We start from the raw sequence: 135,376 nt of genomic DNA, 5'->3' as shown, positions 1-135,376 counted from the left end.
GCATGGAAAGAGCTGAGGCACACACAGCTCCTGCTTCTGCTGTGGCTCTTTTGCCAGCTCTTCCATTGGGAAGGTTTCATCTCCTCCCAGGCACCGATGGGCTTTGAGGGGTCCTTGGGGGCTTCTTCAGCCATCCTGCAAGAAGCCAGGACAAGGCATTGCTTGTGAGTGACGAGAGGTGACTGCCCCGCCCCGTTCAGGCATCCAGGGCCAGCCCAATTATTTCTGTTCCACCAGCGCCTGCAGATGCCAGCTGAGATCAGGGCCCTGTTGCACCAGGTGCTGCAGACAATCGCTGGGCTGTAGGGCTCAGACTCTAACTAGCCAAGGCAGCCAGCAGAGAAACAAGGGAAGGGATGTGCTCAAAGTCACCCAGCCAGTCAGCAGGACAAGCAGGATTAGAACCCAGGTCTCTGGATGCCCAGGCCAGCACCCCATCCCGCAGGCCAAACTGCCTCCCCGAGTCACTCCCACCTCTCCTTCTGCTGGTTCACAAGCTGCACAGTAGACAGGCTGGATCCAGCCACTCAGGATTCTTCCTGCCCAGGGAAATTACCCTAATCCCTTCCCCCAGGAATATTGGGGCCATGGCAGTTCCCAGGTGGGCGAGGCCAGGGGGGTGGGGTACCTGGGGCGGGCTCGTGAGCAGCAGGAGTTGCTCACACACCCCCGTGAAAGGGCAGGAGCAGAAGGTGGGAGAGCAGCAGAGAGGCTGGTACCTTCTCTTCCAACGTGCCCAACCTCAATTGCATTTATCCTGACCGCCCCCTGCGGGGCAGGGCCTGGCTGCTACCCTCACTGAACAGACAGGGAACTGTGGCACAGAGGGAATAAGGGACTTGCCCAAGGCTACGCAGACTATCTCTGGCAGAGCTGGGAAATGGCCATGGGTCTCCTGGGTCCCAGGCTGGCACCTTCTCTTCCAACCTCCTGCCCCCTTTGTCCCTGGTTCAGTGTGAGCTGTGGGAGCTCTCTGGGGCACAGGAGCTGGCTGGTGCCCAGATGGAACAACGTTGCCTATTGCACAGATCTCACTTTTCCCGAACATTGAAAATGTGGCGCGGGCGGAAACTAGCTCCCCACATCTGAACGCTCCGCAACACTGGCGGATTCAGATCCAAACCTAGATCAGGCTCCAAATTCACAGCTGGCCCCTCCCCCTGATCTGGAGTGGCTGAGACTCCAGCGCTCTGTGGAAGAGACCAACAAACGCCAAATCCTGGGGTGGGCTTCCCCCAGAGACAATCTCGTGCTGGGAAGGGAGATGCCTAGAGCCGGCAGCTCCACCACTCACGCTCCCAGCTGCCTGGGAATGAGCCAGGATCAGAGCTTCGGATAGCGCGCAAAGCCCAGATCAGCACCCTCAGGCCTGTGAAGGACCCGCACCGCCTGGGGGTGGTTGATTTCACAAGAGAGGGAGCTTCCCACAGACTCTCCAGCTCCCTCACCTCTCATGCTTCTTCCCATTTGCCTTTCATCACCGCCACATGGACCAAGTTGGCCACCAGCTGCCTCCCTGTCTGGACACTTACCTGGCCCCATCATGGCAGTGGCTGAGCAGAGGTGGCCAATAGAAGATTCTCCTACCTGGAGTCAGGAGTGGGCAGAAGACTGCGTGTAAATGGTCCACCCACTTTCTGCTGCCGGTGGCAGAGCTGAAACGGCTGGCTCAGCGTTCCTCAGCAGCACGTGCCGGCTCTCACTCTGTCAGAGCCAAGCCTGGCAGTGAGGGGATGAGGCTGTGCCAGCCAGCAGGGGGCATGTCACAATGGGCAGGTGAGTCACAAGCCAGCCAGTGTGTGACTCCCCAGCCATGGGATGCCCCAGCCCAGACTAGTTCTGGCCTCACAGGGTTTAAGAGCCTGTCCTTCCTCACTGGGGTCATGGGAGGGACCTTCCGTGCCCCACAGTCACAGACATTCGGCTGGAAGAGACCGCTGGACTCGTCTAGTCCCAGCTCCTGCAGAGCCCAGGCCAGAGCCCCTCCCTGCGTCCATGCAGCTGAAGCCAGGAGGTTGCCGGATGGATCCCTGAGAGGGAGAATCAGTTCCATCCCGGCTCCTCCTCCTCGTGACAGTACAGAACGGGGGTTCCCGAACTCTCTACTCCTCTAGCTCCCAGCCCATGCTTTAAGAGCAGCCTCCCCGCCCAACTGAGTCTCAGGCCTTGCTAGCCACTCAGTGCCACAGCAGCCCCAGGAGATGATTGTTGCGGGGGTCTCAGCCCGGGGAAGGCAGTGACTCCTAGAAGCAGGGAGTGCAGCAGCACCATAGCTCAGGGAGGTCTGGCAATGCCAGTGGCTGGCTGGGGTCTGACAGCCCAGGCACCCAGAGCAGATTGTCAAAGGCCAAAACCCTCTCACCACCGGCTCTGTAGCTCCCCCTTGCTTTTGGTCTGTCTTAGGCACCATCCTAGCCCTCATCCCCGTGGCATCAGAGCACTGCCCAACCTCGATTGCATTTAATCTAACCACCCCCTGCAGGGCAGGGCCTGGCTGCTACCCCCACTGAACAGACAGGGAACTGTGGCACAGAGGGAATAAGGGACTTGTCCGAGGCCACGCAGAGTATCTGTGGCAGAGCTGGGAAATGACCATGGGTCTCCTGGGTCCCAGGCTGGCACATTCTCTTCCAACCTCCTGCCCCCTTTGTCCCTGGTTCAGTGTGAGCTGTGGGAGCTCTCTGGGGCACAGGAGCTGGCTGGTGCCCAGATGGAACAACGTTGCCTATTGCACAGATCTTGCTTTTCCCGAACATTGAATCTGCTGCTACAGCCATACCAGGGCCCACCAGGATCCTTGCAGCTGGTCAGTGCTAAGTTATGAACTGTGCTAGGTAGGGAAGACGAAATAGATCTTCCATCACTAGCACAGCTCTGTGTTACTGTGGACTCACTGCGGGCTCAACCCAACCAGCCCTCCTCACAAGGAGCCTGTAAATCCTCCAGCCCTGCTGTTCTCCTTTGTATTTCTGTAGTGCCCAGAGGGCTCAGTCCGGGATCAGGGCCCCGCGGTGCTAGACATTGTACAGACACAGCCCGATTCCCCCCACGCTGCGTCTCCTGAATGGGGACTGGAGGGAGACCAGGACTGGAGTAGGACTAGGAACAAGGCTGGAGCAGGCTCGGACTGTTGCCTTTGTCAGGCAGGAGCAAGTTCCTGGCCCTGGAGTGATGTTGAGCAGACTGAGCTGCTGCTGTGAGACTGATATAGCTGCTCTGGGAGTCACAAGGCCAGTTCCTGGCTTGTGGATTGGCTGGAGCCCAGCACAGGAGGACTCAGCCCCTTACAGATGGCTCCCAGGGCGCTTGGCTCCCGGCCCTGCTGGGTACTGACATGCCAGGTGCCGGGGGCGAGGTTCAGCGCCAGGGAGGAGATTGGGGAGGCAGGCGCACTGAGGTGGGGCTGAGTGGGCAGGTGCTGAGGAGCTGTGGCTGGCTGGCCAGCAGAGAGGAGGAGCAGCAGCTCGGCTCTGGAGGGCCCAGCTGCAGTTCCACACAGGGCGCTGCCAGAGCCTGGCAGGTGGCTGGCTGAAGTGGCACGTTGTGCTATGGCGTGGGCAGGAGCTAGCTCCCCACATCTGAACGCTCCGCAGCACCGGCAGATTCAGATCCAAACCCGGATCTGGCTCCAAAATCACAGCTGGCCCCTCCCCCCGATCTGGAGTGGCTGAGACTCCAGTGCTCTGTGGAAGAGGCCAACAAATGCCAGCTCCCCCGCCACAAGGCAATCTCGTGCTGGGAAGGGAGATGCCCAGAGCTGGCAGCTCCATCACTCACATTCCCAGCTTCCTGGGAATGAGCCAGGATTAGAGCTCTGGGTAGCGCGCAAAGCCCAGATCAGCACCCTCAGGCCTGCGAAGGACCCGCACCGTCTGAGGGCGGTTGATTTCACAAGAGAGGGGGCTTCCCACAGACTCTCCAACTCCCTCACTGTGACAAAGTGGGACTGTTCTTAATGTTGCCTCTGAATACTGTAGGGGTGCCTCAGTTTCCCCTATGCATTTCTTAAGTCTCTAGGTGGTGGGATAAAGGCCAGTGTGCATAAATGGCTGACACTGTTTCCGGGCAGCTAATGGCCGGGGCCCTTCCCTCCTGCAAGGGGATAGCTAAAGGTGTTGGAGAACAAAGAGATCAGGTGACTTCCTGGCCCGGGAAAGAGACAAAGGCCAGAGAGCAGGGGCTGGAGAGTTTCACTTTGGAGCTGGCTGGGGATGAGGAGTGAAGTGCAGATGTGGGTGTCTGGCTCACTGCCCCCCAAAATGGACCCGGCTGAGGGGTCCTGTTCTCTGGACCTACAAGCTCTGTTTTAGACCGTGTTCCTGTCATCTAATAAACCTCTATTTTCCTGGCTGGCTAAGAGTCACGTCTGACTGCGAAGTAGGGGTGCAGGACCCTCTGGCTTCTCTAGGACTCTGCCTGGGCAGACTCACTGTGGGAAGCACAAGGAGGGGCAGAGGATGCTGAATGCTCCAAGGTCAGACCCAGGAAGCTGGAAGCCCTGTGAACTTCTGGCCCAGAAGAGCCTGCTCACAGAGAGGAGACTTCCCCAGAGTCCTGACTGGCTTCATAGGGAGCAGCTCCAGAGTATTGCCCAGGGACTCCATGACACACACCTCTTATGCTTCTTCCCATTTGCCTTTCATCACCCCCACATGGCCCATGTTGGCCACCAGCTACCTCCCTGTCTGGACACTTACCTGGCCCCATCACAGCAGCGGCTGAGCACGTGGGTGTTGTTGTATTTAGCATCTCAACCCCACCATGGAGCAGGGACTTGCTCTCCCTACTTTGCTCAGGCCCAGAGCGTCAGGGACTCACCTGATCTCACTCAGAAGACTTACAGCAGAGTCCCAGCCCAATGCCTCATCTACCAGCCTGTGCCGCCTTCCCGTGCCTTGCCACCAGCCCCGCTAAACCCTCCTCCTTGTCTCCGTCCCCTCTGGGCTTGACTGGTGCGACCCCTTCTGTTTAGCCGCCCCAGACTCCCTCCTGTGCACATGTCGCTGCCCACTTCCTCACTGGCACCGGGCTAGACAGCCAGCACCAGGGCACTTGGCAGCCAGGCGCTCGCAGAAGGCTCGGTGTGGCTGGCGATGCAATGGAAAAGCAGAGGTGGGCAATAGAAGATTCTCCTACCTGGAGTCAGGAGTGGGCAGAAGCCGGTGTGTATATGGTCCACCCACTTTCTGCTGCCGGTGGCAGAGCTGAAACGGCTGGCTCAGCGTTCCTCAGCAGCACGTGAAAGCACTCGCTCTGCCAGAGCCAAGCCTGGCAGTGAGGGGATGAGGCTGTGCCAGCCAGCAGGGGGCATGTCACAATGGGCAGGTGAGTCACAAGCCAGCCAGTGTGTGACTCCCCAGCCATGGGATGCCCCAGCCCAGACTAGTTCTGGCCTCACAGGGTTTAAGAGCCTGTCCTTCCCCACCGGGGTCATGGGAGGGACCTGTGACGGGTTGGATCACAGAAACCCCCCGGGAGCTGCCACCTGATGTGCCAAGACTACCTCTGCTCCTGTTTTCCCTGCCAGCTCAGGACTCCAGCACCCTGTCTTGCTAAGCCAGACACTCCCGTCTGCTCCAACAAAGACCCAGGGTCTGAATTACTTGCCCCAAAGCTGCAGGTTTACCTGAAAACAGCTCACAGAAGTGTGTTTGTCTTTAGCACTCAGATGCCCAACTCCCAATGGCGTCTAAACCCAAATAAATCCGTTTTACCTTGTATAAAGCTTATGCAGGGTAAACTCATAAATTGTTCACCCTCTATAACACTGATAGAGAGAGATGCGCAGTTCTTTGCTCCCCCAGGTATTAATACAAACTCTGAGTTAATTAATAAGTAAAAAGTGATTTTATTAAACACAGAAAGTAGGTTTAAGTGGTTCCAAGTAGTAACAGACAGAACAAAGTAAGTCACCAAGCAAAATAAAATAAAATGTGCAAATCTATGTCTAATCAAACACTGAATACTGATAAGATCCTCACCAGTTCCGGAAGGCACCCTTTTACAGACTAATCTCCTTTTAGCCTGGGTCCAGCAATCACTCACACCCCTTTGTTGCAGTTTCCTCCAAATATCCTGGGGGTGGGGAGGCTCTCTCTTTAGCCAGCTGAAGACAAAATGGAGGGGTCTCCCAGGGGTTTAAATAGACTTTCTCTTGTGGGTGGAGATCCCCCTCCTCACTCCTATGGAAAGTCCAGCTCCAAGATGGAGTCCTGGAGTCACCTGGGCAAGTCACATGTCCATGCATGACTCACAGTCTTTACAGGTAGAAGCCATTGTCCACGTGATATCGTGTATGTCTCCAGGAAGACTTCTTATGTGGACTGGAGCATTCCAAGAGGCATTGTTCCCCAAGTGCTTCCTGATCGGGTACTTAGCCTTGCGAATTCCTTCCTAAAGAAGCTGACCAAATGCCTCACAAAGCTTACTTAGAAATCAAGCAAGTATACAGCCAATATTCTTAACCTCAAGTAGAAAATGATAGATGTGTACAAATAGGATGACTAGATATAGTAGACCATAACCTTTACAGAGATATGTTACATGGCACAGGCAGCACAAAACATATTCCAGCTATGTCCTATTTTCATAAAGACTTATGGGAGGTACCGTCACAGGACCTTCCGCTCCCCACAGTCACAGACGTTAGGCCAGAAGGGACCACTGGGCTCATCTAGTCCCAGCTCGTGCAGACCCCAGGCCAGAGCCCCTCCTCGTATCTATGCAGCTGGAGCCAGGGGGTTCCCCAGATCCCCGAGTGGGAGCATCAGTTCCATCCTGGCTCCTCCTCCTTGTGACAGCGCAGAATGGGGGTTCTTGAACTCTCCTTACCCCCAGCTCCCATTCCCAGCTCACGCGGGCGGCTCTTTGCACCTGCCCAAGCTGCTGGGTGCCTTGGCCATGGGATGTAAAACGGCCCCATCTCTGCTTCCCCTTCCACCACGGCAACAACGCACAAGCTGCTTTAAGAGCAGCCTCCTACCCCTCCCCACCAGCTGAGTCTCAGGCCTTGCTAGCTGCTCAGTGCCTCGGCAGCCCCAGGAGATGATTGCTGCGGGGGTCTTGTGTGACATTATGAGTCTGATCTAATATCTCACTGAAGAAAAACAGGGCCAGAAAGAGTTAATTAACTCGCAGACTAACCTGATCCAGGGCTGAACTTTAGAAACTGGTTAGGAAGATGTGTAAATGAATAGAGCTTTGAAATGCAGGTCTGCATTGTTAGAGGTAGAAGGGTAGGCGTTTGCTCAGGTCTTGTGATGTAAGCAAACAAGACTTGTTTATTGCTATGGCTTTAATTTAAAGATCAAAAAAGGAATATTAACATTTAGGAAGATGCTTGAGTGAAATAGTATTATTTTCTATGTGTCTCTTTGAAGGTTGTGGTAACCCGTATCTGAACTATTTAATGGCTAAATTACCCTGTGTTAATTGCCAGGATGTTTGGGAGAAGGAGCATTAGGCCTATTGTTTTCTCAAGCCAAAAGGCTGCTGGAAATGTATAAGAACCCTAGGACATGATCCTACTTCATCTCAGATCTGCTTTGGGTTTCAAGAGGGGGGAACCTTAAGCCATAAGGATTGAGATCCCCAGTCACTGACTGCAGTCACCCTGAATATGGACATTGGACCATAACCTATGGACTATTTCTAAAAGGACTTTTGGCAACTACAAGCTCACCTCTACTATGTATCTGAACCTCAAGAACTGAATTCAAGTCTGTATGTATATTGGTCTTTTAACCAACACTCTCTCGCTTTTCTTTTGTAATAAACTTTAGCTTAGTTAATAAGAATTGGCTATAGCGTGTATTTTAGGTAAGATCTAGTTATAATTGGACCTGGGTATGTGGCTGATCCTTTGAGATTGGAAGAACCTTTTCTTTTATATGATGAGAGAAGATTTTCAGTAATCATCATCATATCTGACGTGTGTCTGGATGGAGGCTTGAGGTTGGTCACTTTAAGGGAACTGCAGTGTTTGAACTTCTGAGTAACCAGTGGGGTATGGTAGAAGCTGTTCTGTGCTGGCTTGGTAAATCTAAGTATTGGAATAACCACCAGCTTCTGGGGTTTGTCTGCCCCGTTCTGTTTGCAGTTCACCCTAATTGAGTGACCTCAGCTGGCTCCCCCGGGCAGCACTGTCACATCTTGGCCCAGGGGGAGGCAGTGACTCCTAGAAGCAGGGAGAGCAGCAGCACCATAGATCAGGGAGGTCTGGCAATGCCAGTGGCTGGCTGGGATCTGACAGCCCAGGCACCCAGAGCAGACTGTCAAAGGCCAAACCCCTCTCACCACTGGCTCTGTAGCTCCCCCTTAGGCACCATCCCGTGCCTGTAGATCTTCCACCGTAGGGGCGTGTGCACCCAGGGCACTTGAGTCACAGACATTTGCCAGCAGTACCATGGAGCGATGCCTACGCCCCCGCTCTCCCCATGTGCTCAGGCACGGGCATCAAAAGGGCACGTCCGCCACCTCCCTCTCCAGTCCTTCACACCTGCATACTGTGGTGAACATCCCCATTTCTACTAAGGCCTCAGGGACAAGGTCTATGATGAAATGGTTGGGGTTGACCACCCCGCCCCCCCCAATCCCATGTTGCACCCTATGGCTCGCTGAGGATCCAAACTGACACTCATCGGTTTGAGCCCCTACCTAGCCAGGCCCTGTTCTCTCCCCCGAGGCAGTTGCTGGCCCTGAACCCCTGCAGGTAGCCATGACACACAGGCACTCAGGGCTCGAGAGAAGGGCTATCGCTGGCTGAAAGACCCCTGCCTGCATGGTGGGGATCGAGGCCACTTTGCCAGCAGGTGCCCCCCAAGTCCTGGGCTATGGTGAGTCTGGGGAGATGGGAGGATTCAGCCTCATGAGAGGAGATGTGGCTGGACAGAATGGCAGAATTGGGTCTCTGAGCAGACACTAGAAACTGCCTAACACCGGGCAGGGGTCTGGGGCTGGGAGATGTGTAGGGTACAGAGCACAGCACCCCTAATGCCGGGCAGGGGGGTTGGGGCTGGGGATGTGTCAGGTATGGAGTGCAGCACCCCCTAATGCTGGGCAGCAGGGCTGGGAGATGCGGGGTGTAGGGTACAGAGCACAGCACCTCTAATGCTGGGCAGCAGGGCTGGGAGATGCGGGGTGTAGGGTACAGAGCACAGCACCTCTAATGCTGGGCAGCAGGGCTGGGAGATGCGGGGTGTAGGGTACAGAGCACAGCGCCTCTAATGCTGGACAGCAGGGCTGGGAGATGCAGGGTGTAGGGTACAGAGCACAGTGCCCACTAAAGCTGGGCAGCAGGGCTTGGAGATGAGGGGTGTAGGGTACAGAGCACAGCACCTCTAATGCTGGACAGCAGGGCTGGGAGATGCGGGGTGTAGGGTAGAGAGCACAGCGCCTCTAATGCTGGGCAGCAGGGCTGGGAGATGCAGGGTGTAGGGTACAGAGCACAGTGCCCACTAACGCTGGGCAGCAGGGCTGGGAGATGCGGGGTGTAGGGTACAGAGCACAGTGCCCACTAACGCTGGGCCGGGGGGCTCAGGCTGAGGATGGGTAGGGTACCGAGTGCCACGGAGTGTGGGGGAGACAAGGCCCTGCACCTCAGGCTTCCTGTGATTCACCATGACTCTCGGCCAGCCAGTAAAACACAAGGTTTATTTAGACGACAGGAACACAGTCCAAGACAGGTCTTGCAGGTTCAGACAACAGGACCCCCTCGGTTAGGTCCCTCTTGGGGCGGGGGGCAGGAAAGCCAGAGCCCCGTTGGGAGATCAGAGCCCCATCTGGACTCCTCTCCATTTTCCCAGCCAGCTCCAAACTGAAACTCCCTCTAGCCTCTCACTTAGCCTCCCCCCGGCTCCTCTCCCACCCTTTGTCCAGTTCCCGGGCAGAGGTGTCACCTGGCCTCCAACCCCCTTCCAGGGTTCTCATGTTACCTGCTCAGGTATCCTCCCTCAAGGAAAGTCTCCCATCCCCCAATGCAGACAGTCCCAGCAAAACTCCCCTGCAACCTTCCCAGGCCAACACTCCCCACTCAGCATTCAAAGAACACATTAAGAACATTCCCAGTTCGACACACAGGGCACAGCACCCACTAATGCAGGTGAGCTGGGGAGAGGCTGGAGAGCACGTGGGCCTAGCCCCATGGGGGGATCGGCCTGTGCAATCAGCTGTGCCCAGGTGTAGTGCTCGGGGCTGGATCCAGCTGTGCCATGGGCTAGCACTGCAGGTCTCCCGGTGCTGAGTGGAGGTGCGGGGCAGGTAGTAGATCCCTGGACCAGGCTTGTAATCCTGGGTCTCTTTCTGAACACCCCGGCTCAGGACTTCGGACGTTGGCTTCACATCTCCCTCATCCCCTCCCACCAGGCCGTGCAACAACCATGACGTCTTCTCTCGCCTCACCAGCAACCAGAGCCAGGGCTCCGCGCTGGACAAGTAAGAGCCTCACGCGGGAAGGAGCGGGTGGGAAGGTGAATCCAGGGCCGGCTCTAGGTTTTCTGCCGCCTCAAGGAAAAAGGAATTTGGCTGCCCCCGTCCCAGCCCTGGGCTCTCCCCCCCCTACATGCACCCCCTTCTGCCCCAGCGTTGGGCTCTCCCTGTCCCCCTACCCCACCCCATCCACACCCTCTGCTGCACCAGCGCTGGGCTCTCCCCCCCCCCGCACCTCTTGCTGCCCCAGCCCTGGGGTCTCCCCATCCCCCCTACCCCACCCCACCCGCACTCCCTGCCGCCCCAGCCCTGGGCTCTCCACCACCAGTGCTGACTCCACTCTCTCCTCCCTCGGCTCCAGCTGGCCCGGCGCTGGCAGGGTCGAGGGACGCAGTGGGGCTCCCGGGCTGTGCCTCAGCCCAGGGTCCCTCCAGCCAGGGCTCCCGCCTCCAGGACCGGCCGGGACCCAGGAGGGCAGAGCGTGGGGACCACCCTGGCAGGGGGCTGAGGAACCAGGACAGGGTAGCCCCAGAGAGCAGAGCCCCAGAGAGCGGGACGTGGGCCCCGCATGGCAGCCCTCTACGGTCCTGCTGCTTCTGGCTGCCCTGCCGCAGTCCCTGGGTGGCTCGGGCCGCTTCACTCAGCCCCGGCTGTGGCGCTGGGGGGTGGCCGCCCTGTGGCACCTGCAGGCGGCTCCGTGCGCCCCGCAGGGCAGCCCCCAGCCTGAGTGTCCCCTGCTCGGAGCCCGCCCGGCCCAGCCACAAGGTGCGGGTGCTGCTCCCCCAAGGCGCGAACCGCAGCGGCCCCAGGGCGCCCCCTGCGCACGACGCACTGCTGCTGCCAGGGCCGGCTCTAGGCTTTTGCCGCCTGAAGCAGGAAAAAAATGCTGTCCAGAATGCCGCCCCTGAAAATGTGCCGCCCCAAGCACTTGCTTGGTTTGCTGGTGCCTAGAGCCGGCCCTGGGTGAATCTCCAGGGAGCCCAGCCCCAAGAGCAGTGAATGGCAGACAGTGACTCCCATGGCTGGCGCCAGGAATGGTCCCAGAGCTGGCAGTCCCAGCTGGGCCTTCGATGCCCCCTCTACCATCCCCACCCTGCCCTAGGTCCCGGCAGTCCCAGCTGGGCTCTCACCCCCACCCCCACCCCCAGCCAAGGCAGGGTCTGCACGAGTCCCTGAGCCATTAGCACCAACAGGGTGTGACCTGCCCCCGGGGGCCTGTCTGGGGAGCCGGCTTCCCCACAGCCTCTGTCTGTGGTTTGCTTTGCTCTGGAGCGCAGGAGCTGGTCCAAGAGGTAACTATAGCAGGACCGCTTGGAAATAGTGACCATAATACAATTGCATTCAACATCCCTGTGGTGGGAAGAACACCTCAACTGCCCAACACTGTGGCATTTAATTTCAAAAGGGGGAACTATACAAAAATGAGGGGGTTAGTTAGACAAAAGTTAAAAGGTACAGTGACTAAAGTGAAATCCCTGCAAGTTGCATGGGCCCTTTTTAAAGACACCATAATAGAGGCCCAACTTCAATGTATACCCCAAATTAAGAAAAACAGTAAAAGAACTAAAAAAAGAGCCACCATGGCTTAACAACCATGTAAAAGAAGCAGTGAGAGATAAAAAGACTTCCTTTAAAAAGTGGAAGTCAAATCCTAGTGAGGCAAATAGAAAGGAGCACAAACACTGCCAACTTAAGTGCAAGAGTGTAATAAGAAAAGCCAAAGAAGAGTTTGAAGAACGGCTAGCCAAAAACTCCAAAGGTAATAACAAAATGTTTTTTAAGTACATCAGAAGCAGGAAGCCTGCTAAACAACCAGTGGGGCCCCTTGACGATCGAAATACAAAAGGAGCGCTTAAAGACGATAAAGTCATTGCGAAGAAACTAAATGGATTCTTTGCTTCAGTCTTCACGGCTGAGGATGTTAGGGAGATTCCCAAACCTGAGCTGGCTTTTGTAGGTGACAAATCTGAGGAACTGTCACAGATTGAAGTGTCACTAGAGGAGGTTTTGGAATTAATTGATAAACTCAACATTAACAAGTCACCGGGACCAGCTGGCATTCACCCAAGAGTTCTGAAAGAACTCAAATGTGAAGTTGCGGAACTATTATCTAAGGTTTGTAACCTGTCCTTTAAATCGGCATCGGTACCCAATGACTGGAAGTTAGCTAATGTAACGCCAATATTTAAAAAGGGCTCTAGAGGTGATCCCGGCAATTACAGACCGGTAAGTCTAACATCGGTACCGGGCAAATTAGTCGAAACAATAGTTAAGAATAAAATTGTCAGACACATAGGAAAACATAAACCGTTGAGCAGTAGTCAACATGGTTTCTGTAAAGGGAAATCATGTCTTACTAATCTATTAGAGTTCTTTGAAGGGGTCAACAAACATGTGGACAAGGGGGATCCGGTGGACATAGTGTACTTAGATTTCCAGAAAGCCTTTGACAAGGTCCCTCACCAAAGGCTCTTACGTAAATTAAGCTGTCATGGGATAAAAGGGAAGGTCCTTTCATGGATTGAGAACTGGTTAAAGGACAGGGAACAAAGGGTAGGAATTAATGGTAAATTCTCAGAATGAAGAGGGGTAACTAGTGGTGTTCCCCAAGGGTCAGTCCTGGGACCAATCCTATTCAATTTATTCATAAATGATCTGGAGAAAGGGGTAAACAATGAGGTGGCAAAGTTTGCAGATGATACTAAACTGCTCAAGATAGTTAAGTCCAAAGCAGATTGTGAAGAACTTCAAAAAGATCTCACAAAACTAAGTGATTGGGCAACAAAATGGCAAATGAAATTTAATGTGGATAAATGTAAAGTAATGCACATTGGAAAAAATAACCCCAACTATACATACAACATGATGGGGGCTAATTTAGCTACAACGAGTCAGGAAAAAGATCTTGGAGTCATCGTGGATAGTTCTCTGAAGATGTCCACGCAGTGTGCAGAGGCGGTCAAAAAAGCAAACAGGATGTTAGGAATCATTAAAAAGGGGATAGAAAACAAGACTGAGAATATATTATTGCCCTTATATAAATCCATGGTACGCCCACATCTCGAATACTGTGTACAGATGTGGTCTCCTCACCTCAAAAAAGATATACTAGCACTAGAAAAGGTTCAGAAAAGGGCAACTAAAATGATTAGGGATTTAGAGAGGGTCCCATATGAGGAAAGATTAAAGAGGTTAGGACTCTTCAGCTTGGAAAAGAGAAGACTAAGGGGGGAATATGATAGAGGTATATAAAATCATGAGTGATGTTGAGAAAGTGGATAAGGAAAAGTTATTTACTTATTCCCATAATACAAGAACTAGGGGTCACCAAATGAAATTATTAGGCAGCAGGTTTAAAACAAATAAAAGGAAGTTCTTCTTCACGCAGCGCACAGTCAACTTGTGGAACTCCTTACCTGAGGAGGTTGTGAAGGCGAGGACTATAACAATGTTTAAAAGGGGACTGGATAAATTCATGGTGGCTAAGTCCGTAAATGGCTATTAGCTAGGATGGGTAAGAATGGTGTCCCTAGCCTCTGTTCGTCAGAGGATGGAGCTGGATGGCAGGAGAGAGATCACTTGATCATAGCCTGTTAGGTTCACTCCCTCTGGGGCACCTGGCATTGGCCACTGTCGGTAGACAGATACTGGGCTAGATGGACCTTTGGTCTGACCCGGTACGGCCGTTCTTATGTTCTTATGGAGCCCCACTAGCAGGTCCTGGCAGCCTCGCGGGGTGGGATCTGGCTTTGTCCTGGGTCACCCAGCCAGCGACCCCCTGCTGACACCCTTTCTCTCTCCCACGGAAGGGGCCTCATTAACCCCGTGGGTGGTTCCAGGAGTGCCTGGACGGCCCCGCTGAAGTGCAGTTCCCTGGCGGAGGGACACTCCAAGCCCATTCTCTGTGTGGATGCCACCGACGAGCTGCTCTTCTCCGGATCCAAAGGTGCGCGCCTCGGGGGCGGGCGGCTGCTGAGCTCTGGGTGTGATCGCTGGGGAGTGAGCCTGTTACCCCAGGGCGTGGCTGAGCCGCCCTGAACTGCAGGGACAGGACACGAGCCTCCTGCTCAGACAGCGCCGGCCTGCCTGAGAGCCCCAAGCCCCACAACGGGCCGGTGCAGTTCTGGCTCCCCCCAGCAGAGGGCAGCCATGCTGCATGAGTCATTAGGCTGAACAGCTGTGTGGTGACATCCCTGAAGCCAGTTGTTGGGGCCTCTGCCCAGCCTCTAGTGGGCCGGTGTTTACCTGGCACTGATAGACCCTCCCTCCCTTGGCAGGTCCGGCGCAGGTGCCAGGGGCTGGGTGGCCCATGGGGACTGAGCTCCCCTCTCGCCCCTGGGAGCAGGGGGAGGCAGTGACGGGGGGAGCTGTGGGGTTCCTGTGCTGAGGACGGAAAGGTCCTGCAGTGTCATGTGCTCCTGCTTCCTCTCCCAGACTGGAGCTGCAAAATGTGGAACCTGGTGACGGGCCAGGAAATCGCCTCGCTGAAGGGCCACCCCAACAATGTGGTGTCCATCAAGTACTGCAACCACTCGGGGCTGGTCTTCACCGTCTCAACCTCCTACATCAAAGTGTGGGACCTCCGGGACTCGGCCAAGTGCGTCTGCACCCTCACGTAGGTACCTGGTGCACGGAGGCTGCTCTGGGGGCCTGACCAAGCTAACCGTGCTGCCCTGCCAGCGTCCTGCACCCAGGGCAGCATTGCAAAGGCCAGGGGGATGGGCCTGTCTGCAGGGCTGAGTCTAGGAATGCTGCAATGCTGGCTGCTCTAGGCTGGCCTGGCATGCGGAGGCTCTGTGGCTTGGTGCTCTGCTGGGATAGCCTGTCTCTAGGAGCAGTGTCTGTGAGTTTAGTTGTGACGGTTAGCGCCACTACTCAGGGTACCCACTAGGAGGCATAGAGCAAGGAGGTAAGTGTTATATCCTTGGGGGCAGCCGGTTTAGGAAGAAATCACTTGAGGCCAGACAGCAGACAGCTAACAAAACCACCATTTTATTTACAGACTCAGAGAACTCACCCAGCCGGCTGAAGCTGGCTGAGCTATCCCCTAATAATCTAACTCAGTTACCATAGGAACCAAAAACCATGACAACCAAATACACAACAGTAAGGGTCTATGTGAGCAGAAAGCCAGGCTGGCATTCGCCTTCACCCCACCCTCTGTGTGCTGGGTCTCTGAATCGCTGCACGGTGTGAGCGATGGGTTCAAGGAAAGACCCCGACTAGTGACTCTAAGAATCCTCAACTACCACCACTGTTCCTGTCTGATAGAAGGCGGCTCATGCCCTGAATCAAGCAGAAGGATCCTTTCCTGAATCTCACTGCACTCCCAGCCTCGCTGGTATTTAACGGCAAGGCATTGCACTGCGATAAAGTAAAATAGAGCCTCTGCCTCACCCAAAATGGTCTCTGGTTGTTCAGCAGACAGAGGGCATTTGGATCACCATGTCCAATCAATTCCCACATTCTGAGGAATGTTCCAGGCAGCCACAGCCAGAACCTGATTGACCTAGGGGGAAATCGGAAAACTGAAAGGGAGGAAATGGAGGTCATGGAGCCTCTACTAGCTCTTTGGCGCAGCCCCAGCCTCCAATATTGCTGCAATTGTCTAGAGATCAAAGAACTGGTTGACGGGACCATTTATGCCTTCCAGCAGAACAATACAGAAGAGCTCTGTTAAGGACTCTGGCTCCCTCCTCTCTGGGCTGGGAATGGAGAAAGGAAGGCTGTCACTGTGCTATCTTTAGCTGCCTGGGAAGTGCTCAGAGGCTGCAGTAGTGGGAGTCAGAGAGAAGGATGCACTGGAGGGTGTTATACATAGCCAGGCATTTGCAATCCATGGGTGGGTCAGAGAGGTGACTCCATTACTCCTGTCAGCCTGCGGCAGTCATAGATTTAAATTAACAGACATATCCTATCTCCTAGAACTGGAAGAGACCTTGAAAGGTTGTTGAGTCCAGCCCCATGCCTTCACTAGCAGGACCAAGTACTGATTTTTGCCCCAGATCCCGAGATGGTCCCCTCAAGAATTGAACACGCAACCCTGGATATAGCAGGCCAATGCTCAAACCACTGAGCTATCTCTCCTCCCACAGCACCTGCTAAGTCCTGCTGAACCCAGCTAGTGGTTGGGAAAGGATCCTGGGGCAGAAAGGCTGATCTACACCATGCATCTGACCCTGCATGATGTCCCAGGCAGGGGCAGCTGCGGTTCCTTGAACCACCCTGGGAGGCAGCTGGGCTTCATGATGTAAAGGCAGAATTGATGTTCCCCATTTGGGCCCATGCATCCTCCCTCCCCTGCCTCCACATCCCAGAGCAGTGGCTCCACCAATGAGACCGTCCTCTGGAGCGAAGGAGGTGCCGGAGCTGACTCCTCTCCGGACAGCATGGCTCCGCTGTGGCTATGAGCTCAAAGGACCGCTGATGACCCCTCTGTTGGCAGGCTGGTACCTGGATTCCTCCTTCTCTTACCCAGAATGAGCGACTGACTATTTCCTGGCCCGGTCTCGCAAACTCTTTTTTCCGTCACCACATGCCAGAGCCTCGGCGCCCTCCTCTCCCTCCCTGACCGCATCAGTACTGCAGCCTCTGGATCCTCCCTCCCACACCCCGCACTGTCTCCAGGCCACAGACTCCTCCGCACTTGGGATCTGAGGGCTGGGGGGCGGGGGGGAGGCAGCTTTTAATGAAGTGGCTCTAGGACTGGTAAAAGGAACTGGGTGAGAGTCCTGGAGACCAAAGCTCCCTGGTCTTCCACAGCTTGGCCTGGCAGGGACACTGGGCTGGCCTCACCTCTTCTCCCCAGGTACCTCAGCCCTAGCCTGGAGAGCCCACAGCTGGGCTTGAAAGGGGAGTTCACGTTTCCAAGGCCCATTTTCCATGGCCTATCTGGAAGGTGGTTCCATGATGGGGTCTTGGCTTGTCCTACCAGGGATCCACAGGCATTTCCATTGCCTATCCAGCACTGTGACGACATCCTGGTCACTTCAGAGCATTACTGACTCCTAAGGCAAGGTGGACTGTGGTGAAACAAGGATCAATGGACCCAGGGAGGGACAGTTTAGGGGAGACAGGGATGGGAATGGGCTGGGGAATGGTTGCATAGAGCTGGCCCTGGGACAATGGAGTCAGGATGTGGGTGCATTGCCAGAGCTGAGGGGTGGCAGTGGGAGAATCTGGGGCTGTGGTGTGGGTAGGGATTGAGGGGCATGGGCAGAGCTCAGGGGGTGGGGTGGACAGTTGGGGTGGAACCCAGGTTGGGATAGCAGTGGGTGATGGGTCGTGCTTTTGGGGAATCAGCAGAGCTGGGCTGAGAGAGCTAGTTGAGGTGATGCTTGCTCAGCCTGGTAACTGTCTCCCCCTTTCATTCTCTCTGGGCCTTGGGGATCAGGTGGTGTGAGAGGGGGGAGCACGGTGCATGTAGGGGAGGCCAGTACTGGGAAGAGAACGCTGGCTATTGCCAGTCTGGGGATCCTCTGCAATATCTGAGCATGCTGGCCAATTCACCAGGCCGACAGGGAAGCAAATGGTGCTGGAATTCACATGGGGATGGATCCAGGATATGCTGAGGCATCCTTCTGGGCCCCTTTAGGTAGACCAGGTGTCTTTTTTCCAGTCCCCTTAGAAGGCCATTAACAAAGCAAAGATGGATATGAAATCCCTGCCTTCACAGAGAACACATAGAGTAATTACAGCATGATCCCTACGGATCCCAAGTTGTCTACCCTTAAGGAGCTGTCACACTTGAAGATTTTGGCTTTAATCTCTCTCTGCCTCAGTCCCCCCATCTGTAAAATGGGCGTAACATGGCTGACCCTACCTCTAGAAGGGTATGATGAGAATTCACTCACTGATGTTTATAAAGCTCCTCAGGAAGGTCCTCAGAAAAGCTGCTATACAAATGGAAATTTGCTATAAGATCCTAACTCTTTATTCCATCTTTTCGTAAGGGAAAACTTACTGTTTTCAAGCAAGGTGATGTATTTAACAATGTAACAGTTCTCCTTTTAATTCCATGCAGGGGCTAGCATCACACCACTTCTCTACACATTACTGCTATTCATGCTTCTCATTGCTTACTGTTACTATCCCCTGTGAAGCAGGTAGTCATTGCAGTTTGTGTCCCCTCATAACTGTGCATTGTCGCGTACCCCAGCCCACAATTCAGTCCTAGGTGTTTTATATTTTTGCGGTTACTGAACCAAGTTCTACGCTCAGTGCAGTGGTGAGCAGAATGTAGGCCAATGATTTCCACAGCTGGGTCTCGCATGCCACATTCTTAGAAGGACGCTTCACTCTCCCTAGGTTTCAGGTTAAATGACTTTTACAGGTCCCTGTCTTGTTTTGGATTGTTAGGGAGATGTTCCTACCCGCCAGCGCTTGCGTACGCTGACAGAAGTGATCACAGAGAGTTTCTAGTTGGTACCGTAGTGACCTACTCCTGCAGCCCAGGTTACACATGCATCCCTGGAGTATCTCCTCATGTGGCTTGTTTTACAAATTTTACATGGTCTAGAATCTCAGAACTATGTCAGAGTAAGTAATTTTCAGCTGAATTTTCTTTGCTTTAGTTGATATACAAATGTAAGAGCAATTTAATAGCTTATGGGGGCGGGCACTTTGGGGCCTGGTAGGCCCCCAGGTGCTGAGCACCTGCAGATCTGACTGCAGCTGGAGTTGTGGGTGCTCAGCACCTCTGAAAATCTGGTCCAGAACACACTGAGAAATTGGCTGTGTGAATGTGTCTGTACCATAGACATGGCGATACTAGTGTGATGTGATGAACTGCATTTACTGTACAACTTTTCACCTGCTCAGCTGTCCTCTGCCCACTAGCCCTAATCAGATAGGAGAAGTTTGAACACCCCCATTTTATAAGCAGCCCCAAACATCTCTCACTCTCTCTCTCACACACACGCGCGCACACACACGCACACATATTACATACATAACTTAAAATACTGTGGCAAATGTTCCTCCTCCCCAAAATATGGTATTTCCAAGCCCCTCCAGCCCCTCAGGATTACACTGGCTTGAGGCTCAGGACAGGCAATAATAAAAATTCAGTTCTGCATCACTGAAAGGATTGAAGTAGAATGTCTGGTAAGCTGTCAGGGCTAGAAATTGTGGGGGTGTTAGATATGGTTAAAAATCCAAGAATCCCCCTTTCTGTTGGGACAAACACTTGGTATTAGGATCTACCAGATCCTGAGATATCAGCCTTATCTATGTAGTTACATTAGCTATTTTAGGTAATTTTGAGGTTACTTACCCTTAATATCATGGATCAGATGTTCTGCAATAGTGTATGTCTACACTGCCATTGAAAAATACCAACATAACCAAGTCTCAGCCTGGATCAGCTGACTCAGGCTCAGGCTATGGGACTAAAAATTGCAGGCTAGACTTTGAGGCTCAGGATGGAGCCCAAGCTCGGATACTCTCCCTCCGCGCAGGGTCTCAGAGCCCAGGCTTTAGCCCAAACCCAAACGCCTGCACTGCAATTTTATACCCCACAGCCCAAGCACCAGGATTAGCCTGAGTCAGCTGACCCAAGCCAGACATAGCCACACCAAGGTTCTTTTCTCACAGTGTAGACATAGTCTAAAATCCTGGTTTTACAGGTGGAAAATAAATAAAATAAAAACAGCGCCAGTTAAATGATTAGCTGTAACCCATGGCATATCCTGAATTCAAGCCAGTGTGCTGTGGTATAAAGGCTCTATTAGCATTGAATATGGCCTGTGTAAGTAACGTGTGGCTGTGCCACTCATGAGTCTCTCTCAACCATCCCAAACTCAGAACAGTAAAACCTTGTCACACTGCACCATCCTGCAGTGTCCTTCTGGTATATTATACAGAGCTTTTGGAGAAGACCCTCTTAGAAGCCACCTTCCTTTTATTGTGACACCCATGAAACAAAACTTCCTTTAGAAACTAGGGTCTTTACATTAAAAAAAAGTTAAGGAAATTGATGTTAGTGTCAGTGCTCAGATTCTTGCAAAGGGTTCAGACCCTGCTGATAAAGTCTCTATTGTAGAAAATGTCTCTACTGTGACCTTTTTCTTCTGTCTGATTCTGAACAAAAACTGTTGGTGTTGCTCAGAGACTCGTTGTCCAAAGCCAGTGGTTGAAAATGGAAAACAAATCTCTCCAGTGGAAACTGAATATACATATTCCAACCGTGTGGTGTTTCAATGTGATCCTGACTACATCCTCAGAGGCAGTGAGGGGATTGTGTGCCGGAGCGATGGGATGTGGCACCCTCCAGTACCATTTTGTGATAAATGTGAGTATAAATGAGAAGAGAACCTACCGTTCAAAAGAAATATGCTGCCACTGATCTTAGTAACAACAGCGGGAAGGCTGCCTCCCTACCTCTCAACTTCTAGGGGGATTATTAGAAGGATCCTCAGAGGTTATTAATAAATAGCCAATAAATGACCTCATCCAATTCCGAGGGGGGGGGGTGTTCAACAGCTAAGTATTCCCTACAGTCTAAACTCCAGGCCTGCTTCTGGCTGAAGGTTAAATGTGCCAGCCGAAGGGACCCCCACCCCTTTGCTTAGATTATGGAAGAGTCTTAGATCTCACTTTCCGTAAGATTTTTCATAATGTCATTGCTTAATTTGTGCCAGGGCTGAGCTCCAGCACCTCTGGGCTTGGCAGTTCATAGCTCCAGCACCTCTGGGCCTGGCAGTTCAGAGCCCCGGCACCTCTGGGCTCGCTGCATCAGTTATGAAAGTTAAAAAAAAAAATTGTTTGAGCCCCGGCACCTCTTTAATTACAAATTAAGCACTGCCTAATGTTCAGCCTAAATTTTCCTTTTCTTAATTTCCTCCTATTAGTCCTGGCTCAGCCCCCTTGTAACATCCTCTACAATCACTCCCCTTCTTCATTCAGTGTGGCTGGGCGGCAGGAGTGGGATAGTCCTTACACTGAGGGAGATGTTGTGGGCAGTGGGACTGAGACACTTCTTGGGGGACGCGGGGAGGGTTGGTAGGTTGCAGGAGGGTTGGGATGGTTGCCTAGGAGATTCTGGAAGGATTAAGCACTATGGGGGGGGGGTCTGACCAATATACTGATCTTTCAAGCAGCTGAGCATCAACAGCCCCCATTAAAGAGAATTACCTGTCATCTAAATACCAAGTGCTAGATTCCCCTGTAACTTCGTGGGCTGCCCTACTTGTTGCCTGACTCAGTGAGAGGAGCATCAGGCCTTACACTGTTTCTATCCATGTGTAGCCTGTGGCCGACCTCCAACTCTCATGAACGGGCTGCACAATGGTGGGATGAAGGAATATTTCCCCTATGAATCACAAGTGACCTATAGCTGCGGAGACGGTTTATCACTGATTGGAGAGTCCTCCATTTATTGCACATCTGATGGGGTAAATCTGATGTGGAGCGGGCCTGCCCCACAGTGCAAAGGTAAGTCATTCTCCATGACTCTAAATTACAAAGGGTAGAGGGTACTTTCAGGAGACCCAGGTATAACATCCCAACCCTTTTTGTAAGTGGGGCTGAAAATGAGCAGAGCTGTCTGCCGCTCCTAATCCCTCCCACAATCATCTTTGAAGTCCAGGATTACAGCTGACGTGAGTGGTGAAAAGCCGGGAGAGGGTGTGGCTATGGCACTCAGGCTGCACTGACCCAAGGTATCCTCACCCGTATGGCTCCCTGGGTGGAGCTAAAGCTTTGGGTGGAGCATTATCTCTCCTGGTCTGGTGGCAAACCTCACCCTGGAGTGCAGATGGCTCCACTGCTGTGCTAGCTGCAAACTGCCAGAGCTGAATAGATCCCACAGCTGTTAAAATAACCAGGTAAATCTTCCAATTTCCACGTGAAGGAGCCCAGCAGGGACAGCTGTTCTTGCAACCCACATGGAATAGTGAGTGCAGTAGGAGCAGCAGGATTCTAGGAGGCTGGGGAAAAAGAGAACAGCATTGAAAGCATTCACCCACATACCGAACCTGCCATATAAAGTTATCCCTGCCCAACAGTCTCAATGTCATTGTGAATCGTCCGCTAAAAGATCAAGAATCTGATATTCTTCTGTAGACGTGTTTCCCCTCCCCCGCATATTTAGTAAGCAGCTGATCTATTTCCAGGCAATTTAGTATATTGGCCTTGATTTGTTCCCTGTCTCAGATATAGAACTAACCGTTTAGTTATTTTCTTCAGTGTTTCACTGTCCGAGGCCACAGGTTGAAAATGGAAGAATGACGACTACAAGACAAGCGTTCACATACGGTGTCGCTGTTCAGTTCTCTTGCAAGGAAAGCTACCTGCTCCATGGCAGTAGAGTGAGTCAGTGTCAGGATGACAACACCTGGAATCCTCCTGTGCCAAGTTGTCAGCCCGGTAAGTGTAAATGATGAACTGAGGTATGGCGATTGGTCTGGCACGTGTACACTGAGCTCTAGTAACAGCACCATAAGGGGAGAGGTGGTCTGAGCGTGGCAGTGGAAACCAAGTCCCTTGAGTTTTTACCCTCTTCCTGCCCCAAGCCAGTCTCCCTGGGTGACTTGAGCAAAGGATTTCTCCTCTCTGCCTCCATTTCCCATCTGTAAAAATGGAGATCATGGATCCAAGCTACCTTGAAGAGGTGCTTTGAGGACTAGTTAGGAAAGTACTTGAAACATTGCTGAAACTCTCCTGGGTGTACCGTGGAAGGAAACCCAAAGCAGCAAATATTTATCAATGGAATATATATTTAATAGGATAAGGACCAAGAAACCTCGGTGTTTAGGTCCGAGAAGCTTTCTTCAGGAGTGGGCCAGCTTTAATGATGGATTTTTCCAGTTTAGAAAAGGTGCTCATCAAGGACCCCAGGCTGCTTGTACCAAAATCTGAAAAAGTGATGCCTTGTACTCCTCAACTGAGTCAATGCCAATGAACAGCAATGACTTCTGAGCCTGCAAAAAAAAAAAAAACAACAAAAACCAACAGCCTCTGACTGCCCCTTAATCAATTTGATATTGACTAGCCCTTCCTTGGCCGGAATGGCTGAGTGTGCGAACCCTCAGGTTTGACAAGTCTGGCTCCACAGAGTCTCAGATCTGAAGCTCACCAAAGCAGACTCAGCCTTTCTTCCTTCAGAGGTAGACACATTCAGTTCTGTAGAGACTGCTCTGCGGGGGTTGGAGGTGAGATGAAGGGGTGGTCGGGGCTGATTTCCAGATGAAACTTTAAGGACTCAGGGACTGAGTCTCATTTACACTAAGCCCCTCTCTGTTGCCAGAGGCCTCAGTAGTGTGCATGAGAATCAGGTTCTTCATTCAGGTCTGCATTCTGTAGACAGTCCTCAAATAGACCTTCATGCTTACTGCCCCCAGAGGTGGTTGTTTCACTGGGGAAGAGGTTCCTTACAGTTATCTAAGGGGTCTGTACAGAGCCCATCACTGGGGTCTCTAATCAAAGCCTTTGGCATCCTGCAGGATGAGTGTCACTACAGAAGCCTAAGACACTGTTAAGGACTAAATTCTGCCCTTGGCTCCACCTGTGTAAATCCAAGGCAACTCCACCGAGTTGCAATTGTCCCTCACTGCAACGGGGGTGGGGAGCTAATTCTGCAGTACACCAAAGAGGCTATTTAGAAGAAGGTCACAAGTGTGCAATGGAGTGAACTTCACATTCACAGTTGTCCCAAGGTTGTCAGTAAAACTTCCTTAAATAAACCAACAAAGCACCTGTGTTCTGCTGCCCCAAGTGTGGAGTTTCAGCTGCCGATGACTCCATGAAATGCCCATGATACACAGTACTGGGTGGGATTTCACTCACGCCCTTTTCTTGTTGAACTCATGATGGTTGTTTGTTTTTCCAGCGAGTCACTGTGGGTGTGATGTTAAAAGTAGTTTATTCCTCTGATTAAACCAAAACAGCTGCAGTGAAGTAAACCAAGGGCACGGGGCCTTAAGTAGAGCTGCCTCTTTCCATTACAGGCAATAAGCAGCACTCACAGTGCATCTCCTCTCACTGAACGGCCTTCTCATCTGCTTTTTCCTTTCAGTTCAGTGTTCAAAGCCAGATGTGCAGAATGGAAGAATGGTCAATGCATTAGATGAGAAAATGTGGTACAATGTAAATGAAAGCATTACTTTCAAATGCTCTCCTGGGTACCATTTTTCAGACCATTGGTACCTGCCTACAACAGACAGCTTGAGCATTACTTGCTCAGCCAACGGCAACTGGACAGCATTACCCAAATGTGTAAGTATGACACTCCAGAGGGATTTGTTGAAGTAATAACAAAACAGTGTTTTGCATTTCTAAAGTCTTAGTCCTCATTGTTTTAATGAATCAATGGGATCAAGTAGGGAGATGTGCCATTGATACAATAGAAGGGGAAAATGAATTGATCTAAAAGCAAAAGAATGTCCTTCCTCCATCCCCATCCTTTCTTGTGCTTTGAAGTAGGGCTAGGGCAATGTTATGACTGTTTTAATGAGTAGTTGCCAGTGAAAATGTAAATGGAGGCCTAGTTCTGGCTCAAGGAGTTAACACTCCAAGTGCCTGATTTTGCAAGTTGTTCAGAACCTTCTCAAAGTTGCATAGAACTGTCATCCCCTACAGACATCAATAAGAATTGTGGGTATGAAAGCCTTTTCAGTATCAGGCTTGTGTCAGACAGACTGTCTGATATAGATTTTTGTAACACACTGACTGAGGGTTCAAACCCAAAAAGGAGCAAGCATACTTCAAGGGTAAATCCTTCTCTTCTGCAGCATAATCCCATTCCCTCTTCCTCTGTTTCATAGCAAAAGCAAAGCAATACTGAAGAATGCACAGGAGCACGTGAGAGTAAAGAGTTTCTCCATTGTGATGTGCCTCTGACAGAACTGAGAACCCTGCTGGAACTGAAGAAACTGTATCTGGAGATTCAGAAACTGAAGCGGGAGATTAAAAAATTGTAATGACTAGCTGAAATCTGTGATCCTAATTGTGTTAGGAAAGTGAAAGCAAGTAGAGGAACTAGATTGAACTGAAGGTTTATTTTCATACAAGCTTCAGACCCTATGCAGCTGGAAATTTACAGCAACAACCTTCAGCTTTGCCATAATTGCTGCTTACATTTAGCTTTTATGCATTATAACACATACATTCACAGTGGGTGTATGGCTCTTCTACTGTTTGATTTACATTAACTTTAAGGGCAGTGATGTTCATAACTCCCCGTGCACCACTGAAAATCTAAGGGATAGCAAAGCAATCTTCCCTGTCCTCTTGATTTAAACTCAGCTCAGCAGACTTTCTTCTCAATCTGACCAGATCTAGTTTTGATTGATACCAGGGTTATCACCAGAAACATTTTTATATCTAATCACACTCAAGAGTAGATGGTAGAAATGTAACTGTGGAGAAAGAGCCTGCTAAGCCATTTTCCCACTGCACCTATACCGTTGGAGATCAAGTCATTATTCCTGCATTCCAAGGATGCAATAAAATGCAATTGTTATAACTGCTGGCTGATTGTGTGTTTTTTATATCTTTATCCCACTGGCTACAAGACCTAAAAATCCCCAGTCTGTTTAAAGGCTCCTTTTCATAGTGAAAAACCGTCTCAATCTAGTGAACAGTCTCAGCAGGGACTGCAAGGACAGAGCAAGCAGTGAAGACTGGCTTTTCCTCTCACATCTGGAGAAGCTCATGGTTGAAGCATACTGGGGAAGTAGCATAGGAGACAGCAGCTTGCTGTACCTGTTCTGTGGAATATCAGGAAACATTGGTCTACAGCACTATTAGGCTGGTATCTTTACTCCTGTTTATGGAGCCAGCGAGATAGAGTCAGATCCCCAAAATAACAGAGATGAATTTGACCCAGAGGATGAGTAGAAAGGATCCTTTGGTAACTGCTAACGCTGTGTTGGCCAGAAAAATAAGTACTACACCCCCTTCCACTAAGAATCGGTGCTTGTATAAAGCCAGGAGGCGCCGATTGAAACAAAGCTGCAGAGAAGTAACATATAGGCCCAGAAGTTCCCTCCACCTCAAAATTGTAGCTTTGTGGGCTACTGAGCTCTAAGGGGTCATGATTCTCTCGCAGGTAAGAGCAAATTGTATTTCCAGGAAGGTGTCAGGTGGGGACAAGGGACAGAAAGCAGCTGAACTCTGCATTAGGAGCTCCCTAGAAGTTCACCTTAGAAGCTGCAGCTTGGCTGTGCTGAATCACTGCAACTCTGGCTGCCTAGCCTACTTTTGGGGTGACACTAGCTGCCTGTTCCCCCCATACTCTGGAGAAGCCCTCTCTGCCTCAAACCAGTCTCTGCCACCATGAAGGGACTCGGGATTTAATTTGACTTAGTCTATTGCATCCCTCTCTGTTACTCCTCTAACCTGAGCTTTTCTCTGTAGACAAGGACCAGTAGAGGCAATTCACTAGCGATCCATTTAAGTGGCATGAACCAAGTCAGCCTGGGCCTCTAATCACCATTTCTCAAGCTGAGTAATACATTATGTAATCCACGCACCTTCTGGATGTGTTGTTCTCTCCTATCTAGTGGTACTGAGCCCACTTAAAGAGAGAGATAAAATGCATGTGCTCTACAGCCTTAAGTAACAGCCAGTTGGCATTTAGTTTGAATATTTAGTAGTAGTAGTAACATCACTGACCAAATGCATGACCCTGAATGGCAGCCACCTGGATGTTTTAGAGAGCATCTTCCATTGAGCAATATGTAAAAAGAGAGCTTTTCTATTCATCTGTCCTGGATATTTATATAACTCTCGTCACTGTGGTATCTAGCCATTGGGTCACGTTTAGGAAGCAGGCTGGAGCAGAGGAGATGGAGAGGAACGCGAAGTGGGCGACCTGTTCCTTGCTGTTGAAATGTGCACAGACAACTCTGGAGAGTGAAGTTCTTCATTTATGCTCAGCACCAATACAGCACAGGTAGCAGCACTGCACACTCCCCTATGCTGCTCTCTGCCAATGTGTCACAAACCTGACCTGTACTAGGGACTACGTTTAGGGGTGAGCTGGAGTTCCATCCCCATAGCCCATTCAGTGCTTGGCCACTGCTGGGATTGTTTGTGTAAGCATGTTGCTGTATAGTGAACTATAACCCTTGTGGAAGCATACTGGAGATACTGGAATCAATAGCCCCAATTCATCCCTGCATTTCTGAGCCATATATTCCCGGGATCTGACAGCTCTACTTCCCCTGCTACTGTTCCTGCAGGAACTTCCAACACAGCGTGCGCACTGGGAGTATTTCCAAGGCTATGGATGTGTGGCCAAAGCACTACTGCACTAAACACTTATTCCCGGTTCTGAAAACATTTCTTGCACCCACAGGCGGGCAGATAAGCCAGGGGGCTGCCTGACCCATGTTGGAGCTAACCCATGTGCAGTCAAACACAGAATAGTTGTGGTCCAAAAGTTGTATAAAGCACAGGAATGAATTAGGTTTATGGAGGCCAGCAGTGGGCATGCTGCCTCTAGGTCAGCGGTTTTCAACCTGTGGTTCATGTACTCCTGGAGCTCCGGACTATGTCTAAAGGGTCCGCAAAAGACAGACTGAAAACTAAGTCACAGAATTCAACTAGATATACAGACATAGCTTTCCAAAGGGGTCTGCACCTCCATTCAAAATTTCCAAAGGGGTTCGCACCATAATTTGAATTTTTTTAGGGATCTGCAAATGAAAAAAAAGATTGAAAACTACTACTCTAGATACTCGGGTCGAGCGTGCGCCGCTGCTAAGTCTGTGTTTCCCTCACCTTAAAAACACAGCCCAGGAGCTTGCCAGTCTATCACCATATGTGAGGTGGTCTATAACTATGCCTCCTTCCCATGTTGTAGAAAGGGTTTGTATTGAACTGTCTAGCCCCTCCCAAGCTTGTAGGTCTGTGGCTGCAGCTGCAGAGCTCTCAGTTTCTTTTGACAATTTGCACTTTTGCCAAAGGAAACACAGCATCAAAACATGAATGCTTATTGCCCATCCCTGTCCCTTGCTAAATTAGATAATCCACAAAAAAAAAACCAGGAGTACTTGTGGCACCTTAAAGACTAACAAATTTATTTTAGCATGAGCTTTCGTGAGCTAAAGCTCACTTCTTCGGATGCATAGAATGGAACACACAGACAGGAGATATTTATACATACAGAGAACATGAAAAGGTGGAAGTATGCATACCAACAGGCAGAGTCTAATCAATTGAGATGAGCTATCGTTAGCAGGAGGAAAAAAAACTTTTTGAAGTGATAATTAAGATGGCCCATAGAAGGTGTGAGGAGAACTTAACATAGGGAAATAGATTCAATTGGTGTAATGACCCAACCATTCCCAGTCTTTGTTTAGACCACAGTTAATAGTATCTAGTTTGCATATTAATTCAAGTTCAGCAGTCTCTCTTTGGAGTCTGTTTTTGAAGTTTTTTTGTTGCAAAATTGCCACCTTCAAGTCTGTCACTGAGTGGTTAGCAAGGTTGAAGTGTTCTCCCACTGGTTTTTGCATGTTATGATTCCTGATGTCAGATTTGTGTCCATTTATTCTTTTGCGTAGAGACTGTCCGGTTTGGCCAATGTACATGGCAGAGGGGCATTGCTGGCACATGATGGCATATATCACGTTGGTAGATGTGCAGGTGTACGAGCCCCTGATGGTGTGTCTGATGTGATTAGGTCCTGTGATGGTGTCACTTGAATGGATATGTGGACAGAGCTGGCATCGGGCTTTATTGCAAGGATAGGTTCCTGGGTTAGTGTTTATGTTGTATGGTGTGCGGTTGCTGGTGAGTATTTGCTTCAGGTTGGGAGGCTGTCTATAAGCGAGGACTGGCCTGTCTCCCAAGATCCAGTTTCTCAGCCTCTAACAGACACATTATATAAAGCTTCCTTTTCTCATATCTGTGCCAAATGTTAGCATGCTCCAACGGGAAAAAAAAATCTGCAGTGAGGACAGATGTTCAAGTCTTCACAATGCTATTCACCATGCTGAGCTCTTTTGAAAATAAAGCCCAAGGGTGTGTGTTTGGGTATTTCAGTTCCTTTGCTGCTTGTGTTAACGGTGACTTTAAGTCCAACCTCCCGTCTGTGTTTGCTGTAACCAACTGGCTTCAGCCTGAGTCAGCCCCGCCCCTTCTCTCCTGACCCCGCCTCCAACCATTCCTGGCATTGTTCAGACCCCGCCCCTTCTCTCCTGACCCCGCCTCCAACCAGTCTCAGCGCTATTCAGGCCCCGCCCCTTCTCTGCTGACCCCGCCTCCAACCAGTCTCAGCGCTATTCAGGCCCCGCCCCTTCTCTGATGACCCCGCCTCCAACCAGTCTCAGCGCTATTCAGGCCCCGCCCCGCCCCCTTCTTTCTCACTTGTGCTGAGCACGGCGCCGGCTGCGGCTCGGAGCTCCCTGTCCGCCCCCGCCATGTCCCCGGGGCTCCCCGGCCCCGCGCTGGCCCTGGGGCTTCTGGCGCTGCTGCTGCTGCCGCTGCCCGGGACTCGCAGTGAGTTGCGGGGGGCGGGTCGGCAAAGCTCCTCCGTGCGCCGTGCGGGGCGGGGCTTCCCGGGGCCGGGGGCTGCGGACGGTGCCTGGGCGGGGCGGCAGGGCAAGAGCTAGGGGCTGCCCGGGGCCGGGGCTGCGCTTTGGCCCGTGGGTTGGCCCCTCCCGTCACTGGGGGGTCCCTTCCAGGCAAAGGGGAGCCTCTCTGCCTGCTCTGGGCGCTGGGTCCCCCCGAGCCCCTTCCCCGGAGCACTCAGCCCGGGGACTGCCGCCTGCCCCCGGGTTCCCTCCTTCTCGGGTTCCTGCCATGGGGAAAATGCCTGGGAGGGTTGGACCTGATTTATGTCTCTTGTGTTTCCCAGCTGTGTGGCTATTGCTGCCGGCAACGTCTTCAGTTCCCAATTTAAACCCCCCAGGTGGGTGCGTCTGTCTGGGTCTGGGAAATCGGAGTAACCTCCCTGGTGGCTCACCTGGTTTGGCTTCAGGATCCTTGTGGTGTGCAAAGCTACTAGAATAAATATGTCCTGTTAAAACGGGCTTCTGTTCTGTCTGCAGGTGACTGTGGGCCCCTGCCAAAGCTGAATTATGCTATCCCCTCTGATATGGATTGGATAGAGGGCTTCCCTGTTGACACACAAGTTACATACAAGTGCCGTGATGGGTTTTTTAAAATCCCTGGAAAGTCAGACACTGTAGTGTGCCTTTCAAACTCCCAGTGGTCAAACATCAACGAGTTTTGTGGTCGTAAGTATTTTATTTCTCTGGACTAAAGTTCCATGGGCTGCCTTTCACTTATGAAAAGATAAGACCTTTCCTATGTAGTAAGTATTGTCAAAATTAGCTCTGTCCTGTAATGATACCTGAAGGGAAGGGAAAACATTTATATTAAGTTTAACCTCTTTCATCTAGTCTGAGATTACAAACATTGAAATGCACGAATCCTAGTTATAGGCTTATTTCTTGGCATCACTACTGGGGTTGTTTGGGTGGCCTAGCATGCTTTTGGGGAGATGGTAAGAGTAGAGTGACCAGACAGCAAGTGTGAAAAATCGGGACAGGGGGTGGGGGGTAATAGCAGCCTATACAAGAAAAGGACCCCAAAATCGGGACTGTCCCTATAAAATCGGGACATCTGGTCACCTTAGGTAAGAGTAACCTTAACTCTGAATTTCCTGGATTTATAATACAGTAAAAGCTTTGCTGTCCAGCATGTTGCGGGAATGGGGGGGGTACCAGTTAATCAAATATTCCAGTTAATTAAGTATTATAATTACCAATGGAATACCAATTTTCAAAAATTAGAATACAATAAAAAGTTTTCCATTGGGGGCCCATTCAGCATAAGGTCTATTTAACAAAGGGCATCCAAATGTGATGGTTAGTAACCTCCCTAAAGTACTGCTAAGGGAGTAATTTGTTTTCTAAACATTGAGTTTTGGTCTATTGTTACAACAGACTGTTTCTATACCTGTCTTCATAGCCAAACCTTTCAGATCTAATGCCTGTCTCTACTGCTAGGTGGCTGTGATGTCCCAACAAGGTTAAAGTTTGCTGCCTTAAGTAAGGACGATGAGAGTAGGAATTACTATCCTCCTGGGATCACTGTGAGATATACTTGTCGCCCAAGGTATGAGAACATCACAGAAATGCTTCTTGTTAGTACTTGTCTTGACAACTTAACATGGTCAGAAGCCCCTGAGTTTTGTAGAAGTGAGTATCTTTTTTTGTTACTTTTCTGTCTCACTTGATCTGAAGCCATCTTTCACAATTAGGACTAGTAGGCAGCTGGCTCCCAGTTTGCTAGCTTAATTGATATTTAGTTTGAAGGGCTGCTTAGCCAGGTATTTCCATGGAATATTTAGCTGTTCTTAAAACTGACTGGTGAAGATCGAGTACCAGTGTAGCACTGGCTATATGAATACAGTGTGTCTGCTTTGAATTTCATATGAAAAGTAAATTTCTAATACAGTACATTTCAACTAGACTAACGCTGGTAAATTACTTCTTGTAGGGGGAAGGAGGAATTTCTGCCATTGAACTTCCCTGAGGATTATGGGAGGTTTCTTGTCTGTCTTCATTAAAATGGATGGAATATTTTTTTCCACAGTGCTTGGTAACCTGTGGAACTTATTGCCACTAAAGAGAAAATCAAAGAATTCTGTGGGATTAAACAAAAAGGGGGTTGTACAGTTAACATGCATAAATAAGGATAAAAAGACATCAGGAATATTATATTTTCGGAACATAAGTCAACCATTAACTGTGGGGCTTTGATAAAACTGTCCTTCCCATTCTCCACCCGGGCTGCAGTGGGCATTTTATTGCATAATTACCCCTTTGGTCTGGACACCTGTGCAGGGTACAGCCTGCCAGGGGTTGAGCACCTTCAGTTGCCACTGGGGTACGATTGAGCCCTGTGTGGGGTTTACACGTGTGTCCAAAGCCACTGTCAGAGACGGTACTGGACTAAAAGACCCTGTGACCTGGTTTGGTGTGACACTTACTATGTAAAGTGGTCTGAGTGGGCATGCAGCTATAGCCTTCCTAAGTATGTTGTTGTTAGCTCTTCCGTTTCCATCATGATAACACAAATTAATGCTAATCCTAGCCTTGGTCTCTATTAGGGAAATCATGTGGTCATCCAGGAGAAGTACTCCATGGCAGAGCTGTTCATAAAACAGAATTTCTGTATGGTGCAAAAATAGACTTCCTCTGTGAAGATGGGTGAGTGTCAAGGTGCCTCTGGTAGGTAATTCACAGAACTTTGGTGTACAATTGCTGGCTAACTGCAAAATAAGGCATGGTCTAACTTCAAAACCATACTTGGGGGTAGTGCTATCAACTGCAGCTTTGGGGTGGGCTCTCATTTGGAAGTAGAGCTTTCAGACAGTTTGGTAGTATGGATTCTGACTCCACCCTCCCCATTTTAAAGATGAAGTTGAAATGGGAAGAAGTCCCAGCTGTGTGTAGAGGAGGGAGAATAGGGGTTCGCTGTGGTGTCTTTACTTTTTTGCACCCAGTATAGTTCAGTGAACACCAGATCCTGTCCAGATGGGTTATGTAGTGCCACAGTCTATAACAAGTATAAAATCAGGCCCAGTATGTCCCAGTTCACATGCAGCTGGGCTTGAACGTAAATCTTTCCACATGGAATGCAAATATTCTCAGGTGGAGTTGTCCAGTAAGTGGTGAGGTAGATTCTCAGTGGCCTGGCTTCTGGTGGGAAGAACACTTCCTGGTTGAAATTTGTGGGATGCCCTAAATTTTGTCGCATGGGCTCTGGGTGTGATTCAGGCCTAAGTATACCTTCTATCACAAACTAAAATTGGCACAAATATGTTTAAGCTTTTATACACAATAGAAAGTAGATCCAAATTACAGTACGTGTCTAGACAAATAGGTGAGCATAAAATGACTGGGTTTTTTTCATTTTTTTTTTGTTTGATTGATTGTTTTGGGTTGTTTTTTTTTCTTTTTGAAGGAAGTACTGCATATAAGGTGTGGGTGTTCAAGTTTCTGTTTGAAAAATCTACCCCAGTAAAATTGGTCTGTCAGTTGCCTTTGCAGTTACAAAGCACTTGTATGAACCATGCTTTCCATCAGTCTGTAACTTGGTTCAGATTTTGCATGCATGGTTTTAATCAGGGTTTAGAGAACTGGAAAAGATCTTTAGTTGCGAAATGAAAAACAACTCTGTGCCAAAAACTGTTCTTTGTCTCTTTCCTTATTAAAACCTTAACACCCCCTAACTCCAAACACACATGGTTAGGCCTGGTCTCTGCTTAATATAGGTTGACATAGGTATGGCACTCAGGATGTGAAAAATCCACCCCCCTGAGCACCATAGCTATGCTGACATAACCCCTGGTGTAAATGCAGCTAGATCCACAGAATAATGTGTCAGTCAACCTAGGACTGTCCCTCTGGGATGTGGTGTTTCTACAGCGACAGAAAAAAATATTGTAGGCTGCATGTACACTGTAGTGCTCTGCAGGCATAGCTACGTTTGTATAGTCTCTGTAGCATAGATGTTGCCTTTTCCCGTAGTGCTAGAGCAGGGGTCGGCAACCTTTACTATCAAAAGAGCCATTTTGCCCCCTCTTCCACTAAAGAAAAATAGTCTGGAGCCGCAAAACATAACACTGCTTATAAACTTTTAAAAGTTTTAATCTTTTTTTAATTTTACCTGTTACAACAACAGAATACAACAAACAGAAGTGCAGTGTGCATGTGTAGGCCTACTTTGAAATAAATTAAACACTGAACTATGCAGGCCTTTTTGAGTCCTTCCCGTATTTGTGTAAAATTAAAATAAAATGTAGCCCACTTTAATATAAAAAAACATATAGTTGCAGCTTAGCAGTTTTAAAAAAGTAAACATAAAATTAGGAACGTTTTTTGACAAGTCCATTTCACTGTGCTCTCATCCTCTTCGGGTTTCATTCCATTTGTGCTCTTTAGCGAGAGTGGCCTTCTGACGGGTGACTTCTTCGAGATCCGCTGTCAGGCTTTTGAACTTGGACACCAATAAGTCTTTATCCGCTATGTCGGCCAGTTCAATTTCAAGATCGGGCTGACTTATCCCTGTGAATGCGGATATGTTCAGCAGGGATGGGTCGATGTCCAGCGGTGTGACAGGGAAGGACAGAGTGTTTTTTTCCTTTCTGAACTTGCTGAATCTTTCTCCAAATGCAGCTTGCATTGCCATAATTGCACGGTGTAAATAATCACAATTTATGTGCTTGTTCTCTTCTTTGAACTCTCTCAGGGAGGGGAAGTGAGAGAGCGTACCTCTCTGTACATCTCCGGCAAACACTGTCATCTTGCGCTCAGACGCCAGAACATCCTCCAGCAACTGCAGGGCCGTGCTTCCCTTTCCCTGGAGATTTTTATTCAGCGTGTTTAAGTGACTTGTCATATCCACCATGAAATAAAACTTTTCCAGCCAATTGAGGTCGCCCAGTTCGGGATAGCTGAGGCCTTTGCTTTCCAAGAAGGTTTTCACATGTTCCAGACAAGCAGCGAAGCATTTCAGCACGTCTCCCCTTGACAGCCACCGAACTCTGTTGTGCAGCAGGAGATCCAAATATGCGCTCTCGACTTCATCTAACCATGAACAAAACTGTCGGTGGTTTAACCCATTTGCAATTATTTTGTTCACTATCTTAATAACGAGGTTCATCACTTCCACACATTCAGGGGGGAATGTTTGAGCGCACAGTGCTTCTTGGTGCAAGATGCAGTGAAACATCAGCTCTCGATCCAGCGACTTTTGAAGTAAATTCACAAAGCCCTTCTGTACTCCTCTCATACTGGGTGCACCATCAGTAGACACTGACACCAGGTGAGTGGTGTTTATTCCTTTGGCTTTTAGACAACTCAAAACAGCCTCACAAATGTCCTGTCCCCGCGTTTGGCCCTTTAGCGGTATGAGTTCAATCAGTTCTTCCCATCAGAGTTCACATATCTGCATAACAGTGCTGTCTGCTCAATATCGTTTACATCACTTGACTCATCATAGGCAATTGAATATGCTTGAGCTGAATTGATGTAATCAATTTGCTTACTGGTGATGTTTGTTGCCATTTTAATGGTCCTGTCCTTGACGGTCTTTGCAGAGAGAGGCATTTCTTTAATTTTCTGAATAATTTCCTGTTTGTTTTTGAATTCGGAGAATAGATGCTCTGATATTTTTATGAACGATTCTTTCATGTATTCTCCGTCTGTGAACGGCTTCCCCCTCCTTACGATCTCATGAGCTGCCACAAAACTAGCAGCTGTAGTTGAGTTTGGAGAGTTGATCCACTTCTTGAAAGTATGTTTGCTCTGCTCAACTCTCCGTAGTAGTTCCGAAATCGCTCTCTTTTGCCCATCTTCAGTTGGGTACTTTTCAGAAAATGCTGAGTACTTGTTTTGAAAATGTCTTTCAACGTTACATTTTTTGTTGTTTGCTAATTTCTCGCCACATATCAAGCACACAGGTAAGCCAGCGTCGTTGGCAGTGAAGGCAAAGGAATCTGTCCATGCAGAATTAAACTCTATTTTCTTCTGAGATTTTTCTTTTTTGGGGTGTATTCATGGTTAGCTTACCGCGGGGGTTGCACACTCAAGAAGCTGCCTGCAGGTAAAGGCGAGGGCTATAGATGTGGATGTGAGGCATATTTTAATTGACAAATTTAAAAAGTTTTATAAAATTCGATGTTAAAGTATCACCTCGAGCTCCAAGATAACTGTGCAACAAAATAAACAAAAATAAAATAATATATAAATAAAAATTAAATTAATAAATAACCGTTATTCTTTTTTTTTTTTTTTCTTTTGTCAAGGCCGAAGGGAGCCACAACAAGGAGGCTGAAGAGCCGCATGCGGCTCCGGAGCCGCGGGTTGCAGACCCCTGTGCTAGAAGAAAGACGGTAGGGAAGGCTGTGTGGCTGCATACCCCATTCACTAATTTCTATGCAAGCAGCTTTTAAAGGTCACACACTCTTGGAAATGGAATGCTGCTGGCAGAGGAGGGGTAGCCAGGGCTGCGCAGACGTTGGAAGGCCTGGGGCAAAATCTGGAACTGAGGCTTCCCACCCTTCCGAAAATAAATTACTGCCGGGGTGGGGGATGAGGCAGGAGTGAGCCCACTGAAGTGGCTTCTGTCCTGTCAGGCTGGGACCAGCTCTGGACATTGAGACCTGGCACATGAGGTTGCAGCACTGCTCAGGTTTGCCCCTGTTGCCCCTCTGTCATTGCATTACAACCTGGTGTGCTGAGCTTGCAACATCCCTTGGTTTGGGGGCCCTCTTAAATGGGGGGCCTGGGGCAAACTGCCTCTCTTGACTCCCCCTGTGGCGGCCTAGAGATGCTTAGGCTGAACCACTGACTTTCGGAGTGAAGTGTATGGTCAGAGTAGACAGTATTTTTCATTCTTGACTACCCCGGATAAGAAGGCAGTTACCAAAGGCGTAGAACGCCAGGTTGTTCCATTTCAGAACGGTTCCACCGGATTGGAGCACAACGGTAGTTGTCGGCTTGTAGCAAGTAAGTCGAAGCCCTTTCACGTGTGAAAGCACTCTGAGCAGTCTGACAGTATCTAAAATTACTAGCCCTTTAGGGATTCATCACACTGAGTAACTGGGACTGGTTTAAGGACTCTTTCCGCCTTTTCTAACAATGGAAGAAGTAAGGATCACTACAATGTGCGAGTTAGAGGGGAGAGAATCCACCATTTTGCTGTGCAGAGGATTAATGACTGTTCCCAAGTGTCTGATTCAGTATAGACCTGTTAAGCTTGCAGAGAGCGTGTTGTATCCACCTATTTGCTTGCTTAAATTGCCTTTTACTACTCTGTGTGCCTTGGTCATGCTGGTATTTTCACAGCAGGAATGATCTTATTCAAAGTCTGTTGCCCCTTTTTGACCAAGTGGCTAGTCCAAGTTCAGGGCCCTGGTGATATTCCAGTTGGGAGTAGAAACTGATGGTGGAATCAGGTATTTTCTTTGAAGTAGCCTTGCTTATTTGCAAGGAATGTAGAAAGTCCCGCCTGTCCAAAGGCGGAAGAAACCAAAGGCAAAGGAGTAGGTTTTTTTTAGCTTACATGCCCAAGCTTCTTTTCATCCAGCACCCTTGGCCCACAACCTCTAAGTTTCTTTCGAGGTCACACCATGCTTACAAGCTTCTGCTTGGCTTTGTTCAGGTTGTCTCAGTCTCCCTGGTTCTATTCTGCCTTGTGACCCCTGTCAGGGGTCACAAAAAAATCTTTCAGCAAAAACCCTTCCACCCACACAGTGCACAACTCCTGAGTGGGTTCACGTTATCTCTGTTTTCAGATGGGGCATTGTGATGGACTTATCATAATTATATTAATGCAGGGGTCAGCAACCTTTCTGAAGCGGTGTGCCGAGTCTTCATTTATTCACTCTAATTTAAGGTTTCGCGTGCCAGTAATATATTTTAATGTTTTTTAGAAAGTCTCTCTCTATAAGTCTATTATATTATATAACTAAACTAGTGTTGTATTGTAAAATAAACAAGGTTTTCAAAATGTTTAAGAAGCTTCATTTAAAATGAAATTAAAATGTTGATCTTATGCTGCCGGCCCGCTCAGCCCGCTGCTGGTCTGGGGTTCTGTTCACCTAGGCCGACAGCGGGCTGAGCGAGGCCTGCGGCCGGGACCCTGGCTGGTAAGGGTCTGTCAGCCAGAACCCCAGACCAGCTGCGGGCTGTGTGGGGCCGGCAGCCAGGACTCAGAGGGCTGGGGGCAGACTGGAGTCAGGGCAGAGGAGGAGCTAGGTATGGGTGGGAGTGCCAGAGTCAGGGCTAGAGTTGTGGGGGGGGATGAAGGAGTCAAGCAGAGGGCTGGGTGTGTATGAGGGAGGTACAGGGCTCAGGGCAGGGGCCTGGGGGCGTGCAGGGCTCAGGGCAGAGGGCATGGTGTGTGTGTGGGGGGGTCGGGGGTCAGGGCTCAGGGGAGAGGGCTGGGTGACTGCCCCCCTAAGAACTCCCAACCCCGCTGCTCCTTATCCCCTGACTACCCCCTTCTGGGACCCCTGCCCCCCAGGACCTCACCCCGTATCTAAGCCTCCCTGTTCCTTGTCCCCAGACTGGACCCTACCCCCTACCTGTTCCTTGACTGCCCTGACCCTTGTCCACACCCCCATCCCCAAACAGACCCCTAGGACTCCCATGCCCCATCCAACCGCTCCCCACCCCCTGACAGGACCCCCAGAACTCCTGACCCATCCAACCCCCCCCCACTCCCTGCCTGCCCCAACCCCTCTCCACTCTCCTGCCTCCTGACAGGACCCCCAGAACTCCCAACTCATACAACCCTCCCGGCTCCTTGTCCCCTGACCACCCCCTCCAGAGACCCGCCCCACCCTAACTGCTCCCCCCCCCCAGGACCCTCCTTGCTCCCGGTTCCCTGACTGCCCTGACCCAATTCACCCCCTGCCCCCTCACAAACCCCGGGACTCCCATGCCCCATCCAACCCACCCCCTGCTCCCTGACTGCGCCCCTTCCAGAGACCCCCGCCCCTAGCCACCCCCCTCCCCGGGATCCCACCTCCCCATCCAACCCACCCTGCTCCCTGTCCCCAGACTGCCCCCACTCCTTATTCAACACCCCCCCGCCCTGGGCCCTTTACCTTGAGGCTGCACGCAGAGCCAGACACGCTGCCCCGCGGGAGAGCACAGCCCCGGCCCTCAGAGCGCTGCGCGTGGTGGCAGCAGAGCTCCAGTTGAGCAGGGAGCGTGTCTGCCTCCCCGCGGAGCCAAACGCTGCCCCGCGGGAGCGCGCAGCCCCAACCCCAAGAGCACTGTGCGTGGCAGCAGGGCTCCAGAGGTGGGGAGAAGGCAGGGGAGGGGCCGGAAGCTTGCGGCGCTTGGCCCAGCGCTCCGGCCCGGGAGCGCGGACCCCGCAGCTTGCCGTGCCTGGAGAGTGAAGCCATTTGCCCACCCCATGCGCACGGCTATGCTTCTGCTCCCTGCCCTCGCGGGGGGAGCAGAGGGCAGAAGAGAGCAGGCCGGGCTAGGCAGGATTTTTAATGGCATGCTGGAGTCCTGGCAGGCTCCAGCGTGCCATTAAAAATTGGCTCTCGTGCCGTCTTTGGTATGCGTGCCATAGGCTGCCGACCCCTGTATTAATGGAAGGTTTCAGAGTGGTAGCCATGTTAGTCTGTATCAGCAAAAAGAACAAGGAGTACTTGTGGCACCTTAGAAGCTTATGCCAAAATAAATTTGTTGGTCTCTAAGGTGCCACAAGTACTCCTTGTTCTTTTTATTAATGGAAGGGTACATTGACACCCATCAATCTCAATGCGGTTTTAACTCAACTCATAACAAGACTTCACCCAGGTCATAAGTCACCACCTGTAAGCTGAAAGAATCCATATTCCAAATTGCCAGACAGTTACAGAAGCAATCAAAGAACTAGGTAAGAAACTTGATATTCTTTTTGTTGTTGTTTTTTCTTTTTTGTGTTTTATTTAGGTACAAATTAATTGGACGACCTTTCATTCATTGTGGGCTTAAGGGAGATGAAGTTGAATGGAGTGAACTTCCAACTTGCCAAGGTAAGACTCATCCAACCTTCCCTATACACCTAAATCTGAGGTTTCTTTGGAGTAGAACTCAATCTAAAACCTCTCACAATTTGCCTCTCTCCTGTTTTGGACACTTATGTGGAGGGTCTGTCAGCCATGCTGTTGCTATGAGAAATGTTTTCATTTTCCTATTGTGGAATACTTGAAGACCTTATCATTGTTTCCCAAGGTCACAAAACCATCCTTTCCTATGAGTAATGTTTGGGACTAGATGTGCTCTGGTGAGAGAGTTTGCCAGGGACCAGTGCCAGTTTGCATGATAACATTTAGAAGAGGGTGGAGTAAAGCTTGAAAGAAGGGAAGACTTCCGAATCGGAGGGCGGAAACTCTCTCAGATTTGGTTAACATACAGTACTAACTACATTTTCAAATGGCTAAATGTTTTTCTTCTTTTTGGGATCTTAGATAAACTTTTTGTTAAATTAATGTTTGCACTCTTAACTGAAACTTTTTATTATTTTTTGATGAGATCAGGTTGGTGAGATCATCTCTTTAGGACCAACTTCTGTTGGTGAAAGATAAGCTTTCAAGCTACACAGGGCTCTCAATATTACCTCACCCATCTCGTCTCTCTCATATCCTGAGACTAAGGCCTGGTCTACACTAGGCGTTTAAACTGGTTTTAGGAGCGTAAAACCGATTTAACGCCACACCCGTCCACACTGAGAGGCCCTTTATATCGATATAAAGGGTTTCTGTACTCCTCCCTAACGAGAGGAGTAGCGCTAGTATCGGAATTACCATATCGGATTAGGGTTAGTGTGGCCGCAGATCGACGGTATTGGCCTCCGGGTGGTATCCCACAGGGCACCACTGACCGCTCTGGACAGCAATCTGAACTCGGATGCAGTGGCCAGGTAGACAGGAAAAGCCCCGCGAACTTTTGAATATTTCCTGTTTGCCCAGCGTGGAGCTCTGATCAGCATGTGTGGCGAAGCAGTTAAAAATCAAAATGAAGAAAGAGCTCCAGCATGGACCATGCGGATGTGATTGCTGTAAGGGCAGGCAAATCTGTTCTATCAGCGCTCCGTTACAGAAGACGAAATTCAAAATCATTTTTAAAAAATCTCCAGACAGACGCCATAGCAGGGACTCAGCGCACTGCTGCGTGACAAGCGTAACGGAAAGCCAAAGAATCAAATGGACGCTCATGGACTGGAGGACTCAAGCTATACCACAGTTCCTGCAGTCTCCGAAAAGCATTTGCATTCTTGGCTGAGCTCCAAATGCTTCTAGGGTCAAACACAGTGTCTGCGGTGGGTCAGGGCATAGCTCGGCAATTTACGCACCCCCCCCCCACCCCCAGAAGTGAAAGGGAAAACAATCCTCTCTTGACTCTTTTACATGTCACCCTATCTTTACTGAATGCTGCAGATAGATGCGATGCTGCAGCACTCAACACCAACATCCTTGCTCCCCCCCCCCACCATGGATGGCTGATGGTGCAATATGGCTGATATCCATCGTCATCATCAGCCTATTGGCACATGGGGCAGTGCAAAAGGACTGGTAACCATGCCGACTAGCATCCGTGAGGTCGAACAAGGGTGCCTGGCCCTAATTTTTCCTGGTAGATGGTGCAGTATGGCTGGTAACCGTCCTCATCATAGCAACAGGGGGCTGAGCTCCATCAGCCCCCACCCTTCATGTGTAAAGAAAAGATTCAATTGCCCCTGGGCTAGCAGCGGGATGCTGGGCTCCTCTCCTCCACACTGCTTAATGTCCTGTCTGGACTATCATAGCAGCTGGAGGCTGCCTTCCACTCATTTCTCACTAACAAGTCACTGTGTCTTATTCCTGCATTCTTTATTACTTCATCACACAAGTGGGGGGACAATGCTACGGTAGCCCAGGAAGGCTGGGGGAAGAACGGAATCAACAGGTGGGGTTGTTGCAGGAGCACCTCCTGCGAATAGCATACAGCTCATAATTTCTGCGGGCTCTGACACAGAGCAGCTGTGCTCTCTGGTTCTATGATACAGTGGTTCTCTAGTACACTTGCCCATATTCTAGGCAGGACTGATTCTATTTTTAGATACCAAAAAGGAGGAATTGACTCAGGGAGTCATTCCCAATTTTGGCTTTTGCGCCCCTGGCTGATCTCAGCCAGGGGCACTTTTGACAACAGCAAATGGTGCAGTGCAAAAGGACTGGTAACCATGATCATCTTCTTACCAATTTATGGTACGGTAGATGGTACAGTATGGCTGGTAATCATCTCTGCTGTCATGCAAAAGCATGCTGCTGTGTAGCGCTGCTGAATCGCCTCTGAGCGGCATCTAGTACACATACGGTGACAGTCACAAAAGGCAAAACAGGCTCCATGATTGCCATGCTATGGCATCTGCCAGGGCAATCCAGGGAAAAAAGGCGCGAAATGCTTGTCTGCCGTTGCTTTCCCAGAGGAAGGAGTGACTGACGACATTTACCCAGAACCACCCGCGACAATGATTATTGCCCCATCAGGCACTGGGATCTCAACCCGGAAATTCCAAGGGGCGGGGGAGGCTGCGGGAACTATGGGATAGCTACGGAATAGCTACCCACAGTGCAACGCTCCAGAAATCGACGCTAGCCTCGGACCGTGGACGCACACCACCGATTTAATGTGTTTAGTGTGGCCGCGCGCACTCGATTTTATACAATCTGTTTTGCTAAACCGGTTTATGTAAATTCGGAATAATCCCGTAGTGTAGATGTACCCTAACACAGCTACAACAACACTCAAGCATTCATATTCATGACCTTCTGTTTTCCTACAGCAATTACTTGTTCTTCCCCTCCTTACATTGCTAATGGAACATACGATAGCAGGGGTGTAGAAAATTTTGCTTATAACTCAACAGTAACTTACAGATGTGACCGTGGGTTCCAGCTTATTGGAGCTGCCTCCATTCATTGTACAACAAAAGATAAAACAAGTGGAATCTGGATTGGACCTGCTCCTAAATGCAAAGGTGAGTAATGTGTGTTTAGTGTCTTCCTCTGCTACTTTTTTGCACCGGGTAAAACTATTATTACTTGGCACAAAATAACTTGAGTATAAGTTGCATGACCAACTTTGTTAATGTATTTTTAAATGTTTCATCTTAATATAAACTGATATTTAGGAAACCATCACTGAGGGGCTGTTCCTAAAAGAACGATGTAACACTTCTGAATGTTTTTATCCCTCCTTTTGCTGTAGACACAACTGCACGTGTCCTATTGAAAGGAAATGAAACAAGTGGTACTTTCTCAGGTGAGTTGAAAGAAAATGGGTTTGTTTTAAAGATGTAGTTTCCACAATTTCACACTGTACACTACATTTTTATTCATTATTTCCATGATCTAACTTGTATAATCTTTGAAAATGTTAGTGGTAACACTGCTGTGGAATTTTGGGAGAGATCTTGGTTATCTGACTCCCAAGCACGTCTTACAGTTGTATTTTCTGGTAGTTTATTAAATGTATGGCTTTGTGAACATAAGATGATGGGTAAAGAATACAGGAGGGGGTTAACTGGTGCTGTCTGGGGTCAGTAATGTGCTGATAAATGGGTTCAGAATAATATAAGGTCTGGAAGTGCAAGGACAGAGGTTAGAACAGTTTTTAAGAGAAGGTATTTGCTTTTGGACAGATTCTTAGCTAGTATAAATGATCATAGCTTCACTGAAGCCAGTAGAGCTGATACCCTACACATGCTGCAGAACTATATTGCTATAAATACACAGTAACATTCCCCCAATAGTTGAACAAGAATAAACAAGAGTGTGATTTGGTGGTAGCTGTTGAACTGCTAGAAAATTAATTTTGTTTTTTGTTAGAAATCCCATAATGTACTTTGGTTAGACGTAATCTTCTTTGATATATTTCAGAGTAGCAGCCGTGTTAGTCTGTATCCACAAAAGGAACAGGAGTACTTGTGGCACCTTAGAGACTAACACATTTACCTGAGGATAAGCTTTCTGGGCTACAGCCCACTTCATCGGATGCATCCGATTCATTAATCTTACATTCAATGAAGTGGGCTGTAGCCCACGAAAGCTTATGCTCAAATAAATTTGTATCTGTGATTGTTCCTATCAAAACTGGGCAGAGGTTAAAAATACCAACTTTAGTCCATTTTATTCTATTCAGGTTCTTATAATGTATCCAATAACATGATACCCGAGCAGCATCTGAAAAAGAAAATAAAAAGCAGACCGTATTATGTATCACAATTCCAAAACAAACATTTCACCATCACTTCCTCCCGTTCTTCCTCATTTCCCAGAGGTGACCTGAGGACGCGAGGTGAGTCTCTTGTGCGATATCTTGAAGGTCACCAAATCTGGGTTCTGGCAGACTAGAGGGAGAAAGTGAATTTTCATGCCTCGGCTTACTGCTAAAGTTTTCAGTTCTCACGTTTTTCTTTATTGTTAGGTAGTTGGATTACTCCACCACTGTTCAGATTTGCTGTACCCCTGTACGTTAATCAGAACAAATGAAAGATCCATTTGCCAACAGAGTTACATGGGAATCTGTGGCGTATTACCCAGCACCACGTGCTTTCAAAACTTAAAATGGTCAGAAGTCCCAGGGTTCTGTGGAAGTGAGTCTTTTTCCTTTTTCTGTTTCAATTGATCTACAAGACATTCTTGTGCAGTTAATATAGTCTTCCGTTTAGCAGCTGGGTCAGAGTTCAGTCCTGGCTGCACTGATCTTAACATCTTGAAATATCTTTGTTTTAAATGTTTTGTTTTCAATTCACTGGATGTCTCCTTGCTCTATTATGAGAGGATAAATAGGAGAGCCTGATTGACCCCCTTATAATATATCCAGAAGCAAGAGAACTTTATACAATACACATCAAAAACCTGTTTTTCTCCATGGACAATGAGGCAATGGCCTAATATTAATCTCCTTCTATACTAGCGAGATCTTTGCTATCCAGGAGAACAAGAGCATGGCAGAGCTGCTGCTATAACAGATTTCCAATTCGGTGCAAGAGTGGATTTCACCCGTGAAGAAGGGAGGGGATCAGGCTGTGGTGAATGACTGACTGAGAGCTGCTGGCTGACTCTGGAAACTGAGCATCAAAGGGTAATCTCAAACTTATTCAAGGTTCGTGCTACAAAACCAAATACTCATAGGCAGAACTTTTGAAACTGAACTTGACCAAGGATGGGCTGTGATTCCCGGCCTTCCACACTTCAAACGAGAACCCAGCTCTGTCCCAGGTTTTAGTGCGGGGTTTCTGGATTTTGGGCCTACTGAAGTTTAGGCTGCTAAAATTTTGGCTTGATGGGAGAATTTGTACTGCCTAGATCTCGAGTTGAAACAGATGATAGAGAATCTTGTTTATAGAAGGAAACAAGAAAGATACTAAAAGGGATTCCAAAGCTTCTGGGGGCCAATCTTGAGTTGATGTAAACAGTCATAGCGCCGCTGAGATCAATAGAACAATGATGAAGGATTTTGCCTACTGCTGTGTCTGGAAGCAAAAGTTGTGTGGAATAAGGTGCTTTCAGCTTGCCAATCTAATGGCTTTAAAAGGAGCTTGTAATGGCTTTAAAATGAGCTCCTGCCCAGAGATTTTGGCTTTGGTATGGAGCTGAGGTTAGAAGGAGCATAGATTGTTTGTTTGTTTTTTCAAGGAGTGAAAGACTAGTAACCCTTATGGGTAAAGTCCCTCTTTCCCCTAACTCTGACTACATGCTTAAAATCTAAAGTTCCTTTGGAATGAAAAAATCTTAAATCTCTTTTCCCAGTAAGCTCTCTGTAAACTTCCAAAAAAATCCAAACAAACAAAAACTTTTGGACCCTTCTTGAGAGGGGAGGATCTGTAAAAATCCACAGCCTGCTGTCTGGTCTTGTACCAGATATGCTATTGGAAAAGTTTCAGCTTAGCTTTATGCTGCCGGAACACTTGAGGTGCTTAATGCTGTCCCCCAAGGATGCAGGTCAAGCAGCTGTATTGACCTGTGACTCATGTAAGGGAGGTGTGTGCTCTGAGGCAGTGTCTCAAGGTTTGTGCTGTCAGCCTGGAGTCTGAGGCAATGAGCAGTGCTGAGGAAAGGGTGAGGCAAAACTCGAGAACTGTGTCCAATATCTGGTGGAGGTAATGCCTCAGATCTTTCTAAAATACAGTGGTAATTACACTAACAAATTGCTAAGTATCTTTCCCTCTTGGAATTTGGGACAAATGACAACAAGCCTTTTAAGTAATTAACTTTTTAACTGAAACGTTTGTTTAATATTAAATGTAATAATTCCTCTTTACTTTAGACTCCTGCTATCCCTAATGGTATAGATGGCAGAAATGTCGAAAGCTTTGCCTGTGCCTCTGCAGCAACATAGATGTGACTGTGCTTCCTCTTTCATTGAAGAGGATCCATTTGTTGTACAATGAAAAAAACAATGTACTGTGGAGTTGGCCTGGTCTGAATGCAAAGGCGACTAGCATTTAGTATTTGCCTCTCGTTCTACTGTCATGCACCAGAAAAAGTATTAATTACTAGGCAAGCACCTAAATGTGAGGAAATTGGTTCTTTTAGCTTAAACATCTCAATAAATATCTTTTTAAAACTGACCTTGTTGGAAGCTTAAGCTTTATAGATCAGCTGATCCACCATAAATAACTTCTTGGGAGCAATTCTGCCTCTCCTAGTGCCTGCATTTTTTTTTCCTTCCATACTTTAAAGTTCTAAGACACATCTCAGACCAGGGCATGACTACACTATATAAACTGCTACAGTGGCATGGCTGAAGGGCTGCAGGTGCGCCACTTAGCGTAGACACTACTTATGCCAACGAGAGAGGTTCTTCCATCCACGTAGGTAATCCAACTCCGTGGGAGGCAGTAGCTAGGTCAGCAAGAGAATTCTTCTGTCAGCTTACTACTATCCACACCAGGGGTTAGGTCAGCACAGCTGCGTCTCTCAAGTGTGAGAAATCCGTGGCCCTGAGACATAGTTCTGCTGGTGTAAATTCCTAATGTGGGCCAGCCTCAGGACCATGCTTTCACCATACACTTGATATGTTTCTCCTTTGCAAAGCCTAGCTCAATGGTTATGCCAATCTGGAAATACCAACCCCCCAACTTCCTGGGGGAAAACAAAAAAACATTCTTTAATCTTGCTTCATGCGCAGGAGGATATTGAGACCTCTTGCTGATTTTGTTCACATCAGTATTTTCCACAAACGTTCTGGGTGATCTTTATTCATTCTCCAAGAGCAATTTGTTTTCTCTCTCTAAACATCTGAAAGCAAATTCCCACAGTAAACAAAACAAGTTAGGAGTGGCTTGAGTAGATTTTCAGAGAGGGCCTATATTTTTAGCCCTGCTTAGAGAAGCAGCATCATATGTTAGATCCTAGCCACATGGAGCTCATGGGTTTGTAGACTTTAAGGGTCTAAACTCTCTACCACTTGTGTAGTATAGTGAGCAAACCATGCACTTCTATTGCATTCTTTGAGTGTCATCCAGATTATTTGATGTATGGAATTGTCATCCTGTTACTTAGATTTGTTAGTATGAAGACCATGGATGTAGTCCTGAATTATAAAACCCTGATTTGTCACATGGTCATCCTTCCCCTTGATAAAACTAAAAGGCATGTTTACTGCCCCATGAAATTTGTGTAAAGTAAATTTTGTAAATGTTGGAAATCAAAGTTAAAGGAAAAAGCACTGAATTAATTTGGTGGTCCCCAAACTGTGTTGCCTGCATGACCCCATTTTCAGACTTGATTGCTCCAGCGATCCCAGACAGCATAGGGGATGCTATTTTGTAGAGCAAAATGGAGTCCTCCACACATGGGATTGTGACCCAACTGCTGCTGGCATGACCTCAAGTGGGGTCATGACTCATACTTAGGAAACTGCTGAGTTAAGATACAAACCAAGCTCTTATAGATTATCTAGTGGACTGACTTCAACTGAATTTGGACACATGCCTAACCTTTACATTTTAAATGGATCTCTTCTGGCATACCTCTTATTCCTGGAATTTTCTTTCCTTTCCCTCTTTCCACTATTCCTTGGGTCAAAAAGCACCTAATGTCCTGTGGATTAATACGCAAGGATAATCCTTGCGTAACATTTTAAATTGCAGTAGCTCCTGAAGGCAACAACCAAGTTGGGTCCTTTTTATGCTAGGTGGTGTATAAATGACAGTCTATGCCCTGAGAAGGTGTATCTGACCCATTATTCACATTTGTACAACCTTTTGATTTGTGAATGACAATACTCCAATGTTATCTATTTAATGCTTATTTGCAGTGCATGCTGCACCTCCACTTTGAAGTTGAAATGGGCTTAGTCGTCTTCTGGTAAACTGGACAGTACAGCTTACTCGAGGGGAGCCTAGACATGTATGAGAGAGCCCTTAAGATCCCTGAAGATTGCAGAAGAACTATGCAAACAGACATTCTGATGCTCCCATGAAATTTTTACAAAGGACTTGTCTAATCAGAACATCTTTCTCTTCATGTCTGAAACATGAAAGAGCCCTGAAAAACCTGCCTGCCTTCAATGTTAGATAAGCTGGGAGCAGCTCCGTTGCCTCATCCATGCTGTACACTTACTGCTAATTTCCAAATATAATATTTGGTATAAACTAAAATATTAATTGCTGTTTCCATATGTATGGCTTGTTCCTGGAAGCTGTTAACTGATATTCATGAGTTTTCTATTTCAGGTGACTTTAATTTCGTCTCTCTATATTGAGAATAGCCATTATCTTGGTAAGCAAATAAAAACATTTTTAAGCTTTGTTTAATGTAACCCTTCTGCCAGGCCCAATTGATAGAAGCAAGGGCTGAGTTCAATACATAGAGTTCCTTCCCTACAACATAATGCAAAACTAGCTTGAGCCCCCATCCAGTGACCTGGGAAAATCTTACACACACCCTTGGGTGCCTTGAAGAGGCAATACTTCCCCTCTTGCAAGCACAGAGTCTCGGTGTAGCAGAAAATGTTTAATAACGAGATAAACAGCAAGCATTAAATTGGTAAAACACCTCAAGTAGAGTTCATAGACCAAACCATGAGCAAAAAACCCATCCCAGGAAATTGGGCCATGTCCTTTTCCCTGGGCTCTAGAGTCCAGCAACCCAAAGATCACCCGCAGTCTCAAAAGTCCTGCAACCCAAAAGTTTCTGTCCTGGGTCAGTGCAGCCCCAGAATTCAAGAGTCTATCTGCAGAGGGTTCCCCCCTTAGCCTGGGTAGAAAGGGGCACCTTACATGGTCCGGGGCCAACTACCCTGCCTCTCCGTGGGGTTCTGCTTCCGCCTTCTCCACGAACTGCTCCGCTCTACCAGCCACTCCACTCTGCTCCTCCAGCCGTCCTCACGAACTGCTCCGCTCCGCCAGCTGCTCGGCTTCACCAGTCGTCCTGTGATCCACCCCAGCCACCCCCACAAACTGCTCGGCTCCGCTCGCTCTGTGTCCCCACAAACTGCTCCACTCTGCTCTGCCAGCTCCTCTGCTCCACAGTATAGCTTCAGGCTCCTGCACTAGTTAGCACAGTACTCAGTGCTCTCAGCTCAGTAATTTTAGCTCTTTAGTGATTTCAGCTAGCCCCAGTACTGGTGCACCATTAGCCCAAAGTGAGTTCAGCTCAGTAACCTGTATCTAGATTCTTAAGGGAATCAAAAATCAGCTCTGATATTTAACAGTGGAGAGAGGAAGAGGTGCAATGGGTACTTCTGACTCACACAAGGCACCCACACCACCAGATACAGATGCCTCTCAATTCACTGGGTTTTGGAACCCATGTCCCTTGTCTAGTGAGTGCTACTTAGTTGATGGTGAAACCCTTTATCATAAAAGTTTCATAGTTCCTCATTTACTTAATCAGGGTGACAACACTTTATTCCTCGTGCCCCAATAACAAAGAAATTGGCGATCCCACAGCTGTGAAAGTAACCATTTTAGGCTGCCATGGGCTATGCTAGGCAGAGTGGGTGTGCCTATGCAAACATGATCAGTCTCTGAAATTCTTTTCCACACTTGCCATAATTCACCACCAGATGTCAGGGTAGAGCTCATCCTGACTCTGCTTACATTAATATTTCACTTTCTCTATCTCAAACCAATATTGCCTTAATTGTAGAAAGTCACTGTAAGATACTTGAATGTCTGTGGTGCTGAAGTAGTTATTTGCCTATAATGCCATGGAAAGATTTAGTAAGAGCAATACAAATGAAGGATCCTCGGGGGGTGTGTGTGTGTGTGTAAGTAAATCTAGCCAATGAGAGAGGGATGTGCAGAGAAGTAGAGTAGTTTCAGTTGTTACATGGGTTCTGGAGTCCCCCTTCCAAGGTCTGTGGTTTTACAATCTGATTATCTGTGGAATTTCTTTGTTCTATATGTAAATGTGTTTCTCTAGTTCTTGTGATAGGGAAGAACCCACAAAGGTGACCAAGTAAATTAAGGAAGTATTGAGCTGTCTTCTCTAATTTCCCCTCAATAATTTAGGCTACAAGTAACAGTAGTAGGATTAAAATCAGATAGAAGTGGTGTTGTGGGAGAATGAAACTCGACATTACTGCAACCATTTTGTATCCAGCCGCTGTTGGCTGAAAAGCAAATAGCATATTGTTAGGACTCTGAGAGCCTAGGCCAAGTAGCTGCATGGTTGCAGGTTTGCTAATCTGAATGGGAGGATGGAACTGTTAATGGAGCATGAGACTGGAAGGGAGTGCGGGGATAGGCGACCTTGGCTTTGAGTGCCCCTGCCATAAATTGAATTATGACTAGAAGTGCTTTGCTCAGGGGCGGCTCCAGGCCCCAGCACGCCAAGCGCGTGCTTGGGGCGGCATGCCGTGGGGGGCGCTCTGCTGGTTGCCAGGAGGGTGGCAGGTGGCTCCGGTGGACCTCCCGCAGGCATCCCTGTGGAGGGTCCGCTGGTCCCGCAGCTTCGGTGGAGCATCCGCAGGCATGCCTGCGGGAGGTCCACCGGAACCGCGGGACCGGCAACCAGCAGAGCGCCCCCCGCAGCATGCCGCCGTGCTTGGGGCGGCGAAATGGCTGGAGCCGCCCCTGGCTTTGCTGATAAAGGATAAGGAACAATTTGCTGAAGCTAGGGGAATTGGTGGCCCACTAGTGGTTACTATGGTGACTAGTAGGAGTTAGCAACAAAACTTTAAAGGAATACACTTTGGAGCAGTTCAGAGGAGCTTTTATTTGGAGAGAGACTGACATCTTCTCCCCAGCAGCATTTCTGACTTTGGGGAACTATGTTTGGGATGCTCTAAACCACGTTGGGGGACCCCTGCTCTAAACCTATTGCTCTTGCACGTATGTGTGTGTGTGAGATTCAGTAAAGAAGGAGCTTTGAGGGAAAGCACTCTTGTTTGTACCAGTCATTTATCAGCGGGAGGTGCTGTCCCCCGATTGATTCCTGACTCCATCTGGAGAAAACAGGTTAAGTTAACACAGATTTGGGTTTGGAAAACCCTGGATAACAATGGGAGGGTTTTTTAAAGTTACGGTTCCTTTTAATTTCCTTCGAGTTTTCTGTTTTGCAGTTAACTTTGGGTGGACTTGGAAGAGGCTGGGTAGCCTAAGCAAAGATGATTGTACAGGGAATTGAAGTATAAGAACACTGTTTGAGAACTCTTCTGTTCTAACCAGAGGTTGCCGATTAAGATAATTCTTTCGTTATGCCTGCATGGCCTCTCCAGGCAGTGGCTATCCTTGTGCAAAATGAGACCTTCGCTGGGTAGGGCAAGACTAATGCAAGTAGGAAACACATCCCAGTCAGCCACTGGCCTAGGCCACCACTGACAAGAACAATGAGCCCGACTGCCTTCATGACAAAATGCAAGGTTCCACTGATTTTTTGTTTTCCTATGTCACTCACACAATCTCACTCCAGCTCCAGACACACTATTCTGCCTGTGCTTAAAATAAGGAAAAGAATAGGGCAAGGGAAGTTCTAATTTCTCTAAATCCAAAAAGACAAATTGCAAAATTGAATGGGGGGGCCGATTTGGACCATTCCTCTAGATTGTTTTGAGGGGTGCTCAGTTGCATCAGTTATGGACTTGCTTTCAACAGGTGTAAAAAGACAAACTTTGATGTTTTATAGCTTAACAGTGGGAACAAATAAGTGCTCCACTACAGTCATAAGTGGAGGTCAATAATAGCTCACTAAGTCCACAACTTTGCTTAGTATGACCCTGACTTCTATTGTCAAGCTTGCTGTCCGTGTGAGAACATGAGCTCCTGAGGTAAATTCCAGCCCTAATTCTATGATGCTATAATACGTTAGTGAAGCTAGGCTGTGCCGCAGGAATGTCCAACACATTCTGTGGACAGAGCTTTAATCAGGGTCCAGAGGCCAGGTTTTATATGCAGGACTCCATACTTGCCACAACAGAAAGCTCAGCGCTGAGCAATACAACTGGAGTCAGGTGCGTGCACAGCTTTCCGCAGGGCTCTTGCTATCGGGTGGGAGGTAGAGAAAAGAGCCTTGTTAGGAGATAGGATGCCTCTTACTGTACATATCTGCTTTGGCGCTGCAGTAAGAGGAAGGAGAATGGGCCAGAGGGCAGCAGAGGCCAGAATTAAAACGGACCAAGTACCTGGGGGGAGATAATGTGCAGATCAGTGCAGCTGTGTTTTGAATGCACAATGGAGGAGCCGGAAAGGGCCAGCTCACAGCGCAATTCTAGCAAGGCCAAACCCTAAGGCAATGGGGCTGGAGTAGATGAACAGACAGGTGCTGGAGAACACAGTCAGGCAAGGCAGGGCCCGGGAGTCTTTCTGAGAGGAGCTAATGAGAAGCAAGTTCTGTTGGTTGTTCTGATGGCTCACGTAGAGCTGAGACTGGGTGAATTATTCAAAGCGGGCATTTCCCACTGAGAGCAGGGTAGGCTGCTTATAATGGCCTTCCCTCTTATATTGTGAACGCAGGGCCGAATTCTCAGCTGGTGTAAATGGGCATAAACCTGACTTCATATAGTAGGGCCAGTTTTATCCCAACAGTGAATGTGAGAGACAGTCTTTACACTGTATTTTGATTCTATCTCCTCCCAAGCTCGGACTTCAGCATCTTCACATTACACAGGGCCAGTCGCACCCCTCCCATCCCATTTTCACCTTATACCAAAAGCAACATGATTCATGTTTCTCTGGGCAGCTATCTTGCCTCTCTCCTTCTAAATTAAGCCGGTCCATTTCCCGTATCCAAGTACAGACACAAATGTTGTGTAAAGTACACATCTCTGCTAATACCTTTTGTGTCAGTTCTTTTGTGCTCCAATGCTAAACCCTTTCCCACAAAGCATCAGCTCAGGAAGAAAAATCTGCTGTGCTCTTTGGTTTTGGCACTTCAGTTCTTAAGCTGCTTTTGTCTGTTCCTGGAAACATTAAAGATCAACCCCGGGACAGTTTTCTTTGTAATTGACTAATTCAACCTTGCAGTGTCACTTTTAGTACAGTGAGATTCATGCTCTCAGCAGGTGCACTTGCTCTGATGGTGAAAGTAATCTACATGTTCATCCGTGCGATCCAGCTATCGTGCTGGAAGGTATTAAGGCCGCCTTTAAGTATATATGTGTTGGAAAATGCATATGAACTGACACGCAAAATGGCAAAATACTGTTTACACTTGCAGCAGGAGAAAGTTTGTAGAATTTCGTTCCTGCTGTAATAAACATCTAGCTTTGAATTTTTTGTTTCTTTTGTTTGTTGTTCGAGTCAATTGAGTGCTTGTCAAAGTGAGGGAAGAATAGTACAGAGCCGGGGCAGCTACACATATGTCCAGTGCACACTCCCCCCACCCAGCTTTGTCACCTTCTTCACTCCTGAGCTGCAGTATTCTCCCACTTTGACTGGCAGGAGCTCCCCCATAGTGTGCCGGTGACCCTTAATTCTATCTTGATTACACCCTTAGCCTTAACAATGAATCCCTCCTTTCACTCCCGAGCTCAGGCAAAATAAAAAGTGATTCTTGCCTGTGATGCTCTCATAGATCATTAGGGTTGGAAGGGACCTGAGGAGATCGTCTAGTCCAACCCCTTGCTCAAAGCAGGACCAATACCCAAATCACCCCCTCAAGGATTGAACTCACAACTCTGAATTTAGCAGGCTAATGCTCAAATCACTGAGCTATCCCTCCTCTTTGAAGTAGTTTTTCACCCCGGCCAGTCCAGCTGTATTTTGCAGTGACTTGGTGAATTGCATAAATAGGGACTGGGATGAAACCCACTAATAGTCACTTTGTTCTAGACCCTGAATCCGGATCTCCAAAAGCGTAAGGGGGCAAGGCTGTAATCCACTGGCCCTCTGAGTTCCTTGAGAGTCCTTAACGCAAATGTTAATTAGCACCAACATGGTTTGGTCTTTCGTTTGTGGCTCTAGCCAACAGATCAACGAGTGTAAGAAACGTTCCAGTGTGATTTGTATGAATTGGACATAGTCCTTGATGTGTAATAATTGCTTCTCCCTGGCATTGGAGATCAATGGGGGATTTGAGGGCTATTTCCTTACAAGCCTTTAGGCTGGCTTCAAAGACTCCAAAAGGGCTCTATGGTGTCACTAGCAGCTTCTCTGGGGAGTTTCTACTGTGTGATTTCCTTCTCGTTTTTGCAACACAGACCTGTTGCCATAATGATTAGCCCATTGAAAGGAAACCATTATAATTGCTGTTCATGTTTTGGCTTATACATCCCCGGATCAACTTAGAATTGGGAAATTAAGTGAAATGCATCTAATTTTAATGAAGCCAATTTCATTTGCATGTATAAAAGATGTTCTCAGCTTGTTCATCCCTGAGGAATCTTAGCCAGTTGGGTAAATGCAGTAAGTCAAATTTGGCTCTTATGCATTTGTATAAAAATACATTTTACCCATAGATGCCTTAGCATCTAATGTTACTTGTGTCATCTGTACCTTTCTGAATAGCACTCAGATTTCATCTTAAAACTTGTTAATTATTGGGAAAATGTATGCACCAGTAATTTGATGGAAGCATTGCAAAAGTTAGCAACCAATATTACTCACCATTATTTGATTAATTCTCTTTAGTATCTGTGACAAGGCAAGCTGTGAACGCCTCAGACTTCATGAACTACAGAGTGCTGGATCTGGGTTATTACTTGGATGGGGGACCTGGAAAAATCACTTGCTGCAAGAAATGATGCTAATGCTTCAGTAGGTGGCGCTCTTCCCTCTGGATGTAGCAATGAATCCAAGCATGATGTGAATGGTGCTCTGTTTCAGATGAGAGGTAAAACCAAGATTTTGACTGCTAGTGGCCATTAAAAATCCTAAGACCATTCCTGCAAGAGTCAAAGCATTCACCCTGGTGTCCTCAGTTCCTGCCCTAAACTTATGTAAAGGTGCTGTGTGCTGTTAGGCAGGAGTTACTTTGCTTCCCAAAGGTGGCTGCATTGGGGGAGGGGTATAAAAGACCCACAGCACAGCTGTGGCTGGCCCAGGTCAGTTGGTTCGGATGCGGGCTGTGAGGCTATGAAATTGCGTTGTAAACATTTGGATTTGGGCTGAAGCCTGGACTCAGAGGCCCCGAGATGTGGGGGAAGAGTCGGGCTGACCTGAGCTCTGAGACTCAGTGGAACAGGTTTTCTGGCACAATCCTGCAGGGGGCTCAGTGCTCTCCACTCCCATGGAAGTCAATTGGAGTTGAGGACACTCAGCAGCTCCCATAAGGTGCCTTACACCTTGCAGGGTTGTGCCTGAAGTCCAGCGCTAAATGACACATCAGCAAGATTGACAGACCTGAAATGTTCACTCCTAACTAACCACCTTTTAGCTGTTCTGACCCGATCCTAAAAAATCTCTCAGACCCTCTAAAACATGAGCTGCGTCATGATTAAAATCTCAGTTCCCCTGGCAGGTGGAGAACCACCCAACAAACCCAAGAAGGAAGATGTATGTGCTGCAGCACCTGGCTTGTGTATTGCTGCACGACGACTCATTGCTCTGGCTCAGAAAAAGAGAATTCATTTTTCATAAACTCCTACCATTCATTTTTTTTAGTTTATGGGCAATATAGCTTCTCTGAGACCCCCACTATGACACATGCTACCTTAAAGTAGCACCCTATAACCCCCATATTCACCTTTTATATATGGTGGTGATATTTCATACAAGGCATGCCGGGTGAGAGATCATATGAAAGGTCGTGATCTGCTGAAGCCCATTGTTCTGTCAAGGTATGTATATCATTGGTCTGTATGAAGTGATGAGATTCTGTTATGGTTTTAGGTTTTTTTAAATATATTGTGAGTTTGGGAGTCACCCACTGCTGTTTCTCCAGTGACAGTGAGGGAGGTGATCCACATCCAGGCGGGGGCTGGGTGACCATTGATCAGCAGTGGAGTTGTGATTTACAATTCTGTAGGAGAGTTGCTCAGGCACCACACAATGCACTTTGCCCTACTCTGGGACTCAGAAAAGCCCACCAGGACACAGCTGGACTAGTCTTTTCCATTTTCCAGGGTCATGGGCTGAGGGTATAAAGTGACATCATGCGATTACCTCTCTCCTCCCTCACCTACACTGACGGTATCAAGAACGCTGAGAAGACAAAGACTTGAACTGAAGAGATTGGTCCCAGGTTGAGACCACTGTTTGCATGTTTTGCTGTTTGCATGTTTTGTTGGGCTATGCTGTGAAATGCATTCATACAAATATATGGTACTTTCACATTACCCAGCCACTTACTTCATAGCTTAGGTTGTGCTGCTGTGATTTGGTTTCTGTCCAAGTAATTTGAATGCTCACTGCAGCTAATAGTCTATGCTCAGTACGTCACAGAGTTATCAGGGCTTCCTCATAGGGTTGGTTTGTTTTCCATTTAACAGATAATTATTTCCTTAACTGATTTGCATACTTTACAGTGTATTTCACCATAGTGATATGTCTGTTGCGGCTGCACTGTACTCGCTGTCTAGTGAAAGTCTGACCACAGAGTAATTGCGTTGCTGGATTTACAGTGAATGTGTCGTTACAGTCCACTTTCCATCACATTTTACAACTGGAGTTAAAGGGCCACTTAGTGAGTGGACAACCATGAAATTGCTTAAACAACGGTGAATGTTTCACTAAGACTTGGCGTACACTCAAAAGCACGACAAGTATAACTATGTCTGGTAGGGGAGTGATTTTCACTTTAAAAAAAAAAAGTTATACTGGTAAAAAGCCCTACTATGGATGTAGTTATAGTGGACAAAAGGTGACTTCTGCTGGTTTAACGTATTGCCCTGCCCTTACAAGAATCACTAGAATGCTATAAGCATCTTTCTGATATAGCTGAGCCCACAGTAAGGGGGACCGTATAGCATTTGCTCTACTGCTGTAGTTAAAGGGAGTAAAAATTTTCTACCGTAAACAGCTCCTGAGAGTCTGATCCTGTGCTGTGCTGAACACCCTCACTGCTCAGGGACTGTCCAACTCAGTAACAGAACAAACAATAGGCACAAAGCATGGATGAAACTAAAATCAGCGATGTAGTGCTTAGAGTGACTGCATATTTTCCACATGAAATTCTCTTTTGTGCACTTGGCTGTGTTGTTTTATGGCCCTGCCTGTCTCCCGCACTAGAGCAACCCTGCCCCCCCGCACTTTCATGCCATCGGGACAGGAATGAGAGGAGAGAGCAGGGCGAGGGTACTGTTCATTCCTTCACCTAGGTGAGGATGCAGTGACTCAGCGCTGGGAGAGGGAGGATCCTTGTGTGAGGCAGGAACACGTTACTCATGAGCACAAACACATACTTTGAGCCTCAGCTGTCAAGAAGTTCCGCAACTTCAGGAGAGCTGGGCAAGGCTGCAGCTGCCGAGCGGCGTCACACTGAAGGCACTGGCAGGGAAGGGGGCGATTTTCAGCTTCCCTTTGCACCGTCTGGCTGCTGGATTCCTCTGAGGGCCAGTGTAGCCTGCTATGTAATTACAGCGCTGCCCACGGGCACCTCGCCAGAGGAGCGGAGAGAGGCACCAGTGCAGCTCTCATGCTTCCTGAAGTGGCCCTGCCCTGTTGCTCGCTTGGCAGCCAGTTGGTCTCGGCTTGGAGGATTGGGCCTCTCATGGTGTTTGTCGCCACTGCTGCGAGGCCAGCCTGCTGCCACCCACTCTGGCTCCTAGGATTTGTGCTGCTGCTGCTGCTGCCCGGGGCTTGCGGTGAGTGTCTGGGACAGGGGCAGCTGTGCTAAGACCCCTGAGGGACCAAGAGACCCCAGCGTGCGGGGCAGGGCTTCCTGCAGTCTGGGGGCTGTGGACAATCTCAGCCTGAGCCCCCCAGGGGCTGCCCTCACTGGGACTTTGCCAGACCACGCAAGGAGCCGCTCCGCACGGGCTGGCTTTGGCCCTTGGGCTGTCTCCAGCTGTCACTGGGACCTTGTGGGGATCTCCGGGCTGTCAGGGGAAGGGGAATACTTGTCTGGATCAGGACCAAAACCTCAGTAACTTACGTGAATGGGGTGGGGCCCAACAGACATGATGGGCTGGGCCCCAGATTTCTCTTGAGGGGCTCTGCACCCCTTCCTAGTTTAAACCCCTGGCTGTGGGAATCCAGCCAGTCTGTTCTCACAGGGTACTGGGGAACATCACCCGCCCCCAGCTGGGGCTCAGCAGGCCTGTGGCAGGTCCTTGGAGGGTTTAAGGCACAGCTGGAGGCAGTGGTGTGAAATTATTTAAAATAAATATCTCCTATTCAAGTGAATTTGTTTTTCTTACAGGTCAGTGTGGGGCCCTGCCAAGCCTGAGTCATGCCACCCCTTCTGGTACCAATCACACAGAGGGCTTCCCTATCGGCACAGAAGTGACATACAAGTGCAGTGCTGGCTTTGTTAAAATCCCAGGAAAGTCAGACACTGTCGTTTGCCTTTCAAACTCACAGTGGTCAAACATAGAAGAGTTTTGTGGTTGTAAGAATTTTCTTTTCTTTGCTTAGGCTACCTTTTGCTTATGAAATGTCAAGTCATGTCCCATTGAATAGGTCTATTCAAAATTGCTTTAACAAATCCAGTGCCAAGTCCAAAGAAGAGGATCCAAGCTAGGCCTGGCTGACAGCTGTGGGTGGTCTGGACAAAGAAAAGCTGGAATCTTGGAGAAGTTACAAGTGGGAGGGTGTAGTGGGGAGACCATGAGCTCCAGCCTAGAAGGGGTTGGAAAAGCCCTGCAGAGGGCAAGGTAAAACCCTGGCTGATTGAGGGAAGTGGTTGCAGCTGGGGCCACACCCCAAACTGAGCAACAGGGCCTTATGAGAAGGCCAGGGAAGCCAAGACCAAAGAGTTTCCCTCTGCCTGTAGAGGGAGAAGGGTCTGGCTGCAGGGTACCTGAGTGAAGCAGGGCTGGGGAAAGGCTGAGGAGCCAGGGAGCTCCAGCCTAGAAAGCCCCAGGCTGCGGCCTAGCATTGGGCTAACAGGTACTGGGGGTTGCAGAGGGCAGCCCAGATGTAGGCCAAGGCAGCAGGTCCAAACCCAACCTTGCCAGTGATGAGTAGGCTGATACTGCAGTCTTCCCCCAGGGTGTGGGGGCTATACAATGACTGTCAGTAGCCTTATCCTGTGGGGATAGTGGGAGGGGAGATCCTGAGACTAAGGGTTTACTGCCAGGGGGCAGCACCCCAGATAAAAGGGCACGGGGGCCAGAGGACAGGCAGATCACCGGCCTGCAGAGGGCACTCTGGAGCTGAATCGAGCTAATTGCCAGAAGTCACCAGCAGGCGGCGCCGCAGGGGCGAGTCCACACGTCTACAGAGATGACAAGATTTGGATACAACCTCGATGTGAGAGTTCGTAGAAAGATCTGAGTCAAAAGTGATGACCACATTACAGCTGAGCAGCTGACGGGGGGTGATTTTTTTTAATCAGTGGTGACTACAAGTGTAGAGAGGAGAAAAGTTTGGGAGGGAACAAGGGCTTTTTCCTCCCCACGCATCATTTAAGCTGCTGGCAGGACATCCAAAAGGGAGATTTGAGAGTCGTCAGTATAAACGACAGCATCCAAAACTGTGAGAGCAGATAAGATCAGAGAGAGAGAGAGAGGATTCTTTCCTCAGCCCACCCTCTTTTTCTTGTACACCCAATCAGTTTTGCTGAAGTGGTATGGAGAGGATCCACCAAACTGGACCTCATGGTATGAAATTGAAGAAATCGTAGGAAAACTGTGAGGGGATGGAATGAAAAAAACCAATAGATGATCATGATGACAGCCAATAATAGGGATGGTCAATGTTGTAAACAGGAGGACGAGAATGGAATAGAAGTTCTAGAACTGAGGCAGAAGGAAGATGCAGGACACTTCAGTGAGAGATGCTTCAGGAGACTGGAGAGCATGGATTTAGACTGGCGGAGATCTACGGGTTAGAGCTGGGAAAAGAAGACTGTGCAGTGGTTGTAAACAGAATAATCAGTTAGTTTGGAGATGAAGGGGAGAAGGGAAATCTCTCCTTGTCTTTCTTCATGATGCATTCTACCCATACCTTCTTTCTCTTGACTGCTTCCTTTTTATTCTTCTTCTGTATTGTGTGCCATCCACTGTGCTTGGAACAGTCCCCAGTAACTTTGCCCAAGGTGCTTGCCTCTCTTCCTTAAATAAATTAAATTCCCCTCTCCACACAGACACCCTGTCTGACATGTCTCAGGCACAATGATCATACGCTGTTCTGTAACTGTACAGCTGACGCCACCAGCTCATAAACTTTTTGGCTGGGTACCTGTTACCTGTTTGGCACCCTTCACTCATGCGCACTGAGTGTTGTGTGTGCTTTACATATACACAGAAAGCTTACAAATACAGATTTTATTTTCACCTGCTTTTTAGAGCTAAATATTTCAGTCCTTGTTTTTCATTTTGTTTTTTTGCTAGGCAGCTGTCTTGCCCCGCCAAGGTTAAAGTCTGCTGTGTTAAGTGATGAGGATTCGAGGAAGAATTACTACCCTGTTGGGACCAATGTGAGTTATGTCTGTCGCCCAGGGTATGAGAGAACTGAACTGAGTCCTGTCATTACTTGTCTTGAAAATTTAACATGGGCGGAAGCCCCTGAGTTTTGTCTAGGTGAGTATCTTTTGTTACTTTTCTGTCTCCGTTGATCTACTCGCCATCTTTGGGCAGTTAGAACTGTCTTATGTTAAGCAGCTGGTTCGCATTTCAGTCCTGGCTTCTGTGACTTGTAGTTTGAAATATGTTTTTGTCAGTTGATTGTAAATTTAAACTGAACTTTAAATGGAAGTAAAAAGTGAAATGGGTACCACTGATCACTAGACAGTTAGTACTTCCCATAGTTAAACTTTTCATTGTGTTTGTGGCGTTTTCCATTCCTTGTTCTGTAATGGGAGTAGAATATCACAGATAATGCAGTAAAGTTAACACCATGCTGTGGTACATGTCCATTTTAAAATGGTAAACATTGTATTCCGGAAACCTGTGTGTGAAGTAGACTGAAAGGTTGCCGACCCCTGTAATAGGCCATATGTTTTTCTGTGTAAAAAACTTTTTGTGCATCAGGGCTGAGATGTTTACCAGTATAATCGGAAGTGTTCCTTGCATCTTTCTTTGTGGCTGCCTGAACATGTCATGTCTGTGTTGATCTGTACGTGGAGGTGCTGAATTTCTGATAGTGTGTTCTTTATGGTAAGAAGTTTCTTCTGCTGGAGGAGAGCATCACAAGTAATCTGTTGTCAGAGGCAGTGGGAATCTCCGCCGTTGAAGTTGATAAGGTGATATGATTAGATATTTAATGTGAATAGAACATCCATAGTTAAATGAAATAGGATTAAAAAAAGAGACATGATACTGAACTAGCCAGATCATTGGTCTGACATTGCCTTATTCTCTTCTAAATATGTTAGGGATTTTTCCAACATCATAACATGCTAATATCAATCATGTTCTTTACTAGGAAAATCTTGTGGTGTTCCAAAAAGCCCAGAACATGGCAGACTTGTTGATGCAACAAATAACCGGTTTGGTGCAAAAGTAAACATATTTTGTGATGATGGGTGAGAGTTGGTGAGAATAACCGATGCTGATTAATTCACAGACCCTATCTTGGGGTAGAACTTCTGGAAAATTAAGACTAGAAAGTGTGGTCTAACTTTCGAAACTTATTCTGAACCGGTGCTACAGTTGTGCAGGTCTGGCCTGGGGTACCTGCTTAAAAAGTAGAACCTTCAAACTAAGTTAGCCAAGTGTAGTTCGTGATTCCTCCCTTCTGCCTCCTCTTGAAAGATTAAGTTGAGAGGAAGAAGGAACAGCTATGGTGTGGAAAATATTGGGTAATTTGCTCAGTTAATGTTGTTCTATGTATGGGTATGTGGGAAGTAAGACGTGGCTGAACATGACAGTGATTTAACAGCTGATGACTCTGTCAAGGCCCATTTGGTTGCTAGGATCCATCATGGAATGTTGATTCAATTTCCAGCAATTGGGTGAGGCCCTTTTGGAAGGGAGAATTGAGATGTGCTGGCTAGAAGTGGGTTTTTCTGGGACTTTGCAGGAAGTGGTAGGAGAGGATTCTCGAGATGCCAGAGACTAATTCTTGGGAGACTATAGGAGTCCAGGCTATTGAGAATGAGTAGTTGAGACTGTGTTCGAAGGACAAGGGATCCAAACTTTCAGAAAAGAAAGTCTGAGTTGTCATCTATTAAGAAACAAAACAAAACATTCCCTGTGCTTGAGAGGGCACCTCTAGTTGAACAGTAAATGAGTTCATGGGTTTACTTGTAATTAATAAAGTAAGTTTGTTAAACAAGTCTGGAGTTGAACTATGGTGATTGGTTATTCTTGCTGTGGCCTTCAAAGAGCATCTACTATATTTATCAGCTCCTGGATTCTTGAAATATGGGAGCAGAGTGAGAGGTGACACAATATAAAATTTCCATGTGCAAAGTTTGGTGGTAGCAGCAGTTATCCAAGACCAGGGTGTGGGAAACCTGGCATTGTATCATGAGTTTTACTTCAGTTTGTTCAAGTAGTTCTTTTAAGAAGCTACTGTGGTATATAGTGAGTTGTAGCATCATTAGATTGTGGGAGAACTTTCTGGACTTGAAACAGTTGAACGGATTCTTTTACTGGCACGAAATACAAGCATGAGTATCATGGTAAAAATTAATGTGGTTTTGTTAGATTCTCTGTGATGGGATCAGAGTTATCCCTTCAAACCCCACAGACTGAGAAACAGAGAAAATGTAGTGAAAACCAAGTGACTTCATTGTCAATATTCAATACTTCCTGGCCAGGAATAAGCTAGACGTCTAGCTAAATGGCGTTGGTGATGGAGCGCTGTTGACTGGTAGAATACCAGATGTAAAATAAGAGGAGTGGTGGAATTTGGCAGTCTGAACCAAGGACTCCCACCTCCCATTTATATGGCGAAGGTATAGCATGCTAATGGCCCACCTCTTCAACGCTGTACTACAGATTGGAACTAGGAGGTGAGACATTCTCCTACTCACAAGTCCAAACCCCTTTGACCCATGTGAAAACTTTTTGAGAAGATGAACAGTCTAAAAACTGTTAGTTCACTTGACATGCTTCAAATTCAGGAACTGGTTTAAGGACTTCTTCCACCTGCTGGAGATGCAAGAAATAAGAAGCACTAAAATGATACAGAGAGGGGAGAGGCCTATTTGTTTCACTTGTAAAAAGTTTAACAAAGATATCACCCAGAAATTCCAAGCCTCTGGTTAGTATAGACTTTAAGGTGAAAAATTGCTCCTGTAAACTTGGTCTTTGCGATCTTATAGGCACCGATTTGCTTGTTGTAAACTGGCTTTAATAACTCGAGATTGCTACTCAGCATTGCTTGGTTACAGTGATCATGCTGGTTCTTCTAGAGCAGGAATCACCCTACTCAGTAGTTAATGCCTTCTTTTACTGGCAGAAAGAACCCACTTCCCAAATTTCTGGACTATTACAGGAGCATGTGCAGAACTAAAACTTTTTTTTCTTTCTTTTCTTTAGATACCGAGTAAAGGGGAGAACTTTCATCCAGTGTTTGCTTAAAGGAGATCAAGTTGAATGGAGTGAACTTCCAACTTGTGAATGTAAGACAATCACCATGGTTTTAAGAAGAGCTCATGACTGGATGATGCTTTCATCTGTCTTTCATTTTATTTAATTTGGATTATAAGAGAGTCTTGTAGAAATTGCTGGGAGTGCAAGACAGGCTGAAAATGTCTGAGGATCCATCCTGGTGCTGATGCCTTTTGTAGAATTAACACTTCAAACAAACACAACCCCATAGGTCCACTCCTTCCCTTCAAATGGTTCTCCTGGCACCGTCTTCTGTACAGAATTTAGCTGGTCTAATGTCACCTAATCGTCACTGTGTGCAGAATACTGGGGTGGTGAGGTTTGGTTAGTTTCCCATTCTTCATTAAGTAATCTCTTCATCCTTTGAAGTCTGTCATCCATTTTTTTTTAATTTAGTGTAGTTCCTCCTTGTTCTGTTCTTCTCTTTTCCTGTCCAAAAAACCTGGACTCCACACTCCTAATCTGAGGCTATTTGGTGCTGAAACTCAATATTAAAACCTCTTCCCAGTTTATTTGCTTTAACTGTTTTTGTCCTTTTGGACACTACCTGAGAATCTAACTATTGCCATCTGGTCTAGAACCAGATGGAGCTAGAAGAAATGTTCTAATTTAAGAATTCTGCTTCTGGAATTTGTAGGAGTACCACATTGTCCTTTAAGATTGTCAGTCAAGGAGCCCCAGCTCCTTAACAGAACATGGGAGTGCATGTTCTGTTAAGGCTGTCTCCTGGGGTTTGTTTCAGAGGGTCAAAATCTGCTAGAAGAAAGGAGTTGGCTTGGAGAAAAGCTTGAAAGCAGAAAGCCTTCAGTCTCTGAGGGAGGCAATGCCTCGCATTATGTTACAATACAGTGCTAATTACATTTTCAAATAGCTAAATTTTAGGGGAGATCATGGACAAAGGTTTACTTAATATTTTCAATTCACCTCTAACTGAAATGTGCATTAATATTCATGATGCCATTCTCTTTTCCTTCAGCGATTACTTGTTCTCCTCCTCCTAATATTACCAATGGGATGCACAATGGCAACAATGGGGAAATCTTTGTCTATAACTCATCGGTAACTTACAAATGTGGTGATAATTTCTCACTTACTGGAGAGGCTTCCATTCACTGTACAACTAAAGATAACGTCAATGGAGTCTGGAATGGGTCTGCCCCTGAATGCAAAGGTGACTGTCTGTTTTTATCTTCTTCTTCTTGTACTTTCTCCCACCAGACAAAACAATAATTTGATTGCTAGGCAAACCCATAAACAGGAGGAAATTCAGTTAAACATTAATCATTTAAATATATAACTTGTGGGGAAACCTAGTTACTGTTAGAAACTTAATCCTAAAGAATCTTGACAATTCACATAAACCCAAGGAGGAAGAGCTAAGATTGCATAGGTAACCTTAATTGAATCATTTTTCTAACTTCTGAGTGCTCATTTTACAACTTGAAAAACTTTTTTCTACTGTGGGTTTTATGTAACTTCTGAGCTTTTTATTAAAAAAAAATCTACAGGTAAATGTAATACACTGTCCTCTGACTCCATGTGTCATCAGGGTTTTACTCTTGAACCTACAGCACTGCAACATATCACATAAGTTAATGAACAAATTTTAATAGGTGGCAGCAGGAGTAAACTGTTTCCTGAATACCAACCACTCGAGGAGGATGCACAACACACTCAAACAATAGGTTTTATATGAACGAGTAGCCTTATTTTACGAGATCTGGGTTCTCTTCTTACCTCATGTAACTTTGATTCAGGGAGGATGCCTTGTTCAGTGATAACTTAGGGTTTCAAGGGCACAGGATTATTAACATCGGTCAGTAGAAATAATGAGAGTTAAACTCTTCCTCTCCTGGTTCCCAACACAGTGCAACCTCTCCTAGGCCAAAGGGTATTTTGATGCGAGAGAGAATAAGGCATAGTGCTGAGTTGCTCACGGCAAGAACTTGCAGAGAATTCTCAATGAGAGCAGCATGTTCAGGGACTTCAGAAGTCACTCTAGCAAGTTCTGATGAGTAAGTCTGAAAGGAAATGACACACTGTCAAAATCTAACTTATGGTGACAGCAAGAGGCACCGCCCTGATCCTTTCACATCCCTGCTGCAAACCATGGAAGTATTAGAGCTCTTTTTCTTTTTAAAGAGAACTTTTGTAAAGGAAAGTGGTAGACAGCTCAATGTAGGGGTTGCTATGGGCTAGAATATATGAATGGGATCCCAGCAGCAGTGTGCAGGGTAGGCCAACTGATAGTACCTGGCCTCTCGCTGTGACAACATTTAAGTGGGATAAGCGTGTCTTGTTGCTAAAGATGTAGATTCCTAAACATTAGTTTGGCAAGCTCCTGACTCTGAGTGGCCAGCTGGTGATGGGAGACTGATGTAAAGTTCACAGCTGCTTTTTCCTCTTCTTTTTGTCTTAGTCATAATTACCACAGACAAACCCACAACTGTCCCTCCCAAAGGAACAGAAGTAACTGACACTTCCTCAGGTAAATTGGAAGAACTTGGATTTGCTAAAAGTCTAGAATGTTGGGTTCTAATTTCCACTTGAATAAAAATGTACAGTGTGAAAGTCATTTTAATTTCTATAATTCTGCTATTCACAGATGCAAATATGATGCTCACTTAGTACTTGCCTAAAAACTTGACAGAGCTTATTTGTTCATTTGCACATTCATCCCAGCACTGATTGTCTTTTTTTCCCTGATAGAGTACTACCTTTCTTGGTTTGTGAGCATTTGTATGTTTACTCAGATAGGCATGTCAGAAGAAGAGTTTAGCAACTGACAGCGTAGGTAGTGATGCAGACCTGCCCGAAAATAAATGGGTCCAGAATCCTAAAAGCTCTCCACCTGCACTAATAAGAGAGGAAAGAACAGTCTAAAGAAGAAATTCACTTCACCCCAGTGAATGTACGGCTTAACCATAACCAAAACCATGTTCTGTCACTAGCTGTTGGCTGGTTTGGATGCTGGCAACCTAAATGAAATGAGTCATAAGTGTCCAGGCAAAAACTGATCACTTGGTAGAGATGATTCTTTAAAGGCTGAAAGAAATTGCATTGGAAACAGACTAAGGATATTTAAAGTAACCACTAATGGACACTGTTGCCTATCAAAGGAGTATATTAGTGCAGATGTCACGATTTTTACCCCCTAACAAAGTATAAACATGTATTTTAGTGTGCATGTTTTAGGTAGGTTCCGTGTGACTCGGGAATAGAGCTTTGGTTCTCTGGTTTTAGTTCAGTGGCAGAGAGAATAGAGAAGAGGTGCTGCTCAGCTTTGGGTTATTTGGATTAATTCTATGGCATCTCTTTGTTTTTAGTGTATTTACATGTCTGGCAAGAGTCATACCCATAAGTACAGAAGCAGATGTAAACCAACAGAACAAACTGGGGCTCAGCAGGCCTGTGGCAGGTCCCTGAGGGTTTAAGGCACAGCTGGAGGCAGTGGTGTGAAATTTATTTAAAATATCTCCTATTAAAGTGAATTTGTTTTTCTTACAGGTCAGTGTGGGGCCCTGCCAAGCCTGAGTCATGCCATCCCTTCTGGTACTAATCACACAGAGGGCTTCCCTATCGGCACAGAAGTGACATACAAGTGCAGTGCTGGCTTTGTTAAAATCCCAGGAAAGTCAGACACTGTCGTTTGCCTTTCAAACTCACAGTGGTCAAACACAGAAGAGTTTTGTGGTCGTAAGTATTTTCTTTTCTTTGCTTAGGCTACCTTTTGCTTATGAAATGTCAAGTCATGTCCCATTGAATAGGTCTATTCAAAATTGCTTTAACAAATCCAGTGCCAAGTCCAAAGAAGAGGATCCAAGGTAGGCCTGGCTGACAGCTGTGGGTGGTCTGGACAAAGAAAAGCTGGAATCTTGGAGAAGTTACAAATGGGAGGGTGTAGGGGGGTGACCATGAGCTCCAGCCTAGAAGGGGTTGGAAAAGCCCTGCAGAGGGCAAGGTAAAACCCTGGCTGATTAAGGGAAATGGTTGCAGCTGGGGCCACACCCCAAACTGAGCAACAGGGCCTTATGAGAAGGCCAGGGAAGCCAAGACCAAAGAGTTTCCTTCTGCCTGTAGAGGGAGAAGGGCCTGGCTGCAGGAAGCTAGATACACGGTACCTGAGTGACACAGGGCTAGGGAAAGGTTGAGGAGCCAGGGAGCTCCAGCCTGGAAAGCCCCAGGCTGCGGCCTAGCATTGGGCTAACAGGTACTGGGGGTTGCAGAGGGCAGCCCAGAGGTAGGCCAAGGCAGCAGGTCCAAACCCAACCTTGCCAGTGATGAGTAGGCTGATACTGCAATCTTCCCCCAGGCAGGGCCGGCTCCAGACCCCAGCGCGCCAAGGCTTGGGGCGGCATTTTGCCGGCAGGGCGGCAGGCGGCTCCGGCGGACCTTCTGCAGTCATGCCTGCGGATGCTCCACCGGAGCTGTGGGACCAGCGGACCCTCCGCAGGCACGCCTGCAAGAGGTCCCCCAGACCGTGGGACCGGCGACCGGCAGCGTGCCCCCTGCGGCATGCCGCCCTGCTTGGGGCGGCCAGATTCCTAGAGCCACCCCTGCCCCCAGGGTGTGGGGGCTAGATAATGACTGGCAGTAGCCTTATCCTGAGGTGAGGTGGGGATAGTGGGTGGGGGTTCCCCAGGGAGGGGAGACCCTAAGACTGAGGGGTTACTGCCAGAGGGCAGCACCCCAGATAAAAGGGCACCGGGTCCAGGGAGGGACATGGGGTGGGGGGCAGAGGACAGGCGGATCACCGGCCTGCAGAGGGCACTCTGGAGCTGAATCGAGCTAATTGCCAGAAGTCACCAGCAGGAGGCGCCGCAGGGGCGAGTCCACACGTCTACAGAGAGGACAAGATTTGGATACAACCTAGATGTGAGAGTTCGTAGAAAGATCTAAGTCAAATGTGATGACCACATTACAGCTGAGCAGCTGACGGTGGTGATATTTTTAGTCAGTGGTGACTACAAGTGTAGAGAGGAGAAAAGTTTGGGAGGGAACAAGGGCTTCCCCCCTCCCATGCATCATTTAAGCTGCTGGCAGGACATCGAAAAGGGAGATTTGAGAGTCGCTGGTATAAATGACAGCATCCAAAACTGTGAGAGCAGATAAGATCAGAGAGAGAGGATTCTCTCCTCAGCCCATCCTCTTTTTCTTGTACACCCAATCAGTTTTGCTGAAGTGGTATGGGAAGGATCCACCAAACTGGACCTCAGGGTTTGAGATTGAAGAAATAGTAGGAAAACTGAGGGGATGGAATGAAAAAAACAATAGAAGAGCATGATGACAGCCAATAATAGGGATGGCCAATGTTGTCAACAGGAGGATGAGAATGGAATAGAAGTTCTAGAACTGAGGCAGAAGGAAGATGCAGGACACTTCAGTGAGACATGCTTCAGTAGACTGGAGAGCATGGATTCAGACTGGTGGAGGTCTATGGGTTAGAGCTGGGAAAAGAAGACTGTGCAGTGGTTGTAAACAGAATAATCAATTAGTTTGGAGATGAAGGGGCGAAGGGAAATCTCTCCTTGTCTTTCTTCATGATGCATTCTACTCATACCTTCTTTCTCTTGACTGCTTCCTTTATATTCTTCTTCTGTACTGTGTGCCATCCACTGTGCTTGGAACAGTCCCCAGTAACTTTGCCCAAGGTGCTTGCCTCTCTTCCTTAAATAAATTAAATTCCCCTCTCCACACAGACACGTTGTATGACGTATCTCAGGTACAATGATCATATCCCGTTCTGTAACTGTACAGCTGACGCCACCAGCTCATAAACTTTTTGGCTGGGTACCTGTTTGGCACCCTTCACTCATGCGCACTGAGTGTTGTGTGTGCTTTACATATACACAGAAAGCTAAAAGTACAGATTTTATTTTCACCTGCTTTTTAGAGCTAAATATTTCAGTCCTTGTTTTTCATTTTGCTTTATTGCTAGGCAGCTGTCTTGCCCCGCCAAGGTTAAAGTCTGCTGTGTTAAGTGATGAGGATTCGAGGAAGAATTACTACTCTGTTGGGACCAATGTGAGTTATGTCTGTCGCCCAGGGTATGAGAGAACTGAACTGAGTCCTGTCATTACTTGTCTTGAAAATTTAACATGGGCGGAAGCCCCTGAGTTTTGTCTAGGTGAGTATCTTTTGTTACTTTTCTGTCTCCATTGATCTACTCGCCATCTTTGGGCAGTTAGGACTGTCTTATGTTAAGCAGCTGGTTCGCATTTCAGCCCTGGCTTCTGTGACTTGTAGTTTGAAATATGTTTTTGTTTTTGTCAGTTGATTGTAAACTTAAATTGAACTTTAAATGGAAGTAAAAAGTGAAATGGGTACCACTGAGCACTAGACAGTTAGTACTTCCCGTAGTTAAACTTTTCATTGTGTTTGTGGCGTTTTCCATTCCTTGTTCTGTAATGGGAGTAGAATATCACAGATAATGCAGTAAAGTTAACACCATGCTGTGGTAAATGTCCATTTTAAAATGGTAAACATTGTATCCCAGAAACCTGTGTGTGAAGTAGACTAAATAATACTATCTGTTTTTGTTAGATTTCACACATTGAAAAATTCTACCCTCAGAAACAATTAATGCAGTGTACAATTCAACCAAACTGAATCATAGTATTAAAATTAAATCCAGTATTCAGTAACAATATGTTGGGCAATGCTGATCCGATACCAAAATACATAGTAACATAAAGGGAAAAAATGTTTCATTGTGAAGAAGACAGGCAGATTTGAAAAAATGTACAATGTCAAGACTTCATCTGTTAAATTCAGTACAAAAACCTACATTATTAATACAGGGTTAGAGGACCTAGCCAACTGAATAATTATCCTAAGCTCTGTCTCCTCGTGTTTGAGTATTGGATTATGGCTTATTGTTAGTCAAACGGAATAGCTGTTGGCAGGTTTGGATGCTGGTGACCTAAGTGAAATGAGTCATAAGTGTCCATGCAAAAATTGGTCACTTGGTAGAGATGGGTTTCAGAGTAGCAGCTGTGTTAGTCTGTATCCGCAAAAAGAACTGGAAGAGTCCAATGAATTGAGATGAGCTATCATCAGCAGGAGGAAAAACAACCTTTGAAGTGATTGGACTCTTCCAGTTGGTATGCATACTTCCACCTTTTCATGTTCTCTATATGTATAAATATCTCCTGTCTGTGTGTTCACTTCTGTGTATCTGAAGAAGTGAGCTGTAGCCCACAAAAGCTTATGCTGAAATAAATTTGTTAGGGCTAGTCTACACTTACCTGCCGGGTCGACGCGGTGAGTTTGACTTCTCGGAGTTCGAACTATCGCGTCTAATCTGGACGCGATAGTTCGAACTCCCCGCGCGCTCCGGTCGACTCCGGTACTCCACCACTGCAAACGGCGGTGGCGGAGTCGACCTTGGAGCCGCGGACTTCGATTCCGCGGCGTCTGGACGGGTGAGTAGTTCGAACTAGGGTACTTCGAATTCAGCTACACTATTCACGTAGCTGAATTTGCGTACCCTAGTTCGACCCCCCCTTCTTAGTGTGGACCTACCCTTAGTCTATAAGGTGCCACAAGTACTCCTGTTCTTTTTTTGGTAGAGATGATTCTATAAAGGCTGAAAGAAATTGCACTGGAAACAGACTAAGGATATTTAAAGTAACCACTAATGGACACTGTTGCCTATCAAGGGAGTATATTAGTGCAGATTTCATGATTTTTACCCCCAACAAAGTATAAACATGTATTTTAGCGTGCTTGTTTTAGGTAGGTTCCATGTGACTCAGGAATAGAGCTTTTGTTCTCTGGTTTTAGTTCAGTGGCATAGAGAATAGAGAAGAGGTGCTGCTCGGCTTTGGGTTATTTGGATTAATTCGATGGCATGTCTTTGTTTTTAGTGTATTTACATGTCTGGCAAGAGTCATACGCATAAGTACAGAAGCAGATATAAACCAACAGAACAAACTGCTAAAAATGATTTGGCGGGTGGGGGGGGGGACTTCTTAAATATTGGCAGGTTTGCGTCTGGGAAGCTTAAAGCAAAGCTGTATGACCCATGTTTTACTGCCGGGGGCAAACTGCAGTTGGGATTTCAAGCTCTTTGATGCTTTTAGTCTTCCATGATCTATTTATGGCTGAATTTTAGGGCTTCTAATCATCCTCTTTCTCTCAGTTTATGCCATTCATAAACCAGTGTCCTTCCTTGGCATTGTTGACTCAGTCTTCTCCTGGATTTCCTACTTCGTTGTTCCTGCACCATTTCTTTTAATGGAACCTTCTCCCCTTTCCACTTTTCAAAGGATTCTCACAGTGCTCTGACCTTGGCCCATTCCTCTGATTCCTCTCAAAAGGAGAGTGACGTGGCCAATAACGTGGATAAGGAATATTATTGTCCGGGCTGATTGATGGCACCTCTAATGAGCGTGATGGGGGCAGGGACCTTCTTTTTGTTGTGTGGTTCTACAGCGCTTAGCACAGTGGGGCCCTGAGTCATGACTTGAGCCCTCACGTGCTATTGTGACACAACTAATAACACTATTGGCTGCAGTAGGAGGTGGCGTGTGAAAATCTTCTATTGCTCTATGGCCTCCAAGCACTGATCATTTCAGTGGCACAAACTCTATTTCTTAGGTGTAGCTTTTCCTGGGACAAAGACTGTTAGTCTCCAAATCCCTATGGTTATCCCAAGGATGAGCATTCAGGAGTAGATAATTTACAGCTGAGAGAATTAGCTCTTGGAATGATGATAGGGCAGTGGTTCCCAAACTGGGGTTCGCAAAACGTTACATGGGGTTCTCGGGTAAAAAAATCCCTAATGGCAAACAGAGCTGTGCCTAGGGACCCCGGTCAGCACGGGGCCAGCGGCCCAGAGCCCCTGGACTTTCAAGAGCTAAGCAGATCAAAGCAAGCATATCTATCACATTGAGGAGATTTAAACTTCAAGACTCCTTATAAGAAATGGAGAAGGAGCTGAGTATTTTTTTGCTGTTTTTAAAATTAAATAGGCAGCTAGTATTTTTTTAAATTATTATGAAGAACAAGTTTAAGCTTTGTTGTAACATGCGTTGTTTGCCTGGATTGCTCAAGACCTGAATACTTGTGTAGGAGGAACTCTTTGAGTTGGCTTCTTAAATACCTTCATGCTGTTTTACATCTGACATTCCTTGATTAAACATAGGAGCCTTGTCTTATAACAGGCTTGTTCAAAGTGATACAAGGTACGAAAGTGAGATCTTGCCGTTTTCATAATGTAATAAAAATACTGTAATGATTAATAAATAGTGTGTAATAAACATGTCATAAAAACAAATTGTATATTTCCAAGATCACTGCTTTTATACTCAGGTAAAGGAGAAAATCCCTGGAAATATTCATTTTTAGGAGGGGGTTCGTGAGACTTGACATTTTAGTGAAAGAGTTTCACAGGTTGTTAAAGTTTGGGAACCACTGCAATAGGGGCAATGCACCTAATGTGTGTGGATCTTCTGCTTTGTGCAGACTTGACGGTATACCCAACAGAGAAATATTAGAGAAAATCAAGTGGGTAAAACACTGGGAGGGGGTTGACTCTAGCAGTTATCCAGCCTGACAGTGCTTTCACTGCCATGCTTGGGGGCTTTACTTCAAAGGTCTTGGGGAGAGAATATGAGCAGTTGTGGATTTGATTCTTTCAAATTCAGTATGTTTTGGCAATATAAATCTGCTTGTGGGAGTTGATGTCTTTACATGCCTGGAATCGCTGCCAGCTTTTTTGGTATTTAAAATAGTTGTGTGGAGAGCACCTCAAGTATTTAATAAAACTTTCTTTTCTCTACAGGTTCTGCGCTGAATACAGCTGGCAACTCTACTGCACCTGAAGGTGGAGGTGAGGTACTGAGAGGAGAGAAAAAAACACTTGAACTGTTAGACTGGGTAGCGCAACGCATGTGGTGAGCAGGGAAGCCTGGCTGTAGGGAGCTTCAGAACTGGCGCTGACCACATACTTTCAATTGTTTTTCAAATCTATCACACTAAAGAACCCCTGAATGTTGCTGATCCATGTGGCAGAATTATGTCCATGAGATTGGAATCACATGGAATTTCTGCCAAAAGCAAACTAAAGTCCTGGCTTCTAGTCAGTAATTTAGGGGGACCACAACTGCAAACTTGTTTCTAACTCAACTGGCTTTCTTTTTTGTGATGGTGGTTCTACCTCCTTTTTCCCCAACAAACAGTTTCCTGCCTGGTTTTTAAACTGTTTTTCATTGGGCTTTATTTAAAGCACAAAAACAACAACAAAATTTTAATGACCAAACTGCATATTTCTGCCAACACTATGGCCTGGTCTACACTAGGAGTTTATGTCGAATTTAGCAGCGTTAATTCGACTTAACCGTGCACCCGTCCACACCAGGAAGCTAATTAGTTCGACCTAGAGGGCTCTTTAGTTCAAATTCTGTACTCCTCCCCGACGAGGGGAGTAGCGCTAAATTCGACATGGCTATGTCGAATTAGGCTATGTGTGGACGGAAATCGACCTTAGTAGCTATCCGGGAGCTATCCCAGCCACACAGGAAATGCCCAGGGAAAATTTGACATGCTCCGGCACCTTGTGGATGTTCTGCAGGACCGCAGGCAGGAGGACAGAGCCCCCCTGCACTGTATCTGCAACCGCCCTCCCCCGCCACAAAGTCCCCAACCCCCCTCACCCAAAGTAACAAGAAGAAGGGGCAACAGGGGCCGTGAAAACTGTCACTGCACCCCTGCAGAGTGCACAAATACAAGAAGGCTCTCATTCCCTAAATGTTGAGAAGTCCTTCCCTTCCTGGCTCACCAAAGCCCCAATCCCAGTTTCATCCCCTAACTGTGTAGTTGATTATTAAAAGTAGTTTGCTGTTAATTACTATTTCTGTCAAGTTTTTCTACAGAAGACTGTCTGTGAAGGGGAGGGAAGGGGGTTGTTAATTGCGTAGGACAGTCACCTTTACCAGGGTACAGACATGGGGGCAGGATCAACAGCAGGTCACACATACAGTGCAGTCAGTAGACACCCTGGTCGGTCTGGGAGGTGTTTTCCATGTTCTGTGTGGGTGGGGGGTACGTGACTTTGTGGCATGGGAGGGCGGTTACAGAACTGATGCAGCGGTCCTTGTCCCGGACCACAGAGCCACGCAGCAGGGAATCTGTAACCGTCCTCCCCCGCCACAAGGTCACATAGCCCCCGCACACAGAGTCCCGAAAAGGAAGGATGGCAGGCTCCGTTGAAACAACCAGTCCGGCACTGCAGACCGCTCTAGGAGCAGGAGCCTGTCATTCCTCGAGTTTAGAAGCGGTGTTAACATCACTGCACACCCTACCCACCACAGTCTGCGTCCCTGTTTCAACCCTTTAACGTGAATTCATTAATAAAGAAAACGTTGTTAATTAACAATGTTCCATTAACTTTATTTTTAAACGTGTGTTGGAAGGGGGGAAACGTGGTGAACAGGGTATGTAACCGCAGAAGAAAGTCAACAGTAACTGAAGCAGGGGCAGGTTCAGCTTCTCTGTAAAGAAACTGAACAGTCACAGGTTACCCTGCTCCCTGAGGAACCTAGCTTTCAAAGCCTTCCGGATGCACAGCGCTTCCCGCTGGGCTCTTCTAATTGCACGGCTGTCTGGCTGAGCATAATCAGCAGCCAGGCGATTTGCCTCAACCTCCCATCCCGCCATAAAGGTCTCCCCCTTGCTCTCACAGAGATTGTGGAGCACACAGCAAGCTGCAATAACAATGGGGATATTGGTTTCGCTGAGATCCGAGCGAGTCAGTAAGCTCCTCCATCTCCCCTTGAGACGTCCGAAAGCACGTTGAATGATGACAGTTACCCAAGACCGCCCTTGACACATTTTTCCCCCCAGCATGCATTGTGGGGAAATCCCAGAATTCAAATGGGCAGCGGGGACTGCGGGAACTGTGGGATAGCTTCCCACAGTGCACCGCTTCCAATGTTGACGCTTGCCCCGTTAGTGTGGACACACAAATTCGACTTTGTAAGGTCAATTCCACAAATTCGAATTAAGTTAAATCGAACTAATCTGGTAGTGTAGACATACCCTATGAAACCTACAGTAATGATGAGCAATATGGGCATAAATGAATATGTACACTCCATTTTTCATATTAAAATTATTAACATTAAAGGCTATAGATTTATTTTCTGTGGGTAAATAGGGTTCAAAATTTCCAGGAGCCATTCAAAGGCCACTTCACAGTATCAATGAAGGTCAGGAGTGCTATTTTACTCTTTTGTATGTTTCCCTTAAAATGTTAGTCTGAGCATTCCTTTAACAGGAGTCTGGATTTCTAAATGCAAAACTCATTAACATCAGTGATTGTAGTTCTATGCAGTCTGTGTCAAGGAATTAATTACCCATTCAGTATCTTCCAGAGCCAGTGGTTAGATGATAAATGATCTTATTCTAGTAAGAACAGCAAAAGTCTGTCCCTTGAAACCATCTGTTTGGGTAATTAGAAACACAGATTACAGCACTCTTTATATCTGTGATACCAGATAACATAACACTAACCTATGATGATATGCTAGGGCAAAAATTGTGGTACCTGGTCTAGACAAGCTGAGTATAATGATTCTGGCCTTTCTAGGCATTTTGGCAAACGTACGACTGGCCAGTGCAGGCTTGGTAAATGAGAGCCTAGAAGCATGTGCAAGAAAACCCTTAACATCCAGTGGTTCATATTATAGAAAACCTTTAAACCCAGATTGGGTCCTCCATTTAAACAGTAGTTTTCCTATTGGTACTACAAGGTACAGATGTGTACAATCCTTTGAAAAGCTACTTTGCTTCATTACGAGGCTCTCTAGGGGTGAGATCATGGTTTCCAAAAGCTAATGATTATCCATTTTAGAATGTGACGTTTATGTGACTACGTTAATTGTTCCTTAAAATGTGATATAATCTAGGGCACTAAATGTAGCTTCATCTACATGGATTGTGGATAAATTCCTGTAGGTTATTGACATGAATTTGGTTTCATATTTTAGCTCACGTTTTTTGTTTCTCTTTAGGGCTTGGCATACTCATTGACATAGGCATTGGCACCGGTATTGGTATTGGTAAGTAACTTAAAACTGAAAAAAATCATTCAGTGCACTAAAGTTATGACAGTTTTAAGATCTGGAGTCAAGGCTATCTTAATATTGCCCTTTCTCCATCTCATAATGTTTTCCCCCTACTTAATTACTAAATACCCTGGGATTTAGGGTATTTATTAATTAATTCTTGAACTTGTCTGCCATTTCTAACGTGCTGTGGTGCCATGTAAAAGCACTGCCATTCTCTGGAGAGAAGCCTGTATTCCTGCTCTTAGCTGTTTTCGCTTCACAATATTTGTCTGAGTTAGGCAGTCTGCTGTGATTCTATCTGAAATGTGTCTGCACAATATTGGGGAACAAAAGGGGAGCGAAGAATCTCATTTCTTTATCCCTAGGGAAATCAAAATGTTATGTTTTATTTAACTTTGTTACTAAATTGTTCTTTGGTTTGGGTTTTTTTTTAAAGTAGTTCTTGGTGCAGTTGCTGCAATTATACCATTGGCAGTTTTGAAGAAAAATAGGTAAGCAAGCCCAAGATATAAGTATTTCCTTTTTTTGAGAAAAAAAAAGGTTGTTTAGATGACTGAGACTTTTCTTGTATGTAGCTGATGTCAGAAAAAATACCGTGTATGCAGCACTAAAGGGATGGCATTTAGTCATTAAATGAAGATGGTGTTTAGAATTACTTCTCTAAAATTTATCACAAGCAAAAATGTAGAAGTTTTTATAAAGCAACTTAAAAGGACTGCTTTCTCCACTGACCCTGTTACTTCACTTAATGCTTGTTGGATACGCCCAGGAAAATCTATTCTGCATTAAAGAACACTAGTATTAAAAAGGCAGCTTGCCTTTGTCCTATGTTTGTTAATAGATAACTGTTTGTCTATTGCATTTGCTGGAACAAGCATTTTGTCGTTATATAGAAATCAGTAATGTATTGAGAAAATCAGTTTGTTGAATAGTAAGTGTTTAGAATAGAACTATGTCAATTGCTTTATACACTTACAGCTTAATTCATTTGCTAAACAAAATAACAACACTACTTTGCAATATAATAAGGAAGTTTAACCTATGCTTCACATTGACTTGTGGGGGAATGGACTAGTTACCATGCAGATTTTTTTGCATCCTGTACTACCACTGTTGAGTTGTGCAAAAGTATACATGGATGTGGGGAGGGAAACAGGGGGAAAATTTGACTCCTGAGGTTGTCATATTACATCTGACGTATCATAGCTCATTGTCCCTTCTCTTAGAATTCCTAAGTAACAAATGGTGTAGCTTATAATTGTCTTTCTTGAAATGTGTCTGTACTATTACTTCAATAACCACCTGCGGCAGTGAATTCACAAGTTCCCTACATGTTATGCATGCTTCTCACTACTTGGTATATTCGGCAACTGTAGAAAAGAATTCCTGAAAACAGAAACCTTTAAAAAATCTTTATTTTTAAAACAGCACGTTCCAAAAAGAAGGTTGTGGAGTTGTACAACTCCTTCCCCCCTCAGCAACACCTTATCCCTCATGTCTAAAGAGAAAAATGTACAGATGAGAAATTGTTTTCATATTATATGATGTCCCCCAAAATTTGTCATTGTTGGTTGCTTCCTCTGAGTATCAATAAAACAGCAATACTTGATTTGATCCCAAACAAGGCGAAAACTTTCCCCCTTGGTATTAGCAGGTTTCTAACACACACCACACAATCCCAATGAATATTTTAACTTCTTGAAAGTGTGGGACATAAGTTTTTGGTGTATTTTGGAGGAAGTTTTACAAAGAAAAACAATGTTTTATAATATCTTGCTCTTGCTACTGTTAAAATTTCCAAGTAGTAAGGGTTCTACCATTTCCCCGGTAGAGAATACCACAGCTTAATGCATGTTGCCATCAAAATGGCTTCCTAATAGCCTAAATTTAATCTTAGTTCATTTATAAGCTCTCCTTTTAGAAACTATTAATTTTTTTCTTCTATTTCTGCAAACATATTTTATTCAATTAGTGTTCTCTCCTTTTTCTGCTGTTCCGTTCTTACATTAGAAATCCAGATCCAGGAAGCTCCAATTTCCAAGAACATATCAACTACCAATGGATGAAACAAAATCTAAACTGGGTCTTGAAAGGCATATTTTGTAATAGAAAAATATCTTCTTCCACTTAAAAATATGTAGATGGTGTCTTCTGATTCAGTTATTTGAGAGAACAGGGTAGAATTATACCATGTTAAATTCAAATTGAGAATATAATCTACAGGTTCTTATTTCTTCTAACCTTTTCTTTCTTGATGTGAACTGAAATGTTGCATGTGACATCATTGTTGGGTTAACCACTAATATACTAGATTTCTTCTATATAATGTTTTTCTGCAAACACAACAGACTTGAACATTGTGTTCTTTCAGTCTTTTAAATAAAGTTGATTGAAAAATGATATCTAACATGTAAATCTAATCTCTATTTCATTACTTCTATATGTCTCTATTTTAATATTGAAGGAACAAATCATATTGTGTTCTTTGGGTGAAAAATAAATGCATAACACAAAGATTATAAGCAAATATAAGATTTTGTTCCATATGGGGACATGTACTAGTTGTTCATCAAACTAATCAAATTCCTCCCCTGAATAGCTTTGCTCTCTTTAGTATATATCACAAAGAGGTTCAGAAATTGATTTCATTAGGACTTTAGTACTTTACAAGGTATTTGCAGTAGCCATTATTAACCAAGATTATATTCAATATGACTAGAAACTGAAACTAATATTCCTCTTTAAAAATGTAGCTTACATACATTGATGTAGATGTTGACTCCTGATACGGGGGGAACTTCCAAAGGAATTCCTCAGCTCAGCTTTATTTTATAGTGAGGAATGGGGCATGGGGGACCCAGGAATAGTTTGGTTCTTTTATGTAAATAACATTTTTTCATTGTTTGTCCTTGCAGTTACTAACTCTGCTTACTAATTAGCCCTAGCCCCTGTTATAGCCATAATGCATGTTTTCTCCTACTTTTTCTATTGTTAGGGAAATATTATGAACACTGCTTTAACATGGAATCAATTGAAAATATATTTATATTGTATGCTATTATTAGACATCTGGTAATTTTTTTTTATTTAAAAAATTAACATCTACTGACTTTTTAATACAAAACTATTTGTTCTTGAAGGTACTGTAAAGTACAACATCTGAAAAGTTTAAAGTATCATATAGACTAAAGTCTAAAGCTGTACAAGACTAAAATATATAACTATTTTGATATTAACTGTTTTTGTTTTTTGTTTTTTTCAGGATGAAGGTTGGTGCTAGTTAATGGCCTACAAATTAACAGACAATATTGGAAGAAGAGAATGGAAAAGTTTTAGGAAATAAGCTTCATACATTTGCACTGAATTTCGGTAGTGAAAATAGACCCCTCTCAGGCACTTTCACTACAACTTTTCTCCTTTGAACTGGACTTGTAATTGGAATCCACTGCATTTGAAAAAAGCAAAAAGTAAAAGGGAAGTGGATCATCCCTTTTGTCTTTAAAAACTGGTTTCTGAAGCAAGCAAAGGCAGTTGGCAGCATCAAAATTACTTGCTGTTCTGTACACGCAGCTGGCTCCTTATTCTGACTCTCCATAGTGCTAAATGTTTCACCCGTTAAAGAACGTGTTGGCCATCTGAGTGTGGCATAGTTTGGATTGTGGGTTTTAGCTGAAGGTGGCAAGAGAGCCTGTTTAGATGCCTGCTTACAGGCTTCCATCATGATGTGCGTAATATTAGTCTTTAAATCTAAATGTCAAAGTGCCAGACTCTAAATGGAATGTTGTGGATTCTTGATGTGACATTTCTTCAGATTTAGTTTTCAGCTACAGATGTTTGTTGAAGTGAGAATCTCTTCAAATAAATCTACCTTTCGTTCCCAGCTCTATAACTTCGGTTTCTTTTTACAAATTTGAGATATAGTGTCTCCCCTAAGAGAAAAGAGTGAAGTGTGTGAATTTACGTGGGGTTCCAGAGATGTTCAGAATACTCATCACTGAGTTTTTAATAAAATGTACTGAAAATAAGGCATCCTGTTTCTTCCCCCACACTCAACTAGCACTTTATAAGAAGTAAGCAATGAGATCAAAAGTGTACTCCATAGCAAGTTCTCCAGTGGTTTAGTGACTAAATTTAATGTTTGTTTAATTTAATGTTTTAGTAATAAAATGTCTTTGGAGGTCTGAAAACAAGCTTTTTAAATTCAGGAAATGGCACTCTCTGCTGGTAAAATGGAGGTGATTGTAATCCAATACCTTATTATAACTTATTTTATAATTTAAAACATGTTTATATTTTTTATAATCCCAGCTATGTTGAGTTTTGCATAAATCTTTCCACAGGTGGTGAAACTGTAACTGAAGGAATTTGTGGGATTTATGATGTCATCTTTTTAATGTATTTTTCTTAAATAAAAGGAATACTGAATGAAGACTCTAGTATCCTCTTTTTTCCATAGTTGTTACTATAAACTGATTATTTACAGGTGATGCTGAAATCTAACCCTCTGTCGTGATCCAGTCACTAGCTGCTAGCAGAACAGAAGAAAATGTGTCCTTTTCCTCTTGCAAATAATCATCTTTCTTTTCTAGGGTACAGGGATTTTCCCTGACAAATGTAAAAGGGCTGTCATTTTGTTGAATAATTCCTCTTTGTCCGGCCTGGGGTCCCACAGGATCTCTGTCAGGAGGAGATCCCACTGCAGCTGAGCTGTGGGCAATGCTCTGGCAACAACCTGCAGCCACAACTTCCCCCTGGACCCTGCCTCCTGTTACAGTGTGAACAAGCACTGGGAGGAGCAGCCGGAAGTGGTGCTGTGGTGCATTCCTTCTGACTTAAATCCCTGATGTTCATCACAGGGTCACAGTCTAACAGGGACAAGAGCCTCTTGCTGGGGATGCATCTCCTGCTCTGGAGCAATACGGGAGGGAAGGGGGAGGGGCTATGCATGCTTCCCATCCCAGTTCCCTGAGTCCACACTATTTCCCACTCTCCTCCCCCCACATAATGGGGAAGATCAGGGACCCATCCATATACTAATTTTAAACTACACTTTGGTCCTATGCATTAGACCTCAGCTAGGGGTCCTGCTGATTTTTTTTTTTTTTTTTTGGTAATGAAGCAGCAAAAAGGTTAAGAATGTTGGACGTGTAAAAACAATCTCTTCTTATTTCTAGTTAGGGAAAATGAGCCTTGCAGTCTGTCCCAAGGGGCACACTGAGGCTATTACGATCCAAGTGTCTCTCTCTAATCTGCTGGCTTTGGAATTAGGTTTCTCTGAAAGGCCAAGAAGGAATATTTAAGGAGAGGGATGGGCAGTGACTAGGAGATTTTTAGAGTCACATTTCCCATCAAAGGTGTCTCTCCTTTGATGAGGTGTTTTGAAATGTGTAACTATTTAAGTATCTCCCTCATTCAGTCACAGATGAGACCTTCAAATGCAGGTTCCACAGAGAAGGAAATGACAAAAGGAAGGGAACATAAGACTGAGGAGGGATGCTTGTGTGGTACTTAAACTACAGGAAGAGTAGAGATACGGGGGTGTTTCCAACTCTGCTTTTGGCTCTACCGCACATTGCATTATTGATTAGTACTGCAGTAGCACCGAAGAGCTCCATGTGTGTACCAGCACTCCATTGTGCGAGGTGCAGCACAAACACCGAACAACAACCAATCTGTTGTAGCTACATCAATACCCACTGTCCAGTCATTCTAGGTCAAAAGTTTTCAGCCTGTGGGTCCACAGATGGTCTCAGATTTCCAAAGGGGGCCACATCTCCATTCCAAATTATTTAGGAGTCTGCAAATGGAAAAAGGTTTCACTGGTTTAGGTCATTGTATTACTGTATTTTCTGTTAGTGATTTGATGTATGCTTCTTTCATTGCACTCCACGTCCCATTTTAAAGCTGGATTTGGTTCAAATGGCTCCTTAGGGCCTGCACACCTGAGAAGCAGCTGCTTGTTTTAAATGGTGGTAGATGTTTCTTGAAGGCTGGATCCTGCAAGTGTGCTGAGCACCCTTCACAACAAGGAGTGGACAGTGCTTAGTACCTTGTGGGATGAGATTCTGCAAAAGTATTTTCCTGTTCAGCTGGGGTTATTGTGAAATTATACTGTTCTAGAATTCACCACCACCCTTCACTTAAGAAAGCTGCGAAGCAGGTAAGCGCATCTCACTGCTGAAAACTAAGACCTATGCATCAGGAATGTTGGCGTTCTGGACCAAGGGACTTTACTACATACTGTTTTGTCTATGGATGTGTATGAGAAACACAGCACAAAGAGAGAGACAGAAAGAGCAGAAAACAAGACAGCCTGTGCAAGCAGTATCAGCTGGTAACAACACTGAGAAAAGCTTAAAAAATGGAGGTACTCTGCTAGCTGAAATAAGTTTGGTTTTGCGAGAGAGGAAAAACACACACAGTTTGCTTCCTCCTGGGCTGAAGGAAACAGGACTTTGTACGTTCTTTGTAAATAAACAAGATTGCACCAAAGGTAGCAAACTTCCATCATCAATTTCTCCTCCCATTTGGAACAACCTACAGGACTCCAAATTTTGGCTAACCACTCAGGTCAAACGGGATAACAATATTGACTCAAAACCAAGGTCACTAAAGCTTTACGGTAGAAAAGAGACACAGCAGTACTATATATTAGAGGTATTTAAGAAATAAACTAGGTATTCATGTAAACACATTCCAGAAGGCTTGCACAGATACACCCCAACATAGATTTATGGCATAAACCTATTCCTTGAAGATAGGGATGCAGTGACCCCTCCAAAGATAAGGACAGGATGACAGAACAATAGCTAGAGATGTTTTGTTCGAACCAGCAGGTACGGGATGTAGGGTCAGTAACACGTTGGTCACACATCAGGAGTGCAATATGTAACTTATTTGTATCAATGTAGAAAAGAGGAGTTATAGGAGCAGCATCTTCGTCCAGTCTAGGGGACAGCAGAAGGTCCTGCTGCTGATTGAGCCAGTTCCGTAGTGACAGACATACCTGTGTTCGTATCCCTATTGCGTCTGCCAGGCGCTAGGACTGTGCCTTGTTGACAATAAACCTGGTTGAGTGCCTTTTGCCTCTGAACCAGGTCTGTCATTTTTCTGGGCAGTTCTATCAAGGTCTGCTGAGCCGGGTACCTGCACGGAGCCAGGACAGCATACAGAGCACACATGCATGCCAGCTAACCAGAGGATGGTTGTGTAGATCGTGCCCTGGTTCTCTCTTCTCCCCTGCCCTCTTGCAGTTCCCAGTGCAGAGTCTGTCTCTCTTCTCCCCTGCCCTCTTGCAGTTCCCAGTGCAGAGTCTGCTTCAATTATTTCAGGCTGTCAGCATTTTTCCTGGAGATGCCTGTGAGAGAAGGGAAATGGTAATGTCTAACAGTTAATAACTCAGCCAGACGTGAATGGAATTTCAAAGCTGAAAGGACAAGGCACCCCTGTGATCTTGGCATAAATGTCAGTGTTTCTTCTCCTGGATCAGAGCTCTGCCTGCACTTACTCTTCTCCCATAGGTGCCAACTGTGTGGGTGCTGCAGGGCTGAAGCGCCCATGGAAAAATATGAGTGGGTGCTTAGCACCCACTGGCAGCCAGCTCCCCTCTTTCCCCCAGTGCCTCCTGCTCATTGGCGGCCCTGATGATCAACTCTTCCCCCTCCCTCCCAGCACCTACTCTCTGCCGCAATCAGCTGTTTTGCAGCATACAGCCAGCTCTGGGAGGAAGGTGGAGCAGCTGAGACAGGGCGCACTCAGGGGAGGGGGCAGAACTAGGTGAGAAGAGGCAGGATGGGGGCAGAGCAGGGGGTTGAGCACCCCCCCAGGCCCAAAGGAAGCCAGTGCCTATGTCTTCTCCCCACACAGCAATAAGATTCAGCACCCTCTGTGTACTCCGTGCTGGAGGTTGTTTGCGGCCTTGAGTCTCCATGATCAGCTGTGCTGGCGAGCTCTCCATGCTGATCAAACAGAAAATGAAAATTCTAAAGTTCCCTGGGGCTTTAACGGGGATGTGACTGTTTCCTGTGTACCTGGCTGACATGCAGTGAATTGAAAGTGCTCTCCAGAGCGGTCACAGCAGAGCACTGTGGGACACCACCTGGAGACCAATTAATTTGAATTACACAGCGCACTGTTTACACTATTCCCATGTCGACCAGTGGATGTTGCATCAATTGCAACGCCTCTCATGAAGGTGGAGTACAGAAGTCGACGTTACAGGCCACTTAGGTCGGCGGAAGGGACTCGGTAGTGTAGACACGTTATTAAATCGACCTAATGCGGCCTATGCTGACCTAACTTTGTAGTGTAGACCAGGCCTTAGTCATCTGTCAAGCACCTAGCCTGTTTGGTTATTATAAAATACCATTGTCTTCACTCTTCGTGACAACGTTTACATTCATTTTGCAGAGAGTCAGTAACAACTGGAAAAATTAGTAAAGGTTTTGGGGCAAATCCTGCAGTCTTTAAATAAGGACTGGGTATGTACTGACTAAACAGCCATCAAAGTCAGCAACTCTGGCTTAATTTAAGGATTGAGGAATGATTTCAGGTGTTGGCCTATTGTTTGGGATGAGGAACAGGTGGCTGGGCTAAGGGCCTGCTTTACCCTGGGAAGGATACCCAGAGCCTGGGGAAAACACACTGAGGAAAACACACTGGTATTCAACCTCTTGGTTAACTATCACCCATGCCCCTCTCTTCTCCCAGGGGCTCATTACTGGAGTCAACTGACTGTTGAATTCCCCAGAAACAAAAGGAAAAGTAGTCATTTCAGTAAATATTTTCAGCTGTGTTCACCTTCACACAAGGCCTGGAGGGCTCAATATGGTTAATTGGGCCAATTAACTGTCCAGTCTGCACCTGGAGGAGACTGGGATTTAAGTAGATCAAGTGCAACTGGGTCCTTCTGTTGCTAGGGCTTCCATATAAACCAGGAAGCCCTAGCAACAGAAGGGGCTGGAAGGAGGGAGTCTTTAGTTGCTTTTTAGAAGAAGGAAAGTGTATTAGGAACTAGATGCTAGTAGTTTATGGTTATGCTTTGGGAGAAAGATGTGTGGCTTGGTAAGCCCAGAGAAAGGGGAGAGGCAGGTGAGGCCCAGAGGAAAAGCAACAAGATATGGAGGAGGTCAAACTTTCTCTGCTAATGAAAGGGCCCCTGAGCCAGGCCCTGGAAGAGAGGGTGGCCCTAGGTCCCTCTACTAGCTACTGAGGAAGTGGTACCAGCTGGGTAGTCAGTGGTAAGACTGCCTGAGACCATCTCTCATGAGAGAGTTTGCAAACCCAGATGGGGAAACAAATGGTGACTTGGCCAGGAGGCAGAATCATGAAGAGGAGACTGGGGTTCCTGGAGTGGAAAGGTCCCCAGAGTGACAGATGAGGAAAGAGACGCTGCTATAGGAGGACACAATACCTGGCCACAGCTAATAGCTGGGATAGCTTGAAGAAGGCACCACTAGTGGTGAGGTTACCCCTTGAGATGCTGTCAGTCCCTTGGGGCACCATTTTGCAGTCCCCTCACTAAACCCACTCATCCAATGATTTTCCAACTAAATTATTACGTTACACCCTGCTGATTGATTGCCAATGATCACCAGCAGGGCAACTGGTTTAGTAACTGCAAGAGTTTCCCTTTGGGCACCTCTGGATGCCAACTGTTTGCAGTGATGCAGAAGCAGCTTCTTCAAAACAAGGTATGATTGTCGGGGCAAAGGATTGGTAACACTTTTCATCCCAGAAAGGCTAATGTGACTCTGGGGGAAATGCATCAGTATTCTGACCACTTGCTAGGTACCAGTCATACCCCCAGCCCCCAATGAGCTCAGGACTAGCATAATCTGAGCGTTGAATTCCCCAGAATGCAAGAGCCAGGTGTGTGTTTGTTTTTTACATTCCTTGGTAACCACTTCCTTCCACTTAGCTGATCCACGAATGTTTTATAGGGATGTATAATTCAAGGATCCAGGTCTTGTGTATATTCACTATTTCAGTTGTGTTGCTCTCTTAGGGAACTGAACACGCCCCATTTCAAGTGGCTTTATTCCTGCTGCCCCCTTGGCTCTAACGCAATGGTCCTGGGTCTGGAGAGAGAGGATTGAACTAGTCCCGACAGGTGTTTGTCTCTGGAAGGCACCGCACGGCGGAGCCCCGCGGGGGAGACGCAGGGGGTCGCTGGCTGCACAGGCGGGGGAGGCTGTTGCGCTTGGCGGGGGGCACAGAGGGAGGGAAACCCGCGGCCGGCTGGGCACATCCCTTACACTCAGCCTGATGCGCACAAGCCCCGCACCTGCTCCGAGCCTGGCGCGGCCGCACTGCGGGGTTGTGCGGGCTCCGCGCTGGGGGCCCCGGGGGCTGGAGGCGGGTGAAAAGGGCCGAGGGACATGACACTGGAACAGCCGGCGCGGGTTAGATCCGCCGCCCACGCTCCGTGTAACGGGCCCATGGCCGCGCGTGGGCTTGGGCAGGGCCTCCCACGGTGCGGGCTGGGCGCTGAGCCCGGGGGCGAACCAGTGACCCGGCCAAGCGCAGCGCCCCCGGGTCAGGTACCTGCTGCCCGGACAGCACGTGGGTGCCAGGCAATGACACCAGCCCCGCCCCGCCCGGCTGAGACTCCGCCCCCTTCCCGCATGGCCCCGCCCCCTCAGCCCTGAGCCGGGGCGGCCCGGGGGCTGCAGCAAACGCTCCGCAACCTGCGCCCCGCCAGTGACCCCCCCCCACGCCGGCCCCGCCATGGTCTCGGCTCTGCGATGCCCGCCCGGGGGCTCCTGCTGCTGCCCCTGCCCGGGGCTCGCGGTGAGTGGGGCGGGGCTCGCCTCCCTCCCCGGCTCGCTGGTTTCGGAGCCTTCCCCGCCGCGGGATGCGCTTCAACCGGGATCCGGTTGTGTCCCGCTTCATTCTGTTCCCGCTCCTAGAAACCGTGACTGGCCGCGGGAGCGGAACCGGCTCGTGGCCGGCTGGGATCGGTAGAGCGGGATGGTCCGTAACGCCCGGGCCGTGCAGAGTCTGCCTGGGGCTTGCACGCTCCTGCCGGGGTGTCAGTGACACTCTTGTATCAACCCCCACAGCAAACCAGCTGCAAAGCAGCGATGGGAACAATCCATCCACATTGTCCCCAAGGAAGCGAGTTACAGGGATTGCCCAGTTCTGTTAAACAGCCTGTATCTCTTATAGCGGACTTGCTTCCCCCCTGCTTCTGTCTGTCTATGGCTAGGCCGGTGTGGCTCTCCTCCGAGGTTCAGTTTTGCTGAGGTGCAGGGGAGTGAGGAGTAGCTATCCTGTTGGCAGGGGCGGTTCTATGTATTTTGCTGCCCCAAGCACGGGAGTCAGGCAGCCTTTGGAGGCATGCCTGCAGGAGGTCCGCAGGTATTGCGGATTCGGCAGCATGCCTGTGGGAGGTCCTCCGGTCCCACAGCTTTGGCATACCTGCCGCCTAATTGCTGCTGAAGCCAGGAGACTGGCGGACCTCCCGCAGGCATGCTGCCAAAGGCTGCCTGACTGCCGCCCTCAGGCAACTGGCAGGCCACCATCCCCAATGGCTTGCCGCCCCAGGCACCGCTTGGAGCGCTGGTGCCTGGAGCTGCCCCTGAGTGACATGGAAACCTGGAAAAGCTCCATGTGGGGGGAGAGGCTGGCAACATGAGACTGACTACTCACATGGAGGGGAGGGCCGGACAAGGTCTTCTGCTTTTCGCTTGGAGCTGGGTGGGGAAGCGGGGGAGGAGGACAGAGTGGAGTTTATTCAGCTTCTGTCCTCACTTAGTCCGCAGAAGAATACTGGAGCTGATTGACAAAACTTTGTTGAAAAACTTTCAAAGTCCTTTTTTGAAAAAGCAAATTGTTTTGAGAAAAATGGTCAATGTTATTAAGTTTTATTTTCCATGTCAGTTTTTCCCCAAAACTTATATCAATGTTATTGAAATGGCCAAGAAACTTACTGAAAACTCTATTTTATGTGAGCTTTTTAAAAAATGGATCATCTAATAGAATCATAGAAAATTAGGGTTGGAAGGGACCTCAGGAGGTCATCTAGTCCAACCCCCTGCTCAAAGCAGGACCAGTTCCCAACTAAATCATCCCAGCCAGGGCTATGTCAAGCCTGACCTTAAAAACCTCTAAGGAAGAAGATTCCACCACCTCCCTAGGTAACCCATTCCAGTGCTTCATCCCCCTCCTAGTGAAAAAGCCTTTCCTAATATCCAACCTAAACCTCCCCCACTGCAACTTGAGACCATTACTCCTTGTTCTGTCATCAGGTACCACTGAGAACAGTCTAGATCCATCCTCTTTGGAACCCCCTTTCAGGTAGTTGAAAGCAGCTATCAAATCCCCCCTCATTCTTCTCTTCTGCAGACTAAACAATCCCAGTTCCCTCAGCCTCTCCTCATAAGTCATGTACTCCAGCCCCCTAATCATTTTTGTTGCCCTCTGCTGGACTCTTTGCAATTTGTCCACATCCTTCTTGTAGTGTGGAGCCCCAAACTGGACACAGTACTCCAGATGTCGAATAGAGGGTAATGATCACGTCCTGCGATCTGCTGGCAATGCCCCAATTTATACAGCCCAAAATGCCGTTAGCCTTCTTGGCAACAAGGGCACACTGACTCAATCCAGCTTCTCATCCACTGTAACTCCTTGGTCCTTTTCTGCAGAACTGCTTTCTAGCCATTCGGTCCCTAGTCTGTAACAGTGAATGGGATTCTTCCATCCTAAGTGCAGGACTCTGCACTTGTCCTTATTGAAGCTCATCAGATTTCTTTTGGTCCAATCCTCTAATTTGTCTAGATCCCTCTGTATCCTATCCTTACCCTCCAGCATATGTACCACTCCTCCAAGTTTAGTGTCATCTGCAAACTTGCTGAGAGTGCAGTCCACACCATCCTCCAGATCATTAATGAAGATATTGAACAAAACCGGCCCCAGGACCGACCCTTGGGGCACTCCACTTGAAACCAGCTGCCAACTAGACATGGAGCTGTTGATCACTACCCGTTGAGCCCAACAATCTAGCCAGCTTTCTATCCACCTTAGTCCATTCATCCAGCCCATACTTCTTTAACTTGCTGGCAAGAATACTGTGGGAGACCGTATCAAAAGCTTTGCTAAAGTAAAGGAATAACACATCCGCTGCTTTCCTCTCATTCACAGACCCAGTTATCGCCTCATAGAAGGCAATTAGGTTAGTCAGGCATGACTTGCCCTTGATGAATCCATGCTGACAGTTCCTGATCACTTTCCTCTCCTCTAAGTGCTTCAGAATTGATTCCTTGAGGACCTGCCCCATGAATTTTCCAGGGACTGAGGTGAGGCTGACTGGCCTGTAGTTCCCCAGATCCTCCTCCTTCCCTTTTTTAAAGATGGGCACTACATTATGTTTGGTAAGACGTATGTGGGAAATCTAATTTTTTTGCTCACTCTTGAAACTATTCCTGTTGAGGTTTCTGCAGGTAAACCAGGAGCATATCCAGGGGCGGCTCTAGGCACCAGCAAAAGAAGCTGGTGCCTAGGGCGGCAAAATCTAGGGGGCGTCCCCTGCGGCCGGGGGGGGGCGGCTGGCTGGGCCGGCGGACCTGCCGCAGTCATGCCTGCGGGAGGTCCGGAGCCCCGGGACGACTGGACCTGCCGCAGGCATGACTGCGGAGGGGGCGCTCGTCCCGCGGCTCGGCGGGACCTCCCGCAGGCATGACTGCGGCAGCTCAAGCGGAGCCGCCGGACCCGCGAACCGTCCGCAGCCGCGGGAGGTCCAGCCGAGCCACGCGGGACCAGCGGACCCTCTGCAGTCATGCCCGCGGGAGGTCCGCTGCTCCCGCGGCTCGGGGGCGCCTCCCGCGCATGACTGCTTGGGGCGGCCAAAAAGGTAGAGCCGCCCCTGAGCATATCTGCCTGTCTTCACAGGAGACCAGATCTGAGTGTCTGTCAGCTCTAAGCACAGCTGGAACTCTGGAGAAATGACATAATGTCCACAAATGATAAGTAACAAGACAGGGCAGGTCCAACATCTCATGCTGCCTAATGGGACCTCTCTTGTCAAAGACTGTACTTATGTGCATGCATGCTCTCTCCCCCTCCCCTCCCAACCCCATATCCCCACAATTGCCTGTGACAGAACTGCCATTGCAAATGGTCATTCATTCAGCAGGTGTAGTTTGATACTTTATCTAGCCTTTTCTTAACTAAAGTAAAGACTAAAGCTTGCCTACAAGGTTCTATCAAAACCGATGCCCCCAAGGAATTTGAGAACATGGCATCAGACCTACTGATACTTTTCTGCTTTTCCTTAACACAATGTTTCAAAAAAATAAGTGGTATTTGGGAGGACAGGCAGAAGTGTTGAGACATGTTGTCATATCTCTGCAGGGCCCATGTGTATGTGCTTTCAAATCTGTTCATATTCTCCTGATAAATAAATCTGATTCCACAGAAGTACCTTCACTTCGTTTCCCAATGATGCTGATGTTCTTTGTAAAGAGCTTTGAGATCTGCTGAAGAAGAGCTATGTAGTGTTGGTTGTTTATGTATTGTATAAGTTCTTATACTGCTCTCATCACCATAATATCTGTCTCTTCCAGTATTGCATTAAATAATATGACTATGCATCTGGCATGTGTGTGTGTGTGTGTTTTTTTTTCCCACCCCCCTCATCAGGAGAGAAGCATGTGGGTTTTAGGTTTTGGGGTTTTTTAAATGTCTTTCATGTCACATTCTTGTAGAGAAGAACTATTTCTCAATAAGATTTCCTGGTTATGTATGTCCTTAAACTTTTTTTTTATTTTTGCTCTTAGGTAGTTGTGATGACCCACCTTACATTTGTAATACTTTTCGAGATCATTCTAACAGCAACTTGTTTCCGGCTGGGACTGTAGTGAAATCCAACTGTGTGGGAGGTTATGAGTTAATCCCTGGAATATCCTCTGCAAGTGTTACCTGTCAAAAAGATTTTACATGGTCTGAACATCAAGAATTTTGTCGGAGTAAGCATATTAGTCTTTGGTTTAGCTTTCTTTGTTTTAATTGAGCTACAGAATTAACACAAATTTAGGAAGCTCTACTCTATAGTCAGGGTGTGTGTCTTCTGGCAATTCTTACTTTAACAGTAGGAAGTGGGTCATAGTTAATAGTTTACACATTCATGAACAAATCTCTTGCTCCCACCCATGATCGCCATATTACCATTGGCAGAATATAACCGTGGTGGATTCTACACAGCAATCGGTAGTGTAACACAGCAATCGGTGTTTAGAACCATGCTGAAAATCAAAATTTCCTGCCAACTTCAATTCAAATAGTTACCCAGAAGAAAACTGGAAAGGGTACTCCTCAATCCACGAGGCACGCCTAGTAACACTCATGGCAGGAAGAAATGATTTGCTGTGTCTGTTGATGATATAAAACTTCCACCAAAAACCAGCCTCTTCAAAAATGTGAAGGAAAAGCTGACTTTCTATAGCTAGCAAAATGTTCACCTGCTCCTTGTAAATGAATCTGCAGAATTGTGTTTGCTCTGATTTAACGATGATGGTTGTGTTTCACAGAAATTAGATGTCCATCTCCAGATATTACCAATGGAAAAGCAATACCTAGAAAAGAAACCTACATGTATGAGGACAAGATTCGCATTGAATGTAATCCCGGTTACGCCCTCAAAGACAAGAATGGATTAATTAAGTGTGAATGTAAGGGTGCATGGCATCCTCCATTACCAATTTGCGACCTGGGTATGTATAAATGATAAAGAACTCTGACATGGTGACCTGCTATCCCTGACCTACTCCCAAACAATGTAATTGTTGCATAATTATATATTTATATTATGGTAGCACACAGAGGCCCCAGTGGGGAAAGAGGGCCTCTCCCTTCGCTCCCACACCCACCTCCTCCCTTCTTGCTTCCCCTCTTCTGCTTCTATCACCCTGAATCTCTGTCTCCCCCTTCAGTCCTCTCTTGAAAGGTCCTGAGGATCCCGTGTCCTTCTTAGAACACTGACCCTGGTTTCCTGGCCAAATTCCAGCTCTGCCGTTGCACTCTGCCTCCCTCTGTTTCTCCTGCAGTTTGAAAAGGATGTGGTGTTTTCCTTCACTTAGGCCCTCATTCCACAAAGTCCATGAACACATGCTTAACTCTAAGCACGGGCGTAGTGTTGATTTCAGTGGAGCCACTTCCATGCTTAACATTAAGCACGTATTTAAGTGCTTTGCTGAATTGGGCTAGGAGAAGTAGCTGCATTTCTCTGGTGGATGAAGTAGCTCTGGGTGTAACAGGTTGAACAGTGTGATAGAAATGCAGGGTCATTACAATGACTGACAGGCAGGCCAAATGCTACTGGCAGAGACATTTCACAAACATTCTTTCTGCTCCCTTTCTCTACCGTTCTTCCATCATGAGGCAAGGACACACCAAAGGAGTCAATGTATGTTGTTAGCGGCACAAAGGAACAAAGTTGGTGAATGGCACTGCATGAGCTCCCTAGTGGGGTGGTGGTGCTGTCAGACTTTGGTTCATTCCAGCTCCCCCCCAGTTCATTCCAGGGTACTTGCCAGCGACGTGTCAGCAGATCTCTGGTAAAAGAGGAGAAAAGGAACAGATGAAGGTTGGGGTCTGCAGTGGGCAGGCTCAGTTTCCTCTGAAGAAATCTGCAGGGAGAGTAGATGTATGAGTGCCCATGACAGACCCCATTGTTTGTCTTAAGTACACACAGCACTGCATAAACACACAAAACAAGATCCCTGTGCTTGTAGCTGGACTGGCTTTGTGTGACCCCCGCCGACTTGATCCATTTCAAAAAGTGGTTGAAGGATACCACTATTTTCCTTCTACCCAAAGAAGGCATGACCCCACACTATTAGCCAGCTCCAATTTCACACACACACTTTTTTTTTCTTGATGTCCATCCATTACTCTTCTTTGAATGGTTTTAGATCTTTAAATTAATATGACTGAATTGCACATTACAGATTCCTCTGTTTTAAGGGGCTGTTACAGTTTGCAAACCATTTATATAAATGGTGAAGAACTCTGATAGTGACCTCCCATCCCTGATTTTGAAAGGAACATCTAACACTCAGAGTGTAATTGCTGCATACTTATATATTTATATTATGGTAGCACACAGCGGATTCAGTCAGGATCAAAGGTCCTATTGCGCTGAGTGTGAAACCTTGGGAAGTATTTCTTCTCCTCTACTCCATGCTGATTAGGTCTAAACTGGAGTATTGTGTCCAGTTCTGGGTGCCACATTTCAGGAAAGACTAATCAGAGAAAGTCCAGAGAAGAGCAACGAAAATGAGTAAAAGTTTAGAAAACATGACTTACGAGGGAAGATTGAAATAATTGGGTTTGCTTAGTCTGGAGAAGAGAAGACTGAGCGGGGACATATGTTTTCAAGTACATAAAAGATGGAGGAGTGAGAAAAAATGTTCTCGTTAACCTCTGAGGATAGGCCAAGAAGCAATGGGCTTAAATTGCAAGGGTGGTTTAGGTTGGACATGATATTAGGGAAAACTTCCTAATTGTCAGGGTGGTTAAGCACTGGAATAAAGGGCATAGGGAGATTGTGGAATCTATTGGAGATTTTTAAGAGCAGGTTAGACAAACACCTGCCAGGGATTGTCTAGGTAATACTTAGTCGTGCCATGAGGGCAGGGGACTGGATTAGATGACCTCTCAAGGTCCCTTCCAGTCCTACACTTCTATGTGGGGTACATTCTTCCCGACCTAAATGACTGATGTCTTGGCAGTGTGATATCTATGATGGGCAATTTTTATCTTCTCCGTGTCCATAGGCATGCTCAGGTAGTACCAGAAGGTGCACATAAGTGAGTATTGTCTGTGGGCCTTTACTCCCTAATGACAGTAGCAAAATTAAGAACATAGTCCACAGACTGGGCAGATTGCCTTCTAGTTTTACTACTTCTGCTAGGCACCTCTATACAACTTCTCACAGATGTTGTAGATAGAATTAGGCAAATTCACCCCAGCTGCAGTGCAGAGCCTATCTGGTGAATTTCCTGGTGTTTGTGGATCTTCATGGAATGAAGTATTCCCCTGCTACAGGATTTAGTTTGACTGTAGAATGGAATCATATGAAGATTCACCTCCTTCAATTTTGTACACTTGCATTAGCTACTTTTTAATCAAATTTTCCAGATTACTGGAGTGTCTTCCACAATTCTACCTCCATCGCTTTGGAAGCAGAAATGAATCCACAAGGACAAAGCATGTCTCGGTACAGGGTTGGATGGAACCTTGTAGATTTGTAATTCGCTTTCCAATTGCTGTAGTACCATATAGACTCCCCACTATCTGCAATTTTCTCATTTACTGTGAGACTAAGATTGTGTAATATGTCTCTATCTCCCACTTCTACAGTAGACATGATCACTGTGGCGTACCATCACCACTTGTTTGACAACTGATTTTTCTCTGTTTTCTTAGTAGCTAAATTATATGAAGAGCAAAGTCTGCATCTCAGGTCCTTCACATGCTGCTGACAGGTTACAACAGCTTGCCTTTGCTGTTGGATTTCAAAGTACAAATCAGTTGATAGCAAAGGATGCCTGCCAAACATAGAAAGTATGAGGTTTCTCCCATTGCATCATTCTTAGCCCAATTATATACCAATCCTTTAACTAGCAACTGTACCTGAGGAAGATCCTTTTGTCCTTTCCTGCAGGCTATTGTTTACCCCACCTAGAGTATCTGCTCGTCTGCAACAGATTTATTAAACTGTATTGGGGGAATTTTCAGTCTCCCATAAAGTCTCCCAGTACTTTATAACTATTCTTCATTAGCCAGCATTTAAAGAAGGCTGTTTATTGGAGTTAGTGCCTGGACTATATGTCCGTACAAATAAATGCTTTTTGCAGTTCAGATTTCTTGAAGATAAATATGCTCTCTACCTTTAAGGACTAGCCCTGAGTTAAAAAGGCTTCTGCAGAAAGATTGCCCTGGATTAAGGGAACTATGATGGGAGAAGGCCTCCACAGTGCCCTGGTTCCCCCCAGTGGTCCAGAGACCAGACAACATTGCCCCAAGTGTAGATGGTGCTGGGTGAGGCAGAGGGTGGCTGGGATGCCCAGAGGATACAACGATTCTGTGCCTCCCTTAGCAGCCAGCTTCACTGTGACCATTATAAAGATCCCGTCACAGATTAAAGTTGCCATCCCCCAACTCAACCACTGAGTGGGAGCAGTGGTACAAATGCTTCCGGCACCTGCGTCAGTGTTGGGTCAGTTCTCAAAACACTGAGCACGTGAAAAGAGAATTTTAAGCATCCATGAATTTTCAAAAAGCCACAGGCGGGATTAGAGAAACTGGGGGGTGAGATAATATCTGTTTGTTGGAGTTATTAGTTACTCGGGCATTTTCAGAGCTGTAGGCCTATTTCAACGGGCAGCGCTGTTACTGTTTTTTCACGTCACTCTGGCTACCGTCGGAAATACGTGACAATCCCAGAACAGTGTCAGACTAAAACTAACCACTATGAAAAATTACATAGCCTGCTAGAACGAGCTCTGACCCCTTCTTTCACCCTAAACAGTCGTCCTCCTCACCAGCTCGAGAGGGATGGACATATGGGGAAAGGATGACTCATTATACTGGGAGAGTGGTGTGGTGGGAAAATTCAGTAGCTAGTGGGGATGGGTGAGGAACCCGGGACTCCAGGAGAGTTTCCTAACTTGGAGGAGGCTTGGCATGTTCGTTCAGGGGGTTCTGGCAGAACTCAGTGGCTGTAGAGGGGGTTCAGATCCAGAATTTGGTGGTGCATGTGCAGCAGGGCCAGTTTAATGACTCAAGGAGCCATGCAGGAGGACCCTACTGTTGAAGTTGATGGGAGTTGCAGGCCTTCAGTACTTCTCAGGGTCTGACTGTAATTCTCAGTAATTCAGTGCAGTTATTCAGTGTCGTGAGCATGTGAACAACAATCCATGGAGTCCCTACAGGTCAAGGAGACATTTTAAGAGTGTTCTGCATGTTGCTGTTTTTATCTTCGCTCTCCCAATGACATGCGTATGATGCTAACTCTCAGCCAGAAACTAATAAAGCGCTGGCAGATTGTCAGAGGTATTAGACTGGTGCCTCTCCAAGCACCTCTTTTTGGAAATGTAGTGTCAGGAAACCCCACAGTATTTATGCTGCCTCCCTTCTTTTAGGAGATTTCCCATTCTGTATCAATGCTGTATTTTCCCCTTTTATTCTAGCTTGTGAGCCACCTGCACGCATCTCTAATGGACGGGACGACCGCGGCTGGGAAAACGTTTTCCTTGTTGGCTCAAGTGTGAGCTACTCCTGTAACCGTGGTTGGTCACTTGTTGGAGTATCCTCCATTTGATGTACAGCTGGTGATGGGGGAACTCCGCGCTGGGATGCACCTGTCCCTGAGTGCAAAGGTGATTCAGTCATTCTAGTGCGATGAAGAAATGAGATTATAGAAGGGTGGAGGGCACGTTGCAATGACCTGGGGGCTCTTTAACATCTTAGCCCTTAAATACTGAAAATAGGTAGCGCCATGGGCCAACTCACTGCAGATTCTTCCTTTGCAGCAGACCAAGCACTCCTAGCTGGGATGCTCACTGCCAGTGTCCTCTCTGCCCTGGCACTCGTACACATGATCTGCCCTGACCTGTGCCCTAACTTATGCTTGATCCTCCCATTCCAAGCTTGCTGAATTCCTCCCTCACACACACCCCTCACCTGAACCATCTCTTGGTTTGTGGTTCCCAATCCCGCTGTCCTGATGGTGGCACTTTTAATGTAGAATCCCCTCCGTGTGTGTGGTGTCAGTATGTTTGTGGAGACAATCTGAGTCCAAGTTGGAAAGACCCCAGTGGCTTGATTTAGCAGCATGAAGCTGGGTTGGAGGCAGCTAGCAGCATGTATGCACTGGCCACTCCATTGCAGTATTCCTATAATCCCCAGGGACACCTGCCAGCAGTGCCAATGTCACTGTGACCTGAGTGCAGGGAGAAATTATTTGCCACATCTGTCTGTGGAAATAGAACTTTCTTGGAACGCACGGTTGAGAAAATCTGCAGCTGTTCTATAGCCATGGCCATGTGTTCTCAAACTGTTGGGATTGCATAGAAAATGGATCAACAGCCATATAAATGTTGTGGCTTTGAATGTCTTAGACTTAATGCTAAAATTTTAGATATTTGTCATTTCTCCTCATGAGTTTGCTGTCACGGGGCTATAGTTTGAAATGGAATAGTGACCCTCCCAATGAACAAGTCTCCCCAATGGAAAGTGTCTCTACTATGACTTTGGAAGAAAATTTACTAACCCACAAAAAAGCCCTCTTAGTGTGGGGTAAGAGTGTCCAAGGGATGAGTTAGCGTGGAGTTAGCTATTGCCCTTTCAATTCACAGCCTTGTTATTTCACCCTGAATGTCCCATGCAGACAAACCCTTTGTCTGAACAAAAACATTTAAAACCATTTGTTTGTTGGTGCTTCTCAGAGATTCCTCGTTGTCCAAACCCAGTGATTGAACATGGAAAACAGATCTCTATACGTCAAACTGAATATACAATTGGAAACCGTGTTGAGTTTCAATGTGAATCTGGCTACATCCTCGAAGGCAGCAAGTCAATCGAATGCCAGGCAAATAAGACGTGGAATCCTCAAGTGCCATCTTGTGTTAAGGGTAAATATAAACACAAGCATCTTGCTGAGGAAAAAATAGACTCCTATAAAACCTAGAAACCGCATCAGAGAAGATGCAAACCCATCAGATCTGTTTCTAGGTGGGGTCTGTTAGAAAGATCCCCACGGGGCAATGATTCACAAAGGCCTTTTTCCTCCCTGCCTTCTAGCAAATGACCTCGTCCACCTCGGGGGAAGATGGATCTGTTCCCTATAGACTAATCTCCAGAGCTTTTTCTAATCAAAGCTTAAATATGCCAATCAATAGAGCTTCACATCCCTTTTTCTTAGGAGACTATTCAAGAGTCTCTTAGATCTTACTCTCAAGAGGCTTCTTCCTAGCGTTTAGCCTAAAACTTCCTTTTCTTAATTTCCTCCTATTAGTCCCAGCTCAGCCCTCTTGTAACATCCTCAACAATTCTCCCCCTTCACAGGTGGGCAGCGGTGGTGGGATAGCGATTACACTGCGAGGGAGACGTTGTGGGATGGTTCCTCAGTGGGACTGAGGCACTTGTTGGGGGGGACTCAGGGAGGGTTGGTAGGTTGCAGGAAGGTTGGGCTGTTTGCCTCGGTGATTCTGGAAGGACTAAGCACTGTAGGAGGGTGGTTTGGCTAATTTACTGACATGGGGCTTGATCCATCAGCAGCTCCCTTAAAGTGTAGTAGGTAAATTCTCTTTAAAACAGCAAGTGCTGGATTCTTGTGTAACTTCTCTGGCTTCCCTGAAGCCACTCCTCTCACTCACTCCACTGAGAACCAGAGCAACCAGGCCTTACATTTGTCTGTCTAAAGTGTTGGTACTGTGCCCGTCACTGTGGTATCTTTGGCATCCTGCAGGATGAAAGTCACTATAGAAGTGTAAGACACTGAGGACCAAGTTCTGCTCTTGGTTCCACTAGTGTAAATGCACTGACTTCCATGTACTTCTCCCTCACTGCAGAGGAGGCTAATTCTGCAATAGATCAAAGAGGCTATTTTTAAAAAGGCCACAAGTGCCTGGGAGTGAACTGCACATTCACAGTTGTCCCAAGACTGCCAATAAGACTTCCTTAAATGAACCAACAAAGCGCCTGTGCTCTGCTGCTCCACATGTGGACTTTCAGCTGCCGATGTCTCCAGGAAATGCCCGTGATACACAGTACTGGGTGGGATTTCACTCACACCCTTTTCTTGTTGAACTCATGTTTGTTTCTCCGGAGAGAGAGATGCACTGTGGGTTTGGTGTTGACTCAGTGCAATTATTCAGTGTTGTGAGCACGTGAACAATGATCCCTGGAACCCCTACAGGTCAAAGAGCCATTTTAAAAGTGTTTTGCATGTTGTTGTTTTTATCTTTGCTCTCCCAATGCCATGGGTATGATGCTGATTCACAGCCAGAAACTAACAAAGTGCTGGCAGATTGTCAGAAGTATTAGACACTGGTGCCTCTCCAAGCACCTTTTTTTTGGAAATGTAGTGTCAGGAAACCCCACAGTAGTTATGCTGCCTCCCTTCTTCTAGGAGATTTCCCATTCTGTGTCAATGCTGTATTTTATTCTCGCTTGTAAGCCACCTGCACTCATCTCTAATCGATGGGACTGCGGCGGTTGGAGAAATGTGTTCCTTGTTGGCTCAAGTGTGACCTACGACTGTGACCGTGGTTGGTCACTTATTGGAGTATCCTCCGTTCAATGTACAGCTGGTGATGAGGGAATTCCCCGCTGGTATGCACCTGCCCCTGAGTGCAAAAGTGATTCATATCTTCATTGCATTAGAATGATTGAGATTAGGAAAGGGTGGAGGGCATATTGCAATGACCTTTGGGCTGTTTAACATCTTAGCCCTTAAATATTGACAATCTGTAGAGTCATGGGCTAACTCACTAGAGATTCCCCATTTGCAGCAGACCAAACACTCCCAGCTGGGATGCGCACTGCCAGCGTCCTCTCTGCCCTGGTACTCGTACACATGATCTGCCCTGACCTATGCCATAACTTATGGTGGTATCTAAACAAAGCCTTTGGCATCCTGCAGGATGAAAAGTATCAGAGGGGTAGCTGTGTTAATCTGTATCCACAAAAACGAGGAGTCCGGTTGCACATTAAAGACTAACAGATTTATTAGGGTATAAGCTTTCGTGGGTAAAAATCCACTTCAGGTGGGTCTCTTGAAGTAGAATTTTTCTTGAAATCCGTTCTCCTGAAAAATTTCAGGGGCATTTTTGTTTTGTTCAGAATGAAACTGTTTTAAAAAGCACAATATATTTCATATGACATTTTCATCTTCTGGCCAGCTCTAATTGAGAATATGAAACATCTTTCAGGATCAATATGTCAGATACAGACTGTATGAGACAGCCATATAGATAATAGTTCAGATAAAAAAGGAGCAAGCATGCTTGTGAGGATAAGACCCTGTCTTCAGCGTAATCACATTCCCTCTGTTTCTGTTTTTCAGGAGAAGCAAATTGATTCTCCTCTGTGCAACATGGTTCATGAGAGTGTAAAGTTTCTCCACTGTGGTGTGTCTCTGACAGAACTGAGAACCCTGCTGGAAGCACAGAAACTGTATCTGGAGATTCCGAAACTTAAGCGGGACCTACAAAAATACAATGAATAGCTGATATCTATGACCCCTTACTGTGACAAACTGTCTCCTTTGGATGCAGTTTGTATAATTACTTTGTACATATGATGATTGTTACTATTTGCAGAGAACTTGCTAGTACATCTAGTGATCCAGGAAGAGATTAGCCAGTACATCAGGAATCAGATATTTTTCATGCTGTGTGCCAGTGATTAAAGTTTTTTGTTTTGTTTTGTTTTTTTTGCTCTTTCCTTTCAATCTGACACACAAGTCCCTACTAGATAAACAAGAGAATAAAATCCTATGTTTGGGGGGGGAGGGCTATAGTAACAGGGTTGAATTCAGATTCCTTTCAATTCGGAAAGGGAAAGCAAGTTGAGAGAAACTAGATTAAAATGTACGGAAGTAAATCTTCAGCTGACTCAAGCTTCAGACCCTATGCAGAATACACCAACAACCTTCAGCTTTCAGAAATCACCCAGCTGTTGCATATGTTAAACCTTAATGCATTATAACCCAAACATATTTAAAGTAGTGAATGGCTATTTAACTGCCTCATTTCCATGAACTTTAAGGGCATCTCTGTTCAGAAATCCCTGTGCCCCCACTGAAGATGTAAAGCTTAAAGCCAATTTTCTGCCCTATCCTCTTAGTTAAAAAGTCAACAGTTTTTTCCTTCCTAATCTGAACAAATCTATTTTTGATTGACAACAGTGCTGATCTCATCTGTAGCATTTCTATAGCCTCACACATAGTCCCACGAATTTATGGTGAAAATTTAACTGTAGAGCAGTAACCCGCCAACCATTTCCCCATTGCCCAATGAATGCTAGGGGTGTCCTCTAACCTACGCCTTTGTGATCAAGCAATTATTTCTGCCCTGCAGGGCTACAATAAAGTGCAACTGTAAAAACTGGTGATCGTCTTTGGTTTTTATAATTTTCTCCCTTTGGCTGTAAGACAGGAAGATGCCCAGCATGTTTAAAGGCTCCTTTTCCTGAGGAGCAAAGCACTAATATCTCCCCCAGTCCAGTGAGCTGTCACATCAGGGACTCGAAGGGGCATGGGACAGCCCCTCCTCTCATACCTAGAGATGATTAGAGTTGAAACTTATTTGGCCAGGTAGCTTAGGGGGCAGTTTGTCCTACTGCTGCCAGGATGGTACCTGTTCTGTGGAATTACGGGGGAAGGTCTGTCTCTAGCATAGTTCGGTTTGCCTCTGTAAGGCAGGGGGAGCTTTGAGTCAGATACATCCCCGGTGTAATGACATTAGCGGATGTGGATGGAGTAACAGCAGGGATGAATTTGAACCACAGGATGAGTAAAAAGGATCCTTTGGTAACTGGACTGCCTCTTGTGTTTCAGAAATCATCCCTGTTCGGGGGTGCTGATCAGCACAGGGTGGCGTAGTGCTGCTGTATCAGAATAACTTTGTGATTGTTACTTTTCTGCTCTGGGGACAATGCTGCATTTCCCTTCCCCTGAGAAACCTTAGCTGTACGGTGCTCAGTGTTACGGTACTAACTGCAGCTGTATCCGGCTCTACTCCTTGCCACGAGTACAACACTACAGGGGGGGCTGGGCAGCATGTGCACACTCTGCCCATCCCCTTCCTGGGCCCCTGCAGCTGCAGTGCACGGATTCCCACTTCCCCTTGCCTCATGTGTATATGGGTGGCCATGCCTGGGGTCCGTGTTGCACAGTGCGCAGGGTGAGGAGCGGCTGCAGCCCTGCCTGGACTGTGCTGTCACCACCATTCTCTGGGAACTCACCTGGCACCATGATGTCACTTCCCTCTGGCTGGACCCTGCGGCTCCTGGGGACCCTGGTACTCATGCTGCCGCCTGGGGGAGCTCTCAGTGAGTAGGAGAATGAGCGTCTCCCTTCAATCCCATTCCCACCTTCTCCCCTCTCCTGGCTTTCCCCTACGCTCACATCCCTTGACGCTCCCTTTGCTTCCCTCTGGCAAGCTCCTGGGCGCTTGTGGTTGCTGAAGATCCAAGGCCATTCTTACCGCTCTGAGCTTGTTTTCCTGGCCAAATTCCAGCTCTGCCTTGCTACGTTTCTCCTGCTGTTCCAAATGGAGACGGTGCTTTTCTTTCCTCAAGGCTCCATTCCACAAATCTCTTGAGCACGTGCATAACTTTAAGCACACAGGTAGTGTTGACTTCCATGGGGTGACTCCCATGTTTCAAGCTGAGCTTACACTGTAAATGCTTCCACACGACAGGTTGAAAAGAGCTGTTTGGCCTGAGCGGTTAGCCAGTACGCAGGGTCTTGCAGGCTGTTTCTGTTAGGAGGAGAAATTGATGATGGAGCTCGGTATTTCTCTGATGCAATCCTGTTTATTCACAGAGAAAGGAGACACGTCCTGATTCCCTGAAACAGTAGGAATCACACCAGAGACGGGATTTTTTGCTCACAGGATTAATAGGCCAGCCATTCACAAATGTGAACTCTGTGGATGACAGGTCTGTGCCAGGTGTTGTTTGAAGAGAGGGTTCTAACTTCTAACAGTGACCAGCATTTCCCTGGCGCCTGATCAGCGTGATTGTGACCGGAATAGGACCACTGCTAATGTAATTGCTACTGAGCATAACTGACTTGGTGAGAGAATCTCCATGCGGGATCTGCAGTGCGCAGTCTGCCCAGCCTGACTGAGGCTGGGTATACAAGCTGGCTCAGGAGCAGGAGTGCTTCTGGCTTGCCTGTGGGGATGTGCACTGAACTGACACCTATTGCAGTTGTGCAACCAGTTTCATGTTTTGTTTCTAAAAAGGAAATTGTCATGGCAGCCTGAAGCTCACTGAGCTGAGACAGTCCCACGATGCTGCTGTTAAATGACTTGTCTGTTGGATTCCGGTTTAAACCATTCTATAGTTTGAAATTAACTAGAGGTTTGGACACCTGGTTACGTCTGTAGGCTGAGATCATTGCTCACACCACTGGGCTTCTTTCATTCCTCCATTCTCCACCATGAGATCCCTGTGAGCCACCCTCCCATCCCCCTCTGTTTCCCATGGGCCGGATTGAAAGCCCTGATGGGCTGTAGTTTGCCCTTTCCTCTTTTAAATGGTACTGGGAGAACAGGCAGTGTTGAGATGGCAGGTATTATGCCAGAAGGTGTTAAGGCTGAGATCAACCAGTTCTTTGATCTATTGACAATTACCAGATGCAAGAAGCTCTGTTTGTTCCCCATCCATCTTCCAATTATCCACATTCCACCAAACCAGTAGGCTTCTGCCTACTGATGCTTATAACAATCCCTAGTTTATCCTATTATTATACTGTGCTTTTTAAAACAGTTTCATCCTGAACCAGAACAAAAACGACCCTGACATTTTTTATGGGAAGGGATTTCAAGAAAAATTCGACATCAAGAGATACCAAAATAGAATTTTTTTGGCTTCGTGGCTGATCACACCAGCCCGCAGGCAGGGACTCTGTCCACATAGACTCCATCCAACCTCCAGCAGCTAGAGAGCCTGGCCACTCAGACTCCTCCTGACTCCAGAGGCCAGGGAAACAGAGCAACTGGGCTCTCCCCCTCTTTGGCCCTGGAGACAGCAGGCGTGGGTGGCAATGGCTGAGAGGCAGAGAGACAAGGCGCTCAGCTTTGACAGCCATCTTGGGAAGGCTTTGGTCATTTACAGTTTCTGCACATACACCTATTACATGTGTCTGTCTCATATTGTCTGTGCCTGACTTAGGGTCTGATCCCAATAAATGCTGAGCACCCTTAATTCTTAACTTCTACAGGCTCTGATACTGCTAAGCAAAGTTGAGGAAGTTCTGAGCAACTTGCAGCATCAGGCACTGGACTGTAAACTCCTGGGACAGGAACCAGGCCTCCATTTACACTTGTACAATGCTGGAAAAACTGGCAATTGCTCACTAAAGCAGTCAGTCATGGTATTTGTTTTGTTCTGTGCCCCAGACCAACAGAAGATAAATCATGTATCACACCACTGACTGCTTTGAAAACCTCTCTCTATACTTCATAATAGGGCATAACATTTTCATCCTGTTGTGATTTTAAACCACCACATTTTACCTATTTTATATTATTTTGGGCATGGAGCAGCCACTGCAAAGGAAGAAAACCTCCTCCCTTAAAATACAAGAAAGAGCTGGGGTGGGAGAGTGATGGGATTTGTTTGCTTTCAGGTCAACTTATTTTTTCCACTGAAGTTGTATCAATGGCAGATCTATCTCCCTCGCCAAACAGCCCTCATTATTTTAAAGAAGCAAAAAGATACATTCAGACAGTGTTATGTTTTACATGAGAAATTGGGCAGGGTGCATCAAGAAACCCAAATGGACTGTGATGCTTACACACTTGGGTAACACCGTCCAAGTGCCATCAGCTGAACATGTAATAGTCAAACTGTCTGTTGTAGACTGATACCAAAGGTCTGAAAATTGGTACCCAGGAGAGCATGTGAAAGTAATGCTTTCATTCATGTTGCACCACTCTTTCATCTAACGCATTGACCGTTCCTCCATTTTGCACATCTGGCTTTGGACACCCAACTGAAAGGAAAAGGCAGAAGAGAAGACAGTTCAGCGCGAAGGGGAGATGCACGGTGAATGGGGCTTATTGCCTGTAAACCATGCCCTTAGTTCACTTCTTTGCAGCCATTTTGGTTTTGCAGAGAAATAAACTGCTTGTAACACCAAACCCACAGTGCATCTCTCTCTCCAGAGAAACAAACATCATGAGTTCTACAAGAAAAGGGTGCGGGTGAAATCCTACCCAGTACTGTGTATCATGGGCATTTCCTGGAGTCATCGGCAGCTGAAAGTCCACACGTGGAGCAGCAGAGCACAGGCGCTCTGTTGGTTCATTTAAGGAAGTTTTATTGGCAGACTTGGAAAAACTGTGAACGTGCAGTTCACTCCCAAGCACATTTGTGGCCTTTTTTTAAAATAGCCTCTTTGGTCTATTGTGGAATTAGCCTCCTCTGCGGTGAGGGAGAAGTACATGGAAGTCAGTAGCGTTACCCCGGATTTATACTAATGGAACCAGGAGCAGAACTTGGTCCTCAACAGCGTCTTATGCTTCTATAGTGACTTACATCCTGCAGGATGCCAAAGATACCACAGTGACTGGCACAGTACAAACACCACAGACAGACAAATGTAAGGCCTGATTGCCCTGGTTCTCAGTGGAGTGAGTGAGAGGAGTGGCTTCAGGGAAGCCAGAGAAGTTACAGAAGAATCCAGCACTTCCTGTTTAAAGTGTAGGTAAATTCTCTTTAAGCGGAGCTGCTGATGGATCAAGCCCCATGGCAGTAAATTAGCCAAACCACCCTCCTCTGGTGCTTAGTCCTTCCAGAATCACCGAGGCAAACAGCCCAACCTTCCTGCAACCTACCAACCCTCTCTGAGTCCCCCAACAAGTGCCTCAGTCCCACTGCTGAACCATCCCACAACGTCTCCCTCGCAGTGTAATCGCTATCCCACCGCCGCTGCCCACCCGTACCTGTGAAGAAGGGGGAGAATTGTTGAGGATGTTACAAGGGGGCTGAGCTGGGACTAATAGGAGGAGATTAAGAAAAGGAAGGTTTAGGCTGAACGCTAGGAAGAAGCCTCGTGAGAGTGAGATCTAAGAGACTCTTGAATAGTTTCCCAAGAAAAGGGATGTGAAGCTCTATTGATTGGCATATTTAAGCCTTGATTAGAGAAAGCCCTGGAGATTAGTCTATAAGCAACAAATCCATCTTCCCCCGAGATGGGCGAGGTCATTTCATAGAAGGCAGGGAGGGAAAAGGCCTTTGTGAATCATTGCCCCGGGGGGATCTTTCTAATAGACCCCACCTAGAAACAGATCTGATGGGTTTGCATCTTTTCTGATGCCATTTCTAGGTTTTATAAGAGTCTATTTTTTCCTCAGCAGGATGCTTTAGCTGTGTTTATATTTACCCTTAATACAAGATGGCACTCGAGGATTACACGTCTTATTTGACTGGCATTCGATCGACTTGCTACCTTCGAGGATGTAGCCAGATTCACATCGAAACTCAACATGGTTTCCAATTGTATATTCAGTTTCACTTATAGAGATCTGTTCTCCATTTTCAATCACTGGGTTTGGACAACGAGGAATCTCTGAAAAACACCAACAAACAGGGTTTAAAATGTTTCTGTTCAGACAAAGGGTTTGTCTGCATGGGAAATTCATGGGAAAATTAGCGTGAAATAACAAGGCTGTGAATTAAAAGGGCAATAGCTAAATCCACACTAACTCATCCCATGGACACTCTTACTCCATACTAACAGGGCTTCTTTGTGGGTTAGGTAAATTTTCTTCTGAAGTCACAGCAGAGACACTCGCCGTGGGGGAGACTTGTTCATTGGGAGGGTCACTATTCCATTTCAAACCATAGGCCTGTGACAGCAAACTCATGAGGAGAAATGATAAACATCTAAAATTTTAGCATTAAATCTAAGACATTCAAAGCCACAGCATTTATATGCAATCCCAACACTTGGGAAACACATCGTAATGGCTATTTAACAGCTGCAGATTTTCTCAACCGTGCATTCCAAGGAAGTTCTATTTCCACAGGCAGAAGTTCAAGTAATTTCTCCCTGTACTCGAGTCACGGTGACACTGGGACTGCTGGCAGGTCTCCCCAGGGATTATGGGAATACTGCAGATGGGGCAATGGAGTGCTAGCTACATGCTGCTAACTGCTTCCACCCCAGATTCCTGCTGCAAAATCAAGCCACTGGGGTCTTTCCAACTTGGTCTCAGATTGTCCGCACAAACATACTGACAACACACACACACGGAGAGGATTCTACATTAAAAGTCTCATCATCAGGACAGCTGGACTGGGAACCACAAAGCAAGAGATGGGTCAGGTGAGGGGTGTATCTGAGGGAGGAATTCAGGAAGCTTGGAATGGGAGGATCCAGCATAAATTAGGGCAGATCATATGTACGAGCGCCAGGGCAGAGAGAACGCAGCAGTGGGCATCCCAGCTGGGAGTGTTTGATCTGCTGCAAAGGAGGAATCTGCAGTGAGTTAGTCCATGACTCTACATATTGTCAATACTTAAGGGCTAAGATGTTAAATAGTCCCCAGGTCATTGCAATGTGCCCTCCACCCTTTTCTAATCTCAGTCATTCTAGTGCGATGAAGAAATGAATCACTTTTGCACTCAGGGACAGGTGCATCCCAGCGCGGAGTTCCCCCATCACCAGCTGTACATCGAATGGAGGATACTCCAACAAGTGACCAACCATTGTCACAGGAGTAGCTCACACTTGAGCCAACAAGGAAAACGTTTTCCCAGCCGCGGTCGTCCCGTCCATTAGAGACATGTGCAGGTGGCTCACAAGTTAGAATAAAAGGGGAAAATACAGCACTGATACAGAACAGGAAATCTCCTAAAAGAAGGGAGGCAGCATAAATACTGTGGGGTTTCCTGACACTACATTTCAAAAAAAAAAAAAAAAAGTGATTGGAGAGGCACCAGTGTCTAATACCTCTGACAATCTGCCAGCACTTTCTGTTAGTTTCTGGCTGTGAGTTAGCATCATACCCATGGCATTGGGAGAGCAAAGATAAAAACAGCAACATGCAGAATATTCTTAAAAGCGCTCTTTGACCTGTAGGGAACCCATGGATCATTGTTCATATGCTCACAACACTGAATAATTGCATTGAGTCAACTGCACTGAATTACTGAGAATTACAGCCAGACCCTGAGAAGTAGTGAAGGCCTGCAGCTCCCATCAACTTCAACAGTAGGGTCCTCCTGCCTGGCTCCCTGAGTCATTGAACTGGCCCTGCTACATCTGCACCACCAAATTCCAGATCTGACCCCCTTCTATAGCCACTGAGTTCTGCCAGAACCCCCTGAATGAACATGCCAAGCCGCCTCCAAGTTGGGGACTCCAGAAGAGTTTCCTCAAGTTCCTCACCCATCCCCACTAACTAACTTTCCAGGGCCACATCCATGTCTTCATACTAACAAATCTGCATAACAGGGTGACAACTACACATATAAAATAATCTGGATGACACTCAAAGAATGTGTTACAGGTGCATGGTTTGCCCATGATACTACACAAGTGGTAGTGGGTTTAGACCCTTAAAGTCTACAAACCCACAAGCTCTATGTGGCTAGGATCTAACATATGATGCTGCTTCTCTGAGCAGGACTAAATATATAGGTCCTCTCTGAAAATCTACTCAAGCCACTCCTAACTTGTTTTGTTTACTGTGGGAACTTGCTTTCAGATGTTTAGAGAGAGAAAAATTGCTCTTGGGGAATGAATAAAAATCACCCAGAACGTTGGTGGAAAATACTGGTGTGAACAAAAAAAATGAGCAAGAGGTCTCAACATCCTTCTGTGCACAGAGCAAGATTAAAGAATGTTTTACGTTTTCCCCCAGGAAGTTGGGGGCTTGGTATTTCCAGTTTGGCATAACCGTTGAGCTAGGCTTTGCAAAGGAGAAACATATCAAGTGTATGGTGAAAGGCTGCCCCACATTAGGAATTTACACCAGCAGAACTATGTCTCAGGGCCACGGATTTCTCACTCTTGAGACACGCAGCTGGGCTGACCTAACCCCTGGTGTGGATAGTAGTAAGCTGACGGAAGAATTCTCCTGCTGACCTAGCTACTGCCTCCTGCAGAGTTGGATTACCTACGTGGATGGGAGAACCTCTCTCGTCGGCATAAGTAGTGTCTACGCTAAGTGGCGCACCTGCAGCCCTTCAGCCGTGCCACTGTAGCAGTTTATATAGTGTAGTCATGCCCTGGTCTGAGATGTGTCTTAGAACTTTAAAGTATGCAAGGAAAAAAATGCAGGCACTAGGAGAGGCAGAATCGCTCCCAAGAAGTTATTTATGGTGAATCAGCTGATCTATAAAGCTTAAGCTTCCAACAAGGTCAGTTTTAAAAAGATATTTATTGAGATGTTTAAGCTAAAAGAACCAATTTCCTCACATTTAGGTGCTTGCCTTGTAATTAATACTTTTCCTGGTGCATGACAGTAGAACGAGAGGCAAATACTAAATGCTAGTCGCCTTTGCATTCAGACCAGGCCAACTCCACAGTACTTTGGTTTTTTCATTGTACAATAAATGGATCCTCTTCAATGAAAGACAAAGCACAGTCACATCTATGTTTCTGCAGAGGCACAGGCAAAGTTTTCGACATTTCTGCCATCTATTCCATTAGGGATAGCAGGAGTCTAAAGTAAAGAGGAATTATTACATTTAATATTAAACAAAAGTTTCAGTTAAGAAGTTAATTACTTAAAAGGCTTGTTGTTATTTCTCCCAAATTCCAAGAGGGAAAAGTACTTAGCAATTTGTTAGTGTAATTACCACTGTATTTTAGAAAGATCTGAGGCATTACCTCCACCAGATATTGGACATAGTTCTCGAGTTTTGCCTCACCCTTTCCCCAGCACTGCTCATTGCCTCAGACTCCAGGCTGACAGCACAAACCTTGAGACACTGCCTCAGAGCACACACCTCCCTTACATGAGCCAATAGCATATCTGGTACAAGACCAGACAGCAGGTTGTGGATTTTTACAGATCCTCCCTCCTCAAGAAGGGTCCAAAAGTTTTTGTTTGGTTGGTTTTTTTTGGAAGTTTACAGAGAGCTCACTGGGAAAAGATTTAAGATTTTTTCATTCTAAAGGATCTTAGATTTTAAGCATGTAGTCAGAGTTAGGGGAAAGAGGGACTTTACCCATAAGGGTTACTAGTCTTTCGCTCCTTGAAAAACAATCTATGCTACTTCTAACCTCAGCTCCATACCAAAGCCAACATCTCTGGGCACAAGCTCATTTTAAAGCCATTACAAGCTCCTTTTAAAGCCATTAGATTGGCAAGCTGAAAGCACCTTATTCCACACAACTTTTGCTTCCAGACACATTTGGGAAGAAATGGTCCAATTAACTTGTACCTGAATAAAGAAGAATAAAAATCATGTTTATCTGGTTCCTTGATTACTTGTCCAATAGTCCAGAAATTTGGACTGCATTTCTGGCCATAAATAGTAACTGTCGGCCTATCAGTACTAGCATGACAGGGGAACATTACATAGCAAGAAACAACTCACGCTACAGCAGTAGGCAAAATCCTTCATCGTTGTTCTATTGATCTCAGCGGCGCTATGACTGTTTACATCAACTCAAGATTGGCCCCCAGAAGCTTTGGAATCCCTTTTAGTATCTTTCTTGTTTCCTTCTATAAACAAGATTCTCTATCATCTGTTTCAACTCGAGATCTAGGCAGTACAATTTCTCCCATCAAGCCAAGATTTTAGCAGCCTAAACTTCAGTAGGCCCAAAATCCAGAAACCCCGCACTAAAACCTGGGACAGAGCTGGGTTCTCGTTTGAAGTGTGGAAGGCCGGGAATCACAGCCCATCCTTGGTCATGTCCAGTTTCAAAGTTCTGCCTATGAGTATTTGGTTTTGTAGTATGAACCTTGAATAAGTTTGAAATTACCCTTTGATGCTCAGTTTCCAGAGTCAGCCAGCAGCTCTCAGTCATTCACCACAGCCTGATCCTCTCCCTTCTTCACGGGTGAAATCCACTCTTGCACCGAATTGGAAATCTGTTATAGCAGCAGCTCTGCCATGCTCTTGTTCTCCTGGATAGCAAAGATCTCGCTAGTATAGAAGGAGATTAATATTAGGCCATTGCCTCATTGTTCATGGAAAAAAAACAGGTTTTTGATGTGTATTGTATAAAGTTCTCTTGCTTTTGGATACATTATAAGGGGGTCAGTCAGGCTCTCCTATTTATCCTCTCATAATAGAGCAAGGAGACATCCAGTGAATTGAAAACAAAACATTTAAAACAGAAAGATATTTCAAGATGTTAAGATCAGTGCAGCCAGGACTGAACTCTGACCCAGCTGCTAAACGGAAGACTATATTAACTGCACAAGAATGTCTTGTAGAGATCAATTGAAACAGAAAAGGAAAAAGACTCACTTCCACAGAACCCTGGGACTTGTGACCATTTTAAGTTTTGAAAGCACGTGGTGCTGGGTAATACTCCAGAGATTCCCATGTAACTTTGGCGGCAAATAGATCTTTCATTTGTTCTGACAGAACAATAGTTCAGATTAACGTACAGGGGTACAGCAAATCTGAACTATGGTGGAGTAATCCAACTACCTAACAATAAAGAAAAACATGTGAGAAGTGAAAGCTTTAGCTGTAAGCTGAGGCATGAAAATTCACTTCTTCCCTCTAGTCTGCCAGAACCCAGATTTGGTGACCTTCAAGATATGGCACAAGACTCACCTCGTGTCCTCAGGTCACCTTTGGGAAATGAGGAAGAACGGGAGGAAGTGATGGTGAAATATTTGTTTTGGAATTGTGATACATAATGCGGTCTGCTCTTTATTTTCTTTTTCAGATGCTGCTCGGGTACCATGTTACTGGATGCATTATAAGAACCTGAAAAGAATAAAATGAACTAAGTTGGTATTTTTAACCTCTGCCCAGTTTTGATAGGAACAATCACAGATACAAACTTATTTGAGCATAAGCTTTCGTGGGCTACAGCCCACTTCATTGGATGCAAGATTAATGCATTGGATGCATCCGATGAAGTGGGCTGTAGCCCAGAAAGCTTATGCTCAAGTAAATGTGTTTGTCTCTAAGGTGCCACAAGTACTCCGGTTCTTTTTGCAGATACAAACTAACACGGCTGCTACTCTGAAATATATCAAAGAAGATTACATCTAACTACAGTACTTTATAGGATTTCTAAAAAAAACAAATTAATTTTCTAGCAGTTAAACAGCTACCACCAAATCACACTCTTGTTTATTCTTGTTCAACTATTGGGGGAAAGTTACTGTGTATTTATAGCAATATAGTTCTGCAGCATGTGTACGGTATCAACTCTACTGTCTTCAGTGAAGCTATGATCATTTATACTAGCTAAGAATCTGTCCAAAAGCAAATACCTTCTCTTAAAAACTGTTCTAACCTCTATCCTTGCACTTCCAGACCTCATATTGTTCTGAGCCCATTTATCAGCATATTACTGACCCCAGACAGTACCTGTTAAACCCCTCCAGTATTCTTCACCTATCTTATGTTCACAAAGCCATACATTTAGTAAACTACCAGAAAATACAACTGTAAGACGTGCTTGGGAATAAGGGGCAGATAGATAACCAAGTTCTCTCCCAAAATTCCACAGCAGTGTTACCACTAAGATTTTCAAAAATTATACAAGTTAGATCATGGAAATAATGAATGAAAATGTAATGTACAGTGTGAAATTGTGGAAACTACATCTTTAAACAAACCCATTTTCTTCCAACTCACCTGAGAAAGTACCACTTGTTTCATTTCCCTTTAATAGGACACGTGCAGTTGTGTCTACAGCAAAAGGAGGGATAAAAAACATTCAGTAGTGTTACATTGTTCTGTTATGAACAGCCCCTCAGTGATAGTTTCCTAAATATCAGTGCATATTAAGATGAAAACATTTAAAAATACATTAACAAAGTTGGTCATGCAACTTATACTCAAGTTATTTTGGGCCTAAAAATAATAGTTTTACCTGGTGCAAAAAAGTGACAGAGGAAGACACTAAACACACATTACTCACCTTTGCATTTAGGAGCAGGTCCACTCCAGATTCCACTTGTTTTATCTTTTGTTGTACAATGAATGGAGGCAGCTCCAATAAGCTGGAACCCACAGTCACATCTGTAAGTTACTGTTGAGTATTAAGCAAAGTTTTCTACACCCCTTCCATCGTATGTTCCATTGGCAATGTAAGGAGGGGAAGAACACGTAATCGCTGTAGGAAAACAGAAGGTCATGAATATGAATGCTTGAGTGTTGTTGTAGCTGTGTTAGTCTCAGGGTATGAGAGAGACAAGATGGATGAGGTAATATTGAGAGCCCTGTCTAGCTTGAAAGCTTATCTTTCACCAATAGAAGCTGGTCCTAAAGAGATGATCTCACCAACCTGATCTCATCAAAAATAATAAAAAGTTTCAGTTAAGAATGCAAACATTAGATAAACTTTTTGTTAAGTTAAGATCCCTAAAAGAAGAAAAATATTTAGCCATTTGAAAATGTAATTAGTACTGTATGTTAACCAAATCTGAGAGAGTTTCCTCCCTCTCGGAACTCTTCCCTTCTTTCAAGCTTTACTCCACCCTCTTCTAAATGTTATCATGCAAACTGGCACTGGTCCCCATGACATAGGACCCTGGCAAACTCTCTCACCAGAGCACATCCAGTCCCAAACATTACTCATAGGAAGGATGGTCTTTTTTTTTCCATAAGTGAAAGGCAGCCCAAGGAACTTTAGTTCAGAGAAATAAAATACTTACAACCACAAAACTCATTGACGTTTGACCGTTGTGAGTTTGAAAGGCACACTACAGCGTCTGACTTTCCAGGGATTTTAAAAAACTCATCACAGCACTTGTCTGTAACTTGTGTGTCAACAGGGAAGCCCTCTATCCGATCCATATCAGAGGGGAATAACTTAATTCAGCTTTGGCAGGGGCCCACAGTCACCTGTGGACAGAACAGAAGCCCGTTTTAACAGAACATATTTATTCTAGTAGCTTTGCACACCACAAGGATCCTGAAGCCACCAGATGCATACAAGAAGATGGAGCTGCGACAGACCAGGTGAGCCCACCAGGGAGGTTACTCCGATTTCCCAGACCCAGACAGATCCACCCACCTGGGGGGTTTAAATTGGGAACTGAAGACGTTGCCGGCAGCAATAGCCACACAGCTGGGAAACACAAGAGACATAAATCAGGTCCAACCCTCCCAGGCATTTTCCCCATGGCAGGAACCCGAGAACGAGGGAACCCGGGGGCAGGCGGCAGTCCCCGGGCTGAGTGCTCCGGGGAAGGGGCTCGGGGGGACCCAGCGCCCAGAGCAGGCAGAGAGGCTCCCCTTTGCCTGGAAGGGACCCCCCAGTGACGGGAGGGGCCAACCCACGGGCCAAAGCGCAGCCCCGGCCCCGGGCAGCCCCTAGCTCTTGCCCTGCCGCCCCGCCCAGGCACCGTCCGCAGCCCCCGGCCCCGGAAAGCCCCGCCCCGCACGGCGCACGGAGGAGCTTTGCCGACCCGCCCCCCGCAACTCACTGCGAGTCCCGGGCAGCGGCAGCAGCGGCAGCAGCAGCAGCGCCAGAAGCCCCAGGGCCAGCGCGGGGCCGGGGAGCCCCGGGGACATGGCGGGGGCGGACAGGGAGCTCCGAGCCGCAGCCGGCGCCGTGCTCAGCACAAGCGAGAAAGAAGGGGGCGGGGCGGGGCCTGACCAGCTCTGAGACTGGTTGGAGGCGGGGTCAGCAGAGAAGGGGCGGGGCCTGAATAGCGCTGAGACTGGTTGGAGGCGGGGTCAGGGGAGAAGGGGCGGGGCCTGAATGGCGCTGAGAATGGTTGGAGGCGGGGCTGGCTCAGGCTGAAGCCCGTTGGTTACAGCAAACACAGACAGCAGGTTGGACTTAAAGTCGCCGTTAACACAAGCAGCAAAGGAACTGAAATACCAAAACACACACCCTTGGGCTTTATTTTCAAAAGAGCTCAGCATGGTGAATAGCATTGTGAAGTCCTGAACATCTGTCCTCGCTGCAGATTTTTTTTCCATTGGGGCATGCTAACATTTGGCAGAGATATGAGAAAAGGAAGCTTTAACTAATGTGTGTTACAGGCTCAGAAACTGGATGATCTAATTTAGCAAGGGACAGGGATGGGCAATAAACATTCATGTTTTGATGCTGTGTTTCCTTTGGCAAAATTACAAATTGCAAAGAGAGATAACAGCCAACTGGCTGTTACTTAAGACCTTCTGGGTGTGGTGTTCTGTCCTATCTAGTGGTACCAAGACCACTTAAAGGGAGATAACAGCTTGAGAAATGGTGATTAGAGGCCCAGGCTGACTTGGTTCATGCCACCTAAATGGATCGCAAGTGAATGACCTCTACTGGTCCTTGTCTACAGAGAAAAGCTCAGGTTAGAGGAGTAACAGAGAGATGCAATAGGCTAAGGCCTGGTCTACACTACGCGTTTAAACCGGTTTTAGGAGCGTAAAACCGATTTAACGCCACAACCGTCCACACTAAGAGGCCCTTTATATCGGTATAAAGGGCTCTTTAAACCGGTTTCTGTACTCCTCCTACGAGAGGAGTAGGGCTAATATCGGTATTACCATATCGGATTGGGGTTAGTGTGGCCGCAGATCAACGGTATTGGCCTCCGGGCGGTATCCCACAGTGCACCACTGACCGCTCTGGACAGCAATCTGAACTCGGATGCAGTGGCCAGGTAGACAGGAAAAGCCCCGCGAACTTTTGAATATTTCCTGTTTGCCCAGCGTGGAGCTCTGATCAGCACGAGTGGTGATGCAGTTAAAAATCAAAATAAGGAAAGAGCTCCCGCATGGACGATGCAGACGTGATCGCTGTAAGGGCAGGCAAATCTGTTCTATCAGCGCTCCGTTACAGAAGACGAAATTCAAAATCATTTTTTAAATATCTCCAGACAGATGCCATAGCAGGGACTCAGCGCACTGCTGCGTGACAAGCGTAACGGAAAGCCAAAGAATCAAATGGACGCTCATGGACTGGAGGACTCAAGCTATCCCACAGTTCCTGCAGTCTCTGAAAAGCATTTGCATTCTTGGCTGAGCTCCAAATGCTTCTAGGGTCAAACACAGTGTCCGCGGTGGGTCAGGGCATAGCTCGGCAATTTACGCACCCCCCCACCCACCCCCAGAAGTGAAAGGGAAAACAATCCTCTCTTGACTCTTTTACATGTCACCCTATCTTTACTGAATGCTGCAGATAGACGCGATGGTGCAGCACTCAACACCAACATCCTTGCTCCCCCCACGCTATGGCTGGCTGATGGTACAATACGACTGGTACCCGTCCTCGTCATCAGCCTATTGGCACATGGGGCAGTGCAAAAGGACTGGTAACCATGCTGACTAGCATCTGTTAGGTTGATCAAGGGCGCCTGGTCCTAATTTTTCCTGGTAGATGGTACAGTATGGCTGATAACCATCATTGTCATAGCAACAGGGGGCTGAGCTCCATCAGCCCCCACCCTTCATGTGTAAAGAAAAGATTCAAGTGCCCCTGAACTAGCAGAGGGATGCTGGGCTCCTCTCCTACACACTCCTTACTGTCCTGTCTGGACTATCATAGCAGCTGGAGGCTGCCTTCCACTCATATCTCACTAACAAGTCACTGTGTCTTATTCCTGCATTCTTTATTACTTCATCACACAAGTGGGGGGACAATGCTACGGTAGCCTAGGAAGGCTGGGGGAAGAACGGAATCAACAGGTGGGGTTGTTGCAGGAGCACCCCCTGTGAATAGAATACAGCTCATAATTTCTGCAGGATCTGACACAGAGTAGCTGTGCTCTCTGGTTCTCTGATACAATGGTTCTTTAGTACACTTGCCCATATTCTAGGCAGGACTGATTCTATTTTTAGATACCAAAAAGGAGGGATTGACTCTGGGAGTCATTCCCAATTTTGGCTTTTGTGCCCCTGGCTAAGAGCAGCCAGGGGCACTTATGACAGCAGCAAATGGAACAGTGCAAAAGGACTGGTAGCCATGATCATCTTATTACCAATTTATGGATTGGTAGATGGTACAGTATGGCTGATAACCATCTCTGCTGTCATGCAAAAGCAAAAGCATGCTGCTGTGTAGCGCTGCTGAATCGCCTCTGTCAGCGGCATCTAGTACACATACGGTGACAGTCACAAAAGGCAAAACAGGCTCCATGATTACCATGCTATGGCATCTGCCAGGGCAATGCAGGGAAAAAAGGCGCGAAATGCTTGTCTGCCGTTGCTTTCCCAGAGGAAGGAGTGACTGACGACATTTACCCAGAACCACCCGCGACAATGATTATTGCCCCATCAGGCACTGGGATCTCAACCCGGAAATTCCAAGGGGCGGGGGAGGCTGCGGGAACTATGGGATAGCTACGGAATAGCTACCCACAGTGCAACGCTCCAGAAGTCGATGCTAGCCTCGGACCGTGGACGCACACCACCGATTTAATGTGTTTAGTGTGGCCGCGCGCACTCGATTTTATACAATCTGTTTTACAAAACCGGTTTATGCAAATTCGGAATAGTCCCGTAGTGTAGACGTACCCTGAGTCAAATTAAATCCCAAGTCCCTTCATGGTGGCAGAGACTGGTTTGGGGCAGAGAGGGCTTCTCCAGAGTATGGGGGGTACAGGCAGCTAGCGTCACCCCAAAAGTAGGCTAGGCAGCCAGAGTTGCACTCATTCAGCACAGCCAAGCTGCAGCTTCTAAGGTGAACTTCTAGGGAGCTACTAGTGCAGAGTTCAGCTGCTTTCTGTCCCTTGTCCCCACCTGACACCTTCCTGGAAATACAATTTGCCCTACCCTGTGAGAGTATGATGCCCCCTTAGAGCTCAGTAGCCCACAAAGCTACAATTTTGAGGTGGAGGGAACTTCTGGGCCTATATGTTACTTCTCTGCAGCTTTCTTTCAATTGGCGCCTCCTGGCTTTATACAGCCACCGATTCTCAGTGGAAGGGAGTGTAGCACTTATTTTTCTGGCCAACACAGCGTTAGCAGTTACCAAAGGATCCTTTCTACTCATCCTCTGGGTCAAATTCATCTCTGTTATTTTGGGGATCTGACTATCTTGCTGGCTCCATAAACAGGAGTAAAGATACCAGCCTAACAGTACTGTAGACCGAAGTTTCCTGATATTCCACAGAACACGTACAGCAAGCTGCTGTCTCCTATGCTACTTCCCCAGTATGCTTCAACCATGAGCTTCTCCATATGTGAGAGGAAAAGCCAGTCTTCACTGCTTGCTCTGTCCTTGCAGTCCCTGCTGAGACTGTTCACTAGATTGAGACGGTTTTTCACTAAGAAAAGGAGCCTTTAAACAGACTGGGGTTTTTAGGTCTTGTAGCCAGTGGGATATGAAACAAAAAAAAACACACAAACAATCAGCAGTTATAACAATTGCATTTTATTGTAGTCCTGGAATGCAGGAATAATTACTTGATCTCAAAAGGTATAGGTCCATTTAGTGGGCAACGGGAAAATGGCTTAGCAGGCTGTTTCTCTACAGTTAAATTTCTACCATCTACTCTTGAGTGTGATTAGATATAAAAATGCTTCAGGTGATAACCCTGGTATCAATCAAAACTAGATCTGGTCAGATTGAGAAGAAAGTCTGCTGAGCTGAGTTTAAATCAAGAAGACAGGGAAGATTGCTTTGCTATCCCTTAGATTTTCAGTGGTGAACGGGGAGTTATGAACATCACTGCCCTTAAGGTTAATGTAAATCAGACAGTAGAAGAGCCATACACCCACTGTGAATGTATGTGTTATAATGCATAAAAGCTAAATGTAAGCAGCAATTATGGCAAAGCTGAAGGTTGTTGCCGTAAATTTCCAGCTGCATAGGGTCTGAAGCTTGTATGAAAATAAACCTTCAATTCATACAGTTCAATCTAGTTCCTCTACTTGCTTTCACTTTCCTAACACAATGAGGATCACAGATTTCAGCTAGTCATTACAATTTTTTAATCTCCTGCTTCAGTTTCTGAATCTCCAGATACAGTTTCTTCAGTTCCAGCAGGGTTCTCAGTTCTGTCAGAGGCACATCACAATGGAGAAACTCTTTACTCTCACGTGCTCCTGCGCATTCTTCAGTATTGCTTTGCTTTTGCTATGAAACAGAGGAAGAGGGAATGGGATTATGCTGCAGAAGAGAAGGATTCACCTTTGAAGTATGCTTGCTCCTTTTTGGGTTTGAACCCTCAGCCAGTGTGTTACATAGATCTATATCATACAGTCTGTCTGACAAAAGCCTGATACTGAAAAGGCCTTCATTGAAGTCTATAGGGGCTGACAGTTCTATGCAACTTTGAGAAAGTTCTGAACAACTTGCAGAATCAGGCACCTGGAGTGTCAACTCCTTGAGCCAGAACTAGGCCTCCATTTACATTTTCACACTGCTAAGCACACTGGCAACTACTCATTAAAACAGTCATAACTTTGCCCTAATCCTACTTCAAAGCACAAGAAAGGATGGGATGGAGGAAGGACATTCTTTTGCTTTCAGATCAATTCATTTTCCCCTTCTATTGTATCAATGGCACATCTCCCTATTTGGTCCCATTGATTCATTAAAACAATGAGGACTAAGACTTTAGAAATGCAAAACACTGTTTTGTTATTACTTCAGCAAATCCCTCTGGAGTGTCATACTTACACATTTGGGTAATGCTGTCCAGTTGCCGTTGGCTGAGCAAGTAATGCTCAAGCTGTCTGTTGTAGGCAGGTACCAATGGTCTGAAAAATGGTACCCAGGAGAGCATTTGAAAGTAATGCTTTCATTTACATTGTACCACATTTTCTCATCTAATGCATTGACCATTCTTCACGTCTGGCTTTGAACACTGAACTGAAAGGAAAAAGCAGACAAGAAGGCAGTTCAGTGAGAGGAGATGCACTGTGAGTGCTGCTTATTGCCTGTAATGGAAAGAGGCAGCTCTACTTAAGGCCCCGTGCCCTTGGTTTACTTCACTGCAGCTGTTTTGGTTTAATCAGAGGAATAAACTACTTTTAACATCACGCCCACCGTGACTCGCTGGAAAAAACCAACCATCATGAGTTCAACAAGAAAAGGGTGTGAGTGAAATCCCACCCAGTACTGTGTATCATGGGCATTTCATGGAGTCATCGGCAGCTGAAACTCCACACTTGGGGCAGCAGCAGAGCACAGGTGCTTTGTTGGTTCATTTAAGGAAGTTTTACTGGGACAACTGTGAATCTGTCGTTCACTCCCTTGCACACTTGTGGCCTTCTTCTAAATAGCCTCTTTGGGGTACTGCAGAACTAGCCCCCCACCCCCGTTGCAGTGAGGGACAATTGCAAGTCAGTGGAGTTGCCTTGGATTTACACAGGTGGAGCCAAGGGCAGAACTTGGTCCTTAACAGTGTCTTAGGCTTCTGTAGTGACACTCATCCTGCAGGATGCCAAAGGCTTTGATTAGAGACCCCAGTGACGGGCTCTGTACAGACCCCTTAGATAACTGTAAGGAACCCCTTCCCCAGTGAAACAACCACCTCTGGGGGCAGTAAGCGTGAAGGGCTATTTGAGGACTGTCTACAGAATGCAGACCTGAATGGAGAACCTGATTCTCATGCACACTACTGAGGCCTCTGGCAACAGAGAGGGGCTTAGTGTAAATGAGACTCAGTCCCTGAGTCCTTAAAGTTTCATCTGGAAATCAGCCCCGACCACCCCTTCATCTCCCCTCCAACCCCCGCAGAGCAGTCTCTACAGAACTGAATGTGTCTACCTCCAAAGGAAGAAAGGCTGAGTCTGCTTTGGTGAGCTTCAGGTCTGTGACTCTGTGGAGCCAGACTTGTCAAACCTGAGGGTTCGCACACTCAGCCATTCCGGCCAAGGAAGGGCTAGTCAATATCAAATTGATTAAGGGGCAGTCAGAGGCTGTTGGTTTTTTTTTTTGGTTTTTTTTGCAGGCTCAGAAGTCATTGTTGTTCATTGGCATTGACTCAGTTGAGGAGTACAAGGCACCACTTTTTCAGATTTTGGTACAAGCAGCCTGGGGTCCTTGATGAGCACCTTTTCTAAACTGGAAAAATCCATCATTAAAGCTGGCCCACTCCTGAAGAAAGCTTCTCAGACCTAAACACCGAGGTTGCTTGGTCCTTATCCTATTAAATATATATTCCATTGATAAATATTTGCTGCTTTGGGTTCCCTTCCACGTTACAGCCAGGAGAGTTTCAGCAATGTGTGATTAGTCATAATTAGCATCTTTCTTTCAAGTACTTTCCTAACTAGTCCTCAAAGCACCTCTTCAAGGTAGCTTGGATCCATGATTTCCATTTTTACAGATGGCAAATGGAGGCAGAGAGGAGAAATCCCTTGCTCAAGTCACCCAGGGAGACTGGCTTGGGGCAGGAAGAGGGTAAAAACTCAAGGGTCTTGGTTTCCAGTGCCACGCTCAGACCACCTCTCCCCCTATGGTGCTGTTACTAGAGCTCAGTGTACACGTGCCAGACCAATCGCCGTACCTCAGTTCATCATTTACACTTACCGGGCTGACAACTTGGCACAGGAGGATTCCAGGTGTTGTCATCCTGACACTGACTCACTCTACTGCCATGGAGCAGGTAGCCTTCCTTGCAAGAGAACTGAACAGTGACACCGTATGTGAACGCTTGTCTTGTAGTCGTCATTCTTCCATTTTCAACCTGTGGCCTCGGACAGTGAACCACTGAAGAAAATAACTAAACGGTTAGTTCTACATTTGAGACAGGGAACAAATCAAGGCCAATATACTAAATTGCCTGGAAATAGATCAGCTGCTTACTAAATATGGGGGGGGGAGGGGAAACACGTCTACAGAAGAATATCAGATTCTTGACCTTTTAGCGGACGATTCACAATGACATTGAGACTGTTGGGCAGGGATAACTTTATATGGCAGGTTCGGTATGTGGGTGAATGCTTTCAATGCTGTTCTCTTTTTCCCCAGCCTCCTAGAATCCTGCTGCTCCTACTGCACTCACTATTCCATGTGGGTTGCAAGAACAGCTGTCCCTGCTGGGCTCCTTCACGTGGAAATTGGAAGATTTACCTGGTTATTTTAACAGCTGTGGGATCTATTCAGCTCTGGCAGTTTGCAGCTAGCACAGCAGTGGAGCCATCTGCACTCCAGGGTGAGGTTTGCCACCAGACCAGGAGGGATAATGCTCCACCCAAAGCTTTAGCTCCACCCAGGGAGCCATACGGGTGAGGAAACCTTGGGTCAGTGCAGCCTGAGTGCTATAGCCACACCCCCTCCTGGCTTTTCACCACTCACGTCAGCTGTAATCCTGGACTTCAAAGATGATTGTGGGAGGGATTAGGAGCGGCAGACAGCTCTGCTCATTTTCAGCCCCACTTACAAAAAAGGGTTGGGATGTTATACCTGGGTCTCCTGAAAGTACCCTCTACCCTTTGTAATTTAGAGTCATGGAGAATGACTTACCTTTGCACTGCGGGGCAGGCCCGCTCCACATCATATTTACCCCATCAGATGTGCAATAAATGGAGGACTCTCCAATCAGTGATAAACCGTCTCCGCAGCTATAGGTCACTTGTGATTCATAGGGGAAATATTCCTTCATCCCACCATTGTGCAGCCCGTTCATGAGAGTTGGAGGTCGGCCACAGGCTACACATGGATAGAAACAGTGTAAGGCCTGATGCTCCTCTCACTGACTCAGGCAACAAGTAGGGCAGCCCACGAAGTTACAGGGGAATCCAGCACTTGGTATTTAGATGACAGGTAAATTCTCTTTAATGGGGGCTGTTGATGTTCAGCTGCTTGAAAGATCAGTATATTGGTCAGACCCCACCCCCCATAGTGCTTAATCCTTCCAGAATCTCCTAGGCAAACATCCTAACCCTCCTGCAACCTACCAGCCCTCCCCACGTCCCCCAACAAGTGTCTCAGTCCCACTGCCCACAACATCTCCCTCAGTGTAAGAACTATCCCACTCCTGCCGCCCAGCCACACTGAATGAAGAAGGGGAGTGATTGTAGAGGATGTTACAAGGGGGCTGAGCCAGGACTAATAGGAGGAAATTAAGAAAAGGAAAATTTAGGCTGAACATTAGGCAGTGCTTAATTTGTAATTAAAGAGGTGCCGGGGCTCAAACAATTTTTTTTTTTAACTTTCATAACTGATGCAGCGAGCCCAGAGGTGCCGGGGCTCTGAACTGCCAGGCCCAGAGGTGCTGGAGCTATGAACTGCCAAGCCCAGAGGTGCTGGAGCTCAGCCCTGGCACAAATTAAGCAATGACATTATGAAAAATCTTACGGAAAGTGAGATCTAAGACTCTTCCATAATCTAAGCAAAGGGGTGGGGGTCCCTTCGGCTGGCACATTTAACCTTCAGCCAGAAGCAGGCCTGGAGTTTAGACTGTAGGGAATACTTAGCTGTTGAACACCCCCCCCCCTCGGAATTGGATGAGGTCATTTATTGGCTATTTATTAATAACCTCTGAGGATCCTTCTAATAATCCCCCTAGAAGTTGAGAGGTAGGGAGGCAGCCTTCCCGCTGTTGTTACTAAGATCAGTGGCAGCATATTTCTTTTGAACGGTAGGTTCTCTTCTCATTTATACTCACATTTATCACAAAATGGTACTGGAGGGTGCCACATCCCATCGCTCCGGCACACAATCCCCTCACTGCCTCTGAGGATGTAGTCAGGATCACATTGAAACACCACACGGTTGGAATATGTATATTCAGTTTCCACTGGAGAGATTTGTTTTCCATTTTCAACCACTGGCTTTGGACAACGAGTCTCTGAGCAACACCAACAGTTTTTGTTCAGAATCAGACAGAAGAAAAAGGTCACAGTAGAGACATTTTCTACAATAGAGACTTTATCAGCAGGGTCTGAACCCTTTGCAAGAATCTGAGCACTGACACTAACATCAATTTCCTTAACTTTTTTTTAATTTAAAGACCCTAGTTTCTAAAGGAAGTTTTGTTTCATGGGTGTCACAATAAAAGGAAGGTGGCTTCTAAGAGGGTCTTCTCCAAAAGCTCTGTATAATATACCAGAAGGACACTGCAGGATGGTGCAGTGTGACAAGGTTTTACTGTTCTGAGTTTGGGATGGTTGAGAGAGACTCATGAGTGGCACAGCCACATGTTACTTACACAGGCCATATTCAATGCTAATAGAGCCTTTATACCACAGCACACTGGCTTGAATTCAGGATATGCCATGGGTTACAGCTAATCATTTAACTGGCGCTGTTTTTATTTTATTTATTTTCCACCTGTAAAACCAGGATTTTAGACTATGTCTACACTGTGAGAAAAGAACCTTGGTGTGGCTATGTCTGGCTTGGGTCAGCTGACTCAGGCTAAACCTGGTGCTTGGGCTGTGGGGTATAAAATTGCAGTGCAGGCCTTTGGGTTTGGGCTAAAGCCTGGGCTCTGAGACCCTGCGCGGAGGGAGAGTCTCCGAGCTTGGGCTCCATCCTGAGCCTCAAAGTCTAGCCTGCAATTTTTAGTCCAATAGCCTGGGCCTGAGTCAGCTGATCCAGGCTGAGACTTGGTTATGTTGGTATTTTTCAATGGCAGTGTAGACATACACTATTGCAGAACAGCTGATCCATGATATTAAGGGTAAGTAACCTCAAAATTACCTAAAATAGCTAATGTAACTACATAGATAAGGCTGATATCTCAGGATCTGGTAGATCCTAATACCAAGTGTTTGTCCCAACAGAAAGGGGGATTCTTGGATTTTTAACCATATCTAACACCCCCACAATTTCTAGCCCTGACAGCTTACCAGACATTCTACTTCAATCCTTTCAGTGATGCAGAACTGAATTTTTATTATTGCCTGTCCTGAGCCTCAAGCCAGTGTAATCCTGAGGGGCTGGAGGGGCTTGGAAATACCATATTTTGGGGAGGAGGAACATTTGCCACAGTATTTTAAGTTATGTATGTAATATGTGTGCGTGTGTGTGTGCGCGTGTGTGTGAGAGAGAGAGTGAGAGATGTTTGGGGCTGCTTATAAAATGGGGGTGTTCAAACTTCTCCTATCTGATTAGGGCTAGTGGGCAGAGGACAGCTGAGCAGGTGAAAAGTTGTACAGTAAATGCAGTTCATCACATCACACTGGTATCACCATGTCTACGGTACAGACACATTCACACAGCCAATTTCTCAGTGTGTCCTGGACCAGATTTTCAGAGGTGCTGAGCACCCACAACTCCAGCTGCAGTCAGATCTGCAGGTGCTCAGCACCTGGGGGCCTACCAGGCCCCAAAGTGCCCGCCCCCATAAGCTATTAAATTGCTCTTACATTTGTATATCAACTAAAGCAAAGAAAATTCAGCTGAAAATTACTTACTCTGACATAGTTCTGAGATTCTAGACCATGTAAAATTTGTAAAACAAGCCACATGAGGAGATACTCCAGGGATGCATGTGTAACCTGGGCTGCAGGAGTAGGTCACTACGGTACCAACTAGAAACTCTCTGTGATCACTTCTGTCAGCGTACGCAAGCGCTGGCGGGTAGGAACATCTCCCTAACAATCCAAAACAAGACAGGGACCTGTAAAAGTCATTTAACCTGAAACCTAGGGAGAGTGAAGCGTCCTTCTAAGAATGTGGCATGCGAGACCCAGCTGTGGAAATCATTGGCCTACATTCTGCTCACCACTGCACTGAGCGTAGAACTTGGTTCAGTAACCGCAAAAATATAAAACACCTAGGACTGAATTGTGGGCTGGGGTACGCGACAATGCAGAGTTATGAGGGGACACAAACTGCAATGACTACCTGCTTCACAGGGGATAGTAACAGTAAGCAATGAGAAGCATGAATAGCAGTAATGTAATGAGAAGTGGTGTGATGCTAGCCCCTGCATGGAATTAAAAGGAGAACTGTTACATTGTTAAATACATCACCTTGCTTGAAAACAGTAAGTTTTCCCTTACGAAAAGATGGAATAAAGAGTTAGGATCTTATAGCAAATTTCCATTTGTATAGCAGCTTTTCTGAGGACCTTCCTGAGGAGCTTTATAAACATCAGTGAGTGAATTCTCATCATACCCTTCTAGAGGTAGGGTCAGCCATGTTACGCCCATTTTACAGATGGGGGGACTGAGGCAGAGAGCAATTAAAGCCAAAATCTTCAAGTATGACAGCTCATTAAGGGTAGACAACTTGGGATCCGTAGGGATCATGCTGTAATTACTCTATGTGTTCTCTGTGAAGGCAGGGATTTCATATCCATCTTTGCTTTGTTAATGGCCTTCTAAGGGGACTGGAAAAAAGACACCTGGTCTACCTAAAGGGGCCCAGAAGGATGCCTCAGCATATCCTGGATCCATCCCCATGTGAATTCCAGCACCATTTGCTTCCCTGCCGGCCTGGTGAATTGGCCAGCATGCTCAGATATTGCAGAGGATCCCCAGACTGGCAATAGCCAGCGTTCTCTTCCCAGTACTGGCCTCCCCTACATGCACCGTGCTCCCCCCTCTCACACCACCTGATCCCCAAGGCCCAGAGAGAATGAAAGGGGGAGACAGTTACCAGGCTGAGCAAGCATCACCTCAACTAGCTCTCTCAGCCCAGCTCTGCTGATTCCCCAAAAGCACGATCCATCACCCACTGCTATCCCAACCTGGGTTCCACCCCAACTGTCCACCCCACCCCCTGAGCTCTGCCCATGCCCCTCAATCCCTACCCACACCACAGCCCCAGATTCTCCCACCGCCACCCCTCAGCTCTGGCAATGCACCCACATCCTGACTCCATTGTCCCAGGGCCAGCTCTATGCAACCATTCCCCAGCCCATTCCCATCCCTGTCTCCCCTAAACTGTCCCTCCCTGGGTCCATTGATCCTTGTTTCACCACAGTCCACCTTGCCTTAGGAGTCAGTAATGCTCTGAAGTGACCAGGATGTCGTCACAGTGCTGGATAGGCAATGGAAATGCCTGTGGATCCCTGGTAGGACAAGCCAAGACCCCATCATGGAACCACCTTCCAGAGAGGCCATGGAAAATGGGCCTTGGAAACGTGAACTCCCCTTTCAAGCCCAGCTGTGGGCTCTCCAGGCTAGGGCTGAGGTACCTGGGGAGAAGAGGTGAGGCCAGCCCAGTGTCCCTGCCAGGCCAAGCTGTGGAAGACCAGGGAGCTTTGGTCTCCAGGACTCTCACCCAGTTCCTTTTACCAGTCCTAGAGCCACTTCATTAAAAGCTGCCTCCCCCCCGCCCCCCAGCCCTCAGATCCCAAGTGCGGAGGAGTCTGTGGCCTGGAGACAGTGCGGGGTGTGGGAGGGAGGATCCAGAGGCTGCAGTACTGATGCGGTCAGGGAGGGAGAGGAGGGCGCCGAGGCTCTGGCATGTGGTGACGGAAAAAAGAGTTTGCGAGACCGGGCCAGGAAATAGTCAGTCGCTCATTCTGGGTAAGAGAAGGAGGAATCCAGGTACCAGCCTGCCAACAGAGGGGTCATCAGCGGTCCTTTGAGCTCATAGCCACAGCGGAGCCATGCTGTCCAGAGAGGAGTCAGTTCCGGCACCTCCTTCGCTCCAGAGGACGGTCTCATTGGTGGAGCCACTGCTCTGGGATGTGGAGGCAGGGGAGGGAGGATGCATGGGCCCAAATGGGGAACATCAATTCTGCCTTTACATCATGAAGCCCAGCTGCCTCCCAGGGTGGTTCAAGGAACCGCAGCTGCCCCTGCCTGGGACATCATGCAGGGTCAGATGCATGGTGTAGATCAGCCTTTCTGCCCCAGGATCCTTTCCCAACCACTAGCTGGGTTCAGCAGGACTTAGCAGGTGCTGTGGGAGGAGAGATAGCTCAGTGGTTTGAGCATTGGCCTGCTATATCCAGGGTTGCGTGTTCAATTCTTGAGGGGACCATCTCGGGATCTGGGGCAAAAATCAGTACTTGGTCCTGCTAGTGAAGGCATGGGGCTGGACTCAACAACCTTTCAAGGTCTCTTCCAGTTCTAGGAGATAGGACATGTCTGTTAATTTAAATCTATGACTGCCGCAGGCTGACAGGAGTAATGGAGTCACCTCTCTGACCCACCCATGGATTGCAAACGCCTGGCTATGTATAACACCCTCCAGTGCATCCTTCTCTCTGACTCCCACTACTGCAGCCTCTGAGCACTTCCCAGGCAGCTAAAGATAGCACAGTGACAGCCTTCCTTTCTCCATTCCCAGCCCAGAGAGGAGGGAGCCAGAGTCCTTAACAGAGCTCTTCTGTATTGTTCTGCTGGAAGGCATAAATGGTCCCGTCAACCAGTTCTTTGATCTCTAGACAATTGCAGCAATATTGGAGGCTGGGGCTGTGCCAAAGAGCTAGTAGAGGCTCCATGACCTCCATTTCCTCCCTTTCAGTTTTCCGATTTCCCCCTAGGTCAATCAGGTTCTGGCTGTGGCTGCCTGGAACATTCCTCAGAATGTGGGAATTGATTGGACATGGTGATCCAAATGCCCTCTGTCTGCTGAACAACCAGAGACCATTTTGGGTGAGGCAGAGGCTCTATTTTACTTTATCGCAGTGCAATGCCTTGCCGTTAAATACCAGCGAGGCCGGGAGAGCAGTGAGATTCAGGAAAGGATCCTTCTGCTTGATTCAGGGCATGAGCCGCCTTCTATCAGACAGGAACAGTGGTGGTAGTTGAGGATTCTTAGAGTCACTAGTCGGGGTCTTTCCTTGAACCCATCGCTCACACCGTGCAGCGATTCAGAGACCCAGCACACAGAGGGTGGGGTGAAGGCGAATGCCAACCTGGCTTTCTGCTCACATAGACCCTTACTGTTGTGTATTTGGTTGTCATGGTTTTTGGTTCCTATGGTAACTGAGTTAGATTATTAGGGGATAGCTCAGCCAGCTTCAGCCGGCTGGGTGAGTTCTCTGAGTCTGTAAATAAAATGGTGGTTTTGTTAGCTGTCTGCTGTCTGGCCTCAAGTGATTTCTTCCTAAACCGGCTGCCCCCAAGGATATAACACTTACCTCCTTGCTCTATGCCTCCTAGTGGGTACCCTGAGTAGTGACGCTAACCGTCACAACTAAACTCACAGACACTGCTCCTAGAGACAGGCTATCCCAGCAGAGCACCAAGCCACAGAGCCTCCGCATGCCAGGCCAGCCTAGAGCAGCCAGCATTGCAGCATTCCTAGACTCAGCCCTGCAGACAGGCCCAGCCCCCTGGCCTTTGCAATGCTGCCCTGGGTGCAGGACGCTGGCAGGGCAGCACGGTTAGCTTGGTCAGGCCCCCAGAGCAGCCTCCGTGCACCAGGTACCTACGTGAGGGTGCAGACGCACTTGGCCGAGTCCCGGAGGTCCCACACTTTGATGTAGGAGGTTGAGACGGTGAAGACCAGCCCCGAGTGGTTGCAGTACTTGATGGACACCACATTGTTGGGGTGGCCCTTCAGCGAGGCGATTTCCTGGCCCGTCACCAGGTTCCACATTTTGCAGCTCCAGTCTGTGAGAGGAAGCAGGAGCACATGACACTGCAGGACCTTTCCGTCCTCAGCACAGGAACCCCACAGCTCCCCCCGTCACTGCCTCCCCCTGCTCCCAGGGGCGAGAGGGGAGCTCAGTCCCCACGGGCCACCCAGCCCCTGGCACCTGCGCCGGACCTGCCAAGGGAGGAAGGGTCTATCAGTGCCAGGTAAACACCGGCCCACTAGAGGCTGGCCAGAGGCCCCAACAACTGGCTTCAGGGATGTCACCACACAGCTGTTCAGCCTAATGACTCATGCAGCATGGCTGCCCTCTGCTGGGGGGAGCCAGAACTGCACCGGCCCGTTGTGGGGCTTGGGGCTCTCAGGCAGGCCGGCGCTGTCTGAGCAGGAGGCTCGTGTCCTGTCCCTGCAGTTCAGGGCGGCTCAGCCACGCCCTGGGGTAACAGGCTCACTCCCCAGCGATCACACCCAGAGCTCAGCAGCCGCCCGCCCCCGAGGCGCGCACCTTTGGATCCGGAGAAGAGCAGCTCGTCGGTGGCATCCACACAGAGAATGGGCTTGGAGTGTCCCTCCGCCAGGGAACTGCACTTCAGCGGGGCCGTCCAGGCACTCCTGGCACCACCCACGGGGTTAATGAGGCCCCTTCCGTGGGAGAGAGAAAGGGTGTCAGCAGGGGGTCGCTGGCTGGGTGACCCAGGACAAAGCCAGATCCCACCCCGCGAGGCTGCCAGGACCTGCTAGTGGGGCTCCATAAGAACATAAGAACGGCCGTACCGGGTCAGACCAAAGGTCCATCTAGCCCAGTATCTGTCTACCGACAGTGGCCAATGCCAGGTGCCCCAGAGGGAGTGAACCTAACAGGCTATGATCAAGTGATCTCTCTCCTGCCATCCAGCTCCATCCTCTGACGAACAGAGGCTAGGGACACCATTCTTACCCATCCTAGCTAATAGCCATTTACGGACTTAGCCACCATGAATTTATCCAGTCCCCTTTTAAACATTGTTATAGTCCTCGCCTTCACAACCTCCTCAGGTAAGGAGTTCCACAAGTTGACTGTGCGCTGCGTGAAGAAGAACTTCCTTTTATTTGTTTTAAACCTGCTGCCTAATAATTTCATTTGGTGACCCCTAGTTCTTGTATTATGGGAATAAGTAAATAACTTTTCCTTATCCACTTTCTCAACATCACTCATGATTTTATATACCTCTATCATATTCCCCCCTTAGTCTTCTCTTTTCCAAGCTGAAGAGTCCTAACCTCTTTAATCTTTCCTCATATGGGACCCTCTCTAAATCCCTAATCATTTTAGTTGCCCTTTTCTGAACCTTTTCTAGTGCTAGAATATCTTTTTTGAGGTGAGGAGACCACATCTGTACACAGTATTCGAGATGTGGGCGTACCATGGATTTATATAAGGGCAATAATATATTCTCAGTCTTGTTTTCTATCCCCTTTTTAATGATTCCTAACATCCTGTTTGCTTTTTTGACCGCCTCTGCACACTGCGTGGACATCTTCAGAGAACTATCCACGATGACGCCAAGATCTTTTTCCTGACTCGTTGTAGCTAAATTAGCCCCCATCATGTTGTATGTATAGTTGGGGTTATTTTTTCCAATGTGCATTACTTTACATTTATCCACATTACATTTCATTTGCCATTTTGTTGCCCAATCACTTAGTTTTGTGAGATCTTTTTGAAGTTCTTCACAATCTGCTTTGGACTTAACTATCTTGAGCGGTTTAGTATCATCTGCAAACTTTGCCACCTCATTGTTTACCCCTTTCTCCAGATCATTTATGAATAAATTGAATAGGATTGGTCCCAGGACTGACCCTTGGGGAACACCACTAGTTACCCCTCTTCATTCTGAGAATTTACCATTAATTCCTACCCTTTGTTCCCTGTCCTTTAACCAGTTCTCAATCCATGAAAGGACCTTCCCTTTTATCCCATGACAGCTTAATTTACGTAAGAGCCTTTGGTGAGGGACCTTGTCAAAGGCTTTCTGGAAATCTAAGTACACTATGTCCACCGGATCCCCCTTGTCCACATGTTTGTTGACCCCTTCAAAGAACTCTAATAGATTAGTAAGACATGATTTCCCTTTACAGAAACCATGTTGACTACTGCTCAACGGTTTATGTTTTCCTATGTGTCTGACAATTTTATTCTTAACTATTGTTTCGACTAATTTGCCCGGTACCGATGTTAGACTTACCGGTCTGTAATTGCCGGGATCACCTCTAGAGCCCTTTTTAAATATTGGCGTTACATTAGCTAACTTCCAGTCATTGGGTACCGATGCCGATTTAAAGGACAGGTTACAAACCTTAGATAATAGTTCCGCAACTTCACATTTGAGTTCTTTCAGAACTCTTGGGTGAATGCCAGCTGGTCCCGGTGACTTGTTAATGTTGAGTTTATCAATTAATTCCAAAACCTCCTCTAGTGACACTTCAATCTGTGACAGTTCCTCAGATTTGTCACCTACAAAAGCCAGCTCAGGTTTGGGAATCTCCCTAACATCCTCAGCCGTGAAGACTGAAGCAAAGAATCCATTTAGTTTCTTCGCAATGACTTTATCGTCTTTAAGCGCTCCTTTTGTATTTCGATCGTCAAGGGGCCCCACTGGTTGTTTAGCAGGCTTCCTGCTTCTGATGTACTTAAAAAACATTTTGTTATTACCTTTGGAGTTTTTGGCTAGCCGTTCTTCAAACTCTTCTTTGGCTTTTCTTATTACACTCTTGCACTTAAGTTGGCAGTGTTTGTGCTCCTTTCTATTTGCCTCACTAGGATTTGACTTCCACTTTTTAAAGGAAGTCTTTTTATCTCTCACTGCTTCTTTTACATGGTTGTTAAGCCATGGTGGCTCTTTTTTTAGTTCTTTTACTGTTTTTCTTAATTTGGGGTATACATTGAAGTTGGGCCTCTATTATGGTGTCTTTAAAAAGGGCCCATGCAACTTGCAGGGATTTCACTTTAGTCACTGTACCTTTTAACTTTTGTCTAACTAACCCCCTCATTTTTGTATAGTTCCCCCTTTTGAAATTAAATGCCACAGTGTTGGGCAGTTGAGGTGTTCTTCCCACCACAGGGATGTTGAATGCAATTGTATTATGGTCACTATTTCCAAGCGGTCCTGCTATAGTTACCTCTTGGACCAGCTCCTGCGCTCCAGAGCAAAGCAAACCACAGACAGAGGCTGTGGGGAAGCCGGCTCCCCAGACAGGCCCCCGGGGGCAGGTCACACCCTGTTGGTGCTAATGGCTCAGGGACTCGTGCAGACCCTGCCTTGGCTGGGGGTGGGGGTGGGGGTGAGAGCCCAGCTGGGACTGCCGGGACCTAGGGCAGGGTGGGGATGGTAGAGGGGGCATCGAAGGCCCAGCTGGGACTGCCAGCTCTGGGGCCATTCCCGGCGCCAGCCATGGGAGTCACTGTCTGCCATTCACTGCTCTTGGGGCTGGGCTCCCTGGAGATTCACCCAGGGCCGGCTCTAGGCACCAGCAAACCAAGCAAGTGCTTGGGGCGGCACATTTTCAGGGGCGGCATTCTGGACAGCATTTTTTTCCTGCTTCAGGCGGCAAAAGCCTAGAGCCGGCCCTGGCAGCAGCAGTGCGTCGTGCGCAGGGGGCGCCCTGGGGCCGCTGCGGTTCGCGCCTTGGGGGAGCAGCACCCGCACCTTGTGGCTGGGCCGGGCGGGCTCCGAGCAGGGGACACTCAGGCTGGGGGCTGCCCTGCGGGGCGCACGGAGCCGCCTGCAGGTGCCACAGGGCGGCCACCCCCCAGCGCCACAGCCGGGGCTGAGTGAAGCGGCCCGAGCCACCCAGGGACTGCGGCAGGGCGGCCAGAAGCAGCAGGACCGTAGAGGGCAGGGCGCTGCCATGCGGGGCCCACGTCCCGCTCTCTGGGGCTCTGCTCTCTGGGGCTACCCTGCCCTGGTTCCTCAGCCCCCTGCCGGGGCAGTCCCCACGCTCTGCCCTCCTGGGTCCCGGCCGGTCCTGGAGGCGGGAGCCCTGGCTGGAGGGACCCTGGGCTGAGGCACAGCCCGGGAGCCCCACTGCGTCCCTCGACCCTGCCAGCGCCGGGCCAGCTGGAGCCGAGGGAGGAGAGAGTGGAGTCAGCACTGGTGGTGGAGAGCCCAGGGCTGGGGCGGCAGGGAGTGCGGGTGGGGTGGGGTAGGGGGGATGGGGAGACCCCAGGGCTGGGGCAGCAAGAGGTGCGGGGGGGGGAGAGCCCAGCGCTGGTGCAGCAGAGGGTGTGGATGGGGTGGGGTAGGGGGACAGGGAGAGCCCAACGCTGGGGCAGAAGGGGGTGCATGTAGGGGGGGGAGAGCCCAGGGCTGGGACGGGGGCAGCCAAATTCCTTTTTCCTTGAGGCGGCAGAAAACCTAGAGCCGGCCCTGGATTCACCTTCCCACCCGCTCCTTCCCGCGTGAGGCTCTTACTTGTCCAGCGCGGAGCCCTGGCTCTGGTTGCTGGTGAGGCGAGAGAAGACGTCATGGTTGTTGCACGGCCTGGTGGGAGGGGATGAGGGAGATGTGAAGCCAACGTCCGAAGTCCTGAGCCGGGGTGTTCAGAAAGAGACCCAGGATTACAAGCCTGGTCCAGGGATCTACTACCTGCCCCGCACCTCCACTCAGCACCGGGAGACCTGCAGTGCTAGCCCATGGCACAGCTGGATCCAGCCCCGAGCACTACACCTGGGCACAGCTGATTGCACAGGCCGATCCCCCCATGGGGCTAGGCCCACGTGCTCTCCAGCCTCTCCCCAGCTCACCTGCATTAGTGGGTGCTGTGCCCTGTGTGTCGAACTGGGAATGTTCTTAATGTGTTCTTTGAATGCTGAGTGGGGAGTGCTGGCCTGGGAAGGTTGCAGGGGAGTTTTGCTGGGACTGTCTGCATTGGGGGATGGGAGACTTTCCTTGAGGGAGGATACCTGAGCAGGTAACATGAGAACCCTGGAAGGGGGTTGGAGGCCAGGTGACACCTCTGCCCGGGAACTGGACAAAGGGTGGGAGAGGAGCCGGGGGGAGGCTAAGTGAGAGGCTAGAGGGAGTTTCAGTTTGGAGCTGGCTGGGAAAATGGAGAGGAGTCCAGATGGGGCTCTGATCTCCCAACGGGGC

At 47.1% G+C, this 135,376-nt stretch overlaps 4 protein-coding genes and 1 long non-coding RNA gene across 20 annotated transcripts; 3 read left to right on the top strand and 2 right to left on the bottom strand.

Moving 5' to 3' along the window:
* Window positions 1-14,310: 14,310 nt before the first annotated feature.
* LOC123369907 (membrane cofactor protein-like) lies at window positions 14,311-25,872 on the top strand. 2 transcript variants are annotated; one of them, XM_045015960.1, is made up of 8 exons: window positions 14,311-14,371; window positions 14,860-15,040; window positions 18,784-18,963; window positions 20,534-20,716; window positions 21,673-21,858; window positions 22,612-22,791; window positions 24,440-24,639; window positions 25,188-25,872. In XM_045015960.1, the coding sequence occupies exons 2-8, from the start codon at window positions 14,929-14,931 to the stop codon at window positions 25,341-25,343; spliced, it is 1,197 nt and encodes a 398-aa protein (XP_044871895.1). In that variant the 5' UTR covers window positions 14,311-14,371; window positions 14,860-14,928; the 3' UTR covers window positions 25,344-25,872. The 2 variants fall into 2 exon arrangements, with proteins under 2 accessions (XP_044871895.1, XP_044871896.1); XM_045015961.1 differs by lacking the exons at window positions 14,311-14,371; window positions 18,784-18,963 and having other exon boundaries at window positions 14,681-15,040.
* A 3,861-nt stretch (window positions 25,873-29,733) lies between these two features.
* On the top strand, window positions 29,734-48,884 carry LOC123369908 (complement decay-accelerating factor-like). 5 transcript variants are annotated; one of them, XM_045015964.1, is made up of 10 exons: window positions 29,734-29,871; window positions 30,423-30,611; window positions 31,386-31,577; window positions 32,492-32,591; window positions 39,846-39,928; window positions 42,721-42,915; window positions 43,146-43,199; window positions 44,079-44,234; window positions 44,856-45,023; window positions 48,204-48,884. In XM_045015964.1, the coding sequence occupies exons 1-9, from the start codon at window positions 29,793-29,795 to the stop codon at window positions 44,945-44,947; spliced, it is 1,140 nt and encodes a 379-aa protein (XP_044871899.1). In that variant the 5' UTR covers window positions 29,734-29,792; the 3' UTR covers window positions 44,948-45,023; window positions 48,204-48,884. The 5 variants fall into 5 exon arrangements, with proteins under 5 accessions (XP_044871899.1, XP_044871898.1, XP_044871897.1 ...); XM_045015963.1 differs by having other exon boundaries at window positions 44,856-45,044; window positions 48,204-48,883; XM_045015962.1 differs by lacking the exon at window positions 48,204-48,884 and adding an exon at window positions 46,209-46,512 and having other exon boundaries at window positions 44,856-45,044.
* Window positions 48,885-55,046: 6,162 nt separating this feature from the next.
* On the top strand, window positions 55,047-81,446 carry LOC123368450 (complement decay-accelerating factor-like). Of its 5 annotated transcripts, none has more exons than XM_045013238.1 (11): window positions 55,047-55,162; window positions 58,631-58,819; window positions 60,765-60,850; window positions 63,861-63,943; window positions 64,909-65,103; window positions 66,352-66,420; window positions 67,440-67,484; window positions 73,720-73,767; window positions 76,949-76,996; window positions 77,442-77,496; window positions 80,268-81,446. In XM_045013238.1, exons 3-11 carry the CDS (start codon window positions 60,810-60,812, stop codon window positions 80,287-80,289), a joined length of 606 nt encoding a protein of 201 aa, XP_044869173.1. In that variant the 5' UTR covers window positions 55,047-55,162; window positions 58,631-58,819; window positions 60,765-60,809; the 3' UTR covers window positions 80,290-81,446. The 5 variants fall into 5 exon arrangements, 4 of the variants coding, with proteins under 4 accessions (XP_044869173.1, XP_044869172.1, XP_044869175.1 ...); XM_045013237.1 differs by lacking the exon at window positions 55,047-55,162 and adding an exon at window positions 57,676-58,073; XM_045013240.1 differs by lacking the exons at window positions 55,047-55,162; window positions 67,440-67,484 and adding an exon at window positions 57,676-58,073.
* Window positions 81,447-100,712: 19,266 nt separating this feature from the next.
* LOC123368451 lies at window positions 100,713-115,459 on the bottom strand. 6 transcript variants are annotated; one of them, XR_006578783.1, is made up of 9 exons: window positions 115,330-115,459; window positions 114,556-114,745; window positions 113,820-114,014; window positions 113,534-113,587; window positions 112,496-112,651; window positions 112,181-112,366; window positions 111,690-111,853; window positions 107,130-107,315; window positions 100,713-103,494 (listed from the first exon to the last, which is right to left on the bottom strand). It is a non-coding gene; the product is annotated as an uncharacterized LOC123368451 (long non-coding RNA). The 6 variants fall into 6 exon arrangements; XR_006578781.1 differs by lacking the exon at window positions 100,713-103,494 and adding an exon at window positions 103,534-105,737; XR_006578786.1 differs by lacking the exon at window positions 100,713-103,494 and adding an exon at window positions 103,534-105,737 and having other exon boundaries at window positions 112,181-112,362.
* A 3,734-nt stretch (window positions 115,460-119,193) lies between these two features.
* Window positions 119,194-130,813, bottom strand: LOC123368449 (complement receptor type 2-like). Of its 2 annotated transcripts, XM_045013235.1 has the most exons (8): window positions 130,753-130,813; window positions 130,084-130,264; window positions 126,161-126,340; window positions 124,408-124,590; window positions 123,264-123,449; window positions 122,328-122,507; window positions 120,471-120,662; window positions 119,194-119,924 (listed from the first exon to the last, which is right to left on the bottom strand). In XM_045013235.1, exons 2-7 carry the CDS (start codon window positions 130,193-130,195, stop codon window positions 120,616-120,618), a joined length of 888 nt encoding a protein of 295 aa, XP_044869170.1. In that variant the 5' UTR covers window positions 130,196-130,264; window positions 130,753-130,813; the 3' UTR covers window positions 119,194-119,924; window positions 120,471-120,615. The 2 variants fall into 2 exon arrangements, with proteins under 2 accessions (XP_044869170.1, XP_044869171.1); XM_045013236.1 differs by lacking the exons at window positions 126,161-126,340; window positions 130,753-130,813 and having other exon boundaries at window positions 130,084-130,456.
* Window positions 130,814-135,376: the final 4,563 nt, after the last annotated feature.

Source organism: Mauremys mutica, chromosome 4 (assembly GCF_020497125.1).
Source record: "Mauremys mutica isolate MM-2020 ecotype Southern chromosome 4, ASM2049712v1, whole genome shotgun sequence".
Lineage (NCBI taxonomy): Eukaryota > Metazoa > Chordata > Testudines > Geoemydidae > Mauremys > Mauremys mutica.
This window is presented reverse-complemented; position numbering and strand designations above follow the sequence as displayed.

Coding starts and splice junctions, on each gene's coding strand:
- LOC123368449 (XM_045013235.1), bottom strand. CDS start 130,195: ATGTGGTGTCCATCAAGTACTGCAACCACTCGGGGCTGGTCTTCACCG. Junction 124,591..126,160: donor AATCTCAGAACTATGTCAGA/GTAAGTAATTTT, acceptor GGTGTTGCTCAG/AGACTCGTTGTCCAAAGCCA. Junction 120,663..122,327: donor TGTGCCAAGTTGTCAGCCCG/GTAAGTGTAAAT, acceptor TTTTCCTTTCAG/TTCAGTGTTCAAAGCCAGAC.
- LOC123368450 (XM_045013238.1), top strand. CDS start 60,810: ATGAGGATTCGAGGAAGAATTACTACCCTGTTGGGACCAAT. Junction 67,485..73,719: donor GAGTCATGCCATCCCTTCTG/GTACTAATCACA, acceptor TTTTCTCTACAG/GTTCTGCGCTGAATACAGCT. Junction 77,497..80,267: donor GCAGTTTTGAAGAAAAATAG/GTAAGCAAGCCC, acceptor TGTTTTTTTCAG/GATGAAGGTTGGTGCTAGTT.
- LOC123369908 (XM_045015964.1), top strand. CDS start 29,793: ATGTCCCCGGGGCTCCCCGGCCCCGCGCTGGCCCTGGGGCTTCTGGCG. Junction 31,578..32,491: donor AGCCCCTGAGTTTTGTAGAA/GTGAGTATCTTT, acceptor GGTCTCTATTAG/GGAAATCATGTGGTCATCCA. Junction 32,592..39,845: donor GACTTCCTCTGTGAAGATGG/GTGAGTGTCAAG, acceptor TGTTTTATTTAG/GTACAAATTAATTGGACGAC.
- LOC123369907 (XM_045015960.1), top strand. CDS start 14,929: ATGTGGTGTCCATCAAGTACTGCAACCACTCGGGGCTGGTCTTCACCG. Junction 18,964..20,533: donor AATCTCAGAACTATGTCAGA/GTAAGTAATTTT, acceptor GGTGTTGCTCAG/AGACTCGTTGTCCAAAGCCA. Junction 24,640..25,187: donor GGACAGCATTACCCAAATGT/GTAAGTATGACA, acceptor TCTGTTTCATAG/CAAAAGCAAAGCAATACTGA.